General features: G+C 40.6%; 1 protein-coding gene across 5 annotated transcripts; it reads left to right on the top strand.

The window, feature by feature from the left end:
• The first annotated feature begins 52,708 nt into the window (after positions 1-52,708).
• Positions 52,709-110,641, top strand: LOC148021385 (putative serine/threonine-protein kinase PBL25). 5 transcript variants are annotated; one of them, XM_087699243.1, is made up of 10 exons: positions 52,709-53,401; positions 65,290-65,508; positions 65,790-65,995; positions 66,164-66,290; positions 73,737-73,847; positions 74,932-75,000; positions 75,091-75,277; positions 83,844-83,973; positions 108,745-108,908; positions 110,101-110,287. In XM_087699243.1, exons 1-10 carry the CDS (start codon positions 53,302-53,304, stop codon positions 110,138-110,140), a joined length of 1,353 nt encoding a protein of 450 aa, XP_087555369.1. In that variant the 5' UTR covers positions 52,709-53,301; the 3' UTR covers positions 110,141-110,287. The 5 variants fall into 5 exon arrangements, with proteins under 5 accessions (XP_087555369.1, XP_087555365.1, XP_087555368.1 ...); XM_087699239.1 differs by having other exon boundaries at positions 52,711-53,401; positions 108,745-108,846; positions 110,101-110,641; XM_087699242.1 differs by lacking the exon at positions 73,737-73,847 and having other exon boundaries at positions 52,714-53,401; positions 108,745-108,846; positions 110,101-110,641.
• The last annotated feature ends 33,538 nt before the right edge of the window (positions 110,642-144,179 follow it).

Here is a 144,179-nt window from a genome sequence, read left to right as displayed (position 1 = left end):
CTTTTTGTCTTTCACATTCCAGTCTTTCCATGCTTTTAACTCATCTGCGGAGGGATACCCAGCTCTGGCTCCTTTTCTTCACTTGAGACAAACTCATAAAGGCCCTTTTCAATGAGGAAGTTCGACACACAGAACTTCCATGAAGGGTAGTTGTTCTTGTCAAGCTTCTCAATAATGGGATTTCCACTGTTCTCTACCATTATCACAAACAAGGATATAGCATAGCAAGCTAGTCTTCTGCAATCTTCCACAACACGTGCACAGTAATACACCAAGAAACCTTTTCACTGATTGCTCAATAGTACATGTAATTTGCAACCTGTTTACAGATAAACCTTATGTTTGCTTCCTGCAAACACCTCAAAAATTACAGATTCATAATCTGTAACATGTGCACCCACTTTCGGTCAATACAGCCGAAATCACAGTATACCCTGAAACTGTTGTCCGCAACCTTGTGGCTCTAAAACGGGGCCTGAAACGGCCTCAGATGCCCAAAATAATTGTGGGAAGGCTCTAAAGGGCTAATCTATAGAATATACAATGCTCTGCTCGTACACCAAATCTCACAGCAATTTGAGATTTTTTGGTCGACCCTGCTTCCGGTGCCTCCACAGGCACTATCCAAGAGAGAGAGTGGAAGGATGCGAGAGCTTCTTACCTGTGGCTTGCTTGCTCGAACCTTGCTTCTTCTCCTTCACTTCAGCGTTCAAAATCAGCCTCTCTCAGTGGCGCGGCTCTGATACCATGTCAAGAATCGCGTGGTGGGGGGACTTGCTCGAGATGTTATGCCAAACACACATAGAATGCACAAGGAGAAGTTCACTCAAGAGACAAGAAGAGAGATGGAGGCCAAACGTTTTCTCGCTAGTTTCTTCTTCTTCTTCCACACACTTTACAATGTACACAAAGTATAGATAGGATACAACATAAAGGAAAGTGGCCTACTAAGTCAAACAATGCATAACCGACTACACTAGTCGATTGGCGCTATAACTATGCCAGCTGTAAATAGGTGTAACAACCTGAATATAATAAGTAATGAGTCAGTGGCCATGTGAGAGTCATAATGACCACCGACGTGCTAAGTGTAGATGCGTGGACCCATCTAACCAGGCGGTCCATCATTAATATCCGCATGTGTTGAGCTTGCCATCTCAACAGTCTGTTTAGCACGTAAATGTTAGATGTTTTGCCTCTCCACTTTCAATGGTTAGTTGATTACATGTAGTTCTAGATCTCTTGTTAGTTAGCTCATGATGAGGATTTCTATCCCAAGTGATGGTAATTTCTTATGTAGATTGGCTTTCAATACTTTTTATATGCATCATGTCATCTAGAATCAATATATCTAAGGGTTAGTCTACTAGCTTTTCGCTCATTCCAATGATTGTAGTTGTCTTGAACCCATATGCCTAAGCAATGTGAGGCATGATCCTTGGTCATCTAAGGAAAAGCATGTCATTTCTAGATGTGGTGCATCTATCCTACGCTTAAGAGAAATTGTGTGTGTGGTTATTCTGGGGCATACTGGTGAAAATGGTTTGTCTAGGAATACTTTATGCTCCTCATCTATGGTCTCGAACTAGGATGTGAGTTGTAAATTAAAGTGTAGTTGGGCCTAGGATTTAGTGTGATTAAGGTTAGTTGTGCTCTTTGGTTTGGTCAGTTATTTTAGTTGTAGGGTGACTAGTAGTGTTGCAATACATATGTGGTTAATATCTAGAGCTTACTATGTGTAAGGTTGGAATTCCTCAACTTATATTGGAGGATGTTGCTTCTAACAATGGTAGTAAGACCTAATGCCTTTCCAAAGTTTTGATTGCATGGGTTTGTATGGCCAAGTCTATCATCCATGTATATTTTGTAGCCCTAGTGTGTCGATATGAGTATGTGCTTATGAATATAGCAATACATTATGGTTGGAATTGAAGTATGCTAGGGATGGGGGGTTGCACCTAACCTTAAACTAGGATTGCACGAGGGGAGTTTTTAGGAAAGGTAATCCTGATTTGATTTCCTAGGGAAATTCCCATTAGAACATTGCAGTGTGCAATTACTTGGAAGCTCCAAAGTATAAGCATGGAGAGCATGTGGTGCATCCAAGGCTTATGATGAAGGTCTAAAGACCTCGGGTATTTCCCAAGAGTGCTATGGTTTAGATTTCAAGAAGTGTGTACCTATGCACAAGGTAGACACTATGGTCTATGGCTATGTGTGGTAGTGTCTAATCACACATAAGTTTAGTGCAGGCTTGTGAATGGCACACATGTCTCATGCATGATCCCCAATCATATGTAGAATATGTGCCTAGATGGTGAGGTGTATGCTCAGGGTGGGTGGGAAAAAGAAGGGACTTTAAATTTCCTTTTTTATACATTTATTATATATTGAAGGATCTCATATACACAGATTAAACAAAAAAGAATGTGTTTTATTCTTGAAAGATTCATAGATAAGGGGTTTTTAAATAGTCCTTGAACACATGATAAGGAAGGTTTATGTAGAGTGAACCGGCTCGAGGGTGTGTGTGCATGGGTGCATGAAAAACTATGACATGGGTGATTGTCCTATATGTGGGTATACATGCATATGTGAGTGTGTTTATTTGTGTAGTGGTGTGTTGCAACACACCACTACATATCATAGTCGCAACACACCACTATACAAATAGACACACTCACATATGCATGTATACATATCATAGTTGCATACATGGAGATGCTCTTTGAGTGGATAGGTGATTGATGGCTCGAAGGAAGTAATTATGAGCCTCAAGTGTATAATGGGCTAGGTGGAGCTTGCCTTGAGTGGCTAGAGGAGGCATTGGTTGCATGGACACATGGCCTTGGTGCACTTGAGAGCAAGAGATGGCGGATGTGTCTTCAAGATGGTGCCTAGCTCTATTGCCTTGAGGGGGTTGATGTGGTAATGGTGGTTTAAGGGATTTACAAAAATGTTATAGACTTGAGAGGCTAGTGGGGTGGTGATAGCTAGCATTACATATTGACTTATTAGAGGCTAGTGGGGTGGTGATAGCTAGCATTACATATTGACTTATTAGAGGTGATAGCTTGCAGACATGCCACATGTGGTGAACCATCACCTATTAGGGGATACTTTAATCTATTGTATATAAAATGCATTCTACATGAACCTTATTCATTGAAAAGAAAAGTGGAAGAGTGTAGGGCTACCACATGATGGGTAGTACTTCAAATTCCTAAATGTTACAATGCATAATATTTTTATTGTTAAAGGGGTGTTTTTCTTTTCATTAGTGGAATTGGATAGCATGTGACTATACATATTGAGATTTACTGGTAGATGGTGGTGACGATGATGCCCCGAGTGAGTAGATGGATTTAGATGACATGCCTCAAATATCCACACTAAATACCTTATAGTTGGTTTTGTCTCTTGTGGCAAGTTATCCGAACAAACACTAGTTTTAGGGGGTGAGGGTTGGTTTCACTATGACCATATGCTTTTCTATAATTTATTTAAAGAAATAATGATTGATTAATTATATTTAAGTGAAAAAGTATTGCAAATGTCAAGTAATGTATATCTTAGAGCCTTTTTACATGTCAACTATGCTAGTCCATTCCTTTCAAGGAAAAGTAAACAAGAATGATACATTGACTAGTTTGCCCGTACAAAACCCTTGTCAGTCGTCATGTGCTGAAACTTCCCATTGATTCACAGTCCACCCAACAACAACAAACAATTTATAAAGAAAAAAAATTTCACTGTTACTCCCCTCCTTAGGACAACATCACTACTTTCCTCTCACATTGCAAGCTACTTCTTGCTTGTGGGAGCTCTCGCTCAACCGCCAAGACCCACGGACTGCTTATTGCTTCAAGCATTCCAAGTGAGCTCTCATGGCTATCTCTCACCTAGCCGATGCGCCGTCGATCCTCTCAAGGTGTAGTGAGCTTACCTTAATGCCGAAATGAGTTGCCTCCTCCCTCTCACAAGCCGGTAGCTCCACGATCCTAGATGCTAGCTCAAGCATCTTCAAGCCTCCTCCATCTCCAAGATCCATCCACCATAGCCGCGTGCAAGACAAGAGAAGAGAAGAGAAGAGAGAAGAGGAGATGGTGAAGAGCTTCACCCTCTTGATCCCTCACACTCTCACACTCTCACACTCCCTCCCTCAAGAGCACACACACAAGCAAGATGAAAAGAAGAAGAGAAGAAGAGAGGACTCTTCTTAGCCACACACTAAAGAATGAGCTTCCATTCACTTTTTGAACTTTATATATACAAACCCTAAAACCCCCATGGGTGCCCATCCCTTTTTACATGACCAATCATTGTGGCAAGGCCCCTTTTTCTAATTCCCTTTTCTTGCTTCATGCCCTAAGCCTATACTCATTTTTAGAGTTTTTGAGACACCTTTCCTTTAAAATTTCTCTTTTTGCCTCAGTTTAGCTTTAGAGGCCGCCTCTATGCCTTTGCTCTTTTTTCATTCTTTTTCCACTTTTTCCTTCATTTTTTTGCCATTTCGATTTGAGGTTAACATCACCCCCCTCCGAGGTGGGTGCCAGTCCCATGGCATGTCAAGTTGTTTGTTGGGGAAGGGTAGGCGGTTGGCAAGTTGTTGGTCAGGCGACACTAGGGCCATATGTGGACTGGGCTACCTTGGAAGCGTGGGCAATGATGTCAAGTGGATGATGGGGCCTCCAAAGTTGATGGTTTGGCACATCTTGCAGTATCTGAAAGGAGAAAATGCAGTGCTCTACCAAAGGGGAGTGTCTGCTTTATTGTGCGGTGCCTTGTGCTCATGTTGGTGGAACAAGAAGCTGGGTCTAACCACAGGTAGGTCTGGGTGATGTCCCACACTTGAGGACCCCGTTCGTGCGGTAGGGAGATGTTGTGAGTGTAGCATAGGGTGACATGTCTAACCATAGGCGAGTGTTACCTCCCTAGGTGTGTCCTGCCCTTGGGGTGCCCTAAGCGTGAAGTGGGGGAAAAAAAGGGTTAGGGGGTTAGGAATGGGGCCGGCCGACCGAGGTCACCGGGACACGCCTAACTTAAGGACCCCTAGGTGTAGGGATTGTGAGCCATGTACCGCGACCTGTGTATGGATCCCTTTTTTTTTTGTTGGGTTTAGTAGTAGGGAATTGTTAATCCTCGTCCTCAAGAGGGGGTGGTGAAGGAGATTTAATGGAATGGCTCAAAAATCTCCAGCTCTGCATGAAATTCTTAAGGTTCAAGGAAACCTGGAGGGGAGTGGTGGAGAGGAAAGGATGGCTACAGTGAGTGAACTGGCTATTGCTCATGTCTTCAAGAACAATGAGGCAAAAAGAAGGGAGGAGGCTCGCTTGCATCATCAGGTGGGTCATCGCACAACTATCGATTGTGTTAGGATAAAAAATGAGCGGGGGAAGGCCACGTTCGGCTGGGGTGGGGTCTTGTCTAAGTAGGATTTTTAGGAGCCTAAGATAGTTACAAGTGGTGATGAAGGCAGGATCCGGGCCAAGAGGAGAAATCAATGATAGAGTGTGTGATGGTGGCATCTAAGCTGTCGGAGGTGAAGGTGAGGGCCGGGGCTAAAGTGGTGGTATAGGGGTTGTATATTACAGGGAAGTCATAACGGCCATGGGCGTTTGCATCGAAGTCTACTCCTATTCGTCGAGGGTACGCCATGTAGGTAGAGTCGTTCCTCTCCAAAGGGAGAGTGTTACAGAAGGCCATCCATGCAAATACGTTGTCATCACAGATGCGCCTTCGCCATAGTGGTTGGCACTTGTATCCAGGCACGGACAGAGGCACTTCAAAAACTTTATTATGCTAGTATTCCTCATCCTTGGTGCCCCAGAGGGTGGGATTCTTCTCTCTTTCCTTTAGCCAATATTGGCTTAGTCGGCTTCCGACGTTGATCACCTCGTCCACTATTTTAGTTGGAAGGACTCTGCACAGGGCATTGAGGATGAGGAAGTTGAAGGTGAAGGGCTGCTTCTCCTATTCTTGTCTCTCCCAAAGTATATGCTCTGCATGAAAACTGGGAGGCATGTCATTTGGACATGGCGGGAGGGGTACAGATGGCTGGGGCATAGGGCTAGCCCTTAATATTTGTTTGGCTTCTTCCACTAGTTTCCTCCTCTTCTCCCTCAGGGTGGTTTTCCACTCCGCAGATGTATCTGCTGGTTGCCCTTGCCCTTCAAGATGGGGTGAAGGGGGTTGTGGAACCACTTCTTCTTCGAATTCACCTAGGTCGATGTGCAATTCTGTCTCACTCCCTGGGCGCTCTTACTGTTGCATCCCTTCTACGAACCTCAAAGCATCAATGTCCTGGGGGTTTAGGCTAGCCGATAGTAGATACCTACGTTGTTCCTCTGGGCTTAGCCCCATTGTAATGGGTTGGGAGGACATGTATAGCCTTGCTCGTAGGGCTTCGTGCGCTATGCTCAGTTTCTTTTTTACTACAAATTGGTATGGAGGGTGTGTCTTTTGACGTGCCAACTATCTTGATGGCTTGCTCGTATGCCTCATGATCTGAGAAGGGCAAGTCAATCATGGCAAGGACATGCATCCAGTCTCGCTCATCCTCTGGGCATGGGATATACTTGGTCAAGGGCCCATAGGACTTCTTGACTTGAGCGTTACCTTTGAGCATCGCGAAGATAGCATCCAAGTCGATAGGTGAGGTTTTCCACATGTCCATCTCTACCCTCACAGCTTCTGTTCTATTGCCAAGGAAGATTAAGCCGTTACCCCAATCTTCGATGACTCTGGCATTGCGCATCTAGGGTCAGCCTAATAGGATATCGTAGTCCACTCCCTTCATGACTATAAAGCCAACTGAGAACTGGACGCCTACGATCTTCACCGGCCAGTTTTTAAGTACCTCGAATGGTTTCACTCTCATACCGTTTGCTAGTGTGACATTGAACCTGGCGGTCTCGACATGCGGGTTTCTCCATGTTTGAAGCACTATGTGGCTCAATACATCAACCCCCGTCTTATGTCTACAATCCCCTTTCTAGTTGTGTCGCCTAGGGCTAAGACAGGTAAGACCGCATGCGCCTCGGTGCCTTCCCAAAAAGCATTAACATGCAAGGACTTAGGCATAGAGTGCAACGTCAGGCTCAGTATTTGTGTCTTTGCATCACGGTCGTGCAGGTCTGCAGCAGCTTACTCTTGTGATCTTCAACCCGCTGCTTCAGGTCTTGCCATAGGGTGGAATGCTGCCTAAGTAGGTCTCCCAGGCTCAGCGTCATAGGGATAGCGTGGTAAGGAGGTTGTTGGCTGATCGTCTTCCTCCTATTCCGGATTGTCTTAGCCAATGGCCGTGACTGATTTGCTGGCGTGTAGCGTCAAGGCTTTGCCTAAGCGGTACCGCTTGCAGCGCAATTGCATCTCTTGCTTTTGGTCGAGGGGTGAGATTGGTATACTTATGTTGGAGAGATCTTCAATCTCATCCTCTAGGATGGGCTTAGCATCTTTTAGGTGCTCTTGGGCCTCTTTTATCAATTCCTTCACTTTCTCAATAGCCTCTAGTTGGCTCTTCGGATGTGAGTACTCCCCTACCCTAGCACTTTCCTTTTTGGACGTCTTAGGAGCTGAGGTTTTTGCCTCCGCGTCAGTGACCTTCTTTCCAGCAGGTAGAGTAGTGGCACTCTTGGTTTTCAGTGTGATCTTAGCTTCGGGTTTCTTCTTTTTCCATCTACGACTCTTCTTCCCAATCAAGGCTGCATCGAGGTTGCTTAGACCTGGCAACGATATACCGAATTGCTTTGTCTGTGCTCAGATCATGATACACAATGGGATAGGTGTGGCCTCCCCATCAAGGTTCTCAATGCCGAATAGCCCCAATGGGACAGATGGCACGTTGGCTAAACTTGAGGATGGTTTTCGCTTGGGACAGTCAATGAAGAGGTGAGTGATTCTACACTCTGGGCACCTTAGGTCTACCTTGTGTCTATTTGGTTGCTCCCTTTCAGGGCAACGTGATGAGACGTGCCCTAGATGACCACAAGTCCAACATATGATTGGATCCTGCATCTGCCCTCCTAGGCCTCTTTCTAACACCATCACCGGTATTGGTTGATAGTCCATAAGGACTATGTTGCCCTCGTTGTTGTGCGAGATGTATGGGTATACGTAAGTCTCTTCCTCACTTGGATCCTCCACGTAGTGGACTGGAGTGTCACTTGGTGGATGAGTCTGGTAGGGACCAGGACATCTAGGTATGCCTATAGGGTTTATGTCCATTCTAGGAACAGTCGGTTTAACGTTGTTAGGTGCAGGAAGGGCCAATGGGGTCCCCCCTTTCGAAGAATTGCTAGGGTTTTCTCGCTAGATATGGCTGGCCGTAGGGTTGTGTATGGGAGTCTTATCGGTAATCTGCAATGCACAACGTCGTGACCGAATTTACCGCAATTAGCATAAGGTCGTGACCTAGGGTCTTGACACTCGGCCAACAAGTGGTTTCCACTACCGTACACGCATTGGACGTATGGGCGCGTTGGTCATCTCAACATATCTTGCAGTTTGGCTATCTCCATTTTTACCTCAGTCAAGTCTTGGTTTGTCTCAATGGCTTTCCGTTTGTCTATCTCCATTTTTACCTCAGTCAAGTCTTGGTTTGTCTCAATGGCTTGCAGTTTGGCTATCTCCATTTTTACCTCAGTCAAGTCTTGGTTTGTCTCAATGGCTTTCCGTTTGTCCTAGGCTGTTGGACCTGATTGTTCACTAGAGGCGCTCTCTCTGAACTCTGCAAGTTGGTCTCTTCTGAATTTGAGCTCTCCGCTCTTTCAGTTGGTCATCTACTCGAATGGCCTCTTCAAACACCCTAGCTATTGAGTCTCGCTGCAAGCTCAAGTTGCCTGCCAAGGCCTTATACAACTCCTCACTTCGTATTCCACTTATAAATATGGTGGACACCACTCTTTTGGTAGGTCGTTTGCCCATAGGGATTCTCTTGAAGAGGCTCGTCACGTGGGTGACATAGCCATGGATGTCCTCTTTCTCTTTCTGCTTGACATTCATCAATCTCACTAGCAGATTGTTAGAGTATCCGGGCTTAGAGAATCTCTTGATGAAGAGGTTTTTGAGGCCGTTAAAGTCTAGTCATTCTCTAGCATCTAGACTCATGTACCAAGTCCTATCCTTGTTGCCTAAGTAAAGCCCGAATGCTTGAGAGAATTGAGTCAAGTCAGTGAGGCTGTTGGCCTCGCAGACTTGCTCGAAGTGCTCTACAAAGCTGTATGGATCGTCATGGGGTTGGTACTTGTTGAGTTACTTTGCAACAATTAGGATTTTAGACTAGCCCTTAAAGCCTTGGTTTGCTCCTAATTCTGCTAGTAATGATGTCGCTAGTGCTGCAGCACTCTGCTCCGTTGCTGTGCAGTCGAGCAGTCACTTCATGAGAAGCTCACTCAATGTCAAGTCTCCTTCCAGGGCTCTCTCATGATTGGTCCAATTCCCACTTGCCAGGTTTAGCACATGCTGTACCTGAAGCTCTATGAAATTTTATCCAAGACCTCGGTTGCCACACATGATATGGTAAATATACTTAGCATATGTAACATTTGGCCTAATGAATGGAATCAAGGATCCAAATGTGCTTGGAAAATATGAACAAAGATACTACTTAGAAGTAGATCAATTGCAAAAATTGATGAATCATCTTTAAGAGAAAGTCTAGAGCAACAATTACATGATGAAGTTGATCCATCATTAAATTGGCCATGACTAGAGTGAGTTTAAGCATTAGATTATCACCTTACTAATAAATAATATTTTCTTAAATGAGATGTATTTTATTATGTAGAAAGTCATTATAAAAATTTATAAGTATTCATTTGTATCAATATTTCTTCATAACTCCTCAAGTATTAATTTCATTATGTATGGGTTTATGAGGAAATGGTTTTTATGGGTATCCAAGCCTTTCCTTATCTTTGTTAGTTTTTTGCCATAGTATGTTTCATTGCTACATTAGAACTCTCCCACATTTCCTTTCTTCTTTGTCTTTCCAAATGTTGCATTGCTTTGTTGAAGATATTCTTAGTGCTTCTTTTCTATCTGCTGGATTGATAAGATTTCTTTAGTTCTATTGGTGTAATTATTTTAAAGTATTAGCTTTCTCTACTCCATCATGACTTATATGGTTGAAATAGCCAGTTTTCTTCATACCTTAAGTTGGCCACACTGATAGACTATCATATTTTTGGGCAAACATAACATATGATTATATATAATATATTATCAAAGCATAAGAAGGATGCTAGGTTAGTGCTACACTTTCAATTAAGTTTTCCCTATGGAAATTCCATATGTGATTCCCTAGTTTCTGTAACTTGGAAATGTTTCATTTTTCCTATTATTTACTTTCCCTATGTATGTGTATTTTTAACTAGGGAATTGATAGGAGTTCGCTAATTTTTCTTTCCTATGTAGGAAACTTTTCCAATGTGGGAAATTTTTCCTATGTTTCCCTACATAGGGAAATTTTTCTACATATGGTAGTTTTCCTATATAGGAAATTTCTTATGTGATTCTAATTTTTCTCTAACTTGAAAATTTTACATTTTTCTTAGTTTGCATATTCCTACTTATATGAATATCTAAGTAAGAAATTAAATAGCAAATTTTCAACTAGAAAATTATATAGAGATTATTTAGTTAATTTCAAATAGGACATAATACAGATCTAATAGATTAGGTAATAATTTTTCACTATATAGGCCTTTTTTTCCTATGTCAAGAAAAAGTTCCTAAATAGATAATATTTTCATATGTAGGATTTTTTTCCTATGTCATGAAAAATCTTGTATATATGTAATTTTATTGACTTGCTACATGGTCATGAAGCAAGAGCAAGATTAAGAGCACAACAATTGGGGAGAGTTAAGGCAGATGGAAGTGAGCATGAGCAAGCACAATTTAGGTGGGAAATCGACCTAGGTAAGTTAGTGCCACATGTGTTCCCTCTCCACATTCGTAACAAGAAACGCAGCATGAGACGTGTTCCCTACTACATTCCCTATCAGAAATGAGATGATGGATTTCCATGACACCTTCGCACCTATAGCTCGGAATGCTACCATTAGAGCCATTGTTACCTTAGCTAGCCATAGGAGTTGGCCGGTTTATTATAGTTTGATGTGAAGTCTACTTTCATGGAGATTTGCAAGAGGAGATCTATGTTGAGCAATCCTACAGGCTTGGGGTAATCCACTTGTGGAGACTGCAAGGTTTAATGTCACATTGTGGCTAATGCTAACCTTCTTCATGGCCATGGCCACGCTAACCGCCTACTCTTCCTCTTGGATGTGTTACCAAAGAAGGTCGATTTCTGCTCCATTGCAAACTTCAGCTATTAGGAGTCAATTTATTCGTATATATATATGATGTGATAGTGCTAAGCATGACGGAAGGGACCATGAAGCCTACAGAGATGTTATGAGGAAAAATTTGTTTTTTTGGAAGGATAGGAACATCTAGGAACAAGCCTATCTATTACCATAGTGCATCCAATCCTGCTCATCCTCAAGGCAAGGGATATACTTTGTTAGTGGCCCATAAGAATTCCTAACCTGTGAGTCTCCTTTCAAGATAGTAGAGATGCCATCTAGGTCAATCGGGGTGGTCTTCCAAGTATTCATCTTGACTTTACAGCCTCCGATCTAAGAATATAAGACCATTGCCCCAAACTTCTATCACTCATGCATTTTGCATCTAGGGCTAGCCTAGCAGGACGTCATAGTCCACTCCCTTCATAACTAGGAAGTTTATTCAGATTCTTCAAGGGTCAGTCTTTTAGCACTCCAAAGGGTCCAACCATTGATCTACCATTCTCAAATGAAGAGGAGGACTATAAGTAGGCTGCCAAGGTAGTCGATGAGTCCCAAAAAGTCACATCATCTCAGCTACTATCGAAGAGTAGGATCCCACCATTAATGCCACTCTACATGATGATGGACACAAGCTCTAGCACAATCAACCAACACTAGTACATCCACCACATGAGCCTTCAATACTAGAAACCCTTGTAAACGTGAGAGTAGCCACCATCATTGAGATTGAGAAAGAGGATGAGGAATAAATGGCACTTGCATATGTGTGCATATCAATCACTGGCCACAAGACATATGCCTTTGATGCACTCATTGATGAGGGAGCTGATTGTAATATCCTTATGCATGATCATTGGACCCTCATTGGTTAGTCCCAATTGTAGTCTACTAACGTTAAACTCAACCCATTTGGGACACAGTCCTACTCACTACTCAATTGTAGTCTACTAACATTAAACTCAACCCATTTGGGACACAGTCCTACTCACTACCCAATTGTAGTCTACTAACATTAAACTCAACCCATTTGGGACACAGTCCTACTCACTATCGAAAAAATGCAAAATAGTGGTCTTTATCGAGATTGAAAGCCTTCCTATGATATTCTACGTGATGCTAACACCAAGGCCATTGGTAAGTATTTGCTGCTAGGATGCACATTCGAGAGACAAGCACACTACAATGTCGACTATAACTCATAGCTCATTCACTTCACCACTGGCAATGTTCCGATAGTGATGGCTTTCAACAAGGGTAGCGCAGCTCCATTGCATCCTACAATGCCACTAGTAGAGGAACCAAGTGTAAGGTCTAAGGAGGGGGGTCGTAACTTGTCCCATCTTGCCAAGACAAATCACCCACAACCCAAAGGAGACACATCTAAGACCACTAAGCAATAGCTTAAATGGATTCCCAAATGACAACCGCAGCTACCTAGAAGCCAAACTACATGAACCAATGACCACAAAACCTCACACGCTAGGCCTAAAAGACAAAGATGGAGGTACAGAAACAAACAAACGATCAAGCTGCAATGGGTTTCCAAAGACCTATTGTGCTCCCAAGGCTACTATGAAGGCAATAATTGGATTTGGTTGCCCAAGACTATGAGCAGCACGCGTGCCTCTCAATCCAAGCCCTCCAGTCCATCTCCACAAAAATGATAAGCCTGTGAGGATTGAGAAACCAATTGATATGAAGGGAACCAAACCCATCGAAACAAGCCCGAACACGTCTATCAACCAAAACCACAACTAGCTATCCCTAGACCAACTTAGCCTAATACTTTGAGTGTCTCAACTGCTCTTCGAGTAGAAGGCAATGCATTGTTTGAGCTGCAAAACAAATCCATCACACAAATAGCTGATAAACACCCCATAGAATAGCCCAAGAGGTAGGCATTGATAGTGGAGTTATCTAGCCTAGCCAAACCCAAACCTCCCGCAAGCCTTAGGCCCTCCTATAAGCGTAGATGGGTATATAAGCCTTACGACCTCATCACAAACATGGGGAATAACATCATCATCTACATTAGAAAATTGGATGCCATATTCACCACACTAGCCAAGAGCTATAGACTTAGGCCTCCCCCATGAGACATTAGCAATGGAAGTGTGCTCCTTGCCATGCACTTCAGAGGAATATGATTTTGTGTTTGTTAAGATTTCCAAAATGGCCAAAGCCTTGACTAACAGTGAGATCTCTCAAGAGCAATCTCATGCACAATGACTGATCACATCATATCTCAGGAGCAATGTCTCTACAATAGGCTAGGAGCTAGAAGAGTTGGCAAAGCTATCTGACTCTAACTCTTCCTTTCTAATAAAATGGTATTCACTATGCCTCCAATGGGAACAAGAGGGCTACCAAATCATGACCAACATCGAGCAAAGATGCACAATCAAAACTGTTGTGAGTATGACCCTACCTATGTGGCTCCTATCTTGTTCAAAGTCTTGGCCATCACGTGTAACCAACCTTTAGAGGAATCTGTCATGGCCCACCCCTATTTTGATCAAATCGTGATTGAGTTAGAATTGTATATTGCTAATAGGATGAACTCCAATGACTTCCACACTGATATCCTGACCTACATTACACACATAGGCATTAGACCTCATGACATGGATCATCATGCCCACTTGGAGTATAACCCAAACTTCTACAGTTGGCTCATGATGAAGTAAAGTAGAGCAAGCATATGCTTAATGTCCTTGACCCTTCATCCTCCAATCCTAGGAAGAAATTTCATCATTCTTGGGGGAAAGGGGGGAAAGTGGAAAAGAAAACATGAACTTCAAAACTTCAAAAGAAAAAAAGGTTCAAAAGCAAAAAAGGATGAATAAAGGAAACTTGTACTTAAATAAAATCTTCTATGGAATTCACACTTGGAACGTGTGTATTGCTTGAACTGTAAAAGTTTTCCATTCCTTACTAGAATATCATACCATTCCATAATGTTTGATCTTAAACTTTCTTCTTTTTTGGAAAAAGTACTCTCAAAGGAGGTAATTGTAACCTGTTATGCCATAACAAGAACTCTAGATGGTAGGCCAACTTCCATTCTTAGAGGAAGAGCACAATGAGTACCAATTGGCTACTAAAACACAAGTCTACAACCAACTAAAGTAGCATAGTGTTAACAATTTGTGAGAGTTGGTGAACAAGGAAGGTGCGTGAGACAAATATTCAACCAATGCAATCTCCACAAATACATGGATAAGGTTAGCTAGAAAATCAACCATGGCAGATGCATAGAATTCCCAAGAACTTTCAACATAAGAAGGAATATTAGCACAGTGACCATCAAGCACCCCACCATTCACTTGCAAGTTAAAATGTTGTAGATCCTTTTCTCAAGGTAGGGATACAATGCTCTCATGAACAAAATAGGCATACCATTGCTAGAGAGTCTTGCAACCAAACACCTTGGATGAGGTAAAGTGGAATGCCTATGTCTAGAAGACAATACATGCATTGGCAAAGGTACTAGCCATAGCACCAAGGGTGGTAGAAAAGGAAGTCTCCTGCTAGTACCATAACAAAGTTCAAGAGGAAACAACCTGCTTCCAAGACTTTGGCTATAGGCTTTGGTGGAGAAGTGTTAACTACCATCATTTAGAAAGCTCTGAGAGAGGTAGAAAGAGAAGTAGCAAAGCAAAACCCAAATCTATCACCAATCCAAGAGGATCATCGCTCTTCCAGCCCAACAAGCCCAACCATCTCACATTCAACAAGAGAATAGGGGGAAGACAAAGTCTAGAAGGAACAATAAGACAACACAAAGAGAGTTGTTAATGAAAAGAAGAATGACCAACCATCTCAACAGTAAGAAGCCTCAAGTGAGAGGATAGTCAATGAGCAACAAGGCTCAAAATTGCCGAGCCAAGGGGAGAGAAGAAAGATCACTCTCAAAATCCCCATAAGAAGAGCTCGATCTACCTCTCCAAGGAAAACAAAGACTAGAAGAAGAGCATAGGAAAAGGCAAGAAGAGCAGGAACAATGACTAAGGCACCAAGAGGAGGAGGATATTTCTCTAGCAAAAATAGAATCAAAGATTTAGCCTACAAGCTAGCCCATTCCAAGAGTGAACGCCTCTTGGTAGACAGCAAAGCTACGGCTGTTAAGACAGGAATGCTGGGGCCACAATGCACATTCTTGAGCACAACATTGAACCTCACATAGCTAAGAGGAGAAGAGACATTGGAACAACTAAAAAGAAAACTAGAGCTAACAAGGAGGGTGCTACAACATGGACTCCATGCCATAACACCCAAGCCTAGCACCGTCTTGGGAGTAGAGGAGTAACATGCTCACCGAATGTCAATTGGCTAAACCACACATAAACTCTCCTTGTTAGGGATTGGGGAGCTAGAATAGCAAATACATCTACCTCAATAGGAGCCAGTAGAGTTGGTCCAAGAAGAAGGGCCTGATTCTAAATTAGATCAACAAGAGAAAGAACAAGTGCAGGAACCAAGTCCCCCTTGTGGCCATAAGTACAGTCAGAAGAGCAAAGGGCTACATTCCAAACCATGCATTCCTTGGCAAGTCTCCTAGGCCCCCTCGAAATGTAACTACTGAAGAGCTTCAGGATGATGTCTAATGTGCTCTCTCTCAATGTATCTCAAAAAAAAGAGAAAAAGAAAAAGAAAAAGAAAAGATAAAACAAAGAAAAGACCCACACAAAGTAAAAGGAAAGGAACAATGATCTTTCCCATGTAATATAATAGTACCAACACTACACCTAGGGATTCTCAAGTTAGATGCGTCCGATGGCCTCGGTTGCTTGGCTCCGTGCCTAACCCCCTAGCCCTCCTTGTCCCCCCACTTCACACATAGGGCACATTAAGGGCAAGACATACCTAGGAAGTTTGTGCTCACCTATTGTTAGACCTATCTCCCTAAGTCACACCCATAGCATCTCCCTTGTACACAAATCAGGTCCTCAAGTGTGGGACAACACCACAACTTCCCTGAGGTTCAACCCAACTCCTAGTTTCATTGGTAGGACACTTTGCACTGCACAATGAGGTAGACACACCCCCAGGTAGTGCAGTTTCTTTGTCTTTTTCAAGTACACTCAACAATTGCAATCAATTACCGACATCAAAGACCCCCATTAACCACTCAAATCTATCCTCAGCCTCTATAATTTCTCATCTAATTTTTTGATGCTTCTTCTCCCCATCTAATCTCCACAAAGTCCCATCATCGACCCACATGGCAACCCTTCAACTACCTGAGCCCTCATCAACAAGTGTTCGTAAGTGCCATGGGACTAGTAGTTGGCTAGGAGGGGGGTAATGTTAATCACAGTGCAAAGAAAGCAAAAAGAAAATTGAAAAGATGTAGGGAAAAGTGGAAAAAGGCAGATGGGTGGCTAAAGAAATAAGAGGAAAAAAAGCCAAAAGCACAAGGACAACCTTAAAAGTTCAAGGCAAGTGCAAAAGAGAAATTACACATTTTAAATATAAAAGCACACTCCAAATCCTTGTAAAAGACTGCCAGGCTCCCTTTTGTGCAAATTTTAAATGTAGACAGGCATGGGTGAAGGAACAATGCAAATAGGAATGAAATAGGAAAAGAGGACCTAGGCTAAAATGGCCAAGCATGCAAAAAAGGGATGGGTGCCCAAAGGGGATTACGGTTAGGGTTTGGTATAAAAGGCAAAAAGTGAATGAAGAAGCTCATTCTTGTCTCTCTTCTTTTCTTTTTCTTGTTCTTGCTTACTTGAGCTTGTTCTTGAGAGAGGGAGTGTGAGAGTGTGAGGCAGTGAGTGTGTGAGGGTGAGGGACCGTGGTGGGGAAACTCTCCATCTTCTCCTCTCTTCTTCTTCTTCTCTTCTTGTCTCTTGTCTCATGCTCGAAATGGAGCATGGAGCTTGGAGCTTAACATTGAGATTGCACCTTGGATCATGGAGCTACTAGAGTGCTTGAGAGAGGAGGCAACTTGATCGAGCATATAGGTAAGCTCAATACACTCGTAGGTGTGAGAGTGTGTATGGCTATGTGAGAGGTAGCCATTGCACTTGGCTTGAAATATTTGAAGCAATAAGTGGTCCATGGGTCTCGACGGTCGAGCAAGAAGCTCCCATGCTCCTTGATAGATTCTCTTATGTCTGCTTAATACTCTTTCCATTCTTCTCTCACATGAGATTTTCCCTCTTGTCAAATTCCTACTTGGACTACTGAAGGACTTTGTTAAGCACATTTGTGTCTTCTGAGTTCTCATAGCTACTATCTTCTTTATGTCTTTTGTGTAACTTTGAATGCTCTTCAAGATGTTTTTGTCCTTATCCTCTTTTTGGTGGTGGATGTGACACCATATGGAATCATGTAAGCCCTAATATACACAACTATCAGTTGGGAGAGTACACTACCATGATTGATGATGGTGTTCTTTTACTCCATGGGGTTGAATTTAGTGTTTGCTTTTCCCTGTAGAACACCCTGTGAGATTTTGTGAGAGACTCCTTGATGCATTCTATCCATAGGGCTTTAAGATCTTGATTTTCCAAGCCTCTAGTTAGGATGCCTTCCATCAGCCATCTAGGTACTCTAAACTTACTTATGGAGGGCCAACTGTGGGTGAAAAGTTGGTGGATCACCTGTGTTGTAACCCATAACTCTTCTTCTTATATGCTTACAACAATATTTCTTCATTCCTAATGATGGGATCCTTCCCTTGCTATGATACTTGTACCAATTCCTTGGCTCTAACATATTTTCCTAATTTTTCCTTTATGCCCAGGGTTTTCTCTACTACTTGGTGGGTTGAGTCTTATCTTAGCTTCACTCCTCTCCCATTGTTCTCTTCTTTTGATAGAGTACTTGAACTTGAATTCTTTCTTCTCTAGATTATAATGATTGATGGCTATCTCATTCTAAAAAATGGATGCCATGGGCAATAGCTCTAATGTAAGCACCCAATTTTCATTTTGCCACTAACTCTTTGAGCGACTGATCATAGTGATCTACCAACCTCTCTATATTGCTAAGAGCCCTGAATTGAACATTTCCCATTACATATATTTGAGCTCTACTTCCAAAGTCATTGCAATATTGATCAAAATGATTTTTTGAGCTTTTGCTAGGATATTTTGCAAAGTAACTCTATGCTTTTGAAAAAAGAAACCTTTTGTTGATAAAATCGACAAATATTTTCACATTTTAAAGATTTGGATTATAACCTTGCATATCCTAAAATTTGAAAATTATTATGCATATCTTTATCTTTACCATGTAATGATTTTTTTAATTTGATTGAGTTCTTGATTGGTTGGTCTTGACAACATGATCTCTTAGTTGCATTGTTGATGATCTAGAGATTGGCTTTTTGGTTTTTGAGGTCTTGGATTTTAATTTTGACTTTGGTCTTGTCCATCCAAATCTTCATTGTGGTCATTGGATTTGGTCTTTGTCAATACAATATTTTTCTTGTATCCCCACATGCAAAAGTGGATCAAGCTTCCTAATTTCTAAGAGTAGGTCATAGTGCATACATAGAATTTTCATGGTTTATAGCTTTATTGTTATTTATATGGGGAAGAGTGTATTTAGGGATATACAATGGGTGAAGATTCATGATCCACAAGTCATAAAAATCTGGGTTATACTTGAATTTGCAAGATTGTCCAAGGCATCCGGTCAACTTAGTAGCTCGCAGAGATAAGAATGATATTGTCAAGGAGTGATGACCATTGAATCGACTAGAACATGGGTTCTTCCATGAGCTAATTGTCAATAAGTGGGTGATGAATTAGCTATTTGGGGAGTGTAAACATATGGGCCTTGATGATGGAACATAAATAGGTTGTGTCACAATATATTGGGCCATATTTGAGGATACTGCCAATCTTGCATTTTTAAACAGTGGTAATAATCCTATTTCCTATAATAGCAACTTCATAATGCACTGTATACCATATTGTGAGAAAACAAGTAGTCGTATTATAGAGATGGTTTAGTCTCTTGATGGAAAAAATATCCTTAATGAGCATTTCCATAAAGAAAGAAGAAAGTATGTGGCAAGCCTACAGCTATGTGAAGTGAGCGTGATCATTTTTTGACATTAGCTAGTCCAAGGTTGATCATGGTAAATTCAGCCATTATTTGAGCATTCGATTCCACCAAATTGTCAATAGAAGCCTTTGTTTGAGTTGTTGAATCCACGAATTTCTCAATAGAAGACTTTGTTTGATCAATAGATAAAACCATCTGTTCCACTCTTGATAATAGGTCCATATAACGTAGTTGATGCCTTTGTTCATGTGCACACAAGGTATTATTAAGTAAACTGATTTTTCCATGTTGTTAAGGCTCTTTAGGGATCTCTTGGGGTGTATTCTCCAATATAGAATCTCTGATTTGTTGAGCATAATCATCCTGGACCTTATTTTTAACTTTATGCTCTGCCATAATAGTGCAATCATGCAGTACCCCCTGTCAGGAAAATGGATATAACTTGGGATAGTAAACTTTGATTCCAAAAAATTTTAAGTTCAAATCAAAGCTAAGAATGCCCTCTTTGAGATGAGCTATAACATGCTATAACAAGTTTAGGTAAAAAATTTCTGCAACTTAATTTTTGAGTCTGAACTATCTAGGCATGCACCATGTTTTAACTAGTGAATGCCCTGTTTCCACCCTGTAAGGTAAAATAGTAACCCCAAATGGCTACCAAACCCTATAGAAGGCTGAGTAGGACTTGTGGTTATCTTGTAGTACTTACGTATGTACTTTAGTAATGAAGTTTGTATGTGTAAGAACTTGTAAATGCCCTGCAATGTCCTGTAAAGTCCTTATTTTACCCTCTTTTGTTCTTGAAGGTATTTGAGCCTTTTAAAACTCTTGAATCTTCAATTCTCCACTTGATCTATTTGTGTGAGGGATAAAATGGTAGGACAGGCTCCCTACACAGGCTCCAAATCACTGGGAGGTGGGCAAAGTTCCCCCAAGTTGGTTAGTTGCACCCCCTTCGGGATCTTCAATAGTGAGGGAGGGTCACCTCTCTTTTTTCCCACTATCTCCCTCAGCATCCACCTTTTTCCTCGGTGGGTATATCAGCATGGTAATAGCATTCTATTCTAATCAAACAACATGAAATGCATTTCTGAAATATTCATTCAACCCCTTTCATGAGATGCAATTGGATGAATTCTTGAAAATTTGGATAGGAAGAGGGTCTTACCAATGCAATTCAGTGACTCATTGATTGCTAGTACTTACCCTTTTACAATATTTCAAATTGGGCAAAAGAATTTCAACCAAACAAATCAAGGTTATGCATCAAACTTGGTAAATGATATCTATGATGAGATATGATTGAATCAATGCTGAAATTCAATGAAATGAACTGAGATTAATAAGAATAATACTAATCTCTTATCTATTGATCAATTCCTTCACTAAATCGCTTAATGACAGGGGATGCCATTCCTTTTCTTTGCAAAGACATCCAGAGTTCTATTGAACTCTCAATGGCAGCTTGTGCTCAACAGTTATATTCTTCTTTCTATGAAGAATTGATGCAATCCAAATACCATATGAATAAGGCAACCACAGAGCTAGCCTCTACCAAAGATACTCTTTCGGATCTGTTTAAGTAGATGGAGCAGTAGACCAAAATGATTGAGACCCAGAGAGAAGAAATATCTTCTTTGAAAAATCAATTAGCAAAAGCCCAATCAAAGGTTACCATGGGTTTTGAAGAGAGAGAAAATATCCAAAGAAGCTTAAGAGCTCAAGACTCTTCTGGATACGAAATTGTCAGACTTGCAAACTGCTCACAATACAATGGAATCCCAAGCCTCCCAGATTAAACAGTTGAAGGACCAACTTACACAGTCACAATCCATTCCTCCAAGTCCTAGTGTCCCCATGATTCCTTCTATGTCTCAGCAAGGCTTGGCTACTCTTCAACGGAATGCCACTTTATGTCCTTTATTTCAGGCCAAGGCTGAGAGATTGCAATCTAGAATGGATATCTTATGGACTACTTTTGAGCAGTTTATGGAGTTTATTCCTCCCACCCACTCTTTCTTTGTTCATTATCAACAACAAAATTTGGCCTTTTATGTTAAACTTTCAACCATGGATTAATCTCCTCCAGAGGATGGCTGGAGTGGACCTTGGTCTACGGATCTGTTGTCTGAAGTGGTTAGGTTGGTGTTTAAGGATTCAGTAGTCCCAAATTCAATGTTGATGTCCTATATGTACCTCAGAGGTGACCTGTTAATTCCAGATGATGAAGACCTCTCTTGGTATGTTGGAGATGTAGTCTTGCAAGCAGTACTCTATGTACATCAATCGGAGCTTAAGATTGATGAAATGTTTCAAAAGTATTCTTCTAGAGTAGCTGACTATCCAGAGGATTCTTGGCATCCTATGTTGAATTCTATGATCTTAAATCAAAGACAATTAAAGGCTTTGTGTCAACCTATCTTTCCAAGCAACCTCCTTTTAATCCTTTATTTTTTGAGGCCTACGCTAGATGTTCTGCCTTAGGACCATCAATTCCATCCTTAACCTACTATCAACAAATGGCTCATAGGTATGACGCTTATCTGTCTCTTTTCTAGAATACCCCACATGTCATTTTACCCCTTCTATTTCAACCTAAAGATGCACCTCATATTCCTATTTTTACTCAATGTCCTTTCATCATCGATTAGATATTCTCTCCCCTTCTTCCTTGTCCTCCCCCATCTTCTCATTTCCTATCACCACATTTCCTTACTCCCTTCCTTTCTGATACTGCTAAATTTTTGAATTCTCCTACCTTATCTTATTCTTCTTTTTACGATTTTGCTTATCCCTCTCTTCATCCTTTATCCCTTATTCCATTCCCGTCTCTTTCATCTTTTATTCAGACTCCTCAGTTGGTTACAGAATATGAAGGCTTTGATCAGACATTCATAAGAAGAAGAAGCTGGAGTACTGGAGATTCTTTGATGGGACCCCAAATTAACTGGCCTGTGATTCCAAAAGAATGGAAGACTACTAATCAAGCCTTTCACAACTATTTACGTTTTGCTCAGCTTCATTCTCAATCTTTGGATCCATCAATGAGACTGGCTGCTCATTTTTCATGGTATCTAGCCTTCATGCACCGTCACTCTCATGGTGATCAAAAGCAAGTGCCAAAGTTATGTTTGGATGTCAATATAGATGTGGATACCTATCAATTGGATGGGCTTTATTTTCATGATTTGTGCTTGCCAAGCAGATTTGTTATCCTATTGGAGAGAATGTGTTATTTATAATTCTTGCAAAATCCTCCAAAAACCTTTGTGGATGAATCTTTATCCCTAGAAAGGTTTAAAAATCATCAATCCATTAAAAGGGATCATCTTCATTGATTTGTTATCCTTTGTAACTTTGATGCTTGATTAGAATACATATATCTATCTTTTTCCTTTCAACGAGGTGTCATTCAGATATTGTTTGTGTAAGTGGTGTGAGTTATGGTATGTGCATATTGTTTATCTTTGTTGAATGGGGTTGAAATTGAAGCTAGATTAATGAAGATGATATTGGATTAAGAGCTAGCAGAAGATGATGTTGCTTTCAAGAAAACTCTTATATCCTTTATGAGTTTGTGTTGCTATAATTTTTTTTAATGGACATAATATCCAAAAGAGTGTTTTCCTTTCGTTGTAGTATTATCAAATATATAGGTTACTTGTTGGGGTCGTGGTTGGGTGATTATTGACGATACTAAAGAATATTGACTGGATCTCTTTATTAAACTTATATTCTTCTTTTCCTTAGGTCGCAAGGACGCTTCCTTTCTAAGTGTGGGGATATGTTGAATGCTGAAATGACTAGATTTTTTGGTTGAGTTTTGATGGATTTTAAGTGCTTTTTGGTTGTTTTGGAAGTGTTTGAAAGTGTTTTGGATAATATTGATTATGCTTTGAAAGCTCATGATGATTCTTAGTAAAAACATGAGGCTCTGTAATGTTCTGATAGGTTCTGTTGAGCTTCTGATACTTTCTGTTTAGCTTGTGTTTGGTTCTGATTTTCTTATGTATGAAGCATGGATTAACTGATGAAGGTTGAGATCTTTTGAAAGCTTATTGAATAGTTTTTTATAGTTTGGGATGGTTTTAGTATGAGTTATGAGGTTCAGATGTTCTCTATTGACCTTCTGTTGAATCTCTGTAGACCTTCTGTTCCTGCTCTGTTTTTGTTCTGTAAATCCTCTATAGATCTTTTGTATCTGTTATGTGATATGAGGGTGTACTTTGGAAAAGTTTTCTAAATTTTGGAAATGATGAATCTAAGTTCAAAAGATCTAAACAAATGGAAGAAGCAGTTGTTGAAGACTGAAGTGAAGTGACAATAGTGAGCTATGAAGAGATACTCTAGTGGCTCTAGTGCCCTTTCATATCTCCCGTGTCTTTTGGAAGGTGCATCCATGACCTAAGAAGGATTATGGAGAGTCATTATTGAGAATTGTAGTGAGGAGATGATGTACTATTGATTGAGAGAGAAAGAGAAAGTCAGAGATAGCCAATTCTATCAAAACAATGTATCTATCTATGAGAGATTGAGAGAGAAAACTATGAAGACAATGAAGATGAATACTATGTAATTATTTTCATTCAAAAGTGGTGTATTCTTTTGTGTTTTTTATTCTTTTGATGGATTCTATGAAGATGTTGAAGATTATGGTTGATTCTATTAAATCCGTGTGAGATATCTACTATGATGTTGCGTGAAGATTTGTTATTTTCCTTGTTGTGGTTCTCTAAAGAATGAAACAAAAGCTTGTTGATGTTACAAGATAGATTTTCTTGCAGTAGAAACTCCTTTTCCTTGGTGTCTTTCTTAGGGCTCAAAATTTTCATCTGTCTTTGATAGAAGAAGTGTGAAAATGAAAGACATAGCATTAATTTTCTTCATCATCTTCTTATTGCTAATTATTTCCGCTTGCTTTCTCTCTATACCATTAAGTTTTACATGCAGCTGCCCATTCCAAGTAAACTCCATGAATATCTGATTTAGATCCAAAGAAATTTTTCCAAGTGGTTTTTAAGCCAATCGCAGCCAATGATGATGTCAATAGGGACCATATCTAGGACAATCAAGTTCATCATAATAGTACAAGACTATGATAATTCAATAGGGGTATGCCGGCATATCTGTTTGCTCAAATCTTGAGCACCATTAGCCACTTGTACCTTCAGTGTGGGGCATCTATTTCTTGAGATAGTAACTTCAGCTCGTACAATGATTTGGCATTGACAAAACTATGTGTGATGCCCATATCAACAATGAGAATATGAGTAACCTTTGAATTTATAGTACCCTTGAGTCAATGTGTATTTTCACCTTTACAACCCATCCATGCATCCTGAGATATGGAACATAACATGGGCTGACAAGAAACCATAGAAGAATCATTAATCTCTAATCCACCAAGTTCAAATGGACCACTTGGATCATAAGGGAAACTATTAAATGTCTCTAATTCCTCGTGTGTGTCCCGATCATCATGCTCATGCCTCTCATCACAAGTAGGAACTACCTCTACTTGCAAAAGATTTCCTTCTTCATCAGAGTCTTCAATATTCAACATATTAGACTTTGCCATATATCCTTTGCACTTCTGCTTGTGCTCAGGAGACCATTTCTCCCCACATTTATAGCATAGACCCTTGGATTTGTCATTGGAAAGTGCCTTGTTGTTGTTAATATTGGAATATTACTTAACTCCACCTTTATCCCTCTTGAATTCTTCTTTTGGATCAGCATTATATCTAAAATTATTGCCCTGTTTTGAAACATATGCTATAGGGTAGGTTGGAACCTTACTGAAATTATTTTGAAACATGTTTTCATTTCTAAATCCATTTCTTTGTTGGTTGAACTGCTATCCAAATCTCATAGCCTGATTTGATGGGTAATTCATTCCTGTTTTGGACTGAAATGAAGTCAAATCTCTTATATATTTCTAGCTATACCTCTCAGCATATTGAATGGCTGCATGGATATTGTAGGCTTGGCTGCCCCAACTTCAGTTGAAAGGTTTGGATCAAGACCAAAAATATATTTGTTCAGTTTGGCTCAATGAGAAATGCCTTCCACATACATGGAAAGGTTTAAGAACTGATTGGAATACTCCCTCATGGTAGAACCCCTTTGCCTAAGATCATAGCATTTCCTTTCAAGCCTTTTCTTCTCCATCGATGACACAAACACTTGAGTCATGGCTGATTTGAAGTCCTCCCAAGACTGAAAATTCTCCCCAATCTTACTCATGTATCTCCACCACGTATGCGCATGTCCCTCTAGGTTTAGGGCTACACAACAAATCTTTGCTTGATAATTGAGTGGGTAGAGAGTGAAATACATTTCCAATTTGATTATCTATTCTTCAAGTTCGGTCAGTGAAGGGTTATCTCCTTTGAAATTGGATATGATGAGCTTGTCCTTGTATTCCTTGTCATAATGATAGTGCTACCCATTATGATTGGTATATCCAAAAGACTATTGCCTATTAAAATGATCACTCATTGCTTGGTGTCCATGATTAGGAGTAAATAAATGCTTCCCATTTCGATTATTTCCAAAAGATTGACGACCAAACAATGAGTTTCCATGTGATTGTTGGTTATGAGTGGATATCCCATGTGGCAACCTAACATCATGATCTTCAGCATGCTGGAAATTGTCTCCATTCCTTGCTTTATCATGTGCATACTACCCTTGATCATCTCTTACATTATGAACTTGAGTATGTTGAGAACCAAACTCTTTATGGAAGGGATGATATCCTTGTTCAAACTTATTTCTATCGTCATGTAGGGAATAATCTTGATGTCCCTTATCTCTTGAATTAGTGAAGTTTGGCTTGTTTCTATTCCAAGAGCCTTAGAAGGTCCTCCATGTTCAAAAGAGGATGGTATATGCTAGTGGGCTATTGTGAACCTCACATTGCCATGAATAATAGGTATAACTTCATCAACATGGAAAGGTGGATTGCTTTGCAATTTGTTACCCAAGTTGCTGAATATTGTAACTAGCTGTTTAAATTCGGCATCCAACCTATGGTTTTGTTGCTCCATGTGTGTAATCATCTTGTAAAACTTGTCATCCATTGAATGGGTAAGTTGGATTAGTCCTTCATTCATATTACCAACTTGCTTTGATAGGTGCTGGAAATCATTAGAGTCATGAGAAACATTTACTTCAGTTCTAGGATCATTGTCATGAGAAACATTTGGCCATTGGATCTCTTCATTAGTTGTACTATTGCCCATAAATTCCTATGCCTGATTTGTAGCCACTTCTAAGCCCTCATTAATATACTCCAATATCTGCTCCTTCTTCTTATTCCTTGCCATCATGGAAATTATAGTAACTCAGGACCGCCTGTCAAAGAATAGTCAATAACTAGAGATATACTCCTCCAATATAAGTGCTTAATAGCTCTAAACGAAGCTAATAACACTTAGTTATACTAGATTTTCTGAGGTTACAAGTTTGGGAGAGGTATAATCAAAACAGTGTACCTTGTCAACCTGTCCAACTGTTGTCTACAATGACCACCTGTCACTAAAATGACCAAAACTTTTCAACTGCAGGTCCAAATGAGGTGCTCTATAGCTAGGGTCGAAGCTAACTTTGTCCTCTATGCATAGATTATAAGAAAAAAAATTCAAAATGAAATATCCCACTTCTGTAATTGATTCTTTATGACTATGCAAGATGAGACAACAATCTGTAACCACCTATAAACTCACTATTGGACCTTGTTTCAATCCATTTGGTTATACGGGCACTAAATTAAAACATGTAGGCTCTATCACCAACCTATGATCACCTTCAAAGTACCTGTAGACCTGTATCTCTATTCAAAACGGCCACCTACTATCCTATTTTGCCCTGTTTGGTACCAAAAGTCTTCAAGTCTTTGTCCATTCTTTCCAAGTGGTCTTCTATGATCCACCACCTATGATGAGGGATAAAATGGTGGACATGCACCTAAATGGGCTCTAAAACTCCAGAAGGTGTGCAAAGTTCCTTCTGGGCCAAGTTGTGCACCCCTACTATGAAGTCATAAATAACAAGGGAGGGTCACCTCACTATCATCTTGTTATCTTGTCCAACTTCAATTTTTTTCCTCGGTCGAAATATACATGGCAGAGCTAGTGTTCTAAAAACCAGGGCTTGATATGCATAGCTAAATCAAGATTTTAATATTTCCATGATATGCAAGAATTGGAAAGTAAAATGTATGTAAATGAGGATGAGAAAGGTTTACCTATAGTAATCAATGACTAATTGATTTACTATGCTCAACTTTTACAAAATTTCTTGGGTGTTCTCAATAGATTGAATCAGCAAAAGACCCCAAAGTTAGAGGTTAAGCAATCCATTAGCAAAATTGAAAGGAAATTGTATGGTTTATGCTATGGACCGATCAATCAAACAATGAAAAGAATAATGATAGTCCTCAATTTCAATAGGTTGATTTCAATGGACTAATTCATCAATCAATTCATGCTTGGGATTCAAGATTCAATGCCTCAATACTTGAGTATTATGGTTCATTCAATCAATGCTGAGATTGAAGCTCAATGCAAAAGTGCTCTACTTAACCTCTCCTTCAGCAATAGGAAATGCAACAACAATTAAATGAGGAATTGGAGAGATTAAAGAAGAGTGATAGAAGTACCTCTTTTAATGATTGAAGAAGAAGATGTTGCTTGAGTCAAACTTTAGCCATAAAGGTTGATAGACCATCTTCTTGAATCCAACAATTGATCAAGAGAAGAATAGACTCCATAATCCCACACATTAGCTCCAAATATGATCCAAGAATGATGTCTAGATCAAGTCTTCAACTCTAGTAATATAGATGAAAATCCCTTGAATTTGAAGCCTCTTTGATGGAGATTTCAAAGAAATTCTTCAATATCTATCATACTTGTAGTTCAAGAGAAGATTGGCCTTCAATCTTGAATGCATTGCTTGGATTCTTCAAGATCTTGAATACTTGAAGTAGAAGAGAGGTCCCTAGAGTGATTTAGAGCAAAAGCCCATGAAATGCCTAAAGCTTGTTGCCCTATTTTGACTCCATAGCCAACTATCCTTGAAGCTTCAAGTCCAAGAATGGTTCAATGTCAGTCCCTTGAGTGCTAAGGAAGCTCTAGGAAGCTTGATAGAGTAAAAGCCCTTTCATCTCTTCAAGAAATTTCACTATTGTCATAAAATATGCCATACCTAGGGTTTGGGAGATCAAGAATGAGAAGTAGCCTTGTTGCTGGGAAGCTTGAAGAATCCCTGTAGAAGCTTGCTTAAGCCATAGCCAAGGCTTATGTGGCTGAATTTTTTGTTGAGGTAGGAAGTGTATTTTCAACGCAAACAGTGCAAAAACATACTACCCTACTTCAAAATGAGGAGTAGTCAAGTCAAGCCTTAAGCTACTCTATGGAGAGCTTATTTCACAAAGATTTCAACCCTGGAAGTTACTTGAGCCATTGAAAGGCCTAGAAGAAAGGAGAAGCCAAGATCCACCATGAAAGCTTGAGGAAAGCTTGAGAGAAAGAGGAGAGAGAAGCTGGTTCAAAAAGATAACCGTTTAACTCATGTAATCCATGTTTGGACTCTAGTTAGGGTCACGAACCTTCAAAATGGGACTCCATTTGACCACAACGACCTGCTATTTCAGCCAAGAACCTCCATCTTCGATGTCCTTCAAGAAATCTCCAAAATTAATCCCGGATTATTACAAAAAATCCCAACTAGTCACGGCTTGAACTGTACCAAACCATGTGACCAAATCTTGGTACTCCAGTTACCTACTACCTGTCCCTATGACCAAATTTTCCATGAAAGTGACTCTTCCCATGGATCAAAGTCCATGCTCCGATACCAATGAAATGAAGGTTGCCTCTTCAATGGAAATTACACAAAGACTAACAAGAAATGCTAAACAACAAGAAATGTTGAGAACCATAGCTTGCCATTTCTTTATTCGAGATGTCTTACAACCAAGAACTACAAGAGATGTTGAGCCATGGAAGCTTGAGAATCAATTGATGACAATTGCTGCAAGGAACTCACCCCTTACAATGGTGGGGAAGGAATTACCTTCAAGCTCCAAGAAGTGGAGATGTGAAAAATGATTAAAAGATTATTTACATTGGCACCCTCTTGCCTTTTATACTCCAGTTTAAAATAGGCTTATCGCTTAACTAAGGTAGCATGAAAATTTCTTTATTACAAAATCTAGTATTTTTGGACCATTCATACTATAGACACTGACACTAATGACTAATATGGCTCATAACTCTCATTCATGTGGTAGCTTTTGTGACAGGTGGCTACAGTCCTTGTCAATCCGGAAAAAATGTTGAGTTATGGTCCTTGGTTTTTTTCTTTGCTTGATATCTTCTCTATTTAATGATTTTATAGTTCTTCAAGTCCATTTTACAAGAAGTCGAGAATATTTTAAATCAAAGTCGGGACATCACAATTATTTACTAACATTGCATATAATAAGAGTTCCCAAAATTACAAGCTTCAAGGCTAAGGCTTCACACAATTGACATTAGCTTATCATGATCCAATATATAGTACTTGTTAGGCTTTCCCAAATTACAAGCTTCAAGGTTAAGGCTTCGTGATTGACACTAGCTTATCATGATCTAATACATACTATTGTCAGGCTTTCAAAAATTACAAGCTTCAAGGCTAAGGATTCATGATAGACATTAGCTTATGATGATCCCATACATAATACCTATAAAAGTCCAAGTACAAAGTAAGGATAGAGAAACCCTACACTAGAAATTGTCTCCAAAAAGAGGATTGGCATTGCCATTTCCATTGTGGCTATCCCCTAAGCTGTCCAACTAAGGGGATGGTATTTGCTAAGACATGTAAGCATAGAGGAAATCAAACATGTTCTTTATGGAGATTTGAAGAGCTTGGACTTGATTTTCTATAGCTTGCACCTACCTAGCTTGCAAGGCAAGCATTTTCTCAACTTGCTTTTGTTGTGCTTCGGTCCTCTCCTTTTGGATGCACTCGATAACAGCCTCATCTCATTTTCAAAGTTGAGTTGGGGTTGTCAAGACAAATTTGATTTAAAAGAGTCACTCCCGCATTGCTTCTAGTGTTATTAGTCCCACCTCCAACACTCAAACTTTTAGGTGATGGATTTTTTCTTGCTCATAAAGATGAGTTTATATTCTCTACAATGCACAACATTCAATTACACTATACATTGTTGTGCAACACATTGAAGTGAGAGTAAACAATGGAAAGGGTATGTATGTGATACCAAGAGCATTGATTGAAGTATCTACCATGATAGAACCTAGCACATCAACTCCAAACCTACTCTCTAAAATGACATAAATCTCATGTTAAAGGTACTTGGAAATCCCCTCATTGTGTGCTCTAACATGTCCATTAAGTTGTAGGTGTGTTTGCCAAATAGGACAACTTGTCTCATATTTTCTTGTATTTTGGAAAAGTATTATTCCACTTGTCCCAACATTGCAATGGACTTTTCTTGACCTTTTCAAACTTACACCATGTGGATACCTTGTGCCATCTCTCATCTAATGAACAAAAGGTATTCTTCCCTTTGGCCTTTGTTATTTCCTTGCCAAGTCAAAGCTTAGCATATGCAAGCACCTTGAAATCATTAATGGGCCAATGGTCCCTATAGGTCAAGGCCTCAACATTGGAGAGATTTTACCTATGTGACTTGGCACCCTTTTGCTTATTGTTCTCCCATATATTCTTGTTGGTAGAGTTTAAACCCCTTTTTTTGAATGGTAGCCCAAGAGGCATCACTTTTGTAGATGGTGTGACAATATCAACCTTGTCTTTGCCATGCATAGGGCTATCAAACTCATTGTCTCCATTACAATTAATGTCTTCAACATCCACAAGGGTATCTGTGTTATTATCTACCTCACTTGGTAGTTCAAATGCACTTTGTGTTCCTTGTGAGACCTGAGGAGCTTGTTTGGAAACATGCAAGAGTAACTAAGAGGAAATGGATCAGGATATTGTTGTGGAAATGGTGGGAGAGTGAGCAGGCACATTGTTGTTGGCATGGTGGGTGAGGAAAAGGGGGTAGATATACAAATGGTTTACAAAAGGGACATGGAAGTTGCATAGGGAGTCCACTAGGGTTTACCACATGGTACCACGTGAGTGTAAGGGAGGGGGTTATTTAAGGGAAGGAAGGTACATTTTATAAGGTAAGGTCCCATAAATAGTGGGTAGATAAGGGGTATTTTCATATATTTCTTGCATGCAGATGACGTCTCCTTATTACTACTAGTGAATCCCCCATGGGAAGTTGTTGCTATACTGGATTAACATGAGCAATTGAGTGATCACTTGCATGAGACAATGAAGATGATGGAAGAGGCATGGAATTTTGGGGAAAGAATGCGATTTGCAATGTGCTAGTCTCAAATGGGCTCTGCAAAGACAACACTTGTGACATTTGGGGCCAGTTCATCTCCTCATCATTGAATTGGGTTGTCTCATTAATGTCGAATAAAGAAGCCATGTTGCAAACAAGTGTTATACAAGGGTACGATCTCTCTCCATAGCATGCAAAAGCAATCCACTACCCTCAGTTCAAGGCACCTTTACTTGATTGTATATGTGCAAACAAACAAAAAATATATAATACATTGTTCGGCTCAAATTTACTTAAGTAAACGTAGTAGATGTGATTCTTGGGATGATTCTAGATTGGTTTGTAAGTAGGACTTCATCTTATGCCCTCCTAACATGGTTGATGGTTTTCGAAGGGTGGATAACGCAGGGGATGGCATTTTCCCTTTCCCCACCATCTACTCACAAACCATAAGCACTAGCCAATTGAGGATTAGACTAGGACAATGTACTTTATCCTAGCCTATTAGCTATGAAGCTCATGCTCAATTGACTACCATCACACACACGTAGAGAGAGAGAGAGAGAGAGAGAGAGAGAGAGAGAGAGAGAGAGAGAGAGAGAGAGAGAGAGAGAGTGTGTGTGTGTGTGTGTGTGTGTGTGTGTGTGTGTGTGTGTGTGTGTGTGTGTGTGTGTGTGTGTGTATGTGTGTGTGTGTGTGTGTGTGTGTGTAGAAGTGTGCATATGGTGCACCATATTGAAGAAAATGGATCACATAAATTTCTAAAATAGTTTTCTCATGATATGCTTGTAGAACTCCTTAAGGAAAAATGCACATAGTAATGCTACTTGAATCCACTCGTAATTAAAACACAATTGGAAACCATGTCCATCATGAAATAATTTAATTGACATTGGCAAAAAAATTGCTCCATTCATTACCACTTATATTTTGAATCCAACCCTTTGGTTTCAATCACTTTACATATACATCATTACACCTTTTGAATTTGTAACACAAGCTTTGAAGAGTATGGACCCATATCTTAAGTGGCTTATTGCTATGTATAGTATACTTGACAAAGCCACATTCTCCAAGCACATGTAAATTTTTTACAAAAAAAAGCTAATATGAAAGATTTCGTAAAAGAAAAGTCTTAGTCTAGTCTTTCATTTCTACTTAATTTGAACTATAGAGTTATTATCGGTGGTATACACATTTTTTAAATTGCTGTTAACATAAGCACACTTTTTGAATTCCTATTGATATAGGTTGTCATACCCTTTTGCAACTTCAATCTCAATTGTAAAATCAATTTATCGGTAATGAATTAGCAAACAACTTACCCTAGCCCTCAATGAGTACAAGTATAGTACATATAAGACATGCTTTTGCAAGACACTTTGTCAATCATGACTTAAGACATGAACCCTAATACATCTACCCTATTCTAATTAAAATTATTAAGGCCATGTGAAATTCTAGAGCTCTTCAGTGATTCAACTTGATCCTTGCTACCAAAACCAATCATATAATCAGGTCTTGTGTTTGCACATGAAAATTATTGACATTGATAAAACAATGGCGTGAACTCCAAATTATGAATTCAAACATTAAAATCCTAATACATGAAGGCTAAATCTCTCATAGCCTAAAGTTGGAAGCCCATATTAAAGGGTAAATCTCCAAATTGGAAGCATAACTTATTGTTTCTCATACCAAAAATGACTAACCATAGATTAAACCCCTCTACCATCAATCTTTCGATTAATAGTAGCCATACATAATCCTATGATTAATAGTACTCTATGCTTAATCCTATTGTTTTAGGCTATGGTTACTATGATTAATAGTACTCTATGCTTAATCCTATTATTTTAGGCTATGATTAATATAACTCAGATATTACATTATCCTTTGCCATTATATTGGCAATATCCTTTGTCAAGTCTACATCTTGAGGCAAAGCATTATATATTGTCACTGTCCTTGTAGCATCTGCATCTATAACTTAAGTATCAATAGGTAGCTTATCCACATCTATAAAGAAAAAATGTGTGACATATATATCATCATGTAATACTGCATCTATAGCCATAGACAATACATCTATGCCAGTAGCATCAACCTATATTTCAGATAATATAGAAGCATCTCTAGTCAAGATCTGTGCATGATCTCGACTAGAAGCATATCTAGTCAAGATCTATGCATGATCAATATTATTTGGTATTGCATCTATACTATCCTTTGTCACTGCATATGTACTATCCTTTGTCAAAGCATCTCTACTATTTGTTGTAATTGCATCTAGCAAAAGCATGATAATACATTAGGTAAGTCATGTGCGTATTTGGCATTCACAACAACATTATCAAAATCCCCACAATTATCCTCAACACACTTTGTCTCATGAGGCAACTCTTGCAGTCCATAAGTTGTGCTAGCCCACTTTTCTCTTTTTTTATATCATTTTTCAAGATAGAAATGGCCCTTTCTACTTATTTTCAATTTGTAACATCTTCCAAAAGGTCCAAAAGACTTGATTTTGATGTGCAATCTATTGCATAATCATTCTAGGGAGCTAGTTCCTCCAATAATTTTTGCATATTCCCTTTCCAAAGTTTGGTGGAAGAGATAAACCAATCTCTTGTGCATGGATTTTCCCATCCTTCCAAAAGATAAGGTGCCTTTCAAATGCATCATGATATGTATCACAGACTCATCTCTCATGTTGAGAGCTGTCACAACACATGCATCTATGCACAAAGCCTCACACGAGGGCTTAAGGGTTGCTATCCACCCTTTCTCATCCAACTATGCAACCTTTAGTTGTAGATCCCATAGCCCCTTTACCAACTTGTCCATAACAACCTCTTTTACTAGTGGAATAGTAGGTTCAGTCTTAGAAACAACCATAGACACTTCACTAATCTTTCTAGAAGTAGTAGGCAAGGTCCCAATATACAATCTTTCCATTCTTTGATGCTTCTTAATAAGTGCATTTAAAACATCTTTGACATATCACCAATCATTTTTCAATTGTGTTTTAGTAAGTTGGCCCTCTCTAAGTCTTGGACTCAACAAAAATTGGAGCATCTCACCACTTTTGTTGCCCAATTAGCTACTACTTTGGTGCAAGAGAAGGTAGATGAGTCCAAGCTTGAAGCACAATGGCCTCCACCATTGGAGTAGATACATGGCCTACTAGGCATTATTGAAGCTAGGGGTATCCCATCTAGAAGTTATGAGGTTAGTGAGCCCTCCCACAAAAATGATGAGCCTCTTTTGAGCTCTCCCATCATCCATGCAACCAACCTCCTAGTGAGACCCTTGACTGCCATTGGTAGAAGCCTGCCTACTTATCTTAGGAGTCCTTCAAATAATGGTGGTCAAAATGGTGCATATGTGGCCCAACCCAATCGTGGATAGCATGGCATCAATGGTCATCACGGTAATCATGGATACCATGGCATTAATAACTAGCATGACAATCATGGATACCATGGCATTAATAACTAGCATGACGATCATGGACACCATGGCATTAATGGCATTCATGGACAACATTGTTTTAGTGGGCAGCATGGGATAAATGCATAGTATGGTATGTATGGATAGCATAGCATGTATATGCAACAAGGTTTTTGTGGGATAGCAAGGCCCCACTAACCTCCATGATAAGATTATTCTTACCAAGTACAATGGATAATCACTATCCCCATCTAACTTGGAAGAATGGACCTCCAAATTAGAGTCATACTTCAATATCTACCCATGCCTCAATGATCAAAAATTTATCTTTGCCTCTCCATTTGGAAAACTTTTCCCACATTGTGACGTGAAATAAGTAGAGAAAATCAACAATTTATTGATTGGGAAGATTTTAAAATTCGCATAGTTCGTATTTGTGTCCCCCATGGAAAATGTGAGATTGGTAACATGAGGATACCAACTTGACTAACCAAATCTCACAGTAAGAGAATATACAAATCAAATTATGAACTTGAATATATACGTTGAGAGCATTAGTGATGATAATGCCAAATTGCACAAATATATATCTATGGGTTAGAGTCAAATCTATCTATTGATGTAATGGCTTAAAAACCATCTATCCTGTTTGATGCAATTGAATTACTTGAAAGATATGCAAGAAAATACCACAAGTATGAGGGTTCTCAACAAGGTTTTGGACAACCAAAAACTCCAATAAGGTAGGGCCATTATGGTGGTCTTTATCGACCAAATCCTATACCTATTAGCAACCCCAAAATCCCCACTTACCTCTCATTTAATGCTGAAAGGAAACAATGCAACTTTGGGATAGTACTTAGCCACATGGAGATGGTAAGTATGTTAAAAACAAGCCACGAAATGCATTGCCCAAAGGGATCAAAGTGATTAAAAACTTATCTCACTAGATATAATAAAGGATAGAAAAGAAAATGACTTCTAATTTAAGTGTGGAGATAAGTATATTTCAGATCATGCCTCAAAATGCCCTTACAAAACAACTAAGATCAAAGTTCATAGCATGTATATCATGGAAGATTGAAAAAATGAAGATAAGGATCCAAATGTTAGATGTTGCAAATATCATTGCACATGCTAAAAATGATGACTATGAAAAAGACATGGAGCAAGAGCAATTCTATGACCCGTCGGATGAGTTTCCCTTTGACTCAGTGTCATGTGGTTACACATTCGAGGAAGGAAAAATAATAAAAAAATATCCATATACATATTCTAGATATATGCCTATGGGATCATTACTCATGATTTTGACAAATTTTCTAAATTCAAAACTAGTCTTCAAAATAGTCTAAATATTTATTATTGAGTTCTATTAACTTAATGACAATTTTGGGTGGATAAAAACACATGCAAAGAGCTATCTTGAGTGCTACATAGCATCTAGACCCAAAATTATGAAAAAAAATGTGTTTTATGAAAAGTAACACACTTATAGACTGGGTCTGTTTCAATCGATTTGAGTACCTTGACAACCATATTTTGGGTTGAACAGAATCAAGTTATAGAACAACTCATGACAGGGTGTTCTTATACTTTATCCTAAAGAAATAAGTTATTATTCTTCTTCAAGTTCTTCTCTTGTAAGTTGTGAGGTGACAATCCTTGTTCTTGCCAAGTTCTTGTTGCCCTCATAACATTGAGTATAGTATGTTTGTAAAGTACATGCCAGTAAAAGCAACAATCCTATTCAAGAAACATGACTCATAAATGCAACTTACTACCCACAACTCACTTTGATATCTGCTCATAATCATGGGTTGTGAATGACACATGAAATCTAATTTTAAAAAACCCAAATTCGTGGACCATGTCTCATCTACAGCATGGTTGGACCACAGAAAGTACCCTCAAACCTACACTTAGTAACCACAATCTACTAATCTTGCCTACTCCACATTTATACAAACCTCATTGATGAAATCCTAGACACAAGAATACAATACTATCCTTGATCCAACTACTTCAGCACGAATACATTGTAGTCCTTAAATAACTTGCTACCCTTGATCATAATCATGCATCCCCTGTCCACTTGTGAAGATATGCTAGGTTTTGTACAAAGAAAACAAAAATTTGTATGAACACAACTAAAACGTAATAACTCAGACAAAAACACAAAAACATGACTAAACCACAATAACTCAAACAAAAAACTCAAAAATACAAAATTGGGAGAAGAGTAGAATTTGATGAATGAATGAATGTTGAATATGTGAGTAAAGAGGGTCATTGCATTGGTACTTTTTACATTCAAAAGTCAATCCCACATTGCTCGATAGTATACCCTTTACCAACAAGCATTGCCTTGGAGCATCAATGCTACCACTAGATCTAAATTTAATCTTGTAAACCCACTTTGTGCCTATAGCATGCTTGCCAAGAGGCAAGTCACATAACTCCCATGTGGAAATGTCAATGGAATCCAACTCTGATTGCATGGCCTCCATCCAATGCTCATCCTCTAAAGCATCCTAATAAGAAGCAGGTTCCTCACCACATGGGGTAGGTACAAGGGCTTGCACAACCAAGCTAACAACTTGTGCATAATGAGTGGGTGCAATTGCGTTGGCTCTATTGGGAAGTGGAACTGACTATTTGTTGCTCCACAATGTATACAATAGCCATTTAGGGATTTTTTAAGACTCCCAAATAGCAACACTCTCATAGGCCTCTACATTATCAATAGTGCCTTGATCAATGGGCTGAAAGTCAGGCTGATTTTGTTGTTGTATACCCTCAATAGGTCAATGCTAAAATTGGCCAAAGTCTAGTGCGCTTTGCTAAAATAATGACAAAAAACTTCCAAAAATATCCATTGGGCACCCATTTGACTGCTTTTTTGCAATCCATAAAGGGCTAACCAGCATGTTTAGCCAATACCACATCTCTATTGACAAAAAATATTATTTCTAGATGGTAGGTACAAGTGATACCCTTTATTTTTTGTGATGTAACCAATAAAAGTGCATCTGGCATCCTTATCTTGCAATTTATGTCTTCGTGGCCATTGCATCAAAACATATGCCAAAGAGCCAAAGGTACGCATGTGTGACAACTTTAGCTTTCAACCATTCCATCTGCCAATGCTTTTGTGAGGCAAAGATTAAGTGTATATGTTGAACACATGAGAGTACCCAACCGAAATTTTGGGGCTAGCTTGTTATGAGTTAGCATAGACCATGCCATCTCCATGAAGAATCTATTTTTCCTTTCAACCACAATATTTTGCTAATGTGTATAAGGTGAAGTGCATTAATGGACAATACCCCTCTCAGACATAAAAGCATTGAATTATTTTGGCATATATTTCCCTCTCAATCGATATAGAGAGTGATCAACTTACATCAACGTTTTAGCCATAGGTAAGAGATTTTTGAAGCATGCTTTAATGTATGAGTATCAAGACTTGTGCTTTAATCTATATCACCAATAGTGATGTGTCATATCATCAATGCATATGACAACATATGAGTATCCTTCAATGGATGGGATGCACATGGGCACAAGCCTTGATTTTTGACCAGCATGCATTGATCCATTTTTAGGAAAAGAAATGCCATGCATTTATCCCAAAATGCAACTCTCACATATATAATTTATTGATGCTTTCAATGAAAGGACATCTAGCACATATCCTTGCTTCTAAAACAAAGCAAACTTCCATAAATAAGATGGCTAAACTAAGCATGCTATAACTTAACCATGACCTTTCCATCCATGACTAATGCATCCTTTGATGCTCTCCTTTTATACATGTCAAGCTAATAGAGGCCATTGCATAATGTGCCACGACCATAAGGTATTTCCCATCACTATAGTCATGCATATTATATCTGTCCATGCAAACTTTATTGTGAATTGAACACATGCAATGGATGTAAAAAAAAAACCCACGCACATACAATACATCTCTAAGTATGATGATAACCCCATTCATAGGAATTTGTCAATCTCTTTTTGTCCCCAAATGTCACATGGGATGATAAATCAGGCATCAATATCGAGGAATGCTGGCAAAATTTGCAAAATCCCTAAATTCAAAGGAAGAGAATTTTAAAGATTTTGACTTAGAATTGAAAAGGCCCAATTTTTGGATGAGATGGGCACAAGATTTCAAGTTAATGTCAAAAAGGCCCAAGTTTTGGTTGATGATCTGATTGTTGATAAGCAGCAAGTTACATTAGTGATAAAACCAACCTTTCTTCTAAAAAAAGGTGGTAATCCCCTGATCAATCACTCAATTACAACAATTAGCAAATAAGCATAAATGGAATTATGTAAATGCACACTCCACCTTCAATTCCTAGTGGATTGATTACAAGCCGAGATTCCACAATCTACTTGGCTAATCCAAAAGCCCCTTTCTACTCCAATAATCAACAATCAAATTGGGCAATTCGCCCCTTGATTTTCACCTAGGACTTGCTCTAATTGGATCCCAACTGGCCAAACGCTACCCCAAATTCACAATGGATGGCTTGGTATCTTAAATCCCTAACAATTTCACAAATTTTAGGTACTAATTTCAGTGTATGATGCCTTCTACTTGAAGGGAGGTGAGCCCTAAAGTGGAAGCACGAGTGCGAGCAAGAGCTATGGTGGAAGGAGCAAGAGCAAGAGAGAGACACACACACAATGTGGGAACTCCAACAATCACAATGTGTGACCGGGCTTCCCTTTATTCAAATGCCACTGAAAGAATAAAGAATGAAGTGACAGTGATAGCCATTCACTACCTACAGTGTGCAAGTGTGGGTACTACCAATGTAGTAATACACGGGTGGCTATGTAGAGGCACCTTTACCCCCAATAACCTCCCACTTTAAGGCGAATCTGCCTCAGTGAGGAATGAAAAGAAAAAAGAAAAGACAATACAACATATACATAGATACAACAAGGTGAGGAAAGATGTCATCTCATCCAATGCCCATCAACCTCCTAAGGAAGGCAAAGCACTCTATAGAGAGGCTTTTCATGAGCAAGTCTATAGGATTCTAGTTCGTTGAGATCTTAACAAGGTCAGCATACCTATCCTCAATGACCTCATGAATGACGTGATACCTCACCCCAATGTGTTTCGTCTTCACATAGAATATCGGATTCTTGGCTAACTGGATAGCACTCATGGAATCCAAATGCAATGTAGGGGTCAAACCAAACGATCCAACCAAATGGCCTCCTTGCAAGCCTTAGTGGCTGCAACATACTTCGCCTCTGTAGTAGAAAGGGCCGTGCATTTTTGAACCTTGGACATCCATGAAACAACACCTCCAGCAAAAGTGAACACATAGCCAGAAGAAGTGGACTTCCTACTATCTGCATGTCATGCATAGTCAAAGTCAATGTATCCCATGATTCCTGTATCCTAGCTACCATAATATATGCACATATCAACAATGCCCCTTAGGTATCTCATGATACCCTTCACGGCATCCCAATGCCTCTTGCTAGGTATAGCCATATAATGTGCCACAACACCAACTCCAAATGCAATATCTAGACGGGTGGCTATCATGGCATACATAAGAATACCCATTGTGGATGCATAAGGAATCTTGGTCATCTCAGCCCTCTGTTCATCTGTCCTGCAGACAATTGGCCTGTGATACCTTCACATGAGAAGGCAATGGACAGCCAATAGGCTTCATATTCTGCATATGGAAGTGCTCAAGGACTTTATGGATATTCTCCTTCTGTAACAGATAGAGTAGTCCCTGAGACCTGTCATGCCTAATGCATATACCAAGTATATGAGAGGCATGTTTGAGATCTTTCATCCCAAAGCTCTTCTTGAGCTAAGCCTTAAGAGCATCAAGCTCATAGTGAGCTTTCCCTACTAAAGCATGTCATCCATATAGAGTACCAAAATCAATAATGAACCATTACAAGCTTTCTTCATGTACAAGGACAGATCCATAGCACTATGGATGTAGCCTTGTGACTGCATGAATGCATCAAATTTGTGGTACCATTCCCTGGGTGCCTCCTTCAAGCCATAAAGACTCTTCCTCAATCTGCACACTAGGTGTTCCTGGCCAGTCTCTGCAAAGCCCTTAGACTGCTCCACGTATATCTCATCATGCAAGTCCCCATGTAAGAAAGACGTCTTGACATCCAATTGATACAAGTCCAAGTCAAGTTGGGTAGTCAAAGCCAAGACTAAGTGTAGGGTGGTCATCTTAACCACATGACAAAAGACCTCATCAAAGTCAACACCATGTTCCTACTTAAAACTCTTTGCTACCAATATGGCCTTGTATGCCGACCTGGGGTGTCGAGGGGTGCTTTTCAACTTGTACACCCACTTGCAAGGCGGCAAAGCCCTCTTGCCACTAGGCAAGTAAATCAAATCCCATGCATGATTCTTATGCAATGAGTCAATCTCAGATTGCATCCAGGGAAAGATTTATGGGTATAATAGATTTCTTCTCTCCAAACTCTATCAAACACATATTACAACTCAAAATGAGGGTAGCTTCCTCCTTGTTATGATAATAGCACCAAAAATTCAATAAACCGCATAAGGTAATACTCAACACACCTCCTCTTTACAGAAGAGGAGTAGGCCTTCTCAACACAAAGAGACTCTCTCTCACACCTTCAAAACAACCCCTATGCCTACTATACACATAAAGAATCCCTATCTCCCCAAAACCCAAGTCATGGGTAGCTATCATGTCTTCGAGAATTTAGTGCCTCCTCTCTTTGTAGATAGGCCTATCACCATGCTGAATTCTAGCCAATCATGGTGATTTAATAGATCAATAATTGATCTTATGATATCAAGAAATCAAAGTACTCTGAGTGCTAGGCATTCTTGTAAGGTTTCGTGCTCATTGTGATCAACAAGTGTTATAGGGTTCATACGATCTAAATTAGGTGCATGCTTTTATGTAGTTGCCACATTTTAGGAGGCATGTCACCTATAATATCACTTCTCAAAATAATTTTTAAAAATGCACTAAGGGCTAGTTCATATGAGCACACTTCTCCTTTCTTATGGAATCACAAACTACAAAAGAAAATAGTGGGTTTCCATAGGCAAAATCATACATGTTATCATCATCTCAAAACTTACGCTCTCAAATCCTCATACATACACACAAAAGAAAGATGTATTTTCTGCAATTGATCAAACATATGAGGCATCCCAAACTTGCAAATGAGATTTTAGATTTTCTAAAAAGTCATTAGAATGTATTTTAGCATACCTTTCTATACCCTTGCCAATAACATATCCTCTTTTTGTACCTATAGCATCCTATCCTCCTCCTTTTCCCATCCTCCCTTGGCAAACCCTTCCTTCTTGATAGTCCTTTACCTCTCTTTATCACATGGATAACCCCTTCCTCTAGCATCCTATTCTCCTCCTTTTCCCATCCTCCCTTCATGATCCCTTCCTTCTTGATGCTCATTTCCCTCTCTTTATCAGACATGGATAGCCTAAATGAAACACCAAATTTTTCTAAGTCCACTAAACCCCCTCAACAAAATTTATTGGGAAGTTATGGATGAGGAGCACACTAAGTATGACCACAAAACACCTACCTCCACTACCTTGCAACCCCAATAGTCACCACCATGTCCAGATACCAAGGAGTACTTTCAAAACATGGATAGTTGGATTTCCCATTCTTGTGGCCTTATCTTGGTCAATATTACCTATAAACTTCTTATGAGTCCATTAGCAATGATGAAGAGCTAGCACCAAGAGTGTCACCCAACCCTCTCAATCAAACTGGGCATAATACGAATAAGAATTACATTGAGTACAAGCACAGAACCCACCTTCACCACCCATGCACCTATTTAACATCACCTACATGTCCTATTATCCTCTAGAGCACATGTGCTTAGACACCTCACTAGTAATGCCACTGCCCACTATCCATGAGTTGGCAACCATTACTCCACTAATAATGTTGTAATATTTTTGTCAAGTGGAATTGCTAAAGTTAATGCCACACTAAACAAGCCTATTTGAAGGACACTTTAATCATCATACAATTGTTAACATCTCCTTCATTCTCATACTACTTATTTTCTAGTTTATGTTAGATTTCACTTTCACATTACTATTGTATGGAATTTCTAAGCATTTTAGTTTCTTTCTTTTAATTTATGTAATTTTCAATATCAATTATCCTATAATGACATTATATTCTACCTATGCAAGACTTAAAATGGGGCTAGTAAATAACAATGTACTCATGTATGCTCAACATGTTTGAATAATACTAAATGCATGGTTTATTTCTACCTCATTCATAATGAGGATGACACAACCAACATGGTATGTAAAACCTCTATCTCTTTTGAGAAACATGAAAAAAAGAGCGATGATAAGTACATTAAAAGTAGTTAATCACCACAAAACTAATTATTATATTTATATGGATATGTAGATACATGGCATGAAGATATACTTGAAAATATGTAATTTAAAAAATTGACATTTGTATTTTGGCCATTCATGGCAAAAGAATTTTACACTACTTTGGCTTCTATATAATGGACACCCTCCATTGTTTGTGGAAGATTAGAGAGGTTAGTAATCTTGTGTTAGATATTATGTTCTACTCTTGCAGCTCTATCTAGTTCTTGGCATTGCAATGTTGTACGAATGTCATATCATCTGTTCAGTCATTTTGTTAACCCCAAGCCGAGAAGGCGGAAGAATGAATGAAAAAGCGAAAAGAAGATGGAAAAGGAGCAAAGACAAGCAGGCGGCCTCTAAAGCTAAGACAGGGCCAAAAGCGTAGTTTTAAATAAACGGCGCCTCAAAAACTCCAAAAACTCTTGTAAAAGAGCGCCAGGCTCCCTCCTGTGCCACTTGTAAAAGAATACTCGAATATAGGCCTAGGGCATGAAGCAAAAAGAGGGAATTAGAAAAAGGGACCTTGCCACAATGGCCGATCATGTAAAAAGGGATAGGCGCCCATAGGGTTTTAGGTTTTGTATATATAAAGTTCAAAAAGTGAATGGAAGCTCATTCTTTGGTGTATGGCCAACAAGAGCTATTCTCTTCTTCCCCTCTTCTTGCTTGTGCGTGCTCTTGAGAGAGGGAGTGTGAGGGTATGAGGGAGTGAGGGAGTGAGTGAGTGAGAGTGAGGGATCAAGAGGGTGAAGCTCTTCACCATCTCCTCTTCCCTTCTTGTCTTGTCTTCTATTCTCTTCTCTTGCGCGCGCGGCTATGATGAATGGAGCTTGGAGAGGGAGGAGGATTGAGGATGCTAGCTAGCATCTAGGATCGTGGAGCTATCGGTGTGTGCGAGAGAGGGCAACTCATATCGGCATCAAGGTAAGCTCACTACACTCGTAGGATTGATGCCGCGTCAGCTATGTGAGAGGTAGCCATTAGAGGTCGCTTGGAACGCTTGAAACAATAAGCGGTCCGTGGGTCTTGGCGGTTGAGCGAAAGCTCCCACACATTTTATATCTTGATATCTTGGAAACTTGAATGTGCTTTCAATTTCCCATCATAGGGTGCAATTTCAAATCTCTATGAGACTATTAGTGCCATTTAGTCCCCTCTCCACATTGTATATCTTGGTGATGTTTTCATGTGATAAGTTGATGATCCTATTTTGCAATGTGAAAATGCGCACATAAAGTAGTTCTCTTAGTATGTTTTTTCTTTCTCTCATGTTTTTGTTATTTGCAAGTGATCCTTCCTTGGTGGGAATCCACATATGGGTTCCAATTCTTTAATGAGTCCATGTAATTAATGACTCTTTAATTAAGTAGTCTATACAATTATTTTTAAAGCCATTTTTCACATCTTGAAGCTTATAAATAAAGTTAATTTGTTCATATTACTTGGCCATCTATGTGCTCTCTATGTGCTTCAATGTACCATATACTTCCATTTATACCTTATTTTATTTTTATTTTTATTTTTCAATTGTACAAAATGAAGCATGATGATATTCATAGTGTAATGTCCTCTCAATTAGAAAAGTATAGTTTTGTAGAACTTCCAAGATCAAATGTGTTTGAAAGAGTGGGCTATCTCACCCTACATGAACATAGAACTACTTTAATGAGTCTCCAAATAAAAAACAATTCAAACTAGTAAAAAAGAAGAAACTAAGGTCCTATTGGGAATCTCAAGAGTCTATAGCAAATGAAAAGTTTCTTAAATAAAAGCTCTATTGCAAAGGCATTAAGGTTTATTAATAATTTATAAGAGGTTATTCTTATTGTTTATGATGCATTTAGTGAATGCTTTGAACAATCGGCACATACATTTTTATAAAAAATTCTAACATTAAAAAAACATATACTAATATTTCTTTCTATGCTACCAAACTTGCATGTCAATTATAGTCATCATAAAAGAGCACCACTCATGGTAAAGAAACTTCAGCTTGTACCTTTACCCACTCTTTTGAAATTCCAACACAAGGTTAGTTGCTTGAAACATAGTGGAAAATGAAGCTCACACACTATATTTTGATGAAACAAATATCATCATTAGAGTAAAGTCTTTCGCTTTCAAGGTATACTTTATCTTGAAATTAATAGGAATTTGTTGCACTCACATTGCATTTTTAAGGGTATTTTCAATGACTTTCTTCCCACGAGCAACTCATTCTTGCCATTCTAGATCCAATCAATAATTAGAGCCCCTATAGTGTTCCATATTTTAAGGGTCTCTTCATTAAGTTGACCTTGGTTGCTAAACAAAGCAACCTCCATTTTGATATTATCATCAAAACTTTCTTCTTCAGGCAACATCTTATGGAGTTCCGCAAAATTTTAACATCCCTACATCTGTTGAATAAGTGTACTCTCCTTCTCTCACTTACAATGGATATTCTCCTTCTCTCACTTACAAAAAGGGCACAATTAGGGTACCCCAATCACCTTCCTCGCTTTATTTTTAGTGGAGTATATATTTGTTAAACTACTTTACATAGCAACAAACTACTTAGCCGACTCCAATTTTCCCTATCTTAAAATTAGTTTTGGGAAACCATTTCTACCATGATTGCACCATCCTCTCCAAGTGCATTATCGATTTCTAAAGAAATCTTTCCTATTTCTACACTTTCAAAGTGGGATGCTAGTAGGGACACACAAAAACTTGGCGATCTTTCTCTCATGTATGTTCATAGTCATTGGTCAATCCAACTATTTCTTTTCTAGGATCTACACTAGCCATTGGCCCTCCTCTTCTTCAATTGTGAACTCCAAAATCATCTCTTATGTTATCTACACAATGCACATATCCCTCCACTTGAGGGTTCCTTTATCCACAATCATTCTAGCTAGCTTTTGATCTTCCTCAAGGGGGGATCAAACGCTTGCTTTAGAACCTAAATGACTATAAAAGGGAGGGGTCGCCTCTTCTTTCCTCTATCCCCTTCCATTCACACATGCCTAGCATCTCCCTCCAAGAGTTTGCCATTGCCTAAGCCACCTAAGAGGCTAGAATTTTGATATTTTTTCTTGTAAGCAATCTATACAAGCATTTAAGGGCTCCTTGTTTCATTTTGGCTTTAGCTTACTATTTCTTTAGCCTGATCTTTTATGAATAAAAAGACTTCATGCATTTGAAACTCATGAAAAGAAACATGTAGGATCTCAACCTTAGATTGGGAACACTGAGCCCTCTTTCATTCTTTTATGCTTGTGACTAGTGACCAAGCAATTAGCCTCCAACCTCTGCTACATTCTTTGGTCCATAGTAGAGAAATTATTTTTCTCTCAATCTACTAATAGAAAGTTGCACTAGAAGTATCAAAGCCAAATAGATCATCATTGCCATCAAATTTTCAATAACAAATGTGCCCCCAAAGCTAAGAGGGTATCCCTATTTTCTCCTTAACCTTACCTTCAAACCACTTAGCCCTCTCATGCATTGTGATACCTACTCCATCAAACACCCCAAGCATTTGAAAACTTGGTTTTTGGAAATCAAATCACCACACACTCTCTATAACAAAACTTAGAAGCTTGGCCTTTATTCTCTTGGAAAACAACTTCTTTTGCTCAACTCAATCTCTTGTTGTGGAGGATTTTAATGGTTAGATTCCCTATAAAGGATAAGATTGGTGGCTAGACACAATTGAACAAGCATTGTCCTCTATGCAAAAGGTTTGAGGAAAGTATTTTCCCTATTTTTTGGGCTTGTAAATGTGTTTGTAAAATTTGGAAGAAGATTCGGGGATAGCTGGTGCAGGCGTAACTACATGACATAGTCATTTGGAAGGTGACACTCCTTGGCTAAAAAGATAGGATGTCTCTCTCTCTCTCTCTCTCTCTCTCTCTCTCTCTCTCTCTCTCTCTCTCTCTCTCTCTCTCTCTCTCTCTCTCTCTCTCTCTCTCTCTCTCTCTCTCTCTCTCTCTTTTTGCCATGTTCCTTGGATGTCAAACACTTTGGGGCGGGAAATTTCCCCCATCCTGATATCCATTTGCACTCGGGTGCTAAATTACAACACATTTTCAAGAAAAAAGTCTTATGCACTTGACAAAACCCCAACCGATTGACATGCATTCAAGAATTTTAACCACTAGGCTAAGCTTTACTTTTTGATATGATTGGGTGCCACTTAGTGTGTAAAGATATCAGTAGATTGTTTAGAGGGGGTGGGGGTCATCGCATGGTGTGTAATTGTGCTACATATTTTTTTCTTCACTATTTAACATCTTGAACCTTCCAAGTTTTGGGGCCTATTGTTCACTTTTGAGCATTCGATGTAATGTCAATTTATTCATTAAGACGTCCAAGGCGGCCTAGGATAATGTCTGGGAAAAGGTGAGTTCGCTTCATCCTAAGGCCGGTTCATTTTAGGAGAAAACTTATTTGAGTCAATGCAGGCAGGAAGTGCTTACCTATAAAAAATATAGTGAAAAGGACTTGGACCATTTCACTTTGATCTTGCAAGGAGAATATCCTTCTCAACATTGAAATAGATTCAGGAGAATTTCCTTTTAGAATTATATGGAAAAATATTTTAAATAATAAATATAACATATATAATACTTTAAAAATTATAAGATGTAAAATTTAAATATGAAATAAGGCTTAATCCTTGACCATTTTGGCATCTGGTATTAGCCTTGAAGTTTGAGTCTTGAGAGCCTAAACTTAAAGGCTAGACTCTAGAGGCTAACTAGCCTTGAAGTTTGAACGTTTTAGATTTAATTATAGCTTTAATTATATTTAAATCTTACTGCACTCGATTGGTAGCAACCAACTAACTAGATCTGATTCTGAACTTCCAATCTTGTTGCGCGGTGCCTATGCTTGGGCAAGTTGGGGAGAGAGAGAGAGAGAGGAATCTCCTTAGCTTGTATGACTCTTGTGCAATAGCTAATTGGGGCAGAATCTCTTGGGAGGCTAGCTGCTGGTAGCTATTGGAGCCACAAGTGTGGGCGGAGTTCAAACAGCGGCAGACTCACGTTGGTGTTGTCAATTGCTGCTCGCATCATCAAGGAAAAGGTGACGTGTTATGTTGGAGCTTGGAGCTTGGAGCTTGGAGCTTGGAGCTTGGAGCTTGGAGCTTGGAGCTTGGAGCTTGGGCCGCCACCCCTCCCTTGGTGTCTGCGACTCTACCACAATCATGGGGGTAGCGAGAGAGAGGGAGGAGGGGTCTGGGCATTGCCTCTATAGTCGGTGCACTACCTATATTATATACTCACTGCCTTCTATTAGAAGGCTAGTTGTACGTGTGGCCAGTGGTCAAATTCTCTTTAAATTTCTCGCTGCCTTTTTCAGAAGGATAGCTCTATGTGTGATCCCCCAACATCATTTATGCGTCGTGTAGTGAAACTCTCAGGTCTTATTTACAAGTCATTTGTCTTTCATGTTTACAAACTTAGAACTTAGAACTCATATAAATCATAATAGTATAATACATGATAAAGCTAGAGCCTAGGCGGCTAGCCGTTGGCGACGACTACAGTCCTGGATAGTGGAGCGGCAAGCCTAGAGAGTCGAGATTGGGGCTTGGTTAGTGGCACAGTCGTGTAGACTCTAGAGACTTAGAGAGAGTTTGAACCTCTTCACCATTCTGAGTGTTTGGTCGTCATCTTCTCACCCAACATTAGAATAGAACTCAGCTCTCACTCTTGAGTCATGGCATTGATGGAGACAAGGCAAGAAGATTGACTTGTTGAAAGTTTTTATTTGACATCTTAAAGCTTTATACTTTATGCTAGGGTTTTACATAGTCTTCCTTTCATACCATTGGTTCGTAGATTTGGATTTTTGCATTTTTATTTTCAAGACTTGTTACATTTGAATGGAGATCAAGTGATGTAATTATTTGTTGGGACATAATGGAAATCATGACATCAAAGGTATAAGAGGCCAATGTGAACCATCATGAGTAGTTTTGCAAGTGAGAGCTTTGATCACCTAGATTTGAGGCTAAGGTGGATACATAAGGGCACCTCACCCCAAAGATTGATGGAAAGTATGACCAACAAAGCTCATAGGAGCACTTGCTTTGTCAACCATAGGCACAAACACTTTGAGAGAGAGAGAGAGAGAGAGAGAGAGAGAGAGAGAGAGAGAGAGAGAGAGAGAGAGAGAGAGAGTCTATGTCTTCGACATTCGAAAGGGGGATCTATAAATTTTCAAATTAACAATTTAAAATCCCATGTTTGCACATCATGTCATAAGTTTTCTATGCAAGCTATTTTACTCGAAGGAAAAGACTCCATTGAAAAGGCTGTTAAAAAAATAAGAGAAGTAAAAGATGAGGCATTAGTTTCATTATTTAGAACTGCATATTTGATTGCAAAGAAAAATTTACCATTTTCTGTGTTTCCTAAAATGATAAGCTTATTGCAAGATTGCCATGTACCATACACTACTAGTCTTTATAATGATGATAAGGCATATGATGAAATGATTTTTTGCATGGCATCGTCTCTTATGAAATATACAATAGAAAATGTTTCAACTAGTCCATGGTTTGGTGTTTTAATTGAGGAGTCAAACGATATCTCCTCACATGGACATATGATTATTTATTTATCATATCTTGAGACTGATTGTGTTCCTAAAATGAGCTTATATAGTATCATACGTGTGCATGATTGCATTGCAAGATCTTTGTTTGAGGCTATTATTAGCAAGCTAAATAATATATACACTAGATTTATCTAGATTTGTTGCATTTGGGTTTGATGGATGCTCCACAATGGTAAAAAATGAGAATGGTGTCCAGGCCTTATTGAAAAAACATGTTAATCCATTTTTAACATCAATTCTTTGTGTTGCCCATTGTAGTGCCCTTGCAATATCTAGTGTAGTAAAAGAGATGCCTTATCACAAAAAGCTAGAAAAACTTATTAAGGCTATAGCTTCAAATTTTAATGTTGGCATGAAGAGATTAGAAGGGTTGCAAGCTATGAGACAAAATTTGGCAAGTCCCATTTTATTGAAAGCAACCATGATACAAAAAGAAAAAACAAAACTAACATGAAAGAGAACATAATGAAATACAACTAAAATTATAAACAAAAAAGTTTAAAAAATGTTCAAGTACATTTATTTAAAAGCAAGCATGATCTAAAAACAAATGTGGAATATTTTTATTCAAAAGATAGAAGCAATCAAGGGAAAAATAAGTTTAACTTAGGAAAATGATTAAGAGTCAAAAGAATTAAGACAACAAAAGTGCAAATAATGCATAGTGACTTCAAGATCATCGTAGGCTATAAAAAATCAATTGCTCTTATGATTATGCAAATTTACTGCAAAATCAATGAGCAAATTCCTTGTGTTGTGTATAAATGCCAATGTGTTTTTCAGCCCATAAGTCTATACTCTCAATGAACTCCATATTAGTGAACTTATAAGAAGACCCTTCAATAAAGATTTTCATTAATGCATCTAAACTCTTAATCTCCAAAATGATTATGAAGCTTACTCTTTATCACAGTTCGAGCACTAAAATCTCTCTCACAAATAGCAATGCTCGAACATTGGACAAGAGCTACTTAACAAATAGTAAGAATATTCGAATAAGCATTCCTCCACATACTATTGCAAGGAAGTGTTGAAGCTATCTCTAGCAATGTGAACTATATACAATCTCTAGAAGCTTGATGCTTAAATTTTCTAAATTATTTCTTAAGCTCATCAACTTCTATCACTGCAGGGAATTCTTCTATATTTAGCTTTTTAGGGGAACCATAATTTAAGGTTAATCGATCTATCTCTTAGATTCCATAGTCCTTTAAGGCCTTCTTATGTATTGGATGTTGTGCAGTCACAAGTATTTTTAAACAATTAAGTATGGAATTATCTTGAAATCAAGAATTCAAGTTTCTTACCACTCAATTGGCAAAAGAAACTTGAAATTCTAAGGCATTATTAAAGTCTTCTCCATTAATTTTACGTTTTAAGTCATGCTCATAAAATTGCGTCCCATGCAAAGCACCTCTTAATGTATATAAATATCTTTTTTCAGTCCCATAGTCTAGACGGACATCACATCCATATACTCCAATAGTTAATGCATTCACATCAAGAGGAGAACAATCAATGTAATATTGTGTTATGGATACGATTTTATTATTCACAATACTATCTATAGTTATGACATCTACAAAGTCTTTTTGAAACATTTGGCTTAGTGTTGTTAAATCTCTCAAAATGTCAACTAAGAAATATAAGCAATAAACACACTCGAACTCAACCAATTCTTCATGAATATGCAATGCCTCTCTTTTGATGATCTTAAGTATTCCATCTAAAGACTTGCACCCTCTACTATTAGCTCTATATCTACTTAACCATCTCATATCAAAAGTATGTTCAAGTCAAATAAAATGTGTTTGACTATTTCTAAATTTTTTTATTTTTTGTTTTGCTTATATTTCATTATGTTATCTTTTATGCCAGTTTTTTTTTTCTATGCTTTTAACTTCTTTTCTTTTGGGTTTCCATTTTATACGTTCTCTTTATCTTTGTGCTTATAATGTATATACTTCTCTGAGGCCACAAACCCACTAAGAGACATAGAAACCACTTGTATACATTTGTTTTTATCTATTTAAATTTTAGATAAATAATGTAAATCAAGTTACTAATGATAATAAGGGTTTTCATTTCTAAGGTAATAAGAAAAATAATTGAACAAATTCCAAGGAAAACTTTGAGATATAGGCCCTTTCAAGTAATGGAAAAAAGACGATTATTCTTTTATTAAAGATTATTATTTTTTTGACCAATTCAAATTGTAGGATAAAGAAAATTGGGCCTATTCAATTTAAAATGTAAAGGTTTTGAATGGTTCAAATGTTATGGGCATTGGGACCGGCTTAGAGTAAGACGAGAAGGATGTATGTTAAGTTGACAAAATTTCCACGCGCAGTTTACTAACATTAAACACCTGGATGGGGCCCGACTGAGTCAGACTCACCATACGGGGCCGGGGCCCGGGGGGATCGCTTTAGTGAGTTCGATCTTCTTGTGTCATCTTACGAAGACTTGACTTCTTCTGTTGCACGCGAAATGGCACACGCTCTTGAAATCTGAGCTTTCATTAATCGGACAAGGACAGACGCCATGTCCCCGAACGTTCCTTTGACTTTGCTGGGCTTAGGCACGTCCGTGGGAACCATTACGATAGGAAGAGACAAGCGTGCTGTGAGCTCCCTCGTCTCCTCTTCGATTGAGCTGACAGGGAATGGAGAGAGGGATTCCCACAGAAATATCTTAGGTTGCAGCAGAGAAAACCTGATCACGCAAGGCAAGCCTTTATTCGGATTAGGTGTCTGTAGAAAGCTTCTGTACAAGAGATATAACGCAAGCAAAAGGTTTCAAGTCGATTTTATAAAGCTTCTGTACAAGAGAGACGAGGCAAGCAAGAGGTTTCAAGACCATATCAGAAAGCTTCTTTATACGAGAGACAAAGCAAGCAAAGTTTTCAAGAAGATATACATGAGGACTGCACCTTTGGCAAAGTAACAAGGCAAGCTTCTGTGGTGTAAGATTAGAGGCCAGCCGAGGCTGCAGAATAAGAAGGTCGACTAATACCTAAGTGAATCGGCCAAAGAAAGCTTGCACTACCTGGACGAGATTACACAAATTTGATTATGGAAGCTGTGCAATTAGGTTGGCAGAATCTCATCTGGTTTGTAGCTATTTTTGCAGGGAGTACATTCAGTTATGGCCAGACGACTTCTACACCCCCAGGTTCATTTACTCATCTCACCCAAGTCTCTATTTAAAGCTGCTGTTATTTGCCTTGGTTGCACATAAGCTTGACATGCATTTGGAAAAGAGAGCACTTGCCCCTGTGTCTTCTGTGTAAGACTAGAGGCCAGCCCTGGCTGCAGAATAAGATCAACGAAAACTGAATTGAATCACCCAAAGAAAGCTTGTGCTAGCCAGATGAGATTGCATAGGTTTAATAATGGAAGCTGTACAATTAGGTCAGCAGAATCTTGTCCAGGTTGTCGCTATCTTTGCAGAGTTTCCATCATGGTTTGATGACTATAACCAGCCCAAGGTTCATTTACTCACCTCGCCCGAGTCTCTTTTTAAGCTGCTGTTATTTTCCTTGGTTGCACACAATCTCGATATGCATTTGGAACGGAGAGCACTTGCCCCAGTGCATCAACCACATGTTCAATATATCTAAGACCCCATCGACACAAATTGTCGGCTTTAATAGGCTCATCAAAAAAGCACTCCAATGGATACTCTCTTTGTGCATAGAATTTCCCCGAAGAGGTGGTCTTTCAGGCCATTCAATGCTTCCAATATGAATCAAATGAATTGAATATAGACAGCAATGAGTTTTTCACTAAAAACGGCCAAGAAGCACCTCCCAATTATTTGTGGTCCATTTTGCATTCTTGGTAGTCATATCAGCCATCAAAGCAGCTGGTGTAATGGTACATGGCTGTTTTGGGTCAAAGAAAGCTTGACAACAATGTAGCCTTTCATGCAAAGACATGATACTGTATGTTCAAGATATACAAGTTCCCAAACATTTTTGGCAAACAAGCCAAAGAAGCTTTTAGCAATATGAATGCTTTACACTTGTATAAATTTTATACAATAGCTCCATGGCTGCAAACATAAACGGTATCAATATCCAATATTGGGAGATAAAACTGGATGTAAGCCATACTAATTGATGGAACAATGCGCAGTTGGACATGAAAAGATGTGGATAATTTCTAGTAATCCAATTCGTAGTACAAACTTTTTGCTACCTGTTGCATTTGTTGTTCAAGAGTTATATTATACGTCCGTAAGCATGTGGATATCTTGAGAGTCATTTGTAGGCATAGAAAAGAGTCATTTGCGTATATCTAAAACCTCCTCTTCCCTCCGGACCTATAAGGGCTTTGTAGCTATACCATGGTGTTGCTGCCAGAAACACCTATATAGGGAGTAGTAGTGACTTTGAGCCTTACTTGGTTTCCACTCTACATGCGATTCCCTATACCCAATGGTGAACCCTCACATGTGCAGCGTACCTTGATGTCACATATTGTGTTACTGTTCTGTGCCGTGTCGAGTGAGTGATTGAGTGTAGGTGCATCACACTTGGTATCAAATCAACTCTTGCTTACAGTGCTTATGGAAGCAGGAGAGGAGATCCAATGCCCTGAAATCGTGTCGTGACGCCCCACATCGCGTCGCCCCCCGTCATGACGATCCCCGGCACAGTGATTCCAACACAAGTCAGCATTTGAAGACGTAATGCAGTTTCCTCGTGGCACAACCACCATTCGAAGGCGAAATGCGGCTTCCTCGCGTCAGCAATACCAAAGCTGAGGTGCGGCTTCCCATAACAACATGGAGGACTACAGAGAGAATACACCCTTCGCAGTGGTTGAAGAGTGGAGGGCATGTTAGGGTTGTTGGACTTAATTTGGAGGAATATGCAAATAAAGGAAGAAGAAGAGGAAAAGAGAAGAGAGCTGGAAGTGGAGCATGATTATAGAGAGTGGATGATACAACAATAGGAAAAAGAGAAGAGGCATAAACTACAAGAAGAGGTGGATAGATTGGTAGATAGGTTAGCTAGAGAGGACACATCTAGGAGAGCTTAGGACACAAAGAAAGACAAGGATAAGGTAGCTGAAGTAGGAAGCAAGAAGAAGGACAAGAAGAAAGACAAGAGGCAAAACAATAAGGAGGAAGAGGAGAGTGAGAGTTTGGAAGACAACTATGGCAAGTTTAAGATGTTTCAACCCACTAAGTACAAAGGAGAGAGATACGGGTTGATTTTGAAAAAATCGATTGCGGAGGTAGATACATACTTAAAGTATGCTAGAATCATTGAAGACAGAAAGGGAGAAGTGACAGCCATCTACTTAGAGGAGGATACTACTAGCTGGTACCTATTGGAACAGGAGCAAGAACACATTGTCTTTTCATGGGAAGAACTTAAGAGAAACTCAAAGACTACTTCATCCTGAAGATGGAAAAATTCAAAGTTAGAGAAGAGTGGAGAAATCTCAAGCAAACACAAGGAAAGATGAAATAGTATGTTAGCAAGTATAGGTAGTTGATGTTGCAATTATCTAATATGGACACAGATACAAAGTTACATGGGTTTCTATTTGGCATACAAGAGTGGGCTAGGAGGGACATTGAAAGACAGGAATCAACTAGTTTAGTAGAGGCCATGAGGATGGTTGAAAGACTAGTTGACCTAGATGGGAGAAGGATAGCCCAAGGAAGTCAAGCTAGATTCAATACCAACCTTTCTACCAACTCTTGGATCTCGAGACCCAATCCCCCTAGAGGCCCCATCTCAGAGATTTAAGGTCAAATCTTAGGAATAACCCTAGTTGCGTTGCAATCAGCCTTGGTACCAAGAGGAGCAGTTGGATGGTGGGGAAACAACCACTACAAACCGACCCCTAGTGCATCTTATAGGTCAACAGGATGAAATACATCATGGTGGAGACTCCAAGCCCAATCATAGGAGTTAGATGTTTCAAGTGCGTGGGACTCCATTATCAAAATAGATGCCCCATGGAAGATATAGCCTCAACAAGCAAGTCTAGGATAGTAGTTACCAATGCTTATGGAGGAGAGAAAGCACAACCCCCGCGCATCCAGGAAATCCCGAGTGGAAGTAAAGAGAGCCTAGACCACCCAAGGGTGGGGATAGTTAGTGCATGTCCCTAATGCATGGTGGCTCGGGTAGCAGCAATACAACAATTATACCTCAAGGGAAGAGTGAGTGAAGGGGATCAAGTGATCACGGTAGACACAGGAGCCACCCACAACTTTATCATGCCGGATTGGGCAGCTAAACATGGACTCAAATTGTCTAAGGCCCCAGAAGGATTAATAGTAACCTTTGTACAAGGAGAAGCAAAGGAAGTCTTTGCAATGCAAGTGGAAGTAGGTAAATGGAAGGCCAAACTCAACTTTCTAGTTATACCCATTTTGCTCCTGCTTGTATCCTTTTGCAACCAATCTTGCTTTGTACTTTGGTGAGGAACCAAAAGTGACCTTCATCTTGTAAACCTATTTGCATGGAAGGGTTTTCTGCCCTTTAGGCAACTGCACCAAGTCCCAAGTGCCATTTTTTTCAAGAGATTCCATCTCTGACAGCATGGCTTTATACCATTTCTTGCTGTCCTGTCTGTCCATTGCTTCCTTGAAGCAAGATGGTTTACCATAGCATGTCAACATGACATACTCAGCCACATTAATTGCACCAGGAACAAACCTATCAGGTTTTCTAGTAGCCCTAGATGATCTCCTAATCCAATGGCCATTGTTTGCTGGTGGTTCCTGCAAATTTCCATTTTCAGCACGCTGTCCTGGCATTTCAGCTTGCAAATCAGCATTAACAGCTTGACTATTCCTGCACACGTAATGACTCATTTTCATGGGCAATACCTGGCTGATCATTTCCAGCATCATTTCTTGCATTTACAGGTTCATTTACAGCAGGTATTTGTTGCTGTACAATGGGCATATTTTGCTGTCCAAAAGGTATTTCTTCTCGGAATACAACCCTACGGACCTCCTTAGTCTTTTTGGGCTGTTTGTGCATGCGATCTTCCCAGAAGATTGTTAGCCTGCTCTTTATCACTCTCAGTCTGTCATCTCCTGGTTGTGAGCTCCTGTCAGAGTCTGACAGGAGACAGAGGAGCTCTGTCAGTTCATTTTGTGGCTGTCCTTGTCAGTCTGCAGCCTCTGGGTGTCATACAGCCCATTCTGGGCTGTTATTCAGCAGTCGGCCCATTTTCTGGGCAGGTCGCCCAGATCTGGCCAAAGTCGGCCAGATCTGGCTGGTCGGCCAAATCTGGCCAGGTCGGCCAGATTTGGCAGGTCGGCCAGTTTTCTGGCCTGGGGGCTATATATAGCAGCCCCCCCAGTCATTCCAGCATTGTTCTCTGCAGGTTCAGCACTGCCTCCGTCGTCTCCGTCTCCGGCATTGGTGCTGCCATTGCTTCCAGTCTGTCCTGGTCCCCTCACTGACGCTCCGGGCTGCGTGCAGGGACTGCTCTGTCCATTTCAGTGTATTCAGCATTCATCTCAGTCAGTGCAGACTTTCTTCCTTCATTCTCTGCTTTCTCTCTCCTCTCCTCTGTGTTCGTGTTCTTCTTCCGTTGCGCACTCTCACATGGTATCATCGCCTGATTGAGAGCACGGAGGACATACCCTCAGGAGTGAGATACCCTACTGCTGCTGCCAACTGATCATCAACTGCCAGGCGACTTCTACAGGAGGCCTTTCAGCTTGCGTTTTGCTGCTCACGCTGTCTGCAGAGGCTGCCACGTCAACCATCAACGCAGAAATCCTGCGTTTACCACCAGGCTGTCCCTCTTTCTGCTGGGCGACCTCCCTACAGGCTGCGTTTTGCTGTCCTGCTGGTCGCTTTCACTCCAGGCGGCACATTCCTGCTGGCGACTTCTTTCTGGGCTATCTCCTGGTGCTGGTGGTCTCTCTTCTGGTGATCGACATCAGTTCTCTTTGCGTTTTGCAGATCCAGGTGTTTGTAGGCACTCTCTGCCTGCGTCTTGGTGGTTGGTGACCACATTGCTGGTCCTATTTCGACAGCGGCACAACTTTCTTTGGTATTTTGCAGATTGGAAGATGTCTTACCAGTTTTCAGGCTTTGATGACTCAGAGGATGAACTTCTTTCTCATCATTCCTCTGAGCGGAGGCGGGATTATCATGAGGTTCGACGTCGGGAAGAACCTCCTCGCACTCGTCCTTCTTCAGTCCATGCATCTCAGAGGGTTCCATCTACCGTGAAGGTTTCTTCAGTGAAGACTGCTTCAGATGTGCGGATGCCTTCCTTGATTCCCTCTATTCAGGTGCCGATTCTCCCTTCCTTTCCGAAGGAAGATAAGTTGGATGGTTCCAACTACTCCCTATGGTCATGCAAGGTGGCCTGCATCCTCGATACCTTTGACCTTTGGGAGCTTGTTTCTTCACCCATCGACCGTCCCCCCGTGGATTCGTCCGATGGCACCTCTATGGACCGTGCAGCCTTATGGGATAGGCTCAACTCTCGAGCCCGTTCCTTTCTTTTTATGAGTCTCCATGATTCTGTTCTTGTACATGTTCACAGGTTACAGACCGCGGTGGAAGTGTGGAAGAAGCTTGCGTCTTTGTATCAGCACAAGACATTTGCCCACAAGATTTCCTTGGAGAAGAAGTTGCGGATGCTCAGTCTTGATGGTTCTCCTTCCATGAAGGAGCACATCACGAAGATGGAGGATATGCGAGGCGAGCTAGCCTCTCTTGGTCGTTTGATATCGTCTGAGGATATGGCGATGATTCTGTTGACTCAGTTGCCATCACCCCGTTGTGATGTCTTCTACACCAGCCTCATCACTCCTCATCACTTCGAGGACCCGTGAGACACTCCTATGGGAGGAACTTTCCCCGTTTGTCTTGGAGCATGACGAGCGACTCAAAGAGGTGGGAGCCAGTGGCTCCACCAAGGCATTTACGGCCGGCACAGGTGGCGGCAAGAAGAAGAACCAAAAGAAGGAGAAGGCCAAGGACAAGAAGGAGGAGGACAAGAAGGATGCGAAGGAGAAGAAGCCCAAGTGTCCCCATTGTGGGAAGGGCACTCATCCCGAGGAGAAGTATTGGCAGAAGTATCCCCATTTGAAGCCTAAGAAGAAGGACTCGAAGGCGGCCCCAGCCACAACAGAATCTCGTCTGTGCATGTCTTTGTTGAGGAGGATACAGCCCTAGCTTCTACCACACAGGAGAAGCCGTGGCTCGTCGACAGTGGAGCATCTTCACATATGACCTTCCGTCAGGATTGGCTTCAGGATCTACGTTCCAGAGGGGGTACCGTCACCATTGGTGACAATTCTACAGTCCCTGTTCGAGGCATGGGGACTTTACCTATGTTTTCTGACAGGCGGTCTTCCTCCGCCCAAGTTCTCTATGTTCCTGATTTGGGTTTTAACCTATTATCTGTGCATGGCCTTACTCAGCTTGGTACTCGAGTCATTTTTACACAGGATGCCGTCACAGTGGAGGATGCTTCTACAGGTGATGCTCTTTGGACAGGTACACAGGAGGGTGGGCTTTATACGCTCACAGCCTTGGCTGCGCGGACCTTCCATGAGCTTGGGCTGCTTTGGCATGCTCGGTATGGTCATTTGAACCTCGATTCTCTTCGCCGGGCTTCTCGGAGGAAGATGGTGGAGGGACTATCTGATTTCCCTCCTCTTCACACTTTGTGCCCTAGCTGCTTGAGGGGCAAGCAGCATCGGCAGCCTCACCCGCAGGTTGCCTCAAGGAGGGCTACTTCTCCGCTTGAGTTGGTTCACACCGACCTTTGCGGACCTATGGGCACGGCCTCCCTCGGGAAGGCCAGGTATTTGATGCTGATTGTTGACGACTTTAGTCGTTATGTGTGGCCTTATTTCTTGGAGTACAAGAGCGAGGCGTACTCCCGTTTCTGTGAGTGGCAGGTGTTTGTGGAGACCTAAACAACTTCCAAGGTTCGTGGCGTTCGAGCTGATCACGGTGGCGAGTTCACTTCTCACCTTTTCTCTCAGTTTTGCAGGGATCATGGTATTCGGGTGGAGTATTCCCATCCGAACACACCATCAGAGAATGGTGTGGTGGAGCGTGCGAATCGGACCATGGTGGAGATGGCCCGATCTATGCTGGAGCATAGGAGTCTTCCTCATTTCCTTTGGGGTGAGGCGGTGGCTACAGCGGTGCATATTCGCAACCGCTCTCCGACTTCGGCTTTACAGGACATGACTCCTTATGAGGCTTTCTTTGGCAAGAAGCCTTCCGTGTCCCATTTTCGCATCTTTGGGTGCGATGCTTTTGTCCATGTGGACAAGAAAAAGAGGAAGACGAAGTTCGACTCTAAGTCGCGAAAGCTTATCTTCGTGGGTTATAGTACGACCACGAAGGGATATCGGCTCTACGATCCGACGACGCGGAAGGTTGAGGTGAGCAGGGATGTGATCTTTGATGAGGCTTCGGCCTCTGAGGATCCGATTGATGGTTCCATTACAGATGTTTCTTCGTCATCGACGGACCCCTCCCCCCCCCCCCCCCCCCCCCCCCCACCTTCTCTCCCTTCACTTCCTTCCAGGATACCCCTTAGCACCCCCCCTATTCCTTCTTCTTCGGCTTCCTTTTCCCCTTTGGTGGATGTGACTTCGTCTTCTACGAGCTCTTCCACCACCACTTCGGGATCTTCACGGGATACACAACCTTCTTCTGATGCGGAGGATCTACCTTCACTCGGTGGGGGGGAGTCCCTCTCCGATTTGGGTGCTTTGCAGGTTCCGGAGACCCCCCGGTCTCTCTCACAGCAGCAGGAGTCTCTCAGGATTCCTTTATAGTATCTCCGGCTCATGCATGATTCAGGTGTTACTCACTTTCCTGCTTCTTCTACAGGTCCACGTCGATCAGCACGTTTACAGGCCCAGCGGGATAGTTCACTATGTGTGAACTATGCTCTTATGTCACAGATTCTTTAGGATTCCGAGCCTTCCACTGTGGAGGAGGCTCTTGCACAGGATATTTGGAGACAGGCTATGCAGGCCGAGCTCGATTCCATCGAGCGAAACCATACGTGGGAGCTTGTTCCGCGTCCCGCGAAACGGAAGGTGATAGGTGTGAAATGGGTCTTTAAGACCAAGTATCTTGCAGATGGCTCCTTGGACAAGCATAAGGCTAGGCTTGTTGCCAAGGGTTTTGCACAGCGTGCAGGCTTGGACTACTTCGAGACTTTTGCTCCTACAGCCAGGATGTCCACCATTCGAGTTCTTTTGGCTCTTGCTGCTCACCACCGTTGGCCTGTTTATCAAATGGACGTCAAGTCTGCTTTCCTGAATGGCGTTTTTGAGGAGGAGATTTATGTTTCACAGCCTCCTGGTTTTCTTGTGCAGGGGAAGGAGGATCATGTCTACAGGCTGCGGAAGGCTCTTTATGGCCTGAAGGAGGCTCCTCGTGCTTGGTACCAGCGGATTGACCGCTTCTTTCTACAGAGTGGCTTTGCGCGCTCCGCTTATGATCCCAACCTCTACTTACGGGTTGTGGATTCTCTTTCAGTGTTCCTTATCTTGTATGTGGATGATCTTATCATTACAGGGAGCGACACTCAGCAGGTGGAGCATACACGGTCCATTCTTCAGCAGGAGTTTGACATGACGGATCTAGGGATCCTTCACTTCTTTCTAGGCCTGGAGATCTATTAGATGGCACAGGGCATTTTTATCTCGCAGCACAGGTACATCTTCGAGCTTCTTTCGGAGTTTGATATGGCTGAGTGTCGGCCTATCTCATGCCCCATGGACCCCGAGTCCAAGCTTTTGACAGCTGGAGTTCCCCTTCGAGATCCCACCCGTTATAGGTGCCTTGTCGGTTCTCTTATCTGGCTGCTTCACACTCGGCCGGATATCTCTTTTGTGGTGGCTTTATTGTCTTCTTTTATGCAGACTCCTACCCAGGATCACTGGCAGGCGGCCTTGCGGGTTCTTCGCTATTTACAGGGGACTCGATCCTTCGGGATCATGTATGGAGATGGGATTACCCTTTTTGGATGGAGTGATTCTGATTGGGCAGGTGATGTGGATTCGAGACGATCCACTACAGGTCATGCTTTCACCCTTGGATCCGGTGCTGTCTCTTGGAGTAGCAAGAAGCAGCCTACTGTGGCACTTTCTTCTACAGAGGCTGAGTATCGGGCCCTATGTTCGACCGCTATGGAGGTAGTTTGGCTCTGTCGCTTACTGGCGGAGATTGGCTTTTCCCAGACCGGACCTACGGAGCTGCGCGTGGATAACCAGAGTGCTCTTGCTCTGGCCAAGAACCCGGTGTTTCATGCTCGCACAAAGCACATTGAGGTTCAGTATCACTATGTTCGAGAGCGGATCGTGGATTCGGAGCTGGTGGTGGTCTATTGTCCTACGGCGGCCAATGCAGCTGATCTCTTTACGAAGCCTTTGCCTCAGGCTTCTTTGCTTCATCACATGCGGTTCTTGGGTCTTCAGACTCTCCCAGGATCTGAGAGGGGGTGTTAGCCTGCTCTTTATCACTCTCAGTCTGTCATCTCCTAGTTGTGAGCTCCTGTCAGAGTCTGACAGGAGATAGAGGAGCTCTGTCAGTTCATTTTGTGGCTGTCCTTGTCAGTCTGCAGCCTCTGGGTGTCATATAGCCCATTCTGGGCTGTTATTCAGCAGTCGGCCCATTTTCTGGGCAGGTCGGCCAGATTTGGCCAAAGTCGGCCAGATCTGGCTGGTCGGCCAAATCTGGCCAGGTCGGCCAGATTTGGCAGGTCGGCCAGTTTTCTGGCCTGGGGGCTATATATAGCAGCCCCCCCAGTCATTCCAGCATTGTGCTCTGCAGGTTCAGCACTGCCTCCGTCATCTCCGTCTCGGGCATTGGTGTTGCCATTGCTTCCAGTCTGTCCTGGTGCCCTCACTGACGCTCCGGGCTGCATGCAGGGACTGCTTTGTCCATTTCAGTGTATTCAGCATTCATCTCAGTCAGTGCAGACTTTCTTCCTTCATTCTCTGCTTTCTCTCTCCTCTCCTCTGTGTTCGTGTTCTTCTTCCGTTGCGCACTCTCACAAAGATAACGTCATTGCTGCATACTACTTTCCTTTTCTTGGAATCCCACAATTTATACCCCATTTTATCGTCGTCACCATATCCTTAGAAAATGCATTTATAGGACTTTGGCTCAAGTTTACTGCGTTCTTCTTTACGAATGTGCACAAAAGCCTCGTAGGCAAACACTTTCAAATGAGCATATAAAGGTGGCTTGCTCGACCACGCTTCTTGGAAAACTCCCCCTCCCAAAGACCTATTTGGTGACCGATTTATCAGGTGAACGGCTGTCATAACAGCCTCTGCCCAAAAACCATGGGGTAATGCAGCATGAGACAACATCGTACGGACCTTATCCTATATGGTCCGATTCATACGCTTTGTAACTCCATTTTGGGGCGGATTATGAGGGGCAGTGAGCTCCCTCTTTATCCCTTTGCTGTTACAAAATGCCTGAAAGGCCTTGGACACATATTCCCCACCATTGTCAGAGTGAAGACACTTAAGTGTCTTATCTGTCTGATTTTCAGCCAATGCCAATAATTTTTAAAACTTATCAAGCACTTCATCTTTGCTATGAATGGGGTAAACCCATACCTTCCGTGTAGCATCATTGACAAAGGTGACAAAATATTTCTTTCCTCCTAAAGATAATCCTGGCATTTGGCATACATCTGAATGTACTAACTCTAGAGGAGAAGATTTCAAAGAAAGAGACTTTTTATGTGATGTCTGTGCATGTTTGCCATAAATACAATGATCACAATACTCAAAATCAGCATAACGAAGACAAGGCAAGTAATCCAAACGAGAAAGCACTTTCATTCCTGTTTGACTCATGTGTCCTAACCGGCCATGCCACAAAGAAATGCTTGGCTGCTCGGTCACGGCAACAACATGGTTACGCACACTAGATACATGAAGTGGATACAAAGTATCACTTTTGTAACCTCTGGCAATAACCCTAGATCCCTTACAGATATTTCATTTTCCATCACCAAAGGTGGTATGAAAACGATCATTATCTAGCTGCCTTGTGCTAATCAAGCTCTTCTTGAGCTGAGGTACATGCCATACATGTTGAAGTTTGAAGACAAAGCCATGCTGAAACTGTAACTGCACACTATCAATACCTGCAATCTCACATGCATAGTTGTCCCCAAGATGGACAACATCATGTCGACCCCCTGTATAGGCGGAAAACCACTCACGATGAGGGGTGACATGAAAGGAGGCACCTGAATCAAGAATCCAGGTATGCATGTCATCATTTGTATCTGCAAGTAAAGCATGTGCACCAAAGTGTGAAGAGACAAAGAGTACATCACTCCCACTGTCACTGTCATGAGTGACTACATTCACCTCTTCAATTTTTACTCTACTCTTCTTAGGCCGACTATCCTTCTCTTCCTTGCTATCATCTGTCTTCTTGCCTTTTTCTTTTTCTTTCTTCCATTCGTAGCAGTCACGTTTAAAGTGACCCTTCTTGCCACAATGATGGCATTTAACATCTTTGCCACGTGATCTGCCTCTAGTATGCAAAGCCCTGGAAGACTTACTGGATGCATTGTTCTACCGATTCATCTCTTCCATAAGTAGTGTAGAGGTGAAATCAACACGGGCAGAACTCGTCCAGTCTTTGAGACCATTGTGATATCATGCAGATTACTTTTGAGCAAACGGCAGATTGTTGTTGAGTTTTTCTGAATTTCTTTTCCTTTGTTTACAGTTTAGTCACAGACTTCCAGAACCTATAGCAGCCAACTAGGAGTGGACTGTTTGTTTCAATTCTTTTTCCTTCATCAACTGTTTTTTCAATAATCAATTCAAGTGAGGTGCAAATTTGAAACAACAGATCATGCTCAACTAGGACACGTTTTTCACTGCATCCAAAATTCTCTTTTAGAGCAAGTGGTCTCATTTTTGCAAGTCATTTGTTGATCTTTCAATGGTTGCAGTAGTGGAATGTTAACTGTTATCAATAAAACTGCTCAGATACAATTCTCAGAGTGGGATATGATTTCTTTTGAACTTTTCTATGTTTGTAGATTCTTTTCAGGATTCAGTGTCCAGTACAACAAAGACTATGAATGCGGCAGTTGTAGCCAGTATTGTGATCTCTGTTATTTTGGCTGTTGGATTGGGAGGTGCAGTGATTTACTGTCTTTGTATTGTGGATAAAAGGACCAAAAATGGCATTCAGATGCCATCTGTTCAAATTGGAATAGGCCAGCCATCGCAATATGCAAATCCGCCACCTGATTCACGTAAGTAGGCACTTATCTATGTGTTATCAGTTTGGAAAAGGTTTATACCATTTCGACACTAGACCAATTGATAGAAGACAAAATAGCTCAACAGAAACACTCTTCCATATGAGGGAGCTCATAGAGACAGATGATTCTCTCACAATTCCACCTTTATGATCATCTAGTCAAATCACTTGGGACATTCTTAGTCTTCCTTATATGTTACCACTAGAGGTTCTGCATATTATTATCAACATAGTCTTTTTACCTTTAGCCTAAGCTGGTCGGCTTTGTGCCAGGAAAACCTGATGGTCCTTTGAATGGCCTGAAGACATTGCATTTCGCTTTTGCTGAAGTGCTTGACATCACAAATAATTTTCGTGTCAAGCTTGGGGAGGGAGGCTTTGGTGCAGTATATTATGGTAAATTAAAGGATGGAAAACAAGTTGCCGTGAAGAGGTTATCAGTGGCTTCACAGCAGGGAGTGGACGAGTTTTTAAATGAGGTCCTGTATCTAGCAGTATATGATCTATTGAATGATTGAAATTCCCAGATATATATGAAGTTTTCTGTATATCATATTGTCAAAACTCAAAATGTCATAATGACAATGATCAACAATGCTTGTCTCGTCTTCAGAGCTATCAACCAATTTCTACACTTCCCTTGACAGGTAGAGATTCTGTCACGAGCTCACCATAAGAATCTGGTATCTCTGGTGGGATATTGTAGTGAGGCAAATGAGAGGATTCTTCTGTATGAGTTTATGGCCAAAGGGACTCTTGAAGATCATCTTCACGGTAAGCTTAATACATTGATCTTTTTCTTCTGTCCAAAGGAACAATCCTTCTTGTGTAGATAGGGCATAGCATTGAATGTTTGAACTGTTGTTACATAAATTTAACGTGCTGATCTTTCTGCTATGTCTAAAGAAACAACTTTTCTTTTGTAGATAGAGCATTGCATTGAATGTTTGAAATGTATGTTACCAAAACAAAGTTGGAAAGCTATTATTATTTTTTTCTAATTTTTTGCAAGGAAGAACAAATGCGATACTTGTTTAGAGTTCCATGTCTTTATCCTTCTCTTTAAGTTCGAGTATTCTGCCCTAATGTTACATTTCATTAGTTGCTGTCAACCTTTGAAATGCTGAAATAACATTTGGGGCCACCTAATACCTGCACTCAAACTACACCAACTACAGTTGCAGCTTTTTCTGAACCTACAACATGTGGTGTGTCCTAGCATGTGCCCAGTTAGTCACTTGACATGATTAGTGAAGACTCAAGAGAAGAGGCTGTCTTATCCTCTCTTTAACAGTTATAGAATCTTTGTGAAACAAACATGTAGAACTTGATCTCCAAGCTCCAATGATGGCCATTGTAAACCTTACCTCAAGTTTTGACTCTTATAAAATACTGTCTAAGATCAGCTGCTAGGGACCACCCAACTTTAGTCTTATCTCTCAGTCATCAAAATACTAGCTTCCTCCAATGCTCCTCACTTGGGAGGAAGGCATCCAGCTATGATCTTGACAAGCAGAGCTCTAGTTTGACAATTTGCATTAATGGTCTCGAGTTCACTTCTTAATGTTAGCTAAGTAAATATCCAATAAATGCTAGCTAGGCTTCTGTCACCCCTTGACCGTATGAAGTTTTGTTAAAATGCTTAACAAGTCCTATACAAGGTTTGGAAAAAGCCCAACATGATTGATGTACCGATTGGCCATTACTACACACCGGTGTCCTCAAATGCAAGTGTGTTATGCTCGTAACTACAATGTAGCTTGCTGCCTAGATTGTGCAATGACTCTTGCCCTAAGACCACATCTATCCTAGTCAAGTGCATAATTTGGAAGTTTATTTTCATAGTGTGCCCTTGTAGTTCTAATGAAACATTACGTACTTCCATATCCCATACATCCTTGACGCTCCCATTCATAAGAGAAACGACTAAGTATGAGTATTGGGCACGTGGGGTAAACATAGTTTCTTAACTAACATATAGCTAAGAACGTTGTGAGTTGATCCATCATCTACAAGAAAATGAACTCATTGTCCCTGGCGTAGATCGTGCCATGTATACAGTGATACACTATTGTGTTTCTTCGTGGTTCTGGTGTGAACATTCCCTTATCCATGGGCACTTTTTGCCTTCTAAGTGGAGAAGGGTTTTTCCCCATGTGAACACCCATCAGTGGGTGTGGTACTTAGGCCTTGTATTTTCATTAGCATTCTCACATTGTGGATGTGACATTCCAGTACTCTCCTCTCTTGTTGTTTACTTGTTCATTGCTGTGAGTGTGTGCATGCTGCTGAATCTTAACCTAATAGTGGTATCAAAGCCATACCTCTTCTCAACTGCCACCACCCAGCTCATAAGCTGCCATTGCCACTGCTGCCATTGAGCCTCGCGCTCAGCCACTCTCCCGTATACCCATTGCAGCTCCAACCTGTCTAGTAGTGTGCTTCATGCCAATTAGTCTTGTCAAATATGTCAAATCTGCTGCTTACTACCTATGATATCTGCATGCTTGTGTTGACTTGCCACCAGCCTTGTGCCACTAGCTGATAGTGTGCTGGATTCTCTCTAGGCACTTTCCCTCTGCCACATTGCAATCAAATGCTGATCAGCAACCTAGTCCACCCTGTCTTGTGATAGCTGTTAGATGCAGTCTGTGCGAGACATGCACTGACAGTCACGCTACTTTGGCTGACAGTCATTTTGCACACTGACAACTTGTGATAGTCAAAATTCAGCCCGACACTAAATATTATTAAAATATTCGTGGCCCCAACCTTAATCGGCATTGGCCCCATATATAAACTCTTGTTCACACGCAACCCTCTTAATAGGCACAAAATCTAGGGATTTTTGCATTAGACTTCAATTTCCACTCAATTTTATCGAAAAAAATGGGGCTTTTGTTTGAAGCCTCCAAATTTCACCAAAATTTTGGGGATTCTAGGCTCAATGTACAAGAATTGTCCAATTTCATGTAAAAAAATTTGGGATTTTTTACATAGCCCAAATTTCAACAAACAAATTCGGGGCTTTTGTGAAATTTATCCAAATCCATTGACATTGAGGTCAATTACACCTTCTACATAGACATTTGTGGACATTGGAGCCTTTTCACTTGCAAATTTTTATTCGCAGTTATGAATTGTGCAAAAAACTGTAAGTTTTTTGTAATTTTCTTTGCTTTTTCATATTGCTGCACCTACGGCTACATGCTTTGTAGTAGCTGTTGTGAAAAGTGAGTTGTACGCAGTAAGCAATGGTAGGTCAAAATGATTTGCGAAACATGTTTGGGGACTCTGATAAATTGGATGACACTAATTATCCCATGTGAGCATACATGATGAAGCATATTTTAGTTGCCAAGAAGCTTTGGGGTTATATTTGTGGTTTAGAGGTTAGGCCTATAGGTTCAACTACACAAAATGCTACAGGTTTATCCAGTTCATGCATTGTCACCAGCAGATCTTCCACTTTGGCCCTTGCTGCACCTCCCACTGTGGATTAGTTGAGATGAGATGGACGTGATGCCCAAGCTCCTGCTTTGATTATACTCTTAGACAAAAAGATAGATTATTCCACATATTTGGTTGTGCACAGCGGCTAAGGATGTTTGGGATAAGCTTGCTTTGTTGTATCAAGTGTGGAGCGAGGCTCATGTAGTCTATTTACTGAAACAACTTGAGATGGAGCACATGACAGACGGTGATTCAATGGATGTATATATTACCTGTGTCAAGGACATAACGAAGCAACTTGCAAATAGTGATGAAATAATTCTTGATGCCTCTCTTGTTTCTATAGTCCTAGCCTTCCTATGTGATACTTATTAGAGTTTTGCTACTACACTTCATTTACTTGCAAAAGAAGATGCTGATGCATACACATTTAATGTGTTGGTGTCATTGTTATTGCAAAAAGAGTAATCATGGGTGATCTGCTTTAACATAAGTATGGAAAATCAAGCATTTGTAGCCAACCATAGGAACAAAGGAAAGTCATTGCAGCCATCAAATTCAAAGGGTAAAGGCAAATCAACACCTTCCATGGACTCTTCAAGCACCAAGGAAGATGTTGCTAAGAAAAAGAGATGCAATTATTTTAGGAAAAAGGGGTTTGTTATTGAGAAATGCAAAAAAAGGACTATAAGTTAAAAAAGGAAACGATCGAGCATGACTGTTGTTGAAAATTCAGCAAGTGTGAAGGATGCAATGGCACATTTGGCAAGTTTGGACAGTGATTAGTCTTATGCTTTTATTGTGCATTGTTCGTATGACTATTTACATGCACATAGCTTATTAGCAGCTGAAAATAGCACTACATTATGTTTTGATAGTGGTGCTTCCAAACACATAATATTCTTTCGTGACTTGTTTGTATCATATACAAATGTAGAAGAGGGGGGATCAATTGTATATGTAAATAATGCTTCGTATGCAATTCAAGGCATTGGGAAGATTCCCATTATTGCAATGGATGGGAAAACTATCATACCTGAAAAGATCTTGTATGTGCCTGGCATAAAGAAAACTTGCTTTTAGTTTCAATCATTGCTTGTGTTGGTTTTTTTGGTTAAATTCCTTATTTATCGATGCAATATCTATGATTATAGTGATGGGGATGCCCTCATTGTCACTGACACATTGTACAACGACCTCTATTAACTTGATCTATATGAGAGGAGAGTATTAGAGGATGCATTATAGGTTGATGCCACCATTGTGGATGACATTGAGTTATGGTAGGCTTGGTTTGGTAACCTTAATTATGGCAATTTGCTTGCTTGAGAAGCAAAAAAATGGTGCTTGATCTCCCTTCGTTGAAAGCACCTACTCATAATGTATGTGAGAGTTGTGTACTTGGCAAAATGCATTGTGCTTCGTTTTCCAAAGGTGATGTATACGTGTTGATCATAAATTGCAGCTTGTGTATAGTAATGTTTGTGGATCCATGCGTGTCAAATCCATTGAAGGATACATGTACTTTGATACCTTCGTTGATTGACTCGTCATTGTTGGGCATATGCTTTGAGGCACAAATCAAAAGTATTTACATACTTTAAAACTTTCTTGGCCTTGGCTGAAAATGGTAGTGGATGCAAGCTGATTACTCTCTATATAGATCGAGGGAGGAAATACATATCACAAGAGTTTAACTCTTTTTTGGCTGAAAGGGGCATTACACATCAATGTATTGCGCCTTACATGCCTTAGTCAAATGGTGTGGCTGAAAGAAAGAATCACACTTTCATGCAAATGGCACGTTGTACGCTTTCATACGATAAGTTGCACTCAAAGTTTTGGCTTGATATTATTATGTGTGCAGTATATGTGTTGAATCGTAGCCCTACCAATGCATTGGTTATAGTGCAAAAAGTAAAGGGTACCGCGTGTACCAACCCCAACAAACAAATTTTTGTTAGCAAACATGTGATGTTTGTATAGCATGCTGGTTAGCCCTTCATGGACTGCAAAAATCAGCCCAATGTGGGGCCTATGGATATTTGACAGTTTATTGCCATTGTTCAATTGCGAGGAATCTAGTTTTTAATGCTTGCATTGAGCATATTGAGGTGCATTATCATCATGTCAAAGAGACTCTCCATGCAGGGGAGATTGGCTTGAGTTATATCCCTACACAAGACAACATGGTAGATTTGTTTTCAAAAGCTCTCTCTAGAGAGAAGTTTGAAGCCTTTTGCAAGGCTCTAGGCTCAGCCTATTCTCTATATGTTCACATTGTTCACTCAAGGGGAATTTGTTACACTTATCATGCTCCTTTGTAGTTTTGGTGTTAATTCTCCCTTATCCGTGGGCACTTTTTACCTTCTAGCTGGAGAAGGGTCTCTTCCCATGTGAATATTATCAGCAAAGGCATACGCAGGACACATGAAGAATGTTGGCATACAAGATGTTGCAAAAGATCTGAGATCTTTGTCAGGTTTTTATTAAGAGAAGCAAAATGTTTCTCTACCATTGCCTTGCAAGTCACTAGAGAACCAAATTTTCTCCTATCAACTAGCGTAAGTGCATCTAAATTAGCCAAATCATTCATGATTTTTTCCACCTGCATGTGTGGAGGCTCATCATGCTACTCACGTTATGGTAAAGACATGATGTGATGCTTGAAATTGAGAGAGAGGAATTGCTAGTTACCCTTCATATCTTCACTTTGAAAGAGTTCATAGAATTAGGGAAGTGATGTGGTAGAACTTTGAAGATGTTGTATGGTAGTTTGTAGGTGGGAGGTGCTGGAAAAGCACATTGTCTCCTCCAAAACAAGCTTTTGAAAACTTTATTTGTGGTATGGAACAACAACAAGGCTTAACTTGATGGCTAATTATGTTATAGTTAAGGGTGCTTGGGTGATGAATCATGATAGTATTAGGATGGGTGACCTCCCAGGAAAAACACAAGCAGCTAGTCCTCAAATGCAACCTGCGAAGCCTTTGTAGCCTCGTTGCTAAGTATGCTAAGGACTATGCCTTGGTTGCTACTTTAGTTGTAAGCTGCAAGAGGGCAGTGTGGCCTAGGTATCGATTGGTCTCATGGGCTTGTGCACTCCTTGATATGTTGCTGCAGCCTGACTCTGATACCAGTGTCATGCATGCGTGGAAGCCATAGCCTCTCGTGAGTTCAGAACTTGAGAAAAGCTCAATTAACTCCTAGCCACTCAAGTGAATGGCTTGTTTTAGCACCATATTGGTATCTTTAGGCAAATCCATAGACTCTATATTTAGATTGACTTTTAGTAAGTCTTGATCTCCCATCCTTTGACTTTGGGCCATATACCTTTGTGCTTATCCTTGGCATCCTATGCTCTAATGTAGGCCACCTTTTGATCCCTTAAACCCATTAGTACCTTAGTATGCCAGCCCATTGCCCCCTATCAACATTACAATTGAGCTTTTCTAGGGTTGTGGAGCCATGCCGGTTTGAGAGACTTGAACGGTCTCTATTAAGTTCCTCTCATGGAACATTTGAACTTTGGTGGAAGACTCTTCTGCTAGGGATGGAGCCTCATAAGATAGTATCTCCATAGAGCATTGGTTGGAGGATCAATGGATTTCCTAATGCTATGGGAGCATCACCTCTAAGAAGAGAGCATTTCCCATTGCAATGGGAATCTACTACTTGGATGGCGTTTCACATATTGGGCACCCACTATGGGAGCCTTAGAGATACAAGTAGGGGTTTGCATTTGTGTCGTGAGGATTGGCTTCATGCAATATAGGATTGGGGCATCCTTGGAGTAGGAAGGGCACTTTGGGTGTTTGTGAGAGTAGTGGAGGCATTAATAGGCTTGCTAGTTATATATGCTTGTAATAGTTAGAAGGAGAAGACTTTTTGGACTACTCTTACTTTTTCTTTACCTCATGTTGACCATTGGATTACAAGTGGGGATTCTAACATGTTGGAGGCCTTGGAGCATAAAGGGATAGATGCATAGACATTATCAAAGGATGAGAATAGGTAGCCTTGGAGGATTTTGTCATCCACATTAGGGGGAGAGGACCCTTGGTTCATGGTAGAGTTTGGTAGATCTACAGGTTTTCTATAGTTTTTTAGATGAGATAGGGCAATTGGGAGGATCTTCTCCTGGTTGGATAGATTTTATAGAGGTGTATGATAGAGGGGGTCTAGTTAGTACGACTTTATTGGACCATGCATTGATTCAAATGGTTCTTGTGGAGGGAGTTACAGGAACTGCTACCATCATTAGAAATCTTGTTCATTTGTATATGATGAGGACTAGGAGTGTGGAGGCCTTTTGGGTACTACCATCAAAGAAGTGCCTAGGGGCTCACTCACTCTCTCTCTCTCTCTCTCTCTCTCTCTCTCTCTCTCTCTCTCTCTCTCTCTCTCTCTCTCTCCAAACTCTAAATCCTAAAACTCTCCCTCCCTATAAAAATCTCTCCCCCTCCCCTATGTCATTCATCCTTTTTGGTATCTACTCATTTGAGCTTCCCACACTCTCTACTCCCTCAAGCACTCTTGCCATCTCAGACTCTCTACTCCCTCATGCTATCTCTACTTCCTTAACCTCTCTACCTTGGCTACTCCCTCAAGCTCTCTCTACTCCCTCAACTTCTCTATCCCACTAATTTCAACTCTCGTTTGCATTTATTTTAAAATAAAATCTCTAAATGTATGTTTTAGTCTAAGATTGTCAACCACACAAATTATATGTAAATTTTTTTTAATTGGATGTAGCATTGGATGTAGGTCCAAGATTTATTAGTCTGATTAGTACCATAGTAGTATCGGATGGTACTAATCGGATGCCATTGGATATGACAACCTTGCTCCAGCTTGTACCTATTCTTGAGTTAAATGGTAAGCAACATCAATATGCTTTGTCTTAGTATGCTATATAGGATTCTTTGCAAGAGCAATAGCACTTTGACTATCTAAGAAGATAGTCATGTGCAACTTTTGATCAACATGGATGTCGTTTGACAGTGTAGGAACCATAGGGTTTCAGACGTTTGCAGAATAATAGGCTTTATATTCTGCTTCTGTGGAAGAACATGAAATTGAGGGTTGTTTCTTGCTAAGCTTGTCATGTATACTCATCAGTTTGAGTTTGGGCATGATGGACATTGCATTGGTAGTGTTTGATGCGGGCAAGACCTTAGAGATTGTGAATTCCCAATGTTAAATGTGAAAATTTCAATTAAAGGCCAAGAGGTTTTTAACATTAGTATGAAAGTTTGGATGGAGCCACATAGATTTACAATTTGGGCCAGCCATTTAAAAATTTAGGTTTAGGAAGCCATTGGGAATTTTGGGTAGGCCATAGTTATTCCATCATCATCACTCCTTGTTTTCCCTATAGGGCTGGTTGTAGTAGTGGATCTCTTCCCCCCTTAGCTGTGGTGAATCTTTTCCTCTTGTGGGCATTTTGTATGCTTGATATCCATATGAGCAAGACATAGTATTGTGAGTGAGCCTTCCCTAATAGGTTCATTTATGTATGTATTGTGTGAATCACATTATGATTAATAATAAACAAATATGTAATGTTTTCATTCTGGACTTTTTGAATTTTGAGATAATATAAAATGTAACATCCTTGTGGTAGGTGAGTAGAATTTGGGCTTGTGATACTATTTATTCTCTTGACTAGTACAAGGTGCCTAGGTCTCTACTTCCTATGACATCATGTACTGCTACACATGATTAACCTCTCTCTCTCTCTCTCTCTCTCTCTCTCTCTCTCTCTTTTGGGGTCTCTTGTTGAGCATGTAAGGCAAAATGTTAACACAATATAGAAGAAAGGGGAATAAGAATCAAATCTTGGTTTGCAATTTAATAGCTTTTGTAAGCACTAAAGTAAAAGAAGTATTATTATTTAATGAGGTGGGAATTTGATATGTGAGTTAGTGTCTTTGTTAAAACCTTTTCCAAATGAAATCAGGCCTCCCAAGTGAACAAGAACCTCTTGATTGGCCGGCAAGATTGAGCATTGCAATTGGAGCTGCATGTGGTAAGACTTTCAAAATAAGTTTATGTTTTCTCTCTCTTTTTCCACACTATTTATTTACTTTTAAGACATTTTCATTCTTTCAAAACCCAGGATTTGTATACTTGCATAATCACTGTTGCCCTGCAATCATACATCGAGATGTAAAAAGCAGTAATATTCTTTTGGATGGAAACTCCATTGCAAAAGTTAGTGACTTTGGGCTGTCAAAATTGGTTCTGGCATCTGCAACACATGTTACTACTGGTGTCAAAGGAACAATTGGCTATCTTGATCCTGAGTAAGTAGACAGTCAAATTTTACTTTACTATGTATGTGAACCTGGTAAAGCAACATTACTTGTCAGTTATTCCAAGAGGAATCCCATACCTTCCATTCCAAGTTGACCTTTTCAATGTTCAACACCATGATAAGCATCCTTAGCTCGCTCCTCTAGGCAGACCTTTAGCTGAAAGAGAATGTATGTGTTAAATGGATAACGAAGAAACTGAGCACCTTGACTCAAAGTTGCATTGGATAGAGTAGCTTTGTTGCTTCACCTTCTTTGATAATCACAAAGCATCTCTAATTTTGGACATGTTTCCCTTCCTTATTGAGGGCTATGTCTTCTTGCTTCATGAAAATCTTAGAGCCTGAAACAATTGCTGATTGTTCTCCTATACTAATTGATTGTTATGAAGAATATATTGCTTGCTTGAGAATACTATAAAACATCATCATGATAGCATAACCTTCTTAACCTTCCTTTGCTCATATTTACCTTTTGACTTGCATCCTTCATGGTTGTGAAAATTGGGGGTGACGGATTTTCAAATGGAAAAAAGAACTTGATCAACAATAATTTTACAAACGAAAGGTCAAGCCAACGTCCAAGCCTGGCTGCTCTCAATTGAGAAAGACCTAATAATTGGCTCAAGAAAAATCTAGAGGTCAATTATGCCATGTCATGCAAGTATAAGCTCGGAAGGACAAGCTTGAATTCTAGGTGGCTAGAGCAGCCTCATGCCCCTTTTGAATTTCTCAAGATCATTGTGGAATCTATCCCATTTATCTCTGTCAATAGGCTACGCAATTGCAACCCAAGCCCAAGTTGCTATAGGGACAGTACAGAGCCCCTTGGAAATGACTCTTGGTATCATGGGGGTTAGGAATTAAATGATTTAGTGTCTCTAAATAAGGTTTGTGGAAAGTTAGAACATTTTCAGGCTGAAAGAGGTTAGGAATTAAAATTGGGACTAGGTACTGGCCAAAGTTTGGTTAAGGCCATGTATTTTTCAATTTGTTGAATCATTATTGGCTGGAAATTAAGTGTAGAGGCTGTGTTTTGCATAGAGAAGGACATTAAATAGCTCCATGGGAATGACTTTTGGTGTCATGGGGGTTTAGATATTACATGGTTTAATGTCTCGAAGTGCATACTCCCGTCAGCTCGTTACACCCCCCCTCTTTAGGCGCTTGAATTGCTAGAGCAAAGCTGAGTACCCGTCATCCAGTCAGAGCAGCACCACGGTCACATGGAGCCAGTGCATCGCACGAGATTATAGTCGGTCCCCTACCACCTTAGGGGGCTCTAATGCAGCCCCAACAGACACTCAGCCGATGCCTTCCTGCCGATTCGCTTCGCTCTGGACACAGAGTTGGCACTTAGGGGTAGCATGACAGCCCTTGAGGTGTCTTCTCTAGCCTATAGATTGGTTGGAGATCGCTTGTCCATTCACATTCTCAAGGACTCCATCTAGTCGGTTGTTACTGGCACTTGTGCCGGGTTTCACCTGCGATGCCCTTGGGGAAGGGGTGCTTTAGGCTCTAGTTCGGCTTGCATGAGTAGATGGAGGCAATGCTTGCTACCAGCCTGCTTAATGCTAGATCATTAGTGGCATACTTGGATGGATTGAGGGTCGAGACTACTCATTGCTCAAAGATGGCGCTGCCATCACCATGTCTTTTCTTGGCCTTGATGAGTATTCACACCATGCCTCTCAGAGATTGACGGTGCGTTTAGTCATGTCATACAGAGAGAGAGGGCCGTTGCTGATGCAATATCGAAAGGCCCACACAGATATCCAACGGTTCGAGTTATTGTTCCGACATAGTACTTACTTCGATTGTTGTTTCCACATAGTCCTTACATTCTCTTCCTCAGACCATTAGGATTCCCTCTCTCCACGTGGGTTTTCTCACCCAGCTTGTCACATACTCAAGACTCTTGGGTTAGTGCTTTGCATGTAGGATGATCAGACATCTTGCAGTGGAGTGCCCCAGGACTTGTCAACGCTAGACCTCCATAAGAGATGAGGGAGATGGTAGACCCAGGACATGGAGTGACACGGAGTGCCAGAGACAGTGCAATGCTAGACAGAGGAGGAGATAGTGCCAGCGACAGTGAGAGCGTGCATTTGAGGGATAGGGGCAGGAGTAGAAATCCCTAGAGTTGAGATAGATGGAGGGACGATGTAGAGTGGTTAGGGACCTTAGACCACCAATCCATATGGTGCTACCTCAGCCTCCTATGGCTTCCACAGCCACTCCCTTGGTTATCCAGGAGCCAGAGTTTCCACAACACATTACAACAATACCACAGATTGCACCATGGATAGATGTGATGCAGCCCATAGAGGTATTGATATGAGCTGTGACTTAGGAGATGTAGCAAGCTGTAGATGCACCACCATCTCCTAGACTTCTACCTCACCAAGTGGCGATTCGAGAGTTGATCTCGTCTTAGGCACTTGACACCCAGCAGGGCGAGGAGGGTGAGGAGACACAGAATGTGGAGATAGAGGACTTGGATGCATACTCCGAGGACTTACCATCACTTTACCCTACAGCAGAGGTAGCAGAGAGGGCACATGATAGGGTTTATGCTAGGAGATAGCAAAGATGGGCGTGGGCAGCAGAGCCGCACCAGTTTGAGAGGTTGAGACGTACTCCATGAGGATAGATGCATGGAACGCATGATGCTTCGGAGGATGACACTTCAGGTGGGGCGAGAGCCTCATGAGATAGGATTTACACAGAGCATTAGTATGAGGAATAGTTGATTTTCTCATGTTGCATGAGCACCATCTCTCGGCAGAGGCGATATCCCTCTGCTGTGGGAAGCTATTGCTAGGCTAGAGTCACACCTATTGGGTAGTAGTTGTGAGAGGTGTAGAGATATAGATTGGAATTTCCATTTGTGTTGGGAAGCACTAGACCCAATTTGTAGCGGACTAGGATATTGTGATTCCAAGGACAACTATGTGGGTCTCAGGGAGAATGGAGGATTCACTTATTGGTTTGTTGGTAATTTATGCCCCAAATGGCTAGCAAGATAGGAGACAGTTTTGGACTACCCTTAGTCAATCCCTACCATAGGTGGATCATTGGATAGTAGGGAGCAACTTTAATATGGTGGAGGCTCTTGAGGATAGGAGAGGAAGATACATGGAAACTATTAGAGGAGGAGAGCAAGCTGCCTGGGAGGATTTACTTTTTCAGATCAGAGGCCAGGACCCATGGTTCACAATAGAGTTTGGTAGGTCCACATGCTCGCTCTAGTTCTCCAAGAGAGATAGGGTAGTTTGAGCTAGGATTTTCTCTAAGATTGACCAATTTCATGTGGATGATTGGGCCTACGAGAGGGGTGGTCTAATGGGCATCATACTTGGCATGACCCTCTTGGACCACTCACCTATTCAGCTACTTCTCTTTGAGAGAGCTAGAGGATCCCACTCAAGTGTCATGATTCCAGAGCACTTGCTCTATGAGGATGGTCTTAGAGAGTCAGTCGCACAAATATGAAGATCTAGACCCTTCTCATTTCGACGAGGAGTTGGCAACTTGGATGAAAGCTTACAGGAGATTAGTTCCTTTAGGGAGGAGGCCACGAGGAGGAGAGAGAGCCCTAGGGAACGAGAGATCTGCTAGAGCATCATTGGCTGCCTTACAAAGGGGAGAGGAGAGATGGCCATTGGACAACTGAGAGGATGCACATCACCAGAGTAGAAATCGATGCTATGAAGGAAGCGAGATCCAGGTACACGTTTCACGTGAGAGCCTCTTTTTGGACTTAGTCTAGTGATAGGGTCATAGAGATTTTTTCTGCACCACAAGGCCAAAGCACTCTAGATAGGGTGTTAGGAGATTGAGGGCAGCAAATGGATCCATTGCATAGGGTCCCTTGGAGGCGAGATAGGTGGCTACACAGTACTACACAACTTTACATGGGTCAACTACTAGGGCCCTAGGCTATGAGAGGGATAGAGAGATAGTCTGGCAAATCACAAAAAAGGTAATTACAGACAAGATGAGCAGATACTTGATGGCCCATTCTACAGAGGAAGTGGTGCTTCTAGCATAGCCCTCAGGGAAGTGTCAAGGAGAAGATAGACATGGTAAGTCCTTTTTTAGCTATTGGGATCTCATTGGTATAGGAATATCTAATCTTTCAAGGAGATCATGGCATCAGGGGTCATGCTAGAGAGGCTTTCCGAGGGATTGATACACCTCATTCCCAAAGGAAGTGGAGATAGATTGGAGATCACATAGTAGAGACCAATTACATTGCTTGGAACTGCCTATAAGATGTGAGATGGAGAGAGGATCAAAGTTCAGCTCAGAGTGCAGTAGACAGTGTGGAGAGTGAAGCACAACACCCAATCCAATAGACTGAAAGAGTGTATATTGAAAGTACAAGGTACAATCCTAAAAGCTTAGGGCTGTAGGTGTTCACACCTAAACAGGATAAGTGCCCATGTGTGACATAACAACATACGAAATAAGACAATAAGTTTGGGGGAAAAAACCTTAGGTACATACCGAGAGTAAAAAGTGCCCTAGTGTCCTACAAATCACCGACACTCCTATGTGAGCATAGGCATAAGTGAGACGTAAGTGAAAACCCAACAAACCCCTCTGGAGTGAAGAGTGATGAAAAGTACAAGGATCATCCACCACCAACGGAGATCAAATTTAACGCATTGTGAAATGCTTCAAATTTGTCACGATGAAGAGCTTTGGTGAAGATATCTGCCACATTACTGGTGGTACAACAATAGACAAGGTTGATATCACCTGCATGTAGCCTCTCTCTGACAAAGTGATAATGTATCTCAATGTGTTTCATGTGGGGAGGAACACGGAGTAAACTCCGCAAACATGGAGAAGAGAAGAGAAGAGAGAAGAAACTCTAATGAATGAAATGATGAAGACAACTATGAACCATAAACCGCAATGTCCTCCTAAAGGGGTATGAGGGCAATGGAGAGGCTGGAGAGGAGGTGACAGACTGAATGAATCAGCCGTGGTGAATGAATGAGAGAGTGGCCTATAAATAGGCACAGTCAGTCTAGGATGGCGTCCCTTTTTGGGGCTGCAAACCCTAAACGCAAAACGCAGAAACACAAAAACACAAACTGTAGGTGAAGGGTGAAGGGTTTCTCAACAGTACCTTGGCCCTCCTTCAGGTATCGCATGATTTTATATCTTCCTTAACTTCTTTCCACATCTGGGGCCACCAAAAATCTCTTGAAATAAGCTCTAAGGTCTTATTAACTCCAAAGAGCCTACTGTTGGGGTGTCATGGCGTTGTTGGAATACTTGGAGTCTCGGCTTTCCTAGAGGGATGTAAAGTAGATCCTTATAGTATAACAATCCATTAGTTTCATGAAACTCACAAACTTCATTTCCTTTTCCCTCTTGATTTTTTCTCTTGATATTGTTGGCCAAATCATCATGCGGCAGGGCTTCATGGATTAATTGGATCAAGTTAGGGTCGCTTTTGTGACATCTGGAGATGGTTGCTAGAGCTGGAGGTGCATTGGCTTGAGTAGTATTTCTCGTTGTTGATCAAGAGCTTCTTCTCCCTTCTTAGGTGCTAGGTAGGATCTCCTTGATAAAGCATCTGATTGGCATTGTTGACGACCTGGGCGACAGGTGATGACAAAGTCAAACCTAGATAAGAAGTTACTCCAGTGGGACTGTCTTCGATTGAGGATATGAATTGTCATAAAGTTTTATAGATTTTTGTGATCTGTATAGATGACAACTTTATGGGTTGCACCCTCTAGATAATGACGCCAAGTATCAAAGGCATTTACAATGGCAAGGAGTTCTTTGTCATGGATCTTATAGTTTATCTCTGGAGGGGAGAACTTTCTTTAGTGGAATGCCGCTGGATGGATATGACCATCATCTCCATGTTGGGGGTTGTGGCAGCCATAGCCAGACTGCACCTACCCACCTTGGAGCTTCTAGATCTCTCTCTGTAGGCCATATCTTCCAATGATTCCTTCTGGAGATATCTTCCTTTGCTTAGGGCGCTTCTTCTTGGCACGTCAAACACAGTCATTGGTGGACTACAGCTTCAGCATCGGCAAAATTTGTGGTCGCTGTCCTGGTTGCGCCTACGTGTTGTCGTACGGCTGGATCTGCGCCTACGTGCTGACCTCCACTTTAACCATAGGGCTTTGAAAGCCCACTGCTTAAGCTTCCTTCTCACCAAATCTTGCGGTAAATGAACCATCCCCGAGTTGCAGAGCAGATAAAAAATCAGTCGGTTTCAGAAACCCTAACTGTGGACTCCATAGCCACTCAAGCTTCAAGCTCATCTTTCACTTCAATCTCTTATTTCCTTCAATTCAAGCTTGTTAATGCCACTCTAACGTACTGTAACACTCAGTATCCAACAAGAAAATCACAACAAATCAGCAAGCAAGTGCTCCAACATCAATATTCAACTTGGAGATTCAAGAACAAGATAGTATCTTTTTGATACTCATTTAGTGTTGATAAACACTAATCTTCTTGTGTATATTAACACATTGAAGTATAATACTTTTGTTGAGCAAACTCAAAATTTGAAGCTCATTTCTTAGTTGTGGGAATGATCAAAATCAAGTTTTTTATGAAGATACTTGTTATGAAGAGTAATACAACTCTCCTTACCAAATTGTACTACATAGAAGATGCCTTTATTCTATCTACAGGAAGAAATGTAGATGCCTACTCTAAAGTGCAATCAATGATTTCATTTGAAGTCTTTGGAGACATTCCACCTGCCTTGGTCATCATACAAAACTCAAAGTTGGTGGTACCTTTGCTTGAGGGGAACAAGAAGAGCAAAGTCAAAGTCAAAGAAGCTGCAAGCAAAGTAAAGAGTGACAAAGCAAGCAAAATGAAGGACAAGATGTTGTATGATCTCAGGAGAAAATCCAATGTAATGTCAAGCCATGAGTCAAAGCCATATGAAATCCCAAAATCTATGTATCCTAAGGTTTATGTCATGGTTCAACAAGTGATGTCAAGTCACACCAATGCACCTATTTGTATCCATCTCAGACTCATTGAGAAAAAGAACCTTACAAAGAAGACTAGAGCACAAGATAATGAAGAACAAGTCAAAGATGAAAAGCATGAAGAAAAGACCAAGAAGACAAAAAAAAACAATATGAAGATCGAAGACATTACCAAAGGATGCAAAAGAAGCAAAAGAAAAATGAAGAAGAAATTTCCGCTACTAACAACGAAGAATTTTCCCTTAGTGGATCATGTTTTCCCACAGTGGATCTGTATTTCCCGTTGTGGATCTTGTTTCCCATAGTGGATGTAAAAGCCCTTACCAAAGATATAAAGTTTCAAGCTTTAACTTGACTAGGCTGCCTATGAGCTAGTCTCCCAGGCCATGTCATCATGTGGGGGGGGGGGGGGGCAAGAGCTAGCAAGGGCAGAGACTCATCATTTGAGGGGGGGTGTTGAGAATAGCAAATGATGCTTGATATGTATGCCCATAGAGGCTTGCCCATAAGTGGCTTTGTATGGAAGATAGACATATGATGTATGCTCTAGGAAGAGATGACAGAATCCCATAAGCACAGTGAGGTATAGTGGTACTATCCAAAAGCTATAAAGGCATGTACTTGTTGATACTCGTTTCAATGTAATGGAACTATCAATTTGAGTCATTGTTAGTGTCATTTGTCCATCTTACACAAGAATGCGTTTATGAGTCCAAGCTTCCATCTTGGAACCTAATTCACTTGTGTAACAATTAGTCTATTTAAGTCTATGTCACCATGAGTTGTGTATTTATCTTCCATCCTCCATAGCTCCTACCATGCTCTAGATCCGTGTTTTTGACAGATCTTGTGTCTTTCATTATTCCACTGCTTGTTTTGCACTTCTAACACCTTGTAGCCTTATTGAAATAGAGTTTACATTTGTATCACTTGCAGTTCCTAGTCTAGACTCTTGAATATTGAGTCTTGAAAAGTTGGATCATTGATATGTGAATCTTCTAGTTTGCAAAATGAATGATGCACTTTGGACTCTTGAGCTAATTTGTGTGCAATAATTCAAATAATTGAATAATGAATTTAAGTTTTGACTCTGCCTGTTGATTAAAGCACTCAATGTGGTATACATGACTAGTTTTCATTACATATTTTTTGATTATATGAATAAGAATTAGGGCTATGTATGATTCAGCCCTGAGGTCCAAATCATATTCCATTCATATTTCATACTTGTATGCATTTGACATATGGTTGCCGTATGTGAAAAATATATTTGCAGAGACTTCATTCCTAATATTTTTTGTCAAAAATATTTTCCCTGCTATGCTTAAGTTAGGCAATTACACCTAGCACAATAGGGTGGGGGCATCCATGAATTGCCATTCCTTATGACTATATAGTCACATGGAATTGGCATGGTAATGAGGACCCAAAAATTGCTATTCCCTATGACTATGTTTTAATGAACAATCCAAACCTTGAGCTCTTGAGGAATTTGAAAGGAAAGTATAAATCACAAGTGGCTAACATTTAAGAATGTAAGGTTAAACTAACATTTGCAATGTTTCACAGATACGCACAGACCAAGAGGCTTACAGAAAAGAGTGATGTGTACAGCTTTGGTATAATCCTTTTAGAATTAATTTCTGGAAATCAAGTTGTGACTCAAAGTGGAGGTGACTACACCCACATAGTCCAATGGGTGAGTAATATCTCAAGCATTTGCAGCTGGATATGTTTTCTTGAATTTTTAGTGACTCTTCTGGTCCTCCTTGTATATCTTGCATACCTACAGGACTTTCCCAATGTCAAAATTATTTGTCTTAAGCATTTCTTTATGACTTAAGTGCTTTATATTGCATATATGCAGACCATATGATTTGCTTGCAGACTTGAATCAAAATACTAAGATTTTCTGGTTAGTCACTTTTTATGATGGTGAACAAAACTGTAGCCATAGTTTAGTGTCACAAAATTGCTCTCACACAGAGAAAACTCAGATAGACATCAAATTGTGTGTTAGGTTTCACAAGATCATCCAAGCAATATTAGTGCAATTTGAAAGCCACTAGGCTCAGCTCAATGTCCAAGAAAAGTTTTTTCTTTGCTTGGCCATATGGTCGAGCTCAATCTCAAATATTATTGATGGATTCTATTGCCTGTCATCGAGTCTTGTGTCCATTGTCTTCACTCTTTGTTCATGTCTTCTTTGTGACTGCAGTGCATGCTTATTACTTCCATTACCATTTATTGCACATTCTCACATGATATAGTTTACATAGCATTTTTGACCTGCTGTGTTGACCACACTGATGACGTGTGGCATTAACATGTTGTTACCTAACATTGGTAGCAGGCTAGGTAGTGTGAACAAAGCCAGCTCGACAATTTATAAGGTCCAACCAGAGATATCAATGCAAGCATGTCTCTGTGCTCTGACCATTGACATTTGTTGTCATCCCACTCGCAATGTACATTGATGCTTGTTGGCATTTATTCCTTGCCATTGACATATGGCCAGTGTTGCTATCGTGATTCTGGATGATGGCTTGATGACATGTTTGCTTATTGCTGCATTTGATGTTTTTTGTGGGCTTTCCTTTGTAGTGTTCTCACATCACGTTTAAACATTTGTGTTTTGACTTGCTTGGCTTAATTCATATGGATTTATTTATGGCTGTTCCTGCACGTTTCAGCGTTCATGTTTTGACTCGCTTAGCTCACTTTGTATTTGTATGTTACAAGAGGGTTCTTCCATGTTGATATTGTGCTATCATTAAACTCTATGAATTGTTGAGCCTGTTCTTGATATATGTGCATGTTGTGACATGTGTGGGATCTTGCCTCACGTGACTTTGATAGTATTGAACTTGAGTGTTGTCTTTTTGGCTCGTCAAGGACCTCTCATTTGCTCCAAGCATATCTCGTGTTCTCTACATACAGTTCCAGGAACCCTGAAATAAGTTATGGCTATCTGACACATTGGTCACATGGAGACATCTCTATGGTGCTAAGATTTGGGGACCCAGCCTCTATTGTACTAGGAGAGAGTCAACTGTGGGATATGATGGACCAAAGAGAGAGTACCACTGTCACTGGCAGCATATGGAGAGACCATTGGTGATTATGTTAGCCCAGATTGCTCACAAAAAGCCATCAACTTCTCATGGGATCATCATAGCAAAGCTAGCTGTAGGGACATGGTCATAGAGGCTCTCTTTCAGGCGGCGATCTTCAAAGATTGTGGGATAACAGCTATCCACGTCTGGCATTGATATGGTATCCCTGAACAGTTGGCTACAGCGGGTGACACTTGTTGCTGGTATGCCCAAATGAGCACATGTATGCACTTACATGGGATCAAGATAGCTGCTCTACCACCTTTTGACTACAGCCTTGATTGCCATCACCTTTAACTCTGCCACTGAGCAGAACCGTGTGATTAGGATGGACATTGTACAAGTAGACACTAAGAGGACAGGTGAACCTCGTGCAGCCACTCAGTAGGAAGATGCTAATGTACCATACAGATTGTCACTTCAGACAACCAGAATACATGGTCACATATCTTTCACATGGCCTTGGATTTGCAATTGGTTACCTCTGCACATCATCATACCAATGGAAGATCGAGAAAGGAGGTATGAGAATATAGCCCCCAAGACTATATATTGCTGTGCCAGCTGACAGAGGTGGAGTCAAGAGGAGCACTACACTTGCGAATGTTCTGTGTAAGGATACCACTGACTCTTTTAGGATGGCCTTGGAACCTTAAGGCAAGTCATGGAGTATAATGGCCAGAGGTGTTTGGGATTACTCCTTCTGGAGCTTTGGTGACATAGGGAGACACTCAAGAGAGGCATAGGAGCAGCCTCCCTGGATCCACTCAGACAAAGAGCACGAACAAACTTGTTTAGTCAGATAAGTCATATGGCTAGCACCCCCTGACTCCACAAGTGGCAGTATCCCTAGGGCAGATGAGATCTTCATCGGAGGTGTTACCTTGGAGCAAGGCATGGCTGTATGCAGGATAAGATGCTCGAGACCCTCTAGAAGACAATCACACTGGCCAAAGTAGCCAGTATCCAATGATTAGGAAATCAAGAAAAAGTTTAAAACCCATGAAATGAGCCATATGCCACACACAATGGTATGGAATGCTGACTCTGTAGACTCTACCACCTTTCGACTGCAGCCTTGATTGCTGTCACCTTTCGCTCAGCCATTGAGAGCAGAGCTGTGTGATTAGGATGGACATTGTGCAAGTAGACACTAGGACAGGTGAATCCAGTGCAGCCACTTAGTAGGAAGAATCAAGATGCTAATGTATCATACACATTGTCACTTCAGGCAGCTAGCATACATGGTCACCCATCTTTCACATGGCCTTAGATTCAGCTCTGCACCTCATCATACCAATCAAAGATCAAGAAAGGAGGTATGAGAATATAGCCCCCAAGACTCTATATATTGCTGCATGTGACAGAGGTGGAGTCAAGAGGAGCACTACACTTGCAAATGTTCTATGTAAATATACCACTGACTTTTTTAGGAGGGCCTTGGACCCTCAAGGCAAGTCATGGAGTATAATAGGCAGAGGTGTTTGGGATTATTCCTGCTGGAGCTTTGGTGACATAGGGAGACACTCAAAAGAAGCATAGGAGCAGCCTCCTTGGATCCACTCAGACAAAGAGCACAAACAAATTTTTTTACTTAGATGCACCTCCCGCCTCCACAAATGGTGGTACCCCTAGGGCCGATGGGATCTTGATCGGAGGTGTTACCATGGAGTAAGCCATGGCTCTCTGAAGGATAAGATGCCCTAGACCCCCTAGGAGACAAGCACACTGTCACAAGACTGTGACAACTATTACCTTTTTGCTTTATTACTACTTTATTTGGTTTTTCTTTTTGGAAGGATCCCTCTTGAAATCTAAACGCCTGAGTTGCATGGCCAGTATGTGAAATGGTCAAGAATGTCCAGTGAGTCAAGACTGGACAGTTAAGGTCCAATACAAGTCTAGAAGAGACTGATGGCACTGTAGATTGACAAGCCTGGAAGAGACTTGTGAAAGTGTATATGGACAAGTGTGTTGAAGAACTAGCCTGGAAGAGACTAGTTCAAAGTGAAGATGGACAAATCTGCAAGAGATTAGTCCATGTGGGGTCATCAGTGGAAATTCACTTTCAATTGAGCTACATTGCAAATTTGGATGTAGCCATAGTCTGCAAAGATGCTCAGAAGACTAGTGGGGATGCAATGGAAGCAGCTCCTAAAATTTAGGGAGTTACTATTTTTGGACCCCAGAATCTGTTCGCGTCATTATCTTCGTTTTTGCACAAGGATTAATTCTCTGGTCTGTGCCGAGGTCAAATTTTGCACCGATCATAGAGAATTTTAGACCGAAAGGTTTAAACGGGAAAATTGTTACGTGTATGCTATGTGACACAATTTGGGCATAAATTCCCAAAAGAGAGAGAGAGAGAGCACAAAAACGAGTTTCAATGCATGAGGGGCAGATTGGAGCATGGAACTCATGGGGCTGAGGGCAGATTGCTGCAAATACATGAGGTTTGGAGGGTACTTCTTCATCTCTGACTCATGTACAGAGGTTGAGCTTGCTCCTCCTAGGTCACTCTCTCCTTATCTGAGCAGATGGATTATGTACAGTGTTGTGGGCTGATCAGATGGATCATGTACAGTGTTGTGGGTTTATGCATAATTGCCGAGGCAAGAGCCTCTTGAACAGGTACAGGGTTTGCTAATTGCATTCCCAAGCAGATACTTGTGTGGAAAACGCTGTTTTCCTGAGATTTCTCGCGTGAAATCTCGCAGGATTCAAAGGACAAGTGGCCCATAAGGTGCGGGAGCCCGTTGGCTACGCACACAAGTGATTGGCAGGTAAAACAGGGCCCAAAACAGGAAATTACAGCCTGCTGTATATTTTTGCAGGTTTAGGTTTTTGGACATTTTTGGTGTCTATTTGCTCCAGAAGCTTCAAGGAAGCTCTAGGGACACTGTACATGTATTTTGGAGCAGTTTAAAGACAAAAACCAGAAAATTCAGCGTGCTGAATTTCTTACCAGACACTTCGTTGAGTGTGTTTAGGTGTATGGAGGCACCTATTGAGTAGGGATAATGACCAGGTCAAGTTGTACTGCCGTTATGGTGTCGAAATCGGGTTGGAATTGTGTTTCCTTCTCCACTTTGTACAGGGACAGCTTGTAGGCAAGTTATTGTGGGATTATCCCTTTGTTAATGAATAAAGAAATACCGCAAGGGGCACCTGACTTAGGGGCCAACAAGGTGTCTTTGTCGGAACAGGAGCATTCTAGCTTCCTGTATTTCTTCTTGGTTCTGTGTCTTTAAGTTCAGGTAAAGTGGGCGACTGTGAATTGGGTGAAAGCATTTATATATTTTGGTTGTACACTACCGCCCTTTCCAGTGAACAGGCTGGTTTCACACATTGTGGCCAAAGTAGCTAGTATCCAACGATTAGGAAATCAAGAAAAAATTTAAAAACCATGACATGAAGCCTTATGCAACACATGTCAATATCCATCACGAGAGGCAGAAGAAGCAACCCCCTTGCTACAAGTAGGCCCCTTGCCTGATCATTGGCAAGTCAACGCATGAAAAAATAAAACACGTGTGCCTAGAGTGCTAACGCGATTGACGCCTACCTGTTACGACTGACAAATCGAGCGCCTTCCTCTTCCACGGCCTTTTCTAGCGTCTGATCTTCACACTCCCATCATAACCAGTCACGTCCCCTACATCCTACCACTCACTCGCCATAGCCATCCAACTCACCATAGCCATAGTCCCCCCTCCACTTGCAGCCACCAGCCAGCCCACCAGCCACCATCTTCCCTCCTTCACACATGGCATCCTCCACTTCTTCATCCACCCTTGCAGCTTTCGTCCGGTTCCCCGCTGAAGCCCCATCCATCACCCCTACTTTGGCACCCCCCTCCTTTTAGGCACTAGAATTGCCAGTGGCACCAGTCCCTAGTTAGAGTCAACACCATAGTCATATGGAGCTAGTGCATTGCACGAGATTGTAGGTGGTCCCCTACCATCCCCAAGGGGCTCTAGTACAGTTCTCCCGCACACGCTCAGTCGATGTCTTCTTGTCGATTCGCTTTACTTCAGATATAGAGTTGGTAGTTACGGATAGAGTGATGGCCCTTGAGGCGTCTTCTATGGCCTACATATGTCAAAAGATGATGTACTAGCGAGACAATTTGCGGGGAGGAGCACGGAGTGAACTTGGCAAACACTTAGAAGAGAAGAGAAGAGAGAAGAAACTCTGATGAATGGAATGATGAAGTTCTGAATCGTGGAGTGAATGTGATACAAGGGAACAAGGGTGCCGTAGCACAAGGAAGATGATGAAGACAACCACGAACCACAAACCGCAATGTCCTCTTGAAGGGGTGTGAGGGCAGTGGAGAGGCTGGAGAGAAGAGGTGACAAAATGAATGAATGAGCCATTAGGAATGAATGAGAGAGTGGTTTATAAATAGGCATAGTCAATTTAGGGTGGTGCCTCTTTTTGGGGCTGCAAACCCTAAACACAAAACGCAAAAACACAAAAATGCAAACTGCGGGTAAAGGGTGAAGGGTTTCTCAACACCCTCTCTCAGGCCCAAAAAGGGGAACAAGAGAAGAGTGAGGTGGAGATGCAATGCTACATGCTAAAGAATGCTCATGCAGAAGGTGCTACTTGGATAGTGTCCTTGGTAGGGAAATTGTTTACTTGCCCAAGTGCCCTAGTACAAAGATGATGAAATCATGCAATGCATAGGAGGAATGTTGAACTTTTGCGGTGCCGAGAACTATAAGGATATGCCCATACTTGATCTCGGGAGTAGGCTCCATGCTAACCAAGTGACGAAGGCAAGAAGAAGAGAAGGAAGAAGATGTAGAGGATCCCTAAGATCCAAGATTTCCACCTGAAAGGTAACCTTACTAAAGAATAGTAGATAAAGTGAACTAGAGAACCTGAAACTCAACCTCGGGAGAGAAGCCACTACCTCTATGCATCCATGCAAGAAGGAATACGAAGGCCCTGTCACCAAGTCGCGGTGGAACCTCCAAGGCCCCGATCTAGATAGATCCTCGAGATCCTGGGTATGAATAGGTGAGATAACTGCTGGAAGGAAGCCACTCCATCCAAGGGTAGAAGAAGATGGTAAAAGGCCTCTGCTAGGGTGTGCGAAGGATTGAGCGGTGGGTGGGGGCCCCCTTTGGGACCCCCTTTGAAACTGGAGGAATAGGAGGCTCCTCTAAAGTCGCAGTAGATGTTGATGCCCCCTTGGAGGGCAAAGAAAGATCATCCCCCTCTGAGGTAGATAGGGAATCCAGAAACTCATGGATCGCGGACTCCGAAATGTCTGAGGATGAAGGAAGTGCCACCGGTCCTGCCAAAGAAGGTATTTGGGGTGATGAAAAACTCCCAAAGGTGGCCTCTCGAACGTGAGTAGGCAAGGGTGAAGGATGGGGCTTAGATTGAGCAATGAGTGGGCAACAGTCATTGCTTCCCAATGGAGTGGACCAGGAAGCCAAAGAAGAGGAAGGAGTCAAGCAACCATTGTCTTTTGAACGAGCGGACTGACAAGGAGACGGTATTAAACAATCACTCTCTCTCAATGGAGCGGAGTGCAGAACCACAAGCCATGGTAGCCACTATACTCGAAAATCAGTGGGAAAAGATTGCTGCTGGCATTGCGACGATCTCCAAGAGGTCCTAACACCAATCGATCCTCCATGTGCTCGAAAGGACTTACTGCGCATCGGATGCGACTTATTGCCTTGAGTATAGTACTCTGATAGTCAATACAGAACAATCTCTGTGACCCAGAAAGGAGAGGTGGAAAATGTAGTGCCGAGTGGGAGATGCATATACTCCGGTAGGGTGGGGAGCAAAGGTCGAAGTCGGCAAGCATTGGTGGTGTGTCCGGTGATGCCACAATAGGAGCACCTAGTAAACTGGTCATCTATTGGTAACGAAGCCATAGGTATCAGTGTGCCTTGCAGAAGAAGGAAGAGGTCAGCCAGGAACCATGAACTGCAATGTCCACCTCAAGCGCTAGGAGGGCAATGGAAGGGCTGGAAGTGAGGTGCGAATTGCAAGGAGTTGCTAGTTGCCAAGGAGGAGCCGCCAAATGCAAACACAGCCTGCAGCACTGAGGGAGGAGCCGTCGACTACAGAATATCACCGCCAGCCCAGCAGGGAGGAGCCACCAACAGTCTCATTGAGTCGCCAGCAGCAGAGAGCAGCCGCCAACTATATGGCTAAGCCGCTTGGTTACAGAGAACAGTTGCCAGCAATTTGGCTGAGCTGCCTGGTTATGTTGAGAACAGCCGCTAACAGCAGGGAGGAGCCGCCAGCAGTCGGCTGAGCCACCAGCAGCAGGGAGGAGCCACCAGCAGTAGGGAGTGGCCACCAGTAGTCAAGTTGAGCCTAGCAGCAAAAAACAGCCACCACCAGCCTGGCCGAGCCGCCAGTAGCAGGGAGGAGCTGCCAGCAGTGTGGCTGAGCTGCCAGCAGTAGGGAGGAGATGCTAGCAATAGGGAGGAGTCGGCAGTTGACTGGAAGGTGGAGGCGGCAGCAACAACAATCCTGAGCGCAAGCTGAAAAAAACAACAAATGTAGGAGGGAGCAACCGTTAGTTAGAATGTTGATGCAGTGGAAGAAGAAGAGAAGTGGATGTCGAACTCGCCACTGGTCTTTGCCTTCAGCGGAGTGGAGGATCTTTGCCATTGTTTGAGCAGATCTAGCTCTGATACCATATCAAAAGATGATGTATCAGTGAGACAGCAAGGTTTATGGGGAGGAACACGGAGTGAACTCGGCAAACATTGAGAAGAGAAGAGAAGAGAGAAGAAACTCTGATGAATGGAATGATGAAGTTCTGAATCATGGAGTGAATGTAATACAAGGAAACAAGGGTGCTATAGCACAGGGACGATGATGAAGGCAGCCACGAACCACGAACCGCAATGTCCTCTTGAAAGGGTGTGAGAGTGGTGGAGAGGTCGGAGAGAAGAGGTGATGGACTGAATGAATTAGTCATCAGGAATGAATGAGAGTGGCCTATAAATAGGCACAGTCAGTCTAGGGTGGCGCCCCTTTTTGGGGCTGCAAACCCTAAATGCAAAACCCAAAAACGCAAACTACAGGTGAAGGGTTTCTCAATAACATATTGGTTGGAGATTGCCCGCCCATTCTCATTCTCAAGGACTCCATCTAGTTGGCTCTTACTAGCACTCCTGTAGGGTCACAAAAGTTGTATCCCTAGGGAAAGAGTGCTTCAGCCTCCTTCAGTTTGGTTTGCTCGAGCAGATGGAGGTAGCGCTTGCTACTAGCCCACTTGAGGTTAGATCATCAGTGGCATACTTAGATAGATGCATCAAGGGTTGGGACTGCACATCACTGGGAGATGGAACTACCATCACCCTCTTTTTTTCTAGCCTTGATGAATACTTCACACCATGTCTCTTCGAGATTGGTAGTGCTTTTGGTCATGTCATACAAACAGAGAGGACCTTTGCCGACACAGTATCGGAAGGCCCACATAGATACCCATTGGTTCGGGTTATTGTTCCCACAAAGTTCTTACATTCCCTTCCTGAGACCATCAGGATCCCCTCTATCCATGGGGGTTTCCTCACCCAGTGTGTCACATACATAGGACTTTTGTGCCAGTGCTTCGCATGTAGGATGATTGGACATATTGCAATAGAGTGCCCTAGGACTCGCCAGAGCTAGACCTCCTTTAGATATGAGGGAAACAGTAAACCCAAGATACAGAGGAGATGTAGAGCTCTAGAGATGGCGCAATGCTAGATAGAGGAGAAGATAGCACGAGTGATAGCGAGAGTGCACACACGAGAGACAGGGATAGGAGCACAGAGACCTCAGAGCTAAGAGATGTAGAGGACGATGGAGAGTGGTTAGGGACCTTAGACCACTAGCCCATATGGTGCCACCTCAACCTCCTATGGCTTCCAAAGCCACTCCCTTGGTTATCTAGGAGCTAGAGATGCCATAATAGATTACATCAGCACCACAGGTGAGGAGGGTGAGGAGACACAAAGTGAGGAGATAGAGTGTTAGAAGACAGGCATAAGAACCCACTATAAGCAAGGGAGTATAAGGGCAGATGAGTGTGAATAGCCCTAGGGGCAGGGGAAACCCTAACCCTAGCTTGGCAGAGGCTATATAAACAGCCTATGGGTCACTATCAAGTGTGGGAGAGTGTACCCAAGTTGTACTCTAAGCAACTTAGTAAGCAAGATTTTGTTCTTGTACTTTGAGCTCTCTTCCCCCTCTTGTGCACACATTTCAATGCTGCAACTTTGATTTTCAACATGGTATCAGAGCCTCCTCTGATCCCCTCAGCTTCCTATACCCTCAACTACCACTAAGTGCACATGAGCTATCATCTCCTTCATCTTATCCTTCTTTCCTCCATAGCTGCCTGCAACCTACCTCCATTGGAGGACTTGTGGAGGACAAAGGAGGTCATATCAGCTCGTGCTTTCTTCTGGAGATCTCTTCCCTACATCAAGGCGCAACTCCTTATCAGGTCTACCCCTAACATTGTCCACGACTGAGCCCTGCATTGTGTGGTTTCCAAAACAGGCGCAGTTTTCTGACAGCGCGAAATCCGTACTGTTGTGCATGCAGCAGGCGACGCGATCCCAGCAACCATCTTGGGGCTTTGATAGCCCCCTTAGTGGGCTATCCTCATCTACAAGGGTTCCTGGAAATTTGCCCTACAGAGAGAGATCTCTGAAAAACCCTAACTGTGTATCCTGTGGAATCCATAGCCAGCAAGCTCTAAGCTTGACATTTTGTCATTTTTTTCACTCTAAGCTTCATTAACAATGATTCTAATCACTGAAGCATATTCTCTGAAGCTTATTCTAGATTCAAAAGCTCTTGGGCATGCTCAATGGACATCACTAACTGCATTGGGAAGCCGACTTCCAACCGGGTTTCATTCAAGCATTTCACTAAGCTTGACATTAGTGTTTCTAAACACTAATCATTAATCATCTAATCATTTGCTTGCTAGGTATTCACTAAAATCTAGTGAGATTTGTTATTCCTCTTCGTATATTGTTGTAAGGTTATGCGTACAATTATAAACACATAGACCATCATACACTAGAAGTGTATTGCATACCGTGAGTGACTTTGTTTCAAGTACACTGGTCAATGAAATCAAAAGGATGAGTGTCATTGTACTCTCCTCGGAATCATCAGCAACAAGCATTGAGATCATAGACCAACCTTGTCCAACACAAGCTTCATCCACTAAGCCATACCACAAGGAGGAGCCTGAAGTCCAGTCTAGGTTTACTTCATTAAAACCTAAAAAGACTATTAAACCTCGGAAGAAGATTGCACATAAGAAAGGACCACCATAGTCATACCTTGAAATATTACATCTATATGATTTTCAGCCTTTCTCTTCATTGCAACTTTGATTTCAATTGTTTGATTTGCTTCCGTATTCAGTGGAAAATTTGTATGGGACTAGACATTGCCCTTGTCCTAACAAGTGGTAAGTCCTTCCCAATAGACACAACATATGTTGATGTCCGTCCTCAAATTCGAAAGTTTGATGGCAAAGATTTCCACCCATGGCAGGTACTTATAAAGTACAAAATGATGGAGAAAGGGTATTGGCCTCTCATTCAAGGCACTAGAGTTGTAAACTCTTTAAATCTGGTTGATATAGAGGATGACCAACATGCCCAAGCAATCATAATGTTACACTTAGATGAGTCCCTAATTCATCATGTTGATTAACTAAACACTGCTAAGGAAAAATGGGATGAGCTTGAAAAGCTCTATGGAGCCACTGGTAAAAATACTAAAATCTTCCTTAAAATTGAATTTTTTAGCTTGGAATATCGATCAGGAGAAGATTTGGAAAAATTCATCTCTCATATGAAGGGACTTATGGCACAGCTTGCCTCTGTACAAGCTCCAATACATGAAGAAGATGCTATTGCTATTCTCCTAAAAGCTGTAAAACAGGTGTTTCCTACTCTTGTAACCACTCTCACCAACATTCGAGATCCTACATTGGCAAGTACCATTCAATCCTGTTTGGATGGAGAAAAGAGGAACCACAAAGAAAGCAGCAACAGTCAGGCATCTTCAACTTCCCGTGATCAAGTATTGGTACATACAGCTCTCACTAGATGTTCTTTCTGTAATAAAAAAGGACATCTTGTAAACATCTACTGGAAGAAGTATCCCGAGAAGATGAAATGTAACAAATGCAAGAAGACAGGGCATATCACTAGTAAATGCCCCAACACTCCTGATATACCCAAAGAATTGGTGGCCAACTATGCCTCCAATCCATCTGAAGATCGACTGTTTTGATTCTTTAAATCATCTACCTAAAACACTATTGTAAGCCTGATTTATAAAGGCATCCCGAGAAGGGGGGGAACATCTTACATGCCTTGTAATCCAATGCCACCCTAGCATTGAGGGGGGGTGTTAGAAGACAGGCATAGGAACCCACTATAAGCAAGGGAGTATAAGGGCAGATGAGTGTGAATAGCCTTAGGGGCAGGGGAAACCCTAACCCTAGCTTGGCAGAGGCTATATAAATAGCCTATGGGTCACTATCAAGTGTGGGAGAGTGTACCCAAGTTGTACTCTAAGCAACTTAGTAAGCAAGATTTTGTTTTTGTACTTTGAGCTCCCTTCTCCCTCTTGTGCACACACTCCAATGGTGCAACTCTGATTTTCAACATAGAGGACTCGTATGCATACTCCAAGGACTGCCCACCACCCTACCTTGCAGGAAGAGATAGCAGAGAGGACACATGAGAGGGTCTATGCTAGGAGACAACAAAGACAGGCATGGGCGGCAGAGCCATGCCGGTCTGAGAGGTTGAGACATACTCTATGAGGATACACTTACGGAACATATAAGGCTTTGGAGGATGACACCTCAAGCAGGGCCAGAGCTTCATGAGACAAGATTTGCACAGAGCATTAGTAGGAGTAGTAGTTGATTTTCTCATGTTGCATGAGCACCATCTCTCGGTAGAGAGGATATCTCATTGCTGTGGGAAGCTATTGCCATGCCAAAGTTACACTCATTGGGTAGTAGCTATGGGAAGTGGGGACCAGTGGACCTAGCCTGTACAAGATTGGGGTATTGTGATTCCAAGGAGAGCTATGTAGGTTTCAGTGAGAGTGGAGTCGTCACTTATTGGTCTGTTGGTCATTTATGTCTCGAATGGCCAGCGAGATAGGAGAAATTTTTGGACTACTAGTCCCTACCACATGTGGATCATTGGATAGTAGGGGGTGACTCATATATGGTGGAGGCTTTCGAGGACAGGAGAGGAAGATACACAGAAACTATTAGAGGAGGAGAGTAGGCTGTGGGGGAGGAGTTACTATTTCAAATCAGAGGCCAGTTTCCATGGTTCTCAGCAGAGTTTTGCAGGTCCACATGCATGCTTCAGTTCTCCAAGAGAGAGACGGCAGTGGGAGCCATAATTTTCTCTAGGATTGACCAATTTTATGTGTTTATTGGGCTTGCAACAGGGGCGGTCAAACAGGCATCATACTTGGCATGACCCTCTCGGACCACTCACCTATTCAGTTACTTAAGTATAGATTTCACGCAAGAACTTCTTTCTGGTCTTAGTCTGGGTTAACACAGATTTTTTTCTGCACCACAGGGCCAAAACACTCTAGACAAGGTGTTAGGAGACCAAGGAAAGTAGATGGATCCATTGCACAAGGCCCGTTAGAGGCGAGACATGTGGCTACACACTACTACATAGCTTTACTTGGATCCACTAGTAGGCCCTAGGTTATGAGAGGGATAGAGAGACAACATAGCATGGCAGAGCACAGAAAAGGTGATTATAGACAAGATGAGCAGATACTTGATGGCCCTTTTTTTCAGAGGAGGTGTAGAAGGTGCTTCTGGCACTACCCTGTCACAACTCTATAGAAACAGAATTTGTATCCTTTTTCATTAATTTGTCTATATAATGATTTATTAAATTTATTTCCTTTGCACTAATTAGATATAAAGAAAAGTGCATTGGAGCTGGCCACTGATGAGTGGTCACAGGTTATGGTGGGCCCACGCGGTGGGTTAGAAGGGTTTGCTCCCAGGTGAGAAGCCTTGGAAGAAACTTCTAATAGGGAGGCTACAGGCTATGACACCTACACACGAAGAACCATGGGTGCCTAGCAAATACTAGATTTTTCAGGAGATTAGGACTAGGCACCTAGGGAGGAGCTTTGAGGTCAGATTTGCAGTTGCTATTATCAGAGCTTGGAGATCTGTACTACTAGGGCTCCACTAGCTAACCCCCACTACAACTGAAGAAAAGAGAAGGCAGTCTCTTCTCTTCAATGACCTCTTGAGATTAGATTTTGGACACACTTTTTATAGAGGACATACTTATCATGGGGGAGATTCTCTTTACAGGTTGTATCAGTGGAAGAGTGGTTTGCATTCCAGGAGCTACCACATGAGGCTCAAAGGTAGAGATTATAGGGGCTTAGGGGAGCAAGAGTTATGATTGAGGCTATGACGGAGGGTGTTCCACCAGATTGGTGGACAGACACCTCATAGACTTGGATCAGTCTCTTCTCTAGAGGGGACATTCTTCTAGTAGTCTTTGTGACTAGTAGAGACATGACATTTACTTTTATGGTTGAGGAGGATGGCCGTCTCCAGCAAAAGGACCTTGACCAAGCAACATTCATTGGATGCTCCAGACAAAGGATCAGAGTAGTGGCTCACTTCAAGAGGAATTGGCACATTGACCCAGCCCAGCTACCTATCTGGTTGATGGATGGAGATATTGGGCTTATGAAAGGAGACCTCTATAGAGATTACAGTTGGATCCAGGAGAGTGGGTGTGGAGGGATCCGACCATTCCTTGATAGACCTTGGGATGTGGCCTTCTTTGGCTACACCACCAAGTTGGGGAGGTGATTATAGATGAGCAAACAGAGCACAACCAGCAGCCATGGCCTCTACAGCGGTTACCTTGGGGGACTATAGCATGGGTCACAGATAGAGGCCTAGCATGTGGCTATGAGGACGTTCAAAGGAGCTGCTGACTCCTCATCATTGGACAATATACGAGCAAGATTCCCACTCTAGATTACTCACAGGCACAGTGGACCCAAGGACATTGCCATAGATGGGAGTTGATTGCAAGTATCATAGCGTGGTATATGTAGGCTGTGAGATGTAGCCATGCTATTGACCTTCTGGATGTATCCACAGTAGAGACTCTATCAAGGATCTGGACAAAGATCATTCACACTCCGCAGGAGACTGCATTCACTCATACATGCACACTCATTGCATTGTTCTTTCATTTGCTTTACTTTTGTGTTTTGTTTCGCTTTGGAGCATCTCACTACTAACCTTTGTTTTGTAGATTCTAATCTCTTTTGCAGGGTTTTGTATTTTGATGTAAGGTTAACGTGCAGGTTTGCATTGGTCCTTGGGCTAGAGACTTGGGATGCGCACTATTCCTTCATGGTTTTTTCTTTCTAGGAGATTTGCTATTCTACTAGCATGGAGGTCTCCCCTCCTGAGACGGATTGTGTAGTTTCTCTCTTGATGCTTTCATGGTGGTGACTTCTATCTTGCTCTTCAATCGGGGTGCTTCATTTGCATCTTCATCTTCCTCCCTCCTTATGGTTCTCGACACCACACAAACACCAACATTAAGCTCTTCTTTCTCCTGTGGCATCGACATCCAAGGTTGAGCGAAGATTTCTACCCTTTCATGGTATTCTAGAAGATTCGACATTTGTCTTCACCATCGACCTCCCTTTCTTGTTGTACCTTATCCTTTGCATTGCATGATTTCACTATGTTTGTAATGGGCGCTTGGATAAGTGAATAATTTTCCCACGAGGGACACTATCCAAGTGGCCTGCATGAGCATTCTTAGTATATAGCATATTATGCATCTCATTTTAAAGCACCCCTAGACGGATTGTGAGGTGTCTCCACTTTTTAATGAATCTACACTCATCATTTTATCTCCAAAAACATCAAACAGGTGCCTAATCATTACAATGAGACATAGAGAGATACATTTAGTTACATCATCAAATTAATCAAATGCACCCTCATAGAAATAGCAAAGTTCCATAGTATCCAATGAAGAGTATAAACATCAATCTATGGGCTATAACAACCCTTTAATGTGGTATCTCTCAACTTAGGGGCTAACCATTTTCTCTTGCATGGTTAGCTTTGCATTGCTCTAGTTTTTTTTTCATACACTTTGTCATCATTTGCACATTCTCAATGTGGCTTAGCAAAGGCCTTTCCCCCACCACTACTCCATCATCCTTTTTCTTCGTCATTGACACTATCGAGTGGTTGGATTAGCTTGTTCATTTTACGATGTGTTGGACCTGACCATCCTTTTTCATTCTCTCGTATGGGCATAGTTACTTAATCAACCACAAATCATATCTAATTAATCTTTCACCAAAAAAATAAATAAATAGATAAAAGTCAATGGGTTCCATCCTTCTTTGGAGGACTTGGTAGGCCATTGGGCAGCCAACGTGCACCCTTTGTCTGATGCCTTGGCCTCTCTAGGATGACTACTTAAGACTCCCTTGGTAAGACAGTCATTGGCTCTGTAGTCTTGGTAGGCTATTGGGTAGCCATCATGCACCCTTTGTTTGATGCCCTTGCTACTTTGGGGTGGGATGCCTTGGGATTAAACAGGGTTGGCCTTCCTTTCTAGCCTTGTTTTGGGCTTGAGAGGAGGTATTGAGCTTAAAAATGCATTATATGCTAATAGTCTCTTAAAGAGTCCCAAAACATGGTTAATTAATGGAAAACCCTAAAACGGAGAGTGGTTCAAGAGAGTTTTTGTATAAACCTTAATTTGGGAGGGTTCAACCGCATCTATAAATAGACATGATACCCATCATTCAACCCATCCTTTTGTGCAAGTTTCTCACTCTACCTTGCAGGTTTCAGCCATGAGCCACCTACCGTCTGCTGTCCAGCCATCACTGATTGCAACCCATCACTATCCAGCCCTAGGCAGCCTGTTTCTAGCTATCACCTTGCTGTTTGGAGGTCTCCGTTTGTTGTGTCATCATAGCATCTGATTAGCTTGCGTTTTCAGCATCTCGTACCTAGATGTGACAGGTTGTTGCCATCTCTTTCACCAAGTGGCTACTACAGCACCTATGTTTTTGCTGTCCAACAGGCCACCTACATAAGCAAACACCTCTCCTATTGTCGCCTAAGAGTTCTTGTCTTGGGTGATCAGTTTTCAGCCTTGTTTGGTGGTACATTGATACGTTTACCAGATTTCAGCCTTTGACTACAGTGTTTTGGTGACCAGCTTACTACCCTTGATTATTTAGCACTCTCTCATCTCCAACTAGTGGTTACATCACTCGGGATTCATCTCTAGTGGACATCACACTTCGACACTCTATTGCTCTGTCCTTGAGCATTCTATACACTGTTACATTCATTTACTGCATTGATTCATTCACTTCAGAGTTCTCCTTCTCTCTTTGTTTGTGTTTGTGTTTTTGCGTTTTGAGTTTTGAAATTTGCGTTTTGAGTTTGAGTTTTGCACGTCACTATCTGTGTCTTTTTTGTTTCTGTCATGGCCGTACACTCTATGTTGCATGAGTGCAAACGCTAGCAATTTCTTCACAATAGGCATCCGATGTAACCTCTAAAACCACGGCAATGCCGAAGCCCTAATGGTGATGTAGGGCAAGGTTAGGTACGAAGATCGAGGTAGACAGTCGTTGCGCGCTGTGAGAGAGTCAGAGAGAGTGCAAGAGAGCAAAGTAGAGAGTGAACACGTTTTTCGGTAGAATGACGAGTGTTTCACTTTAGGTTTTTAGATAGATATATGTATGAAAGTACAATGTGCTAAGGGTGTGTTCACACCCGTGCACAGGCACAATGACCCTTTATTCCCAATAACCTCCCACCTAAAGGCAATGTGCCTTAAGAGGAGAAAAGAATCAGCTAAGTCTAGGTATGTACAATGCTGAAATAAATATATCTATCCAACTCCCATCATCTGTTGGCAATGAGCAAACCACTCTGCTGGAAGACCCTTCGTGAGAAGGTCTGCAGAATTATCATCTGTATGCACTTTGACAAGCTCAATGCTCTTGCTGTCAAGTACATCTCTAATGAAGTGGTACTTCACCTGTATGTGCTTTGTCTTTGTATGAAAGACAAGATTCCGTGCTAGCATGATGGGACTTTGACTATCACAATGAAGAACAGGTAACTCTGTGATGCCAAGCTCTTCCACCAGACGTGAAAGCCATAAAGCCTCCTTACATGCCTCAGTGGTAGCTACATACTTTGCCTCTATATTAGACAATGCGGCACACTTTTGTAGCCTGGAGATCCAAGAGACTGCTCCTCCTATGAAAATAAACACATACCCAGAAGTGGACTTCCTGCAATCCGCATGACTAGCATAGTCTGCATCCGTAAAGCCAACAACAGATGTCTTCTGCTTTCCAAAGCAAATGCACAACTCCTTTGTGCCTTTGAGATATCTCATAATATCTTTCACTGCATCCCAATGCTTTTTGCCAAGGGTTTGCATGTATCTGCTAACCACTCCCACTGCAAAAGCAATGTCAGGACGCGTAGCAACCATAGCATACATCAAATTGCCAACAGCTGAAGCATATGGTATCTTGGCCATTTCAACCTTCTCATCATCAGATGTAGGGCTGTCCTCTCCACTGAGTTTCACATATGGAGGCAATGGAACCCCAATTGTTTTTACCCCCTCCATATTGAAATGCTGCAAAACTTTGGAGATGTACTCCTGCTGAGATAGATAGAGTAAGCCTTTAGATCTATCTCTGAGTATTCGCGTGCCAAGAATGTGATTTGCATCACCTAGATCCTTCATGTCAAAGCTGCCATGAAGACTTTGCTTCAGTGAATCCAAGGCATGAGTATCCCTGCCAGCAATTAGCATATCATCTACATACAAAACCAAGATAATCAGGCTACCATCTGCTGCTTTCTTGATGTATAAGCAGTGATCCACTTGACTTCTATGAAAGCCTTGGGACTGCATGAATGTATCAAACTTATGATACCATTCTCTTGGTGCTTGTTTCAACCCATACAAACTCCTTTTGAGTTTACATACCATTTTTTCTTTCCCTTGTTCAACAAACCCTTCAGGCTGCATATAGATGTCTTTATGTAGATCACCATGTAAAAACGTAGTCTTTACATCCATCTGTATGAGCTCCATATCCTCAACTGCAACCAAGCCCAAAATGGTTCTCAATGTAGTCATCTTGACTACAGGAGAGAAAATCTCATCAAAGTCAATTCCATGCTCTTGCTTGTACCCCTTTGCAACCAATCTTGCTTTATACTTGGGTGAGGAACCAGAAGTGACCTTCATTTTGTAAACCCATTTGCATGGAAGGGTTTTCTGCCCTTTAGGCAACTGCACCAAGTCCCAAGTGCCATGTTTTTCAACAGATTCCATCGCTAACAGCATGGCTTTATACCATTTCTTGCTGTCCTTTCTGTCCATTTGCTTCCTTGAAGCAAGACTGTTCACCACAATCGGTCAACATGACATACTCAGCCACATTAATTGCACCAGGAACAAATCTGTCAGGTTGTCTAGTAGCCCTAGACGATCTCCTAACCCAATAGTCATTGTTTGCTGGCTGTTCCTGCAAATTTCCATTTTCAGCATGCTGTCCTGGCATTTCAGCCTGCAAATCAGCATTAATAGCTTGCTGCCCTAGCTGTTCTTGCACATGTAATGGCTTATTTTCATGGGCAATAGCTGGCTGATCATTTCCAGCATCATTTTTTGCATTTACAGGTTCATTTACAGCAGGTATTTGCTGTTGTACAGCGGACACATTTTACTGTCCAAAATGTATTTCTTCTCGGAATACAACCCTACAGACCTCCTCAGTCTTTTCGGGCTGTTTGTGCATGCGATCTTCCCGGAAGATAACGTCATTGCTGCGTACTATTTTCCTTTTCTCGGGATTCCATAATTTATACCCCATTTCACCCTCGTCACCATATCCTAGGAAAATGCATTTACAGGACTTTGGCTTAAGTTTGCTACGTTTTTCTTTACGAATGTGCACAAAAGCCTCGCAACCAAACACTTTCAGATGAGTATATAAAGGTGGCTTGCCCGACCATGCGTCTTGGGAACCCCCCCCCCCCCCCCCCCCCCCCAAAGACTTGTTTGGTAACCGATTAATCAAGTGAACAGCTGTTATAACAGGCTCTACCCAAAAACCATGGGGTAATGCAGCATGAGACAACATCGTACGGACCTTATCCTGTATGGTCCGATTCATACGCTCTGCAACTCCATTTTGGGGTGGATTATAAAGGGCAGTGAGCTCCCTTTTTATCCCTTTGCTGTCACAAAATGCCTGAAAGGCTTTGGACACATATTCCCCACCATTGTCAAAGTGAAGACACTTAAGTGTCTTATCTGTCTGATTTTCAGCCAATGCCAAGAATTTTTTAAACTTGTCAAGCACTTCATCCTTGCTACGAATAGGGTAAACCCATACTTTCCGTGTAGCATCATCGACAAAGGTGACAAAATATTTTTTCCCCCTCAAGATAATCCTAGCATTTGACATACATCCGAATGTACTAACTCTAGAGGAGAAGATTTCAAAGAAAGAGACTTTTTGTGAGAAGTCTGTGCATGTTTGCTATAAATACAATGATCACAGTGGTCAAAATCAGCATAACGAAAACAAGGCAAGTAACCCCAACGAGAAAGCACTTTCATTCCTGTTTGACTCATGTGTCCCAACCGGCCATGCCACAAAGAAACACTTAACTGCTCGGTCACGGCAACAACATGGTCACGCACACTAGATACATGAAGTGGATACAACGTATCACTCTTGCAACCTCTGGCAATAACCCTAGATCCCTTACAGATCTTCCATTTTCCATCACCAAAGGTGGTATGAAAACCATCATCATCTAGCTGCCCTGTGCTAATCAAGTTCTTCTTGAGCTGAGGTACATGTCATACATATCGAAGTGTAAAGTCAGAGCCATGTTGAAACTGTAACTGCACACTGCCAATACCTGCAATCTCACATGCATAGTTGTCCCCAAGATGGACAACACCATGTCGACCCCTTGTATAGGCGGAAAACCACTCACGATGAGGGGTGACATGAAAGGAAGCACCTGAATCAAGAATCCAGGTATGCATATCATCATCTATATCTACAAGTAGAGCATGTGCACCAAAATGTGAAGAGACAAAGAGTACATCACTCCCACTGTCACTGTCATGAGTGACTACATTCACCTCTTCAATTTTTACACTGCTCTTCTTAGGCTGACTGTCCTTCTTCTCTTCCTTGCAATCATCTGTCTTCTTGCCTTTTCCTTTCTCTTTCTTCCATTTGTAGCAGTCACATTTAAAGTGACCCTTCTTGCCGCAATGATGGCATTCAATATCTTTGCCACGTGATTTACTGCATCCGTTGCCATCATATTTGCCCTTTTGTTGTGATCTGCCCCTAGTATGCAAAGCACTGGAAGACTTACTAGATGCATTGTTCTGCCGATTCATCTCTTCCATGAGTAGAGCACTCTCTACATCAGTATACAAAAGGATCACATTAGAATTGCAGTCCTGAATGTATCCCAACTCTCTAGTAGAGTGCAAAGCAAGAAAGTAGCCTTAAATTCCTCATCAATCATGAACTTCAAGGCAACCAGCTGGCTGAAAATGGAGTTAAAACTCACTCAAGTGAGTAGACATTGCTGTACCTTCTTTCATACGCAAATCCATAAGCTTTTTCAGCCAATACACTTTACTTGCAGCACTCTTCTGTGCATACAGTTCTTCCAGTCTAGTCCATATAGCATATGCAGAATCCAAACCTTCAATGTTGAAGAGCAAGGCATCAGAAATCGATAGCTCTATGGTTGAGCGTGCAAGCTCATTCAACTCATCCCAATCATCCTGATCCATGTCCGTAGGCTTTGCCCCTTTGGTTTTGATCGGCTTTGCCTGCTTCTTTTGTAACAGGATATTGTAGCACTGTTTTTGCCACACTGCAAAATTATGTGCGCCTTCAAGCTTCTTTATATTCATCAAATTACTGCTGTCATTGCTGCCAGCCATGGTTTTCAGCCCAAATGTGACTAAAAAACTAGTAAATGCAGGCCCAAACTGTCACCCAAGTGACCAAGGTACAAACAGGTACCAATCAGCAATAAAAGACCACACAGAAGTACAGATTTCAGATCTGTAATTAAGTTTTCAGAAGCACCAAACCAAGTGCTACAGCATTATCCAATTGATTACAGCTGTTCCAAAGGGCACGTGCATCACATTACATGAGAAATCCCAAAATTTCAGCTGCAATTTCTGTTGTGCATATACCCACGGGCATAAAATTTGACACGAATGGTCAAAAGCCCCAAAAATTTTGTGCTCAAAGCGTCAAACACACATCTGCATTTCCTCAGTCATGCATAGGACTATCCAATTTTGCTAAAATAAAGCAATTTCAGCAAAACCCCCAAATTTTACCGAGTGTTGATGTCCAAATTGCGCGGAATTCAACCTGCATGTACATAAAATAACCAAATGCTGCACAAATTTTGCCCAAATCGCAAAAGCCCCAAATTGCACGGGGTCCAATGTGCCTCAATGTCGAGAAATTGGGTCAATTTCAGCCCAATTTTTGCATGCACATGAAAAGCCCCAAATGTTGGGAACAAAATGTCACAAATTCCTGCAATTTCTGAGACAAATATCACTGTTGCATTTTGCTCACACCAAATCTGGCAAATGTGCACTGACTTTGCAATTTCTGAGTCAGATTGTCCAATTCTGTGTTGAGATCCCCAGATTCGAGAAAAGCCCCAAATTTCTGAGCCGATTTTGCACAGATCTGAGATTCTGTGCTTACGTGCGTGAAACCTTGTCAGCGGGTAAAAGAAATTTCAAAAAAAGGATTTTTTTTTTTTCTTTTTTTGAAAAATTCTGCCCGTCAGTCGGTTGCCGTGAGCCTCGTTGCCATTTCCGTTTTGCTGGTCGCGATCGTTGCCCGTCATCAGCCGAGCAGCCGTCGCGCCCACCACGTTTGGCGCCTATCGACGTGTGGTTGTTGCCCGCTTGGTCACGCAACTAACTTGTCCAGCTCATCGCCTGCTCCAATCGACTGTCAGTGCCTGTCGCTCGTGTCGACTGCCTCTCAACTGCTACTCATTGGACTCTTGCAATACACGAGCCTGCCTGCAACCTGCCCGTTGCTCCTGTCGATTGCCTCTCAACTGCTACTCGTCGAACTCCTGCAGCACCTTGGCTGTGTCTTACCAACTCTGATACCAGTTTGTAGGGCAAGGTTAGGTGCGGAGATCGAGGTAGACAGTCGTTGCACACTGTGAGAGAGTCAGAGAGAGTGCAAGAGAGGAGAGTAGAGAGTGAACATGTTTTTCGGTAGAATGACGAGTGTTCCACTTTAGGTTTTTAGATAGATATATGTATGAAAGTACAATGTGCTAAGGGTGTGTTCACACCCGTGCACATATAAAAGGCACGATGGCCCTTTATTCCCAACAGGTGACTCATGGGCCATCCATAGGAAGTAGTCATAGACCTAGAAAGTGGCCAATGATGGGCAGCTAGAATGGATCTTCACAAAAGTCAATAATAAATTCTCAGGTTAAGTTACTCCAAAATAATCATTTTGTGCAAGTATAGGCTAGCCCAAGCCAATAGTATGCCATCTAACAGAGATTTTGGGATCAATTCTCAAAGTCATCTCTAGATTTTGGCAAGGAAGAAGGCAGCCTCTAGATTTTGGGATCAATTCTCAAAGTCATCTCTGCACACTTATGCTGCAGTTCTTGAACCACAAAAATCCATTCTCATTTTTGGAAATTTGTCAACCTAGTTAAAGAGACATAGAGGGAATCAAAGGAATTATGCAACCATACCCTACTTGTGTCTGCAACGCTTCGGAGAATTACTCATTTTAATTGGGAATACTGCTTTAGTCCATGAGGTGGATACTTGGAGGCTAGGATGTCCTTGTGATGCCATAGTTTTAGTCCTTTTAGTCCTTGAGAGAGGGTTATATCAGATCCTTTCACTGATTAGTTAATGATTACTTTGCCTCTTAGCTTTAGTTTTAATTTCCATTTCATGTTCTTGTCATGGTATACACAGTTTCATAATTCTCTTTAGATATGAACTTTTTTAAACTTTTGTATTAGTCATCACGCATGTATTGCATGTTTGGGTCTCATAGGCCATCTTGGCCTTTTGCAGGTGTTAATATAACTTTTTGTCTTTCTTTTTTTTCTCCTCCTTTTTATTGCTTTCTACTTGGCATATTGTCTTTTCATTGTGGCCTTTCTATTAATGGCTTCACGTATCACTTACCATGGCCTGATCATGTTCCTTTGAGACTTCTTTGAGAGCTGAGAGTTTGTTCAAGATAGTATGTGGACTTTAGCCACAAGTATCTTTCCTTGTGCTTGGATTAGGACCTTTTGCCGTTTTCTTCTGTCTCTGGTGCATTTGGAGGCTTTCTTAGAGGATGGTGGTTTTTGGTGTGAGTCATTGAGGCTTCTTAATGTTGCTTCTACAATGGCATTGGTGGTGGTTTATCTAGGGTAATGCTGATGAGTTGTTTCCTTTCTTCTGTGGTGATGATCATGCAGCTGGATTAGTGATGGCGATACCTTGAGAGAGGATCACATGATGCTCTTTTGGGATGGCTAATCCGTTCAAATGGTGGATAGATTGCCACTCATCAAGCTATAGCTTCTAGTCTAACTTGGATGCTTCCCATTCCTTGCTAGTGCTTCATTTTGTGGTGGCTTGTGTGACAGAGAGAAATGGATACACTTCCTATGACATGAGTATGCATGCATGCCTCCTAGACAGCTTGGTGCTATTGCGGGTGGGATTCTTTCCCAATCTCCTCTGCAATGGCTTTAAGTCTCATCTAGTGAGTTACATGGCTGGATGTGATGCTCCTGTCCCTATAGTGGTGGAATGATCCTCCTAACATGGTTTCGGGCCAAGAGGGACAATGAGAGAGTGGTAGTGGGGCATGCTTGCTTTGCTAGTATATGATGTGGTGGACTATGTGGCTTTCTGTGGACATTACTTTTTGGGCGATTGTGAACCCGATGAGCTGGTTCGACTCTAGGTCCATGATGGATTTGGTGACATAAAGTGGGTTTTCTTATTGCTTTTATCTAAATTGGGGGGGTCACTTTGGCATGATGGCAGGAGGGGAATCCATGGTACTGGTCGAGCTTTTGCAAGGCTAGGCCTGATAGACATACAGATTATGCTCAGGGTTGAAGTATGATTGACATTTGACATTGACTTGATGCTTCTTTTCAGGTGCATCCTCTATTGGCATGCGCTGTGTTGGAGTATCCATGGTGCATTTTTTGTGGTGGTCGAAAGTACTATGATGTTGAGGGTCTTTTGGTGCCTATCGTGGTATGGAACATGACGGACATTCAGAGGATCTTTCATGGGCTGATTTCGAGCACTACCCTAATGTATATTTCATTGTACTAGCACCGTGCATATCATAAATGTATTAGTCCATTATAGGCCTGTATTTAGAGGGGTTGTGGCCACTTCAGGAGTGACTTTGTGGCACTTTGTTGGTCAAACCATGGTTTTCTAGGGTCATGTGTCGGTCTCTACACAATGTGTATATATGCTTCTCCTCGCATTCCTTTATCATATCACTGTGCTGGAGGGAGGGAGAGAGAGAATTAGGAGCACTGGAGGGGTCCACTGTTGGTATGCTTTATATCTCTGGTTGTGATACGGATTTCCTTGTTCGTCATTGAGTCTTGTGTTCATTGTCTTCACTCTTTGTTCTCATGTCCTCTGTGAATCATGATTATCTTCGCATGCTTATTGCTTCTTCCATTTATTGCACATTTATGTGACATGTCTCTTTTGGTAACTAAGAATTAATACTTAAATAAGAGGAGTGGTGCTTCATTTACCTAAGTTCAGGGACTGTCATACTTATAACATTTCATTGGTATATATGAAAAGTACTAAAGCTAGGTACCACCTGCACATGACACAAACTTTGATGGATGTATTACGTAGGTCAAGTCGTCTCTTGGAGGGCCCAGCTGTGAGGCTGGAGGTGTTTTAGAAAAAGAACTCTTAGTAAAACCCTGCCAAGCTTGGTGATTTAGGCTGTTTAGAAGCCTAGGCTAGTTAGGTTTGGGCTAGTTTAGTGATTAGGAGCCTAGGCTGGTTAGGTTTAGGCTGTCTAGGCTGCTTTGGGCTGATCTTTCTCTAGGCTAGTCTAGCTAGATGTTCAAGGTAATTAGAGTGAGGTTGATGAGGGAGAGGAGAGGACGGGTGATCTGCAGGTTACGGGGAGGTAACAGCTAATCCCAAGTATGGAGATAGAAGGGCTGCATCCAGTAAGAGTTCTATCAGAGGCTTTGCAATGATCAAATGTGTGCTCTTTCATGCTGAAAAGACAATTTATTAATAAGAGTCTGTTAGATACTGTAAAGTACTCCAAAAGCATTCATATACATTAAGACCCAGTTCTGAAATCTCCAGCAAAAACCATCTTGTTTTCACTGACAAATCTTGTAGTTTAAGCATTCTAGGCTAATCAAAAGCTCTAGCTCTGTGCATTCATGCAAAGCCTTTTGAGAGTAAATGTGTTGAGCCTTTACAACAGTCTTAAAAGAATTGTGCATTGTGCAGGCAAAGCCCTACATCGAGAACAAAACTATTGAGAACATAATAGACAAGAAGATGACAGAAATTGCAAATAAAGAATCGATACAGAAGGTGGGAGAGCTTGCATTGCAATGTGCTGCATATCAAAGCATACATAGACCCCCATTTGATGCGGTGCTGCAGGCATTAGAAGAAGTACACAGAACAGAGCTAAGGGAATGGATGAGATATGATGGAGATGTGTCTTCTAAGCTTAGCACGTCTTATGATCAGTCTGTTAAGGATGACAGTATTGTTCCCATACTGTATCATACCGATGTTTGAGGCAAATGCACGCCTTGGGAGCATATTGTAAACTATGGAGGAATGTTGTATATTCTCGTCCAACCATGACAATATCAATCTTGATCAGGTTGCCTGGTATTCCAGAAAAGCTTGTAAGGTGGAAACCTTTGATTCACTGGTTTGGGAGGTACGATCATCGTGGAAGAAACTGTGTATTATCTGGGGAATCTAGATTCTAGTGTTCATTGCTTGATTTGTAATATTTATCTGTAATTTGCCAGTTGTTTGCAGTGTGCCATGCTTGTGGGACTTGTAACTGTGGAGTTGTTAGATGTTGGGCACAAGCAATCTTGTCGTCTTTCTCCTCTCAGTTCTCACCTAAATTAGATTTGCTTCTAGGCATGCAACTTGGTTTTGTTGTTGCACCTCTCTTGTTAGCTTGTAGCACTAAACACATTCTTGCTAAAAATAGTAGTAGATGATATTGATTGAAAGGTATAGTTGATAATGATTTAAGGGTATCCATTCTCTTTCCAAATCTAATTGTGTTTTACAAGGTTGCCTTTGGGGCACAAGATGTTGGACATCCAATGCACCAAATGACTTGTTGTAGTTGTGCTTTGTGGAGGCTTTGTCTATCTCACTCTTCATTGTAGAGACTCTAGGATTTGGACAAAGATTATGCATACTCTCTATAGGAGATGGGAGAGACTATAGGGTGACTCCAAGCAAATTAGGAAAGAGGCTTTGATGTGGACATGGGATTTTGGTATCTTCTTTCATTCTTGATGACCTAGTATTATCAATTCTTTATAAGCTTCTTATCAGATGCTTCATTTCACAAAATGTGTTTTACTTTTATTATTGATGCCTAGGTTAGCCTTATGTCTCATGCTAATTATATTTTAGCATGAGCTCTAGTAAGACACAAACTTGCAACATCCTCAACATCACATGTTTCTAATGCTTGTATTGTATTTATAGCTTTTGAAACACCACCAAGATGTCTTTCAATTCCATGTACAATGTTCCAAAGCCCCTTTGCAACTAATACATGACACCATGTAAGCTCACAATGAATAGTTGCTTTCATTGAACTTATTTTCAATAGCCAACATATGGAATATATAATTGTTTCTAGCCATGGCCAATGATTGTACTTGATGAAAAAGCTGAATATGTAGATAAAAATATGCATAAAACTAGCATGTGCTATGTAGCATAGTATAAAGGAGACTATAAGGGTTCTTACATGCAGAAATGATTGATAGAAAAAATTCTACACAATTATGGCAATAATGCAAATGGAGATTGAAATTAACTAGGATAAAAAATCTCACAACACCAAGCTCTTATTGGCCTTCCTTTGCAATATTTGTCGACATGTGAACGCTTGTCAAATCTCATCCCATTTTGAGTCAACCGAAGGGTGTTAATAACTTTGTCTAAGAGGTTGAAGCTTGTTGCGATACCAGTTTTTGGATTTAGGATTACAACAATTTAAGTACATAGCTTGGAGAGAGAAAGAAGCTCAAAATAGCATAACTGAAAGTATATTGAGATATCAATAGAGAAGATTTATAAGAATAAGTATGCCTTAAAGGTGAATAGATATATATACAAGCCAGGAGAAAAAAACCTCCTAAAGAGGAAAAAAAGTGCCTCGATGGTCCTTTAAGTGTATTCACATATCACTACCTAGATATAGTAAAAAGATGGAATTGATTATTTGGGTAGCTTTTTGAATGACATAAAGTAGCAAATAGATTAGAAATGCTAGAATTGTGGAGCAACTCCTTTTAAGGGGAAAGGGGTGGTACATTATTGGTCCTTGAGGTTGTATGGAGCAACTCATTTTAGTGGAAAGAGGTGGTATATTATTGGTCCTTGAGGTTGTGGGAAAAACTTCCACCTTTCATAAACCAAGTGTGAGTCAATATATTTCTTATGTTAGTACTTCAAGGGATACAATGTTATTAGAAGAATTTCCTAGGATGGCTAAGATCATTTTCAAGTTTTATTCAAGTGATGTGACCACTATTTTGGGAGACCTCATGATTCCTTAGAGCTACATCTCAGGTAGTTCAAGGAGTTCGGATTAAATAGAAAGTAATCTTGCAGTCAAGGAACTAGATGTATATTGTAAATTTAAGCTAAAGCTATGATTCTAATTATCAGGTAAGTATTCTCTGTAAGCAACAACAATAACCTTCAAGTGAAGATTTTTTTAAAATATTGATGATGGTGATCACACCAACAAATAGCAGTGTGTCTCCATGCAACAAAATGGCGTCACTAGCAAGCACCCCATCATTCATATATCTTTTTGACAAGAGATTCTCAAATCATGTAGAAACAATTCCTTGAATAAAAAACAAGGTTTTCATATTTAGATAACATTCAAATGTTTACTTTAGTTATAAAATAAGTTATTCAAATCAATGTATGCTTATATATAATTTTTAAATAATAAAACATACATGTTTATCAATTTTTATAGATTTTAAAAGTATAATTGTTTGTTTATTTTTTTATATTTTTAAAAATATAAGTAATTAATATTTTTGAAAGAACATATACTTAATATAAGAAATTCCAATATTTCTTTCCCTATATATTTTATGTAAACACCATTCTAACATTAATGTTTCACTTAGATTTTCAATTAAAGTAAATACGTAGCCATATTATTTATTTATAAAAGTAATAGACTTGATATTCAGTTATGAACTTTATATATGTAGTCAAAGCCATTCATCTCGATCTATCTATAAGCCTCAGTTTGAGTTAGACAAGGATGTTAGGAGCTCTGACATTGAATTTGTTTGTCATTTCATGTATTTTAGACACTTTAGACGGAGGGCACATTAGTGAATTTCTTTTTGGGCACTTTTGGCCATTTTTAGGGGTTTGACCATAATTAGAGTTTGGCCTCTCCTTTACCTATTTATAGGCAGCCTACCCTCCCATTCTCAATTATCCATGATCCATCATTGATCCTCTGTGATCACTTCTCTTACATCTTTTGTCATCAACATATGATGTGTTCTACACCAATCTTCTCACTTCTCATAGCTGGGAGACTCACTTTGGAGCTAGTCCCATTGATGCTTAAGCAGGATGCACGTCACAGTGAGATAGATTCTTGTGGGGCCCATTCACACAGTTGTGCTTATGTAGCTTTATCTACAGGTATAGGACAAGCCAAGTAGAAGAAAGGGAAGAGAAAGAAGTTGAAGTCATATTGCGACTTTGATACATATTTTGTGGGGAAGCATAGAGGATATCCCACATGTCCTCATTGTGGGAATATCTCACACCACGAGGAGAAGTGCTAAAGGATATAGCCTCACCTTTGTTTAGGAACAGAGGGTGAATCTACATTGAAGCCTTCGTCTCCCTCTACTATGTCACCCGATCTTACCACCGAGTCTATGTTTCTACACATTTATCAGGTGGAGGAGCCTTCTTCGACTATCTTATCTTCTACATAGCCTTGGCTCATTGATAGTGGTGCATTGAGTCCTATGACTCCCAAGGTGATTTGTTATAGGATCTCCCTTCGTCAGAGGGTGTTGTCACTATTGGTGACATTTTTTCAATGCCTATTAGTGATGTTGGCACCTTGCCGCTATTGTCTGATCATCCATCAAGCTCCGTTTTTGAGGCCCTACATGTTTCAGACATTGTATTTGTCTATCATTTTATGTGTTTTAGACACTTTAGATGAAAATCACATTAGTGCATTTCTCTTTGCACACTTTTGGCCATTTTTAGGGGTTTGACCATATTTAGGGTTTTGCCTCTTTTTGCCTATATATAGGCAAGCTACCCTCCCACTCTCATTATCCATGATCCATGATTGATCCTTCGTGATCAGCCCACCCTCATTCTCTCATCGCCTTGCTATCGTATAGCACCCACACTAACATGTAGAGCTACACGTTGGTGCTGACTATTGCAGCCTTGTATCTTCAATCATTGTAGTCACATTGTTCCTTTTCTCTCCTACATTCTCTCTTTGTCTCCTTCTGCTCTCCATGTTCACTTTCCTATTTCCATTTGCGCACTCTCACCTATTCTTTCTTATTTTTTCACTTCTGCCTTGGTTGCTGCTACCTTAAATGATCTTATCAGGCACATCTACTTCATGCTATGGAAAAAGGACCCATTGTGTGCATGTATTTCTTGGATTCTTAGAGCCATGTTTGCACCCCAAAAGCATGGGTGAAGGAGCTATTTTAGATGCTGACTCATAGGGTGGGGGTCACTTTTTTAAGCTATTGCACTAATTGTCACCTTGGGATCTTTATTGTACATTTCTTTCTGGAGGACTGAGGACTTCTACATGGTAATACCACCACTGAGGGCTTGTGGTGGCATCCATAACATTGATGGTTGATTCTCCTCATGTTCCTCTTTCCTGGTGAATCATTTGGTCTCCTGATGGAAGCTAGTCATGCAAAAGGTGCAATGGAACCTAGTGGAGGATTGTTTGGCGGCTAACTCTATCTAGACGGATGGAATTTTTGGTTGAGTCAAGGCTTCTCTCTTGGGATGGGAAATGTCATGCCGTGATTCACAGTGTGTTGATGTCTTTCTACAAAGTTAGGAGGCTTTTTCGAATCCCTCAAGGATATTGGGACTTATGGGGCTAGATTATAGTGTTGCAACTTTCCCACCCTTGATTATGATCATCCTTAGTAGGATTGGGATCTTGCATGATGGCTAAATCTTAAAGAGGCTTCAACTAATCAATTGTATTATCTCATGATCAAAGTTTACTATTTGTTGGTCACCAAAGCCAATGTTGTTTGGGACCTACACAAATCTAAGGCTCAGTGGAAAATGATTGTGATGGTGTGGTGGCTAAACAAGACTCCTTTCAAATGTAAAGTCTTTCTTTAGAGAGTGATGATTAGTGGACTTCCCCTTACCTCGACTCTTTCTAGGCACAGAATCTTCAATTTTTTCTTTTACACTACGAGTGTGGAATCTACGCCTTATTATATGGTGCAGGTGTACCATTGGACTTGCATAGTTACACAAATGCAGATTGGGATGGTAGTATTTCACATAGGAGATTTACCAGTGATTCTATGTTTTCCTTTGGTAGTGCTTTTGTTAGTTGGAGCACCAAGAAACAGCTGACAGTTGCCTTGTCTAGTACTACAGAGGCAAGAAGATTATCATCTATTGTGATAACCTTAGTAGCATTCAATTAACTAGGAAACCAGTATATCATGAGTGGACTAAACACATAGAGTTCCATTACCATTTCATTTGGGAGTGGGTTCTAGGAGGTGACATTGACTTGGTTTATGTTACTATAGAGAATCAAGCTGCTAACATTTTCACCAAGGCCTTGGGAGCTGAGAAGCTTTAATGATTTAGAACTATGCTTGGAGTTTACAAGCTCATGCTTATAGTGTTGAGATGTCGAGCTCTACATGAGCTAGCATCCACTATGTGTCTTGGTGATGTGGTAGGATTTTATTCATTGGAATGTTAGTTTATCGACATGAGATATGCCAATGATTCTACAGTTGGACTACACCCATGTAGTCCATCCTTGGTTATGGAATATTCATTGTGCTACCTTTTCTTTTCTTAGCGAGTTCACACTTAGTGACTGCATGTACATACATTTTGGTACTTTCATACTAGTCTGTTATCATGTTGTAGACTTAGTTCTTTCACATGGAAGAAGAAAAAGATTTCAAACCTATCTCTCTCTGTGCTCGTCTCCATTGCTTGTGTGTGTGTACTCGTGTTCTTCACCTCTCTCTTCTCTTTTCTATTCCATCATCACCATAGACAATGAGAGATCCACCATTCATAGTGAGAAACCAATCTTTGGAATGTGAAAGGGGGTGGACCTCACCTAGGAAATGGTTGGCTTGAAGTTAGAGTTTGTGAAGCTTTGGAATAGCTTGAAATAACCCAAAAAGACACATGTGCAATACATCCATTGTGGCAGTAATGACCTTCTTTGTGTGGTAGAGTGCACCAACCCCTAACCATGCACTTGTACAAATTGTACAAGATTTGGATATGGGGTCATGCACTATTGATTGCATACTAGGAGGTTACCATACCCTCAACCCATCCACAACAATCCCATCCAATGAACAGCTAGCTCAATTACAAGCGGGGGGGACTTTTTTAGCACCCAATGAGCAATGAGCTGCATAATACTTTAGGCAGACATAAATCTAACATAAATATCTAGACCACTTGGACCCATCCAGTAAGTGATACACCCACGCACTTTGTGGAGGAACCAATAGAAAAGGAGAATTATGTCAATACTTATGTGACCTACAACAAGGAAGGGCATCCACTCCCCATGGATTTCAGACTAGTTCTAGTGATGGCTTTGGAAAGAGGAAGAGGATGAGATATGGGAGGAGATTAGTCTAAAGAATCTCTCACCTATTGGATTTGTAGTCTCACCTTGGGCATCAAGATATCTAGAGAAAGAACAAGCCAATAGGGATAAGATTGAACTACAGTGTCTCGAGTGTGATGTTACACATTTATACACTAATTTCCCTAAAAGTAAACCCTACATTAGTTTAAAAATCTTGCCATTAGTACTAGTTGGGTCTTTCAACATGGAAACTTCGATGATGATGCAACTCCAATGCCACTAAATGTGATGACTTAAGCCTAAGCAAAGAGAGCCAGCATCTCAAAGCCTAGGCCTAGATATTTGGATGCACTCTTGATTAAAGAAAGAAGCAAAAGAAGAAGAAAAAGAGAGCAGAGGCAAATCTCACACTGAAAATGGATTTCTTTGACTGAGGGAAGACAAGCCCATAACACAAAAGCACAAATACCTACACCAAAAAAAAGGAGAGCGCAAAAGTCTAGAGTACTCTAAATCAAAGCAATTGTTAAAAATAGTGAAAAAAGTTAGAAGCTAGGTGAGAGAAGCACAAACACATCTCTAAGATGTTGAATTGATTATGGAAAACAAACTGCATGATCTCATGAGCATGAGCCCATCTTCCTCTCCCACATACATTAAATAAGAGAGAAATTGAGCACCTAGCCAAATAGTAATGCAATAAAGACAAAGTGTTAGATGGCACAAATATGAAAAGCTGGACAAAAGCTTGCTAGCCACTCTAACGTCAACTTCAATTGATTTTCCACTCAAAAATTTATTAAAACAAAGCCCTATGTTTTGGGAGGTGCTAAAGGAGTGAATAAAGGACAAATGCAACAATAAATAGGAGTCATGCAAGGATGCAAAACTTTAAAAAATAAATCGTGTAACTCTCAACCCTCTATTAGGAACACTATATGTCAACGCCTTTTAGGAAGGAACATAAATGTATGCAATCCTCCTTATCATAGCATTAGGTGATACAAATAGGAAAGGAATTGTTGACACTAGAGCAAGATTTAGCATCCTTAGACATGTGGTTCTATAGGCTTGGGGTAGTCCACCTATTGAAATCACTAGCTTTTATGTGACTTTGACTGACGAAACAAAGGTTAGACCTTTTACGACACTAGAATATTGGTCAATCAAGATCATGAGTATCCAATCCTTACTAAACTTTATTATCATGAAGAGAGTTGATTGTGATATCTTGTTAGGGGTAGACCATGGATGAGGGACACACATGCAATTGAGGATTGGGGTAATAGCCTAATTTTTTAAGCAATTGTATGGAGGTAGTTATAAGGTGATTTTAAAACCTTGCAGATACTGGATTGTGTTATTGCTAGGTGTGAAGTGGCAAGGACAAGCCAACAAACCAATAAAATGCCCTATCAAGGCAAGGGAAGTCAATTTGACCAAAGAAAGAGAATAGGCTTGACCCATATTCATACTTGATGACCTAATTGAGGAGAGACCAACCTAGTGAACCTCTTAAAAGAGTTCCAATGTGTATTTTCTTAGTCTATGGAAGATCTTAAAGGGATCCACCCTAACATCATCACTCGTAATATCCCCATGGTACTAATTGCGGCACCCATGAAACAATGACTATACATGACAAATTCAAAACATGCACATGCTATAAAAGAAGAGATAGATAAGCTACTAAATGCAAGATTCATTTATGGCATTGAGCACATAGATTTGGTTCACTAATTTTTATAATGTTAAAGAAAAATAGAAGCAAAGTGTGTGTTGACTACAAAAAGGTCAATACAGCAATGAGGAGAGACAATTATCCATTGCCCTACGCCAAGCACATGCTAAGAAAGAGCCATAAGAAAGGATGATTATAGCTTCCTTGATGGATTCTTGGATTATAATCAAGTGCAGGTTCATCCAAATGATAGGCACAAGATAACATTCACCATTGAATGAGAAGTGTTTGCATACATAGTCATGCTTGACCTAACTAACAGCTCTGCCATCTTTCAACAACTCATGTGTGAAATATTCAAAGACATGGTTTGAAAGTGGTTGGAGGTGTTTGTGGATGATCTCTATATACAACCAACTAGGAAGAGCATCTAGGAAAGCTCTGAGCCATTTTTGAATGTTGGTACGACAATATGGTCTCTTCACTGAATCTTTTGAAGTGCCAATTTTGGGTGAAACATGGTTGTATCTTAGGGTGCATAGTTTCCAAAAATGGCATCATTATTATTGAATTTTCAAAAATCAAAGTGATTGTCAACTTACCACCACCAACAAACTATAAGGGAGTTCAATATTTTCTCAGCTCCACATGGTATTATGAATGATTTGTGTTAAAGTATGTGCTAATTGCTTGACCTTTATATAAGTCTTGATTTTTTTTACTGGACTGAAGAATGTTAGCATGCCATGAGGCACTCAAAAAGGCTCTAATAATAGCTCCAATTCTAACAATATCTCCAATTTTACAAGTCCCAAAAGAGTATAATTGGGACTATCTAGTGAGCTTCACTAGCCAAAAACTCATGAATATTAAGATGAACTATTTTACTACTAAAAAAGAAGGTTTAGCATTTGATGAGAGAATGTTTTGACACTAATTACTACTGAAATTATTTACATTTTTCATGGCATTTGATGAGAAAATGTTTTGACACTATTTACTAGCAACGTTGTTCACATTTCTCATTGATCATCATCAAGCTCTGCTTTATTTAGTGAACAAACAATCCTTATGCAACTAAATGCATAGTCTAGTAGTTATTACTTTTTCTTGAATTCAAATTTTTAGTAGTTGCGAGAAAGGGAAAACAAGAGTATATGATTGATTATGGATACCGAATTCCTAATAGAGAACCATCAGAAAATGGCATAATGGATAACCTTCTAGATGTATATTTGTTTAAAAATTCTTTCAGAGGAGGATCTATATAAAGCAGACCTTACTGTGTATTGGATTGATGATATTGTAGAGTTGTTAGAAAAAAAACCACAATTGCCCAATCCAAAAGGCACATCTTTGTCTCCTTATTTGTAAAATGCAACCCTATCAACTAGGCAATTGTACCAACTAGGGCAAGAGCATTTGCTAAGAAGATGCATTCGTGAGTATGAGATGCATGAAATCTTGATAGAAGCACACATGGGAGTCAAAGGGAGACACTTTGACAAAGACTCGATTGCATGAAAAATCCTTCAACCTTATTATGGTGGGCCACCTTCTTTTGTGATGCAACAAAATTTGGAAAAAACAGTGATGAATGCACGAAGTTGCATGTGTGAAAGGATGAAATAGAACTCATACCACTTATATCCCACCAACCTTTTGAGAAGTGGGGAATTGATTTAATTAGACCTATAAGTTTTACAACTCAATACTCACAAGATAAATATATCATTGTTGCAACTGACTATTTGACAAAGTGGATTGAGGCAAGGGCCACTTGGAAGAATGATGCTTAAACAACATTAAAGTTCTTGTGGGAGTATGTAATGTCTAGATTCAGATGCCCCCTCAAGATTGTGAGTAACCAAGGTACACACTTTATCAATGAAGAAATTGTTTTTCTATTATCCACATTCATAGTCATTCATTGTAAGTCATCTCCTTACTATCCTCAAGCCAATGGCTAAGTGGAAGCCACAAATAAAAACTTCATCACTGTACTAAACAAAATATTTTCCACCTCTTGAAGTGATTGGAACAATAAACTTATGATAGCCTTGTGGCCATATCAAATGGTCAACAAGACTATCACCCTTGTAAATAACATATGGATCAATACCATAATGTGATTTGAATTTTCAATTAATGCTTGAATTTTTATGGAAGCCTCTTGAGAATCGAGACAAATGTGCCTTTGGCAAGATTTGTTGGGAGTCTAGCCACCCACTTTCCTTTAGGGTTTTCTCTAGTTTGCTAATCATTCTTACTAGCATGATTTAGTTTGATAGATAGCAACAAACTTACTTAATTAGCTTGTTAAAACAATATTCCTTCACATAAATTAGGCACTGATATGAATACAATTTCATGTTGAGAAACACGGATCCTTGAGCAAGGCTCGAGTAAGGTTTAGCTGTGGAGGAAAGTCAATGACAAGAGTCATTATGATTGACACTAGAAACACTAACTGTCACTTAAGTGAATTAGGTTCCAAGATAGATTAGCTTGGACTCATAAACACAATCTTGAGTAGAGAGAGACAAAACTAAAAGAGAAATTGCATGTCTTTATTCCCTTTGTACTTGTTATTGACATAGAAAACCTATTCTTCCTTTAAAGTGCTTTTTTCTTCTTTACCTTTCAGCTTTTTCTCTTCTTCTAGGAGTGATTCTTTGATGTCTACCAGCTTGGGATTTGGCATATTAATAAGTGTGGTGGAGACATTACCAAACTCAGGAGAAAGACTCTTTCACAAAACTCCAGTGCATACATCTTTATCCATTTTAAATTAATCCCTACAAGTTGAGTTAGCAAACTTTCCATATAATTAAGACAGGTTGAAAGGAATATATTAGCCTTCATATCCAACCTAAAAAATTCAAACAGCAATCCATATTTTGAAGATTTAGATTGAGCACCAAACAGTGTGTCCAACCTTTGCCAAGTAGCATGGGATGTGTCACATGTGTCTAGTGGTGGTGGATATAATTGTCATCAAACTCGAGCTTGATGATGGCTTGGGCTTTGTCATCACTCTTTTGCCATACTACTCCAAGAGCAACATCTCTAGATTTCTTCTCTTGGCCATTGGTTATTGACCAAAGAACCTTCTTCATCAAGGTCAACTTGATTCTTGTTTGCCAAGTTTGGAAGCCTGTTTCTTTGAAGCGGCATGATGGTGAATCTTTCATGGTACTGGATGGCAGAAGCAATAGCAAATCAATACCAAAAATCTTAGATCATACCAGCAAATGAGTTGCTTGGATGTGTCAAGAAACACTAGTGTCAAGAAGCATTAATGAGTATCAAAAGATACTATTCTTGAAGCTTGATATTGTTGTAGATTTCTCCCCATCTTATTGAATTGTTGTGTAAATCTTATTGGAAACTGAGTGTAATAGCATATCAGAGTGGCAGTGACTTTGTTGAAACAAATGGAGTAAGAGAATCAAGTGGGAAATGAGCTTTAGGGCAAGTGGCTATGGCTTCATTTAGGGTTTCAACAGATTGACTAGTTTTCTACTTGTGGTAGGAGCTACAGTGCATCATTTGCCAAACCGTCTAATGGGAAGAAGGTTCACATGATAAGCTTCAAAAGCCCTATGCTAATAGGATGAATCGCAGACCATGGAGATGATGCAAGTTGTATAACCATAAAAGGCACAAATTTAGATAGCGAGTGACGATTTCTACAATGCCAAGTACCAAAGAGATTAATGTTGAGGTGTGAGATAATAGGAAGTTGCAACTGAAGTACCTATCTAGCCTTTTTTCTACACAATCAAAGAAATTTATAGTAGGAGGTTTTGCTAGAGGAAATTGTGGAGAGATACAGCTTGTACAGAGAGATCTAGGAGCTCCAAGAGACTAGGGTACTAGCTGGCTATGGTAGAAAAGGAGGTAAAGTGAAAATTGAGTGAGAGATGAAGTCATTTGTTGTTGAGCTGAGTTGGACTTAGGTTGTAGTAGGGAGTAGGAGGAACACTGAGCTGATCTAGATTGAGCTCACTATGGCTTTGATACCATATTGAGAAACACCGATCCTTGAGCAAGGTTTAGCTATGGAGGGTGAAAGTTGGTGAGACAAGAGATATGATGACTAAGACTAGACACACTAACTATTACTCAAGTGAATTAGGTTCTAAGATAGATTAGCTTGGACTCATAAATGTAATCTTGAGTAGAGAGAGACAAGACTGAAAGTACAAAGTACAATAGCATTGCATTCAAATGATATTCAAGTACATTGCTTTATAGTTCCATGATGGTAGCACTTTCCCACATTGTGCCTAGTGGGATACATGTAGCTTCTCCTAGGCTATTGCATGCCCCTTGTCCTACTACTCCATGCAAAGAGGTTGTCTTAGGAGTTTGACTGCATAAATCTCAACATTTTAAATAGCCTTTTGCAAACAGTTGCAATAAATATATTTATCTGTACCTTGGAGAAAGTGCAATGCCATGCAAGCATTCTACCCCTTACACATGAGGACCCATATCCAAAGTACCTGGATACCCGTGCATGGGCACAATCCACCAATATATCCCTATCTAGTATTAGGGCATTTTGGGAAGACCATTCCCAGCTTACAAGGATTAGATCGGGTCCTTGGCACCCAATGAATTTACAACTAGAGTTCCCCTAGTAGCCTTGTCACCTCCTAGCCTAACTTCCTGCTTATTGAGAGACCTCTTGTATCTAGGGCCGAGCAGACCTAGTACCCGTTGCAGAAAAATCCAACCCCTTGGTGAAGGGCTCTCCTACTAGTCTTGGGGGAGACCTAGGGTGCATCCAAGAATCTACCCAACTAGGCACAATATCACTTTTTAAAATCCATAAAGAAGGTAATCAGCCTATTCTTGATTAGGAAACCATCTCTTTTCCAAGCAACAAGCATATCATAAACATTCTATTTTAAAAATCAAAATATTTTTCTTTGAATATTCGACAAGACAAGATACAAGCTACAAATTATCTCTCCTAAGATGCAATTGTATAGAGCGATACATGATAGTTCCTCCTAGTGTTTAGGGTGCAATACTTCTTAACTTCCTTTGTAGTTTTCAAAGGTCATAGACTTTTCTCCTAAATGATATAATGCATTAGTATACAAAACTTTATCATCCAAAAGCAAGGCATCTTTCTTTACTTCTAGTAGTTCCGTTCTTTAAGAGATAATCGTGATTAGTTTCTAATGAACAATTTATTTCCATATTCTAAGATGTATAAGTTGTAACTCCGCCTAAATGTGTGATAATTTAAGGATAGACAAGTACGGTAACTACTCTTTACCCTTCATTGTTGCAAGTACTAACAATAGTAAACTAGGTTTAACTTAATCAATCAATCATTTTATTACTTTAAATTTGTTTAATGCCACTTGAGTAGAAGCTAGTATGGAGAGACTTCTTGCATCCTAGGCGAGTCCTACTACGAAGAGACCTCTCGCATTCAAGGCCGGTCCTAGCACCTATTGTGGACAAATCTAACCCCTTGTTGGTGAAGGGCTTTGCTACTTGTCTGTTTCCAACCGCTTCCAATGATCATGGCCATGGCCTAGTGTATATCAAAGAATCCACCCAAGTGGACACAATATCACTTTTCAAAATCCACAAACAAGGCAACCAATCTATTCTCAATTAGAAAAATATCTATTTTCCAAGCAACAAACATATCATAAACATTTCTTCGAATATCCCACAAGAGAAGATACAATCCGTGACTTATCTCTCCTAAGGTGCAATTGTATAGAGAAATATATAATAGTCCCTCCTAGTGTTTAGGGTATGATACTTCTCAACTTCCTTTGTAATTTCCAAAGGTCGTAGGCTTTTCTCCTAGATGATTTAACATATTAGCATGCAACACTTTAACATACAGTAGCAAGGCATCTATCTTCACTTGTAGTAGCTCCATTGTTTAAGGGATAATCATGATTAGTTTCTAATTGAAAATTTATTTCCATATTCTAAGACATTATAAGTTGTAACTCCTTGCTAAATATGTGATAATTTAAGGATATTCAATGACAATAACTACTATTTACCCATCATTGTTGCAAGTACTAACAATAGTCAAATGGTGTAATCAATCAATCATTTTATTACTTTAAATCTATCCCATGGCACCTGAGTAGAAGCCATCGCTTTGGGGCTATCATTGACAATACTTCCTCAATTCCTCCTTCTTTGTCGGACTTGAACTTCGAGCCAGAAATTGTAGAAGTAAGAGAACACATATGGAAAAGTGTGAAGGGGTTTAAGAGATTAGGAAATTTGCTTTAGATGGGGGTAGATTGAGTGATGAGACTACAGTGGAATCTTCAAATGATTCCACGAATAGTAGCTATGATAAGAGCAAGTTAGTGTCATGATACAAGATGGAAAGTATGGTAGAGGTATTTGGGTATTACTTCAGAGTAGACAAAGGAAATGGTAAGTAATTCGATAGAATAGGGGGAAGAAACATCCACACTATAGGTGCAGGGGAGAGTTAGTGCATAACTCTAGTGGGGAAACAATCCCCTTGGCTCCTATCTATCGCCACCCATCATACCCCCCCTCTCTCTCTCTCTCTATAGCCCCTTTTACTACCCATATCCTTCTTCTCTTCTCTCTCTCTCTCTCTCTCTCTCTCTCTCCCTCTCTCCCTCTCTCCCTCTCTCCCTCTCTCTCTCTCTCTCTCTCTCTCTCTCTCTCTCTCTCTCTCTCTCTCTCTCTCTCTCTCTCTCTCTCTCTCTCTCTCTCTCTCTCTCTCTCTCTCTCTCTCTCTCTCTCTCTCTCTCTCTCTCTCTCTCTCTCTCTCTCTCTCTCTCTCTCTCTCTCTCTCTCTGTGTGTGGCATGCCTCCCTAAGAGTAATTTAGCTAGTGCCTTCTCCCTCCAATTAACCCCCTACTAAGCCTTTATATAGCCTTAAGATAGCTAGCCATTGAGTGGCCTTTGCTCTTCGTGAACTAGCTTTTCTCAACATGTGGGAGTTGCAAATTGAGCTTCAATATTTGCTTTCGACTTACTATGAGCTTTCTATTATTGGATGATAGTGGATGTGATGATGATAATGATGATGATGATAGATCATGATGACAATAATGATGGTGACGTCGACGGGGCTGTTTTAGACTCCTTTTTTTTCTTTCCTTTTTGTTTTTAATAAAATGTTATAACTTGAACAAAAACACAAGAAACTCAAACACAAATACTAAAGTACAAAAAACTCAAATAAAAACACACACAAAAAAGAACCCATAAAGCTCAAGCATAGAAGGTTGTATGGCTTGAACTTCTTCCATTCATGAATGAACTCAAAGGGGTAATGTGGGATGATAAGAAGGTGAGAAGAAGAAGGGGTAGAAGATCAAAGAATGTTGAGAAGGGGACTTAGAGAAGTAAAGATAGATTTCATGCCTAGTGAAGGAGAAGGAAAGAAGACATTGTGTGAGAGAGGAAGGTTGGGTAATTTCAAAAAGAAGAAAAGGAGAAAAGCTCCAAGGGCTGGTCTCTATCCTTCTGGTGTGACATCAGGTTTGAGTTTGCATTTGAGTTCTTCTATTGAGGGTGGTTGTGTTTTTACTAGTGACTAGGTTTTGATTAGGTGGCTTGCTTAGGAGGCAACATTTTGATGGCAGCAACACATTGCATTGGTGGCTCACAAGAGGCTACATTTTTGCTAACTAATGCGTTGCATCAATGTGGCTGCAGTTATGGCTTAGGCAATAGGTGTGCAACATGCATTTTTTCTTGGTAGCCACAAATGTCCTCTGGCGGTTCACAAGTTATTAACATTAACATTAACATTTGCATTGCCATTAATTAGTAACATGATTAAGTTTAACATTATTGACCATTATCATTAGCATTGATATCATTGCATTCCAAGGCAATTATATTGTTAGTTAAGATTAACCTTAATTAAGGTGCATATGCTAATAAGGATCCCAAATTCCTCTGTTGCATGATTAATCTCAAACTTTTACATTAATGTGCATATTGATACCACGGATCCATATTATTGATTTTAAGGTGCATATGAGGACACATATTAAGACTCTCATATTAAGTCTCACATTAAAGCTCATGATGCTAGCTCTTGTATTAAGGTATATATTAAGGTTTGTATAGATATGTATTAGGTATTACTTGACGCTTTTGCCTTTCTTGCTTGTGTACATGAATACTTTGCTTTTGTATTAAGACACATAGGAACATGAATAATAGAAGTAGCTTTCTTCTTACATAAGCTTGACTACACAAGCTCTTAAAAAAGAATACTTGACACACATTTTTACTTAGAGCAATGACCTACATTGAGAGTGCGAGGTATTCCAAGCTATAGGGTTAGATATTTGGTTCCTTGGGGAATATTTAGTGAGTTTTATTTATTATCTCCTAGATTGATCAATTGAAAGAGTAGAGTTTGTTTCAAATGTGTTTTCTGTATTCATGGCACATCTTGGGGCCAATCCCCAAGGTGTAGGAGAGCCATAGTAGAGCCACAGTTATAGATCGAGGGGTGCTATCTTTGTATGTGCCTACGCGGTGTATAGCACCAAGATGTTTAGGGACTCCCTCTGAGGAGTGTGGGAGAGAATATTCGTTAGACTACAAAATTGTACAAACGCAACATTCTTAGATGCTCCTTGGCCATGAGACCATGGGGGTGGTTTGAGCTTAGCAGTAGAGGCCTAGCTAGTGCCTTATTAGAGCATGTGTCAAGGCCGACAGGTGGTGCGTTTACCAAGAGCCACTGATGAGTGGTTGTTTCCGAATCTCAATCGATAGTAGGGACCAGTTTATTAGTATATATGCCAAAAGGCAGTAAGATAGATTCGAAAGATTGCTATCAAGCCAAACTTCAGAAGCAAGAAAGAGTTGATCAGGCTAGACAGTGGACCAAAATTATTAGAAGATATTCTCTGCAAAGAAGTGGTCCAATATCCCTACAAGGGCGGGGTCTTAGCAACCCTAATCCTATGCATAGTCCGTTAGGAGGAGGAAGTTCTAGTACTTCCCCCCTTCCAGCTAGTCAGCCCACTTTGAGTAGAGGAATCGTTCTAATCATTCAAACTCCTTTAGCAAATCTGGTTGTTACTATGGCGCAACCCATTGCAATCCCAGCACCAAGAACGTCAAACTTGCCAGCCTTAGGGTTTCCTCTACCCATTTTTAATGGGTTAGCAAAGGAAGATGTGGAACTTCATATCAATGAATTTTAAAAGTTAATGTTTAACTATTGAATTCAAGATGAAGGACACTTGATGATGTTCTTTAATATGACTCTAAGCTGCAATATGGTATCATAGCCTAGAAGTTGAAACCATAACCATGATTGACTTCTTATTTGCGACCTTTCGAAGAGAGTTTGCCCTTGAAAGGGGAGGTCAGTATTGGCTACGTGTCCTCAATGTAACACATCAAGAACCTCATGAAAATGTTCGTGGGTATGCCAAGAAACTGAGGAAGTATTTCGTAAGTTGCAAACCTATATTTCTATTTCATCGATTGCTCAGTTGCAATATTTTTTGAATGGGCTAGACTTTAACATTCAAGTGCAATTGAGTAATGTTGCTCTTGCTGACATTGATATGGCCATTACAAGAGCACAGGAGATAGAGTTGTGATTACAAGTAGCCTATACCTCTAGGGAAAACTAAAATCTGAGTTTAGGGTTCGGAAATACTTTAGCACTGATGAATGAAGGTCAAGGGATACCCATGAGTACTCCCAATGGGAAAGGAAGCATGATCCAAAATGTGCCCATATTGCCAACTCCTCCCAATGTGACTGTGCCTATGACTAGTCGAATAGCTCCACCAAATGTGGAAAGCCAAATGTTAAATCCTAACATTGTTCTAGAAAATCAACAACCAATCCCCAATCAAGTGGTCATGCCAATGGAATGACATGTAGATGATCGCAGCTATGAGTCAACTGCCTCGAACGTCCTTGGCAAAGTTAAGGATATGATGAAGCACTATAGTGACATGATCACCGAACAATATATGCAAATAGCCATTGATGTCAATTTCCTTAAGAAGCAGTAGAATTTGATAGGGAGTCGATGCCCTAAAGAGGGTGCCCCCTCAAGATTCAATTGTAAGTGGTGTGGCAGCCATCATTTCCCGAGGAATTATCCAAATATTAACTGTGATATATGTGGAAAGTCTAGCCACCTAACTAGAACCTATTGGAGCAAGATTAGCTCTCTCCAACAACAAGGAAGTAAACAGCCAGGTCCAGTTAACCATCAAGTGCAATAAAATAATCTTCAGCAAGATGAGGAACCGAAACAAATACTACAAAGAGGGAAAGCTATGGTAGAGGAGCTTCCTAGTGCCAGTGGAGTCAATCTTGTAGAAGTTGTTTGTGTCAATGGCACTGAAGCTTCTAATCTATGGGTCGTTACCTATTGAGGGAAACCCTAAGCAAGATAATAAGGGGACACACGTCCTTAATCTTGATATGGAAGGTGGACCTCTAAAGGCCGTAATAGTAAAGCTAAACCCAAGAAGGATAAGGAGTTGCCAAAGAAGAAGGCAAAAGCCAAGAAAGAGGCACCAAGGCCAGTTCAAAGACCAAAGGAGAGAATGGTCTGGCAAGAAAAGAGAGCTCTTGCTAGCTATCATGAATTCGATTTAGCAAGTTCTCTTTGCGAAGTTAAGCTAGATGTAAACTTCTTGTAGTTGATGAAGTTATCTCCAGGAGTGCATAAAGAATTTAAGAAGATACTTCACATTGGGTATATCGTTGGTATATCGTTGAGCCCTTGGGAATAGCACAAGTAGGTGATGATTGGTTTGAACATGGTGAAAAGCATTGTCTGAGGGTTAATACATACATTGATGGAATATTAGTGGATCATGCTATTGTGGACACAAGATCTTCCGTCAACATTATGAGTTCAGAATTGATGGAGAGGCTGGGAGTAGAAATCAAAAAAGATACCTCCACGATTCTCTGAATGGCTGATGATAGTTTAAGACAACTTGAAGGTTGCATTACTAAAGTCCATGTGACCATTGCCAATGTGGAATGCATTCTGGACTTTAGGGTCATTAGGTTTGTAGGGTGACCTAGTTATCAAGTATTGCTAGGCAAGCCATGGATCTTACAAGCAGATTATCAGGTTGATATACCCTCGTTGAACGGTTGATCTTTGGCAAAGGTGTTGGATGTGCAGTAGTAGATGCCTATCCTAAATCTCCTCAAAGTGATAGAGTCCCTTTATCCTCATCAAAGTTAGACACATTAGATGCACCATCTACTAGTGAGTTGTCATCAAGTGACAAATCCAACGAGGGGCCCACTACAAAGGATATCTACCAAGTAACTTTGAATGAGCCAATAGAGGCTCAGGGGAGAGGATAAGAAATGTGGATGTAATTGAGTTAGACCTTGGTACATTGAATGATTCGCAGCTAATTAAATTAGGTTCTATGCTCAGTCTGGAAGAAAGGGGGGACTATGTGTCCTTGATTCAAGAATGTTGCGATATCTTTGCTTGGGTTATGACAAGCTAAGAGGCATTCCTCCTAGCCTAGTTGTTCATACTATTCCTCTAAAGGAAGGTAGCCGCCCTGTGTGACAAAAAGTAAGGCATATGTCTTTTGAATTAAGGGACGAGCTATTTGAAGAGTTGACAAAACTATGGAAAGTTGGCTTGATATTTCTAGTCCAACACATAGAGTGGTGTTCACCTGTTGTTATAAGGAAGAAGAATAATAATCAAATTTGACTTTGTGTAGACTTTAGGGTGCTTAATAAGCAGACGGTTAAGGATTACTATCTATTGCCCTTCATTGATCAAATTTTAGATCAATTAGCAGGGGTAGGAAATTCTATTTGTTTATGGATTGCTTTGCTAGATACAACCAAATGGCTATTGCTGAGGAAAAAAATTTGAAAATTACATTTATCACTGTCTTTGGTACCTTTGTGTATCATGTGATGGCCTTTAGGTTATGCAATGCGCTTGGTCCTTCACAATGTATGTTGATAAGACTTTTGGTGACATTTTCCCATAGGAGTTAAAAGTCTTTATCAATGATCTAGGGGCATCCACCATGAGAGAAAGACAGTTGATCATTTTAACAAAATGTTTTGAGTGTTGCACGCAATTCTACATTGCTCTTAATCTAGGAATGTGTGTCTTTGGGGTGCCCTATGGATTGTTGCTGGGCCATGTGGTTAGTTCGACTAGTATTACAACTGACCCTAAAAAGATAAAGGTTATAGTCACTATGAGTCCGCCGTGTACCCCAAAAGAGGTACATAGCTTTTTATCATCAGTGGGATATTATCAAAGATTTATCAATGCACTGGCAAAAAGAGTTGCCATTGACGAACACAAGCTAGGCCTTAGTTGTTAATGGAGAATTAGGGGCAAATCCAAACCTTCAAAGTTACACAATAGTTTTCGATAAACTCTTAGAAAGTTCCTTGATATCATTAAGCCTTACAAATGTGAATTTGTTTATGTAATAAATAGTTATGAATCAAGAATGGCCAAATTCCCAATGTCATAATGACTCATGAGAACAACCCACAAACAAAAGTAATAAAAGAGATAATAATATCCATAATAATCTCTACTTCTTACTATCTTATAATTGATGAGTTTACCAAACCTAACACAGATCCTAAATGGCAATCATGGGGTAATTCCAAACCTCTAGACTTTTTAAAAATTTTAAAAAAGTTTCTTCTAAAGACTTTGTGGATTGGTGCATTAATGCATTGCACACACACACACACACAGAAGGAACCAAATTCATTACTAGGCTTAATGGCATTGCTTGCACCTCGCGCTGCCCCCCACCCCCCTTGTCCATAAATTTGTACCCTTCTTTAACAATAATAGGTTTGATGTACTGATGTATTTGATTGTACAATGAAGCATTTGATTCCAACACTTCAATTTAAGAAAATCTATCTTCCTCTTTTCATGATTGCAAAACACACCCCCCCTCACATGAAGTATTTGATTCCAACACTTAGAATTAAAAAGTCTATCTTTCTCTTTTCATGATTGAAACACATACACACACCCTTATATGGGCATGCATGATCTCTCTCTCTCTCTCTCTCTCTCTCTCTCTCTCTCTCTCTCTCTCTCTCTCTCTCTCTCTCTCTCTCTCTCTCTCTCTCTCTCTCTCTCTCTCTCTCTCTCTCTCTCTCTCTCTCTCTCTCTCTCTCTCTCTCTCTCTCTCTCTCTCTCTCATAATGGGTAGTTATAGTGTCAAATCACATGGAACAAAAAAGTCACAGCAAAGAAGTAGAAGAAATTGTCATATGCCAAGGAACCAAGTCCTCATTGGGGAGAATGTCCACATACTGAAGGAGATCTAATTGGCAAGTTAGAAGACTCTTGAGCCTAGATATATATATCATTGGACAGTGGATGCCAAATCAAAATAAATGCATTCTAGATGATCGAGTTATGCCAATAGCCCCAAAATATAAGAAAGTGGAACATTATCATCATATGCAATTGTGCAAGAGCGGGGAATTTTACCTTTGCAAAGACCTAGTCAAAGGGGTGCAGAGATGGGCCCAACAATAGCTCTTCAAATATCAGACAAGAAGAATGAAATTTTTTGGCAACCAGGTAGGAAATCAATATCTTTAGCTTTGATTTCAAGATCTTCAGGTTTGATTTCAAGATCTTCAGTGCTGAGCTGAAGATCTTGGAATCAATAAGCGATCCGTAGATCTTGAGGCGGTAGGTATGTATCTTTGGAAGATGAGGTTCCAAAATCTAAGCCAATGGCAGATCTTGAGGCGGTAGGTATGTATCTTTGGAAGATGAGGTTCCAAAATCTAAGCCAATGGCAGATCCATCACTGGGTTTTCCTTCTGCTTGATTTGGTTCAGTCATGGCAGCCAATCAGTAGGCGGATGATTGGCAACATGAAATCTGCTGAGCCATTTAAACCTTCGTAGCGAAGCTCCTGAAGTTGCAGTAATGGAGTCATGTCCGACTCATGGAAAAATTCCTTGTCATTGGAGGATGTAGTGGATGATCTTCTTCAGCCAAGCAGCCAGTTCTTGAAACACGAACATAACCTGCAAGAAAAGTTGTGCACTTCCTAGGGGGTGTGTCTATCTCACTGTGTAGTGCATGGTGCCCGTGCCAGTGGAATTGGGAGATGGGTCTAACCTTGGGCAAGCCCTTGGTAATGTCCCACACTTGAGGACCCAGTTCGTGCGTCGTTGGAGGTGCGGTGCACTTTTAACTGTATGTTTGAGTGGGATGAAGCCTATCAATTATCCATCGAGGATGTGAAGTAAGAATTAGTAAAAGCCCAATCCTAAAAGCACCCAAAAGAGGTAAAGTTTTCTATATATTTTCAACAGCCACGATGCATAGTCATTCTGGCTTAAGGAAGTGACATTTCTATAATTTCTTGTGGATTTCAGGAAGTCAAAGGACATTTTGGCTCAAGGAAGTGACATTGAAGGTTTATTCAAGATAGATACAGCTTCCATCCCTTCTTGGTATACAACTATAACGTATTATCTATCCATTGGAGGATTTGGGACTTCTCTATCAAAGTTAGAAAACAGAAAGATTAAGCAACAAGCACTACACTTTTAAATTATAGTGGGTGTCTTGTATCAGAGAGGTGTAGATGACATTTATCGTCGTTGTGTAGTACCTGATGAGGTATCATTCATTCTAGAGGAATGCCATGATTCAGCATGTGGGGGACATTTTTTTGGATATCTTACCTCCTAAAAAGCTCTCCATGCTGGATTTTTGTCGCTATCGATCTTCTATGATGCTTTCAATTATGTTAAGCATTGTGATGTCTATCAAAAACACAATATTAGGGAGAATCATAAGCGACATCTAAACCCTATTTTAGTTATGTTAACCCTTTGAAAATGGGGTATCAATTTTGTGGAACTAATATACCCTTCATCAACTAAGCATTAGTGGCATATTATTGTAGCAATCGACTGCTTTAGAAAGTGGTATAAAGTTCGAGCAATGATGAAGGATAATTCTAAGGAGATGGCCAATTTCATCATGGAGCAAATTATTTGCCATTTTGGTCTACCTAAGGAGATAGTATATGATCAGGGGACACACTTCTTGAATAAAGTTATCATAGCCTTGATTGAAGCTTTGAAGATTAAACATAATAAAACTACCCTATATAATCCTCAAGCCAATGGTCAAGTTGAGAGTACAAATAAGCAGCTAGTGGGAAACTTATCCAAGACAGTGTCAGAAAGTAAGCATGATTGGAATAAAAATTTATATGTAGTAGTGTGGGCTTGCAACACAACATTCAAGAGAGCTACAAGTCACACCCCGTTCAAGCTAGTGTATGGGGAGGAGTGTGTTTTGCCATTAGAAATAGAGCTAGCCACTATGTGATTCACTCACAATCATTTGCTGGGAGAGGCAAAAGCATTACAGGAAAGATCTTCTCTTGCACATGTTGATGAGATTCGGTTGCATGCTTTTACTACACCAAGAAGTAGGGAAGAAGAGAACGAAAGCCCTTCATGAATTCGGGCTAAGAAGTACAAATTTGTGAAAGGCCAATTGGTGTTGTACTATGATGCTTGTCATGAGCTATTCCTAGGTAAGTTGCAACCAAATAGGATGGGCTATACAAAATTTTACGTTTAGGAAAGAATAGCTCTACAACTTTTTTAGCAGATTTGCAGGGGGTAGAGTTTAAAACTAAAGTTAACTTTAATAAGCTGAGGCCTTTCAGTTCAATAGCTTTTTTCATATCCTTCGAAAAGCCACTCTATTTTTTGGTTGTGATGTAATGAACTCTGCCAAGATTTTTGGTTCCCCATAGGGTTGATCAATACTTTTTAGGTTTACTCAAATTCTTTGACTATTAGAACTTAACAATTTTCTTATATCAATCTTTAATTGATCAACTCCTAAACTTTGTTCTTCAATGAATAGATCAGGGAATCCAGTATATATTTCAATTTGAATGAGATCCGTTTTTCTTTGGATGTTTATGTGCCCAACCCCACCATGATTCGAATGACTTTTTATATGTTTTTCCATATATTTTTCGATACAGCAACGTATTTTTTTGTCCTCCTCAAGAAGTTTAAAATAATCTTTTGATCTTGCAAACCAATGGAAATAATGTTTCTGATTTACGCCAAGTCAAAAACCGAGTGGATGAATCTTTCATCCCACAGTGATTCTCCTATAATTTTCTAGTAATTCATCAAATGTATCTTTTTCAAACTATTAATTGATTAGTATCAATTATTTGATTTTCCTTTTTTTTGGAAACCTTAAAATTTGATTTTCCTTAGACCATCGTATCGAAATGAGGATCACCTGCTCTGCTGGAGCAGAATAAGCATTTAAAACACTTTTTTGATACTTTCCTCCCTGTATCAAGGATGCATAATGCGCTATGACAGTAAATTTTGTCAATATTAAAGATAGCACTATCATTGGAACTAGCAGCCATAATGAGACCAAGAAAATGCACAAAAGGGTAAAACATGCTACTATAATAATTTACAAATCAGCCCCAAAGCCACTACCAAATCAAGCTAAAAACAAGGAGTATTAACTAAGTAATGAGTTATCCACAAACTCAATACAAAGGACTGTTGAATGGAGGTGATTGCTTGTATGAATAGTGTAGTAAACTGCAATTACAATATCATTGATATTATATGCTTGGTTATCTCTTTACATGCTCTTGAGCTAAGATTGGAGCTTTCACTCTTGACATTGGATGTCACTCACTATTATGTATGGTCATTGGATGCTATTAAAAAAACTTTGCAAGTTACTTGTGTTGGATGCTCCTAGATATATGCTACTTATATCCTAGATGTATGGATGCCTTCCACATGATATTTTGAGCCTTGTTTGCTCGTCTGGCATTCAACTCTTGTTGTAATGGGAGGAGCTTATAGGCTTTATGTATTGAGCCCGATTAACACTTGGATGTTACATTGAGCATTTGGTCATGTAGTCAAGCTTAAGGGTCTTATAGTGAGATCGTGGGACTTGGTGACATGTACATGCTATCATCATGCTTTATGTATACAATTGATGCTTAGTGGACTTATGTGATCTAACAGTGCTTTTGGGCCGGCACCTATCTTTGTCACGTAGTTGTTAATGATGTGCGTATCTTGGTTGGCTATGTATTAAGCTATTGTTACATTGCTCAGTCTGTTGTGCCTTTGGTTGGTCTCTTCTATTACTCATGAGACCTACTCTATGCATGATGGTTACGCTTATGGAATGTATGCCAGTCTAACACATTGATCCTTTGATAGTTCTTAGTGCTAGTCGCATATTCACTCACTGCCAGTTGCAACTATTTCCTAGTAGTTGTCATTTGTCTTTCTTAGTGATTGTCTGTCTTTGGCATTGATTTCTTATTGCTATACTTCATTTTCACAATGTTTTTATTGTAGTTTACTACACTATTCATACAAGCAATCACCTCCATTTAACAATCTTTTGTATTGAGTTTGTGTACAACTCATTACTTAGTCAATACCCCTTGTTTTTAGCTTGATTTGGCAGTGGTTTTGGGGATGATTTGTAGGTTATTACAGTAGCCTATTTTTCCCTTTTGTGCATTTTGCTTGGTGATCCTTTGACAGTTCTTAGTGCTAGTCACATATCCACTCACTACCAGTTGCAGCTATTCCCTAGCAGTTGTAGTTTGTCTTTCTTAGTGATTGCCCTTCTTTGGCATTGATTTCTTATTGCTATACTTCATGTAGCATCCAAGTGCTTAAGAAGCATCTAATGACAATAGGCATATAAGATCCTTGATAAAATAGTATTCAACCTGGTGTATTCCAGCAAGTAAAACCTCCATAAAATTGAGCAAATGGAGTCTCAAACCAGGGCCAAAATCATCTCAAGTCAATAGCATAGCATCCCCAAACATGTTAGCATCATATAGGCATGAATAGGCATCATATGACCATCACCAATGAGCATGAAGCATGAAGATAGGGGGTTGCCCTGTTCCCCCAACAATGGGCATCTATTTGCCTCAAACATGGCCATAGTTAAAGGACCATTGAGAATGACAATCTTTAAAAGTGAAGATATAGCCCCCATGGCTAGAGTGGTGAATTCTTTTTTAGCTACATTGATGTTGTCATCCCTCAAGAGTAGTAACCACATTTTTGTCGGAATTGGAGTTGTCAAAATAAATACCGCACATAGCCATGGTTGATGGTTACAAGCTTGGAGGTGGATTTCAAGCAATCAAGGAGGAATGAAGTATCAACATAACAGTCATGCACTTGTCTTTTAACCATCATGGGGTTTCCCATGTTGCATTGAGAAATTCTACTTCTTCCACCAAGAAGGTGAGTGGTACCAAAGTTTTTTGTTTTGTCAGGTCATGTGGGGTAGGGGTTTCATAATTCATAGCTTTTCTATGTCTAGGATTCTCTTCCTAAAACGGGATACCAACATGTAAGAATAATTTTTTGATAATAAACTTGGAGGAGCCCATCCAATTGCTAAGATTAGTCTCATCCTCTTTTATAAGATTGTCAATATTGTCTGTCAATCTCTGAAGCTTAATGATAGCTTGTATTGGACTAGTTAATGTGATGTGGTAAATTTTCAGCTAGCTTCCAAAATCTAACTATAGAAGTATGTGGTTTTCCACTTTGGGATTGCTATTAAGGCTAGCTTGTTTAGGTTGAAGCAAGGTCTAATGAAAATCTTTCAAACTAATACAAGCAAGTAAAGACTTGCGGTACCCAAGCCTCAATAGTTCAAAGTGCCAAATGGTGTGCTACAAGAGCATTAAGAAATGTATCAGAAAAAGTGGGGAATTCAAGAAATGTAAAAGGTTTCTAATAGATAATACTAGCAATGCACTATTCCCATGAGTGTATGTTTCAATGAAGAATTAAGAAGTAACAATGCAACAATATAAGAAACTGAAATTTTTCAATCAGTTTCATAGAACAAGAACATGAGCATGATAACATCAAGCCAAGAGGCAAGGATTACCTTAAAACTTCAAAAGGAGTATGATGAAGATAAGCAAAGAAAAAGCTCCAAAGGGAAGGATCCCACATGTTACCTACAAAACTGAATAGGTAGATTATTATTATTAAGGACTAGATAATCATGCCTATGTTGTAAGGGTCGAGATAGCATCAAGTTGTTATCCTAGTTTCCCATTAGAACAAGATCACCTTGTTCATGTTCATGGTAATACTTGATGAGCTAGTCCACACTTGCTGAGAGAAGGGATAAAGAAGGCACACTTTGACCATACAATGGTTTCAAGGGCATCACTTAGCTTTTATAGGTTTTCAACCCAGTTTGAATAGCTTTTGAAGAAATAGATTTGGCTTCTTAGCCCCCAAAAAAACCCTTCTTTGTCCCGACCATAAAGGTAATATGCCTTAAAGGGGCAAAAAATTTACTCACCTTCGCAAAAGCTTTCTATTGTGAGTAGTATTTATGAGAAAAGCATGGAGATGTTACCCCAAAGGGTGAAGAAATATTCATGAAAGGGGAAAGGAGGATTTTAAGACATTACCCTCAACATCTTAGATTTTCTAGATGAGGGTTATTAAATCAAGGTAGGTTAATTTAAATTATCATTTAAATTGTAAGCAAAGGTTAGAGCTTACTAGGAGTAAGCATGGTTCTAGAGGGGGGTATCCATAACAGTGAGTGATTGCCTTAAGTAAGGTAAGATTCCCAAGCAATGAAAATATAGGTTAGTGGGGGGAAGGGTCTAACCCCAAAATACTTTTTGTGGTTTAGAGTAATATTAAGTACACAATTTATGTTCATATTTTGATGACTAAAATAAGGTTTGAGCAAGAGGAAAATTTTTACTAAAAAACCATTGATTGGCCAATTTACTTGGCAATGTAGCAAGCAAGATCCCCCTCCTTATCACTAATGCATGCACATTACAAAGATACTGAATGATTACCACCAAAGTGTACTAATTTTTTAAACTTTACACTAGACCAATAACTATAATCCAAATAAAATTGTAATTTATTATAAAAAATCACACAAACCCACAGCTAAAATAGATCATCGGTCAATACATCATGATGGATGCAACACCCTATACTTAACATAAGCCAAATGATCCATTAAACATGAGTCTTATTCACCATCATTGTGTACAATAAATAAAAAATTAAAAATAAAGAAAAACTTGATGTTTAAACATATTTATTTTTTCAAAATATAGTCACCACAAAGGTCACTTAAGGACCATTTTTATAAACATCCATAATATAATTTAGTGGTAACACTAAATCTAAAACCTATAAAAAGGGTTAGAGCACATAAAAATGGTGGACTTAGAACAAAACAACTGTTATGATTTGCAGTTATTATTGTGTTTTGACACTAAATCAGGTCCAAGAAAAAGAGTTAACATGCCCATACATTTTATATTAAGAAGTTATTTCGAACCTAGACCCAATTAGCCCATAACAATGGTGGACTTAGAATAAAACATCAATGGTAAATGAAAAATTATTATGGTTTGCAATTATTAATGTGTTATGACACTAAATCAAGGCCAAGAAAAAGAGTTAGCATGCCTGTACATTTTATATTAAGAAGTTATTTTAGACATAGGTAGCACAAACATGGATACCATAGTAAATAGTAACTTACTAATCGTTCTAGTAAGAATGGGGAAAGAAAAGGAAGGGTAAATGAGGACCAATTATATCAAGGTCCCACCAATAATTGGTGAGGGCTTGTTTGATCCTCATAGCCCCATGTCATAAATCCCAAAAGAGGTAGCTAAATTGGTGCCACTACATATATTGGCCATAATCTAGTCAATATGCTCATAGATTCCCGAGAGTACTTCCTTTCTTAATAGTAAACAACATAGATTATTTTTAATTGAATTCAAGACAATGCATCCAATCTTGACATCTTTGGATATTGTGAACTTTATTGACATGCCCACAAATACAAATATTGCTTCTCTAACCTTTAGTTCTCTTATTAAATGTTTGCACATTCATTACATGTCTTCATGAGCTATTATTTTCCAATGAGATTAGGGAATTATTGGTTACCTTCAAAAGAAAATAATTGATTCGAAACACAAATAACTAATGGTTCCTTACATAACACCTATCATACTCTTTTATCAAGGATGCACACATATACTTCATTCTTTATGGATAAAAGTATCACACTCACACCAATAGTGGACATTGACTAGAATAATGAAGAATATGTTCACTTAGTGTCACATCTAGAACCACTATTAAATCTTTAACATATTCGACTTTGACCATCATAGATCCCCTCTATAGTTTTCATACATCCCAAAGTTTGTGCACACACATCAGGTCCATTTCCTTCAAGAGAAACTTACTTAGAACTCTCGAACTTGCCTCTAATTGCAACTCAACCTCATTAGCCTAGCTCCACAATTCATCTATCAAATTAGTTGCAATAACCATTTGATTTGTCTTTTAAATTAGAACCTTTTTTCGGATTCTTAGTGTTATGGTAATATAGTACTAGTGAGTTACTATTATATTAATACAGCACAAATAAACAACATGAGTGCATATGGTGCTTTGCAAAGGAAAGGACTATGCATAGTGCTACTTTCCCATCTTCTACTAATAAAGGCTTGCCACTTCCATGTATATAGTACCGCTTAAGAGTGCATTTGACCCTAATTTCTAAACCAAGTTGGATGTCCTAATACATTTCATGCCATGCTAAATATCAATAGCATGATTTGCTACAATGATATTTATAACTAAACATACTAGTATGTCATAGGTCTTTGGTGAGGTGGATATCTTGGCTTTGATGGAAGTTCCTCTATGGTTTGGAATCCTAAACACTTGGAAGAATGCAAGTTAGTTGCCAATGTAGAGTATCCACTTATCATTTTTAATATAGTCCTTGCTAATGTAGAGCATCCACTTAACATTTTACTTTTGAGCTCTAACTTGTTACATGTGGAATCCTAAGCACATAATGTAGGTTAATAAAAGTGCATACAGTACACACATGCACACTCAAATAATATTTTATTACCATTACAATATGTGAGAACATGATTCTCAACATACATTATTATGAATTTCATGTAGAGCATTCTAATCATCTTAGGTACTCCAACTACCCACACAATCTATTGATGACTCTAGTGTGAGTTAATCATTTAGTTATTGCTTATTAGAACTATGGTGTTTTGTGAAAACTAGGTATAGTGAGCATGATGCTTAGAGGTGGACACTTCTAAACAAAAAGTTTCTTTATAAGCATTTTACTTAGATTGGTTTATGGTTTTGAAGAAATTTCAAAAGAAGAACATGATAGCATATGCACTATCAAAAGATTCTACAAAACAGCACGATAAGTGAGGTTGGAGCCTCCCTATCTTAGAATCCAAAGTCAAGCTCCACAAATCCATGACCAAGTTAAGAATTGCTGGGAAAAAAGAAATCCAATTTGAAGTTCTTGGAGTAAAGATACAAACAATGAAGGACAAGCTCATAGTGATAGAGATTTCTAGAATGTAGGATGGCAATACAATTTTTGAGCTATCACCCACCTATGGAAAGGTTGCAGGAATAGAAGGGATGGAGTAAAAGTACTATGATCACTTATGGACCAAACCTATAACTACTAACATGTCAATCCCTTGTACTGTGCAACTAAGTTACTACACAGGATCCTGGAGGACTGCCGCATGATAAATTATTCTTATCATACTACCATCACAATTTCAATAATGCTTTCTTCGAGGGTTACTAGTGAAGAAAGTAGAACTTGAGCACTATGCTGAGGATGATAGCAACTCTATTGCATGCCATTACTATTGCAAGCCGGTCATTTGCATAGACACTTGCAAATATGCAATGTTCTATTGGTCAATGTGAAAATACAAATGGTTCATATTGGCAAGCACTATCATGTGGTGCAGCTTGACACATCAAAGTTAATGATTACAAAAACAAAGAGAGATGGTGTGGGAGTTTTATGAATTGAAAAGAGCATATGGAAGTGTAAATGATTATTGCTAGGGACCTTCTAATCAAGCCATTGATGGTGCAAGGGCAAGTTGCCAATAGAAATGTTATGGGAGATTTGGAGTTTGTAAATTCCGAAGATATGTTGGTACCTCTTGAACAAAAAAAAAAGAGTGCCATGTTCGCAAGGGAGTGCTACTACTTCTCAAGAAGAGATCAATATATACTCTCTTTCATAGTAGTCTTTTCCCTATTCAGGGTCTATTAGGAGACAAATGCTTCATATTTAAGATGTCTATAAAAAGTCCCTACCTTGGTGTGGACCTAATGAATCGCATGAGAAGGTTTGGTAATGGAGATTTGTGTAACAGATGGGTGCAATTCGATCACACCTATTGAATCAATGGATAGGTAATAATGGCTTGCATGTATATGTGCTAAGGTGAGAGAATTTTTTATGCAATGTCATATGATGTAAGTGTAGAGGCGAGCGCTAGCTCAACAGCCAAGACCCTCGGACCGCTTATTGTTCAAGTGTTTCAAGCGAGCACTAATGGCTACCTCTCACATAGTCGACGCACCATCCTTCTCTACGAGTGTAGCGAGCTTACCTTGATGTCCGATCAAGTTACTTCCTCTCTCAAGTACTCCAATAGCTCCACGATTCTTGATGCAAGCTCAAGCATCCTCAAACCTCCACCTCCAAGCTCCATCCTCCACAGCCATGCGCGAGATGAGAGAAGAGAAGAGAAGAAGAAGAGAGGAGATGGAGGAGGGCTTCACCTCCAAGATCCCTCACCCTCACACACTTCCCTCCTCACTCACTCACACTCCCTCACTCACTCACTCACAAGCAAGTAAGAGAAGAGAAGAAGAAGAGAAGAGATGGAGAGAAGAGATGGAGGAGGGCTTCACCTCCAAGATCCCCCACCCTCACACACTCCCTCCCTCCCTCACTCACTCACAAGCAAGCAAGAGAAGAGAAGAAGAAGAGAAGAGAGAATCCACTTTGCCACACGCCAAAGAATGAGCTCTCATTCATCTTTTGAACTTTATATACAAAGCCCTAAATCCCATTTTGCTTGGTCATCCCCTTTTTACATGGCCGGCCATAGCCTAGGCCCTTTTTTCCATTGCTCTCCTATTTTCTTAGCTTCCTTCCTACCGCCCATCCACCTTTACAATTTGCATGGGTTAAAGCCCGGTGCTCTTAAAATAAATCAAGGTGCGCCTTGCGCTCTTTTATGAAAGTATTGACTTTTGCTTTTCCTTGTGCGCCTCTCCTTGATTTAGGGCTTTTTTATACTTCTTGTGTTCCTCGATTTTTCTTGGCCCGCCTTCGTCCTCCATTCCACTTTTGCCTTGGCCTTGTCTTCTTTTTCAGATTTTCAAATTTTTTGAATTTTTCACCTTGTTCGTCTAAGGGTTAACATTACCCCCTCCTAGCTGAGTGCCAGTCCCATGGCACTTATTGGTGGTGAGGAGGATGGTGGCATTGAGTGCCTAGGGGCTTCTTGAGGTTGGGAATATACGGTGGTGGGGGTGTCTTGGAGGGACTTATGGGACTGGAAAGCTCTTGAGTTGGGTATGGGCCCTAGTCTTAGAGGGATTTATGGAACTAGAAGGCCCTTGTGTTAGGTATGGGCCCTAGTCTTGGAGGGATTTATGGACCTGTTGGAGGGATTTATGGAACTAGAAGGCCCTTGACTTGGGTATGGGCCTTGGTATTGGAGGGATTTATGGAACTGGAAGGCCCTTGTACGAGCCCTAGCGAGAAGTGTGATGGGGAAATTCATGCCTTTGAAAGCGAAGATATAAGTGGATGAATCCTTGCGTGGAGAGATGTTGATGGGCGGGTCCATCTTCAAAATTGAAAATGGTGTTAGGTGGATCCTCGCTTGGAGGAGGGCTTGGGGACAAATCCTTCTTTGAAATTTAAGATGTTATTAGACGGATCTGTCATTTGACCCTTCGTTGGTGGCGGCTGACTTTGATTGTGCTGTTCCAAATGAGCTTATTCATTCAATTTTTTTATTGTGGTTGTTGTGTTTGCCCCTTGCTTGGTTGTGCTTTGATTGATGGCACCTGGCATAGGATAGGGAGTGCATTGCATGGATGATGGGGTCTCTAAAGCTGGTGGTGGGGCCGCCATTCGTACCTGGAAAGAAAAGAAAGGTGCATTACATGTGGTGTGTTCCATTGTCATGTGGTGCATTGTGTGCATGCTAGTGGGATGGAGCTTAGGGTGACAGGTCTAACCATAGGTGAGTGTTACCTCCCTAGGCATGTCCTGCCCGATGTGCCCTATGCGTGAAGTGGGGGATCAAAATGAGGCTAGGGGGTTAGGGGCTGAGCCAGCCGACCGAAGCCACCGAACACTCCTAACTTGAGGACCCCTAGGTGCAGTGGTTGTGATCAATGTGCTGAATTTTTTTTATTAAATTAAGGTTACATAGTTGTGATAGAAGTTATTCTTCGTCATCGGAGTGAGCTAGAGAAGGGGGCTTAATAGATTTACTAAGGAATCGATGACTTTGGAGATACCCCTTGAGGTTTAGGCATACTTGAAATGTGGTGATGGAGAGAAATGGATGATTGCAGCGGGTGAAGCAGCTGTCATTCATGTCTTCTAGTAGAGCTAAGCAAAATGAAGGCAATAGAGTGGCTCGCATCATTAGTCGAGCAATCGTGCAACTATCTATAGCGCAACTATCTCCTCCAGCCATCTTTGTCCAAGCCTACTTCCGACGTTAATCACCTCCTCCACCACCTTA

The sequence above is a fragment of the Lygodium microphyllum genome, chromosome 18, assembly GCF_053477565.2.
Source record: "Lygodium microphyllum isolate KBCC chromosome 18, Lygodium_microphyllum_v1.1.10, whole genome shotgun sequence".
NCBI classification, from domain to species: domain Eukaryota; kingdom Viridiplantae; phylum Streptophyta; class Polypodiopsida; order Schizaeales; family Lygodiaceae; genus Lygodium; species Lygodium microphyllum.
This window is presented reverse-complemented; position numbering and strand designations above follow the sequence as displayed.

Bases quoted from the DNA above. Each gene is read 5' to 3' on its own strand.
- LOC148021385 (XM_087699239.1), top strand. From the start codon at position 53,302: ATGGAAGCTGTGCAATTAGGTTGGCAGAATCTCATCTGGTTTGTAGCT. The intron at 53,402-65,289 runs GTTCATTTACTC...CTATGTTTGTAG, and splicing joins GACGACTTCTACACCCCCAG to ATTCTTTTCAGGATTCAGTG. The intron at 75,001-75,090 runs GTAAGACTTTCA...TTCAAAACCCAG, and splicing joins TGCAATTGGAGCTGCATGTG to GATTTGTATACTTGCATAAT.